At 41.6% G+C, this 144,179-nt stretch overlaps 3 protein-coding genes and 2 long non-coding RNA genes across 8 annotated transcripts in view; 2 read left to right on the top strand and 3 right to left on the bottom strand.

Moving 5' to 3' along the window:
- Nucleotides 1-18,240: 18,240 nt before the first annotated feature.
- Nucleotides 18,241-21,123, bottom strand: PFDN4 (prefoldin subunit 4). Its single transcript, XM_056353823.1, has 4 exons — nucleotides 20,911-21,123; nucleotides 19,810-19,917; nucleotides 18,962-19,105; nucleotides 18,241-18,637 (listed from the first exon to the last, which is right to left on the bottom strand). The coding sequence occupies exons 1-4, from the start codon at nucleotides 20,932-20,934 to the stop codon at nucleotides 18,506-18,508; spliced, it is 408 nt and encodes a 135-aa protein (XP_056209798.1). The 5' UTR covers nucleotides 20,935-21,123; the 3' UTR covers nucleotides 18,241-18,505.
- Nucleotides 21,124-29,081: 7,958 nt separating this feature from the next.
- LOC130155908 (1,25-dihydroxyvitamin D(3) 24-hydroxylase, mitochondrial) lies at nucleotides 29,082-45,613 on the top strand. The gene is made up of 11 exons (XM_056353822.1): nucleotides 29,082-32,830; nucleotides 32,936-33,126; nucleotides 33,758-33,851; nucleotides 34,552-34,648; nucleotides 35,868-35,959; nucleotides 36,751-36,862; nucleotides 38,248-38,393; nucleotides 38,698-38,864; nucleotides 39,049-39,127; nucleotides 39,552-39,746; nucleotides 39,855-45,613. Exons 1-11 carry the CDS (start codon nucleotides 32,609-32,611, stop codon nucleotides 40,008-40,010), a joined length of 1,551 nt encoding a protein of 516 aa, XP_056209797.1. The 5' UTR covers nucleotides 29,082-32,608; the 3' UTR covers nucleotides 40,011-45,613.
- Nucleotides 33,815-46,347, bottom strand: LOC130155910 (uncharacterized). The gene is made up of 3 exons (XR_008824250.1): nucleotides 46,123-46,347; nucleotides 45,620-45,666; nucleotides 33,815-33,899 (listed from the first exon to the last, which is right to left on the bottom strand). It is a non-coding gene; the product is annotated as an uncharacterized LOC130155910 (long non-coding RNA).
- Nucleotides 46,348-79,834: 33,487 nt separating this feature from the next.
- Nucleotides 79,835-133,350, top strand: BCAS1 (brain enriched myelin associated protein 1). 3 transcript variants are annotated; one of them, XM_056354886.1, is made up of 12 exons: nucleotides 79,835-79,918; nucleotides 80,034-80,115; nucleotides 90,090-90,502; nucleotides 95,964-96,119; nucleotides 96,710-96,754; nucleotides 101,487-101,627; nucleotides 104,775-104,810; nucleotides 105,150-105,353; nucleotides 115,527-115,694; nucleotides 121,949-122,014; nucleotides 125,760-126,026; nucleotides 131,437-133,349. In XM_056354886.1, the coding sequence occupies exons 1-12, from the start codon at nucleotides 79,850-79,852 to the stop codon at nucleotides 131,509-131,511; spliced, it is 1,722 nt and encodes a 573-aa protein (XP_056210861.1). In that variant the 5' UTR covers nucleotides 79,835-79,849; the 3' UTR covers nucleotides 131,512-133,349. The 3 variants fall into 3 exon arrangements, with proteins under 3 accessions (XP_056210861.1, XP_056210859.1, XP_056210860.1); XM_056354884.1 differs by lacking the exon at nucleotides 121,949-122,014 and having other exon boundaries at nucleotides 79,850-79,918; nucleotides 131,437-133,347; XM_056354885.1 differs by lacking the exons at nucleotides 121,949-122,014; nucleotides 125,760-126,026 and having other exon boundaries at nucleotides 79,850-79,918; nucleotides 131,437-133,350.
- A 7,470-nt stretch (nucleotides 133,351-140,820) lies between these two features.
- Nucleotides 140,821-144,179, bottom strand: part of LOC130156485 (uncharacterized) — a 12,276-nt gene continuing 8,917 nt past the window's right edge. For both annotated transcript variants that reach the window (XR_008824440.1, XR_008824439.1), the window contains exon 3: nucleotides 140,821-142,199. This is a non-coding gene — a long non-coding RNA (uncharacterized LOC130156485). The remainder of the gene's footprint in view (nucleotides 142,200-144,179) is intronic.

Raw genomic sequence — 144,179 nt, 5'->3', positions numbered from 1 at the left:
TATTTTGCTGCATCTGGACACGCTGCAGTAATCAATGGCATTATAGCAATAAGTACTTTTTAATCACTCTTTTATAGCATCTTGGGTCGCCAAATCCTGACAAGGCCAGTGTATGAATGGCATTCATTCCTTTCCATGAGCAGGTGGAACTAAAGTCAGAAAGTCTTGGAACCTCTGCCTTGCGAATGTGTCAGTTTTCAGTGCCATTTGCTCTGACATCAGCTATGTTTTGCTGGTCAGAGCAAACCATCCCAACACAAACTGCCACCACCCCAACACCACACGCCCTCTTTGCTGTCAGTAATTCCCAGCTGTGTTGGTATCAAGGTCATGTTGCTTGAGGTTGTGCTTCAGTATTTCCTTGAAGATTTTCATCTGACTGCCCTGCTGACATACTCTTCCTTTTAGTACACCAAATACATGTGCCTTGGCAACCTTCTAGAACTGTTGTCTTCCATCCCAGATATAAGACCAGCCCAGTGAAGTTTACTGTACTGATCGCAGTTGCAGCTCCCTAGAAGACTGCTATGCTCTAAAATAATTTAAAAGTCAACTTCTTCCTACCTTGAATGCACAGTATGGTGAGCAGATGAAATCTCTCCTCAGCTATATACATTATCAGCAGCAAATCTGTTCCTTCTTGTATAGAAAATTAGATAAAGTATCTACTTTGCAGACCTTTAATTTAATCTAGAGACTGATAGGCCATTGCTTCTAAGCTTTATTTCTTAAAAAAAAGCAAAAAGCAAAAACCCACAAAAGATGGACAGACTGTGCTAATGATATTTGACAGTTCTTTGTCCAAAAGAACACCCTCCGATAATGTATTTCAAAAACAAAAATTTTCATGGCCAACATATGTTGTGCATTAAAATGACTAATGACAGACAGTGATACAAAATGGCATGCATAATGTCCTTTTTCCCCAAGTTTATTATGAGTTCATACCTCTCAAACCAAGCTCGTCATCAGCTTCATGATATTTTTTTGTATGTGCTTACTTCCATGGGGCATTTATCAGCAAATCGATGTGATTCAGTGCTTGTAAAACTTCATAGTCTGTTCAACTGTGTTCACGAAACACTGCAGGCCCCTCGATGATACACAGATCAGCTTACACCATCTGCCAGGCTTTCTGTCACAGAACAATCTTATGATACTGTTTACAGCTACTCAAGTCACTGCGGATGCTTTCCTGGCTTGCATCTGATTCCGTGTCTGGTTGCATTCTTGAGAAACAATCCTCTCCCTCTTGGGGCATGCTAAAAAAAACCCCAAGGCTCCTGAAGGAATTTTACAGGTGTTTTGGATTTTTCTCTTGAGGAACCTAACTTGTAGGTCATTGTGGAAGTCCCAGTCTTGATAGTGTCCAATGCTTTGGTCAAATTCACTGGTAAGAAACAGAACAAATACGCTATTCTATAATTTTCTGACAAATACCTCACGGGCTGCATCTCCTCTGTATTTTAAGCTATATCTTGAGTCAAACAGCATGTACTGGCTATATTATTCTCCAGAAAGCGTTCCAGTAGTGTGCTATCCAAGACAGGATAATTCTTGCCTTTTTTTTCTTTTTTTTAATTGTCAATGGTAATGAAAATGGCACTTTTGAAATCCTGCCTTTCTTATGTTTTCCAGTTTGAAGGGGCACCACAAGCCCTCATAGGCCATTTTGAGGGAGTAGGGGGATACATACAGCTAACAGCCATTGCTGACAGGATACGTCTTAAGCAAGGCACCAGTACGCTGCATTTTCTAATAAATTTGTATATCTATTCATCAGTTCATGCACTTGATTCTTTCTTAGTATTTGTTGAGGTTTTTACTGACTCTGAACATACCTGTCTCTTTTTGTTAGGTCCCTCTGACAGCTCAGCAGACCCTCAAAATTAAAAGCTTTTGTAATATTTATAGAACTTAATGCACAGATCCCCATGTTACCTGAAGCTCCACAAAGCCTTTTGGTGGGTTTTCTTCATTTATAATTATTTTCTAACTCTGTAACTGTTTGCTTGGCTTAGATTAGGTATGAAATCAGTTTTATTTGTGTACCTGTCTAGCCCAATGTTGCATAAACAGCCCTAATTCTGGCTCAGTCCTTTTCTTCCACTCTTTTTGATTACCCTTCATAAATCAATCTGGGCTCAGTTTTGCTCTGACACTCATGAAGTCATCAGGAGCTCGCAGACATAAATCAGGTAGCCAGGGCTCATTCTGAATTCATTGTTCACGCAACAATGGTTTGAGATAAAAAGCCAGATAAAATATGATACAAGCTCTATAAACAGTAGGATACTATACTCTTGGCAACAAAACATCTTGTATATATTCTTTGTTATTTTTAAAAGTCAGTGAATGTAACCACACACACAATATTCAGAGGTATTAATGTGCCTAACAGCTTGCTCACAATTTTGGTACGTTATCTGGCTGTAAATATAAAACAAGATATTTACAGTAAACAGACACTATTTGCCTGATCTGTTCTCTACTGCTTACTCCCTTACTTGCAGCTCTCACCAATTTCTGGCAGCGGAAGATGTTCAGCATTTGTAAATATCAAACAACTCTCTCCCCTGTTTATACAGAACAGAGTTCCTGGTCTGGAAGCAGATCCTTAGCACCAGTCAGAAATGTACCTAGGCCACAAGGTCATGTGTAAAGCTCTCACATTATCTATGTAACACAGATTAAGCAGCCTATGTTCCTTCCCCCAGGTAGGAAGAAGTCTGGAACTGGACTACCGAAGGACCTATAGAACTCAGCCTTCAGTGGCTTTGACCTTCTGCTGAGACCAGCCAAGCCAAAACACAGTATGTTATAGACCCAACGTAGAATATTTCTGTCCAGAGTTGGACCTATTGCATATATGTCATATAATTTTTCTTTTTTATCCGCACAATATATGATCAAAATAACGATGCAGCCAAGAATGCTTCTGTTCAGTGCAGATGTACAGAGCTTCCCACAAAAGTTGGACTTAATATGCAGAACTTCAGCACAAATACCTCTAAGCAACAAGTAGCACCTCCACTTACACTGGAAAATGTCTGAGACTTTGGAACATACGGCAGCCCAGTGAGAGCTCCTGGGCACATACAGTACTGTCTCACATTTCCATCTGCTAGCTCTATCAGGTCAGCCACAAATTCTTCAGAAAATTACCGGACAATTTTGTTCCGGCAGAAAGAGGACATATCCAAAACCACTAGTCATGCAACAGAATTGCATTTTTTTTTAGATTTGAAAAAGGTAACACCTAACCTTGACATGGTTCCTTAAGAGAAAGGCAAATGTCTGTATTGGTATTCTGGTGTAGTCTTGCAAAAAAAGTGGAAGAGCAGCGTCATCAATTCTGATGTCCTAGAAGTCAAAAGCAGGCTGGAGAATGGACAGATCCAGCATTGTTTTGATCCAAGCAATTATTTAATCACTGAAAGAATTTTAATGAACGCTGTAAGAAAAAACATTTAGTTATCACCTTGAACATAAATGTTTTATTTGAATTATGCAGTATAAGCAAATAGAATTACATCCTTGTTTTCAGAATTAACCTAGCGAGCTCTGAAAACACCTTTTTGCTTTGCACCTGCCACTCTGTGTATCAAACAATCAAACAACTCTTAAATCTCATAAAATGAACTCCCAAAGTCATTGAAGAGATAATAAACTAGGTTACAACACTTGTCGGGTATACAGTTAAATGTCTTTCATATATCTTTAAGTGGTTATTAATCTCTGAATTAGTTTAGAATACATTAACCTTCAAGGTAAATTAGATCAATCAAGAAAATGACTCATAAGACTAGGTCTATCTTTTTTGCTCAAATTTGGAGTATGTGCTAAGAATATTACAGCAGCAGGGAGAAAGCTCAAATGAAGCTCTTCCGCGGAAGTATGGCATTTATCACGGAGAGGGGCTGGACATTCATATTCTTCTTGATGCTTATGGATAAAGTTGTGCCTTAGGAGAAGAGGAATCAATGACCAGTCAACAACAAAATGTTTACAGCTGTGCTAGAGGGGAACGCTATGCTGTGAATGTAGAATGAAACGAAGCCCATGAAAATTAGATGTAATCATATCCTCAGCTCAGTTTATTTTCTACTCTGGATTTATTTTAGCCTTGTTGACTTTAATTATAGTAGTGGCTAAAAAGCTTTTTCTATTCCATTTTGCATATGGCACACAGTCCAGACATTTGTCACATTCTGCTTCAAAAATTACTTCGATCTTCAGCTTTTTTACTTCAGATCTTACAGAAAAGAGGTACTTAAAATACTTATGTGGGGATGGACCACCATTACAGTTACTATACGTAATATGCTGTGCATTGTTTTAAGAACCTATGAACTCAATGATTAACCACTGTTTTCTAAAGGAATATGAGAATATTAACACCAAGTAGCAAGAAGACTAACCTGAAGTCAAATGGGTTTTAATGTGAATGACCAATGGTGAAAGCTCTGTGGTGGTTTAAGCTAATGATTTATTTTTGCTGTTGCAAAATGCCACACATAGTTATCCTGGCTTGGCTGACAAGTGATAAGTCACTAAGACAAACTCAGGCTCCTATGTTTGTGAGAAGATAATTAACTATTTTTACAGGATACTTCAGATCACACCAGTGATCAGTGTCACTATAATGCTATATTCCAAATCTACGTGTAAAATCCTTAGCTATAAGCTGTAAGAGGAGCACTTCCTCTAACTGCAGTTAGTGGAGCACAGCTTTTATGTATAGTCGTAACACACTGAAAAACTGAAGGAAATTGATATTATCAAAACATTTCCTTTCACTGGTAAGGGGTTTATTGTATTAAAACTTCAAAGACTGCAGTTTGCCTTGACATCAGAATATCTAGAAGCATGAGATTTACAGTGCTGATACATGACATATTAAGACTTGATGTGCTTTACAAATGGACAAGAAAATCTAAACCGAACATCAGACCACCTTGTAATACCAGTATACTGTGTTCCAAGGGAAAAGAAAATACAGATAGAACTTGCAAAGTGAGATCTGAGAGCATGACGGAAAGGAAGTAATACTGAAGATGGACTCTAGTTTGCAGATACTGCATATCAAACACCTGACTTAGGAAAGCATTTTGCTGTTATCAAACTTCTGAAATATTTTATAGTCCTATTGTTTTCAGTGGGACTGCTTACAGGCTGGGATTGCATGCACCCTTCAGGCCCTTGTTGGACCAGAACCTAGGGGCTGGAACCTGCCCTTCTTGCCTCTGGGGCGTAATATAGTATAACCCAAGCAGTCTCATTTAAACCCTTCCTCCAGTTCACCATTATCTTCCAGCAGGGTCAAGAGCATTTTGCATAAAGCAGATGCTAGCCCCAGATGAACAAAATTAATACTTCTCTTGTCTTAGAGCATCACGCCCTTATGGTCCCACAGAAGTCACGCTGAGCAGACTGAAGGGGAGCCAAGGATCTGTGCTGTGATTGTCTGCAACAGTGTCGCTTTCTTGAGGCATTAGTCGTATTGGTTGTGAAGAATTTCAACACAGGATGGTGAACCCTGCAGTAGAAGAGGGAGATCTAGCTATCACAATTCCAGCTTCTCCTGAGCCTCTGTCTGTGGACTTTAGCACAATAAATGCAAGCGACCAGATCCTGGTTTTGGGCAGATCTCTAGAATATTACAGCCATTCAGCCAGCAGGGACACAAAAATCTGCTCCTAGCTGTTCCCTTCTCAGTTATTCCACACCTGCTGAGATAATGCTCCTACTTCAGCCTAATTGCAGAGAATTGAGTAAAAGCTTTGTCCTTGTGCATCTACGAATAAAGACAGCATTTCAGCAATCTTGTTGCAATTAAACACAAGTCTGAGTGTGCATGCTGTAATTAAAAATATGTCTGTTTCTTTAAAACAAATCAGTTTAAATTGGCATTCTAATTGAAAGCCTATTAAATACAGTAATAATGCTGAGAGATTATTTAAAATCTTGACACCTACATGATGCTTTACAAAGCTCTGAAAACACTGACTAGTTCACCCTTGCAACAGCTGACACAGATAAGTAAATAAATCTAGCTAACATGACGAAGAGAAAAAGAACTGAACAGAAACTTCATTTTAAAAATTGAAATTTATTAAAAATTTTCAAGACCATACCAATTTTAGCTAAATGTTCAAAAATGAGATTAAGCTTTTTTTATGTTCTCATAGCATCCAATGAATAGTTATGGTTATAGTGAGTCAGAATGCTGTCCTGAAATGCCCTGTGCTCATGATAGTCTCAGAAAGGCCACAGCAGCTTAGCTTAAAAATCCTTCTGGCCCATGTCACTCCTTGGAGAGCAATCCACTGTGGTCATAACACAGGTGAGTATGAGAACAAAACTAACCTGTGGCAACTTTTTCTTTGCATAGCCTCTCAGCCTGGAGAACAGTTGCCCTGACTTCCTCAATCAAAGGTGTTATTTTTGTGATTTTTAAAAATCTCTAGTCAATTACTAAAATTACCTATCTGTAGAAAAAATTTCTCTTTTCTGTGGTAATGGTTGGCTTATGCCTTAAAACATGAAGTTAATGGTAAGAGCTGGACTGACTCTGTTGATAGCACACTCTGCAGTCTCACTGGGAATTTGTCTTCCACTTGTAATACTCTTATCTCAGAGAATTTGGCGGTGTTCCTCTGGAGGCCACCACCGGGAATGAGTTTATTTTCAGGAATACTGGTAGCTAAACGAAAAGAAGTAAATTCAAAGCAAATTACAGAACTGCTTAGACAAAAATCAAATATCAGATTAAAAAAAAAAGTCATTTTAACTAAAACCCTGATTCTAATAGACTTAATGGTTGCTATCATAGAATTATTTAGGTTGGAAAAGAACTTTAAGATCATAGAGTCCAACTGTTATCATAACACTGCCAAGTCCACCACTAAAACACTTCCATCGTTCAAACAAGAACTATGGTACGAGATTTGTACCCAATTAAACAGGTTGCTTCACAAACCTCTCCCATTTTTAATAAAGCTGACACAACAGCATTGGAGACCAAGAATTGTTTAGTGAATTTCTTGAATAATTGAACAAATAAAAAACTCACTCTATTTGTGGCCAATTTGCGAACAGAATGGGAAACAATGTGTTTGAATCAACTGTTCATTATGAATTATTTATTCAGTTCTAGTAACTCTTTGCATGGGGCTGTTTTTCTTCATCTGTGTCAATTGTAAGGAGACACATTATTAAAACAGCACATAATTCTGTATTTACTATAACTAAAGAGGGAAGTTAAAAGTTTTCTGTCATCCTACGTAGTCTCTATTGAAATGGCTAATGCGAATACACCAAAACTACTTTATGTGTCAAAAAGAGTGTCTGCAACATTTCTGAATCCTCTGTGGGTAAACTGTCCAGAGAACTGTGTCGGTACATGTCAGGCAAAAGTCCCGCTGAAGTTTTAGAACACACTTGTCCTTGCTCCTGGTTAAATGGCTGGAATTCATCCTCTGCTAAGGACACAAGATAGACTTTAAGGAGCTCGAGGTCTCATTTGTGTTTCAAGTGTTGGTTTCATTGCATTGGTAATGGAGGAATTATTAGTCCTCCCATGAGGATCTTCATTTCCATAGTTTAATTTACCAAATTCTGTACAATGGTGAATTCTCAGCCCCACACTTACACAATCTGCAAGCAGACTGTGTTTAATAACAGAAAGGAAGACCCTCTGATAAGATTTATCCTTTCTATTTAAATCCACGTATTTCAATTCTAAGTTACCAGATGACATTACTGTTAAATAGATAACTCCAGTGGATTTAGCTTCTTTATTCTTAACTGCAATTCTGGCCTAAAAATTACTTTTTCATGACTAATTCTTGGTTTGGAGAATGTGAATATGTTGCTTCACAAAATACTTGGACAGTTGCTGTGATGTCCCTGCAACACAGGGTATAAATATTTTGGTTTAGTGAAGCTTCTAGCACTGACTGGATCCTTATGCGAGAGACAGGCTTGTTATTATTGTCTGAGAATAATGGATGCAACCTCTAAGAGAAGGCCAGCAGAATTACGGACCTTAAACTTCTCTCAGCTTATAAATTGCACAGTACTCAAAAGGATAGGCTCTGTGTGCCCAAATACTTACCTGTCTTCAATCATTATGAGCTAGTTTAGATACAATATAACACAATTTGAACTTCCTCTGAAAAGTAAACCTGAAAGGATTAGTCTATAAATGTCAGCATGTCTTCACCTTGCCCTTTCTTTCAATGACTGCTGTACCTAGTAGGCTCTGGCTAAAAGGCATCCAAATCTCCAGCTCTTCCAAATACACTTTCACGTTCAAAATCCAGCTTTTCTTGGTCCGGACAAATGGCTAATTGAAACCAGGACAACCATACGCACTTTATGTCTTTAGCTATGATAGACTGGACATCACCACTGTCTGGCTCTGTTCCACTTATGCTGTTAAAACAGTTAAAGAATTTCCCTCTCCTTAGGGACTATGAAACAATCACGGTTTTGTGTTTTAACATTTTGCAGGCACTAGGGACAGGTGTGTTTTTAGCTGCAATCACTGTACTGTATACTGCTTTGGAAAGCCGAGATAAGCATCCCAAATACCTGCTTCACACAAAAAAAGAGATGAAATAAGATTAGCACTTTTTAAAGGCAGGAGAAAAGGGGGCAGGGGAGAATAAAAAAAAAAAAATCAATTCCAAAGAGCTACTAAAAATTCATTTCTTCACCTGAATAATTACTTGTGATATCCTCTGAAATACCAGTGTCACTCTAAGGGGTTTATCATTTGAAGTGGTATTTCCATGGTAGCCAGTACTATCACTGTAATCCCTTCCAAGCTTTTAAATGCTCTAATAAAGCTGAATATCAATAAGCAAGGAAGGGACAGTTGTAGGCTTTACTGTATTTTTCATCTCATTATTCTTTATAAAATGGCTGTGTCCTTCTTCTCTTAGCGATGTTGCCTTGCCTACTGATTGTACCCCTTTTTAAGCCACAGGGAAGAAATAAAACATGGTAAGTAATGACATGTGCTTTTTCAGATTTTCCATTTGTGAAAAATAATAATAAAATCTTGAAAAATACATTGCAGAGACAATAAAAAAAAATGTATACATATGCCAGTCACCTTTTTTCCAATTTCTGCTTTTGTCTTGTCTCTTAAGAGATAAGACCAATTAGTGCTTTTTCCTCTATATCAGTATTTCTCACAGGCTTTGGTACTAATTTTGAGTCAACTTTAATACAAAGTCTAGGAAAAACAGTTTGCTCAATGCAAATCACATCCAACTTTTGTACACTTTGAGTTGAGGACATTTGCCTCTACTAATGTGGAGATCTTTGCATCTGTGGTCTTATATTCACCACATTATAGATGTAGTAAAGTTTATGTTTAATTCACTTCCTTCCTCTGGCCCAGTGTCTGGGGCACTCAGTAATGATTTAGCAGATAGGGGTCAACTCTAATTCTTCAACAAAACTGAAATGTTAACCATGGGAAAAGCAGACATTGTTGAGGATCTTCCTGCGCTGCACTGCTGTTCCTGTAACAGGTAAGTTCATCAGCAAAACTGTTTCAGACATACAAAAGGCTTAGATGTCCAAATATATCAACTCTTCCTGTTCCCAATTACAATCAAAAGATTCCCTATAAACTCTATACATTCCACATCTAGGTAGGTAAAAGAAAGAATTTAGAGGGCATGCCACAGCTTGCTTTGTGTGGGAGAAAGTCCAAATGCTGTGAAATTCAATTACTTTTATTGAAGGCACTAACACTGATACAAAATCCCAATAGACAACGCAGCAAACAAAAATGAAACATTTTCTCATCATGTTTCAACCCCTAATTCCACACACGGTAAATTTGTACAAATGCAACAGCAACGAATTCAGGAAATCTGCACAAGTATATGTAAAAGTGAAGCTCAGGTGTTTTTCTAAAGCACTGTTTGTTTTATCACGTGTGCTCAGAACCCCTTTAGAAAAAGCTAGAATGGAACTCATTAATGCACTGTGAAAAGAAAACCCCACCACACTTCTGTAGTCTATAAAGACAGTATAGACATTTCAAACATTGCGGGTGTCACCTTTTCACAGCAAGCTGTACGTTGATTCTTAGATCTTTCTTATCCACTGCTTCCAAATGAACCATATTCACTATGAAATGGAAATAATTTTTCTAGTTGTTGCAAATTACCATGTTTGCTTTGTGCCTTAAATTATTCCTTTATAATTATGCAGACTACTATAGCTCATTAATTCAGTTCTATTTCACAACCAAAAGACCGAGAGCACAGCATTTTCAGAGCTGAACTAGAACTTTCTCCTTTCATTATGATGATTAACAGCACAGAATGTGACACAATCTAGTTCATATAATTCAGCTAGGTGTAACTGGTACATTGATGCTAACAACCAACTCTGTAGCCTTATTTGAAAAATAGTACAGAATAAACTTAGACGTACACAATAATGAAGAGGTAGTCACTGGCAATACCTGAGATTTTTCAGAAAAGTTGCATTTATAGAGACTCTCTCTTATTTGCTCCTTCCAGAATTTATGACAGCTAAGAGGAACTTATTTCTTTTGGCTCCAAATTAATCACTTTTTCATTTTACTTTTTTTGTTGTTTTGCTTTTCCAATTTGTGAATTGTGTTAATCAATTAATTATACCTCCATTAATTGAAATATAAACATTTCAACAGGAAGCTACAGGTCATCATGTAAGCAGAGAAGCGTAAGAGCCTAAATGCAAATTTTTCAGCGTGCCAGGAAGTGTGTGAACTAAAGCCAAGCCTGATCCAGACCTTGTTATCAATGCATCAAATCTACTGTGGAATAAAAAGCAAACTTTGTATTTGCCATTGCAGTACAAAGGACAAATGAAAATAGGAGGTTACAGACAAATTACTCTGCAAAGTTTCCTAACTTTTGTATCAACTTTGAGATCAAGAACTTCACCTTTGAAATAACTGGGAATTGAAACCAGCATTTAAGGAGCTGAGGGAAAGAGCCTGTGATCTTTCTCCCACATGTCCTGTTTAATTATAAGGAAAGCTTTGCAAGGCTATTCATATTTGACATCAAACTCAGGAAATTCTTGAGATAATTCCTATGCTAACCACAAAGTTCCTGCATGTTGTCATAGCAACAAGCATCAGTTGAAATTTCATGATGATATTAAATAAATCTTTGCTTTGATATAAAATGAAATGCAATTTTATTTTATTAGATGTTTGTCATATCAAATATAACGGCAATAAAATTATGTGTCAAGAAGTTCTAGCCAATGACAATAAATAAAAGTCAACCCGATATGAAATTCTTGCACTGATGTCACTAAACAGCATTATAAATACATACAGCTACTTAGCAGTCTGTTGTCTGGAAAAGTGAAAGCACACAAAGCCCAAGCTAGATGTAAAAAATGCAAAGCACCAGCTAAGTGTCACTTATAGTACATGTGGTTGAAATGCAAAATACTGGTTCGTGAGCCTTAAAAGTAGAAATGGAGCTTTCATACTCATTTGTGGTAAAGGTGGCTACCACAGTAGAAAGTAACAATATCATATAGGTAAAATACTGGGTTTCTGAACTTTGTTAAAGTGTGACAGCTACTGCATCCAAATGCAAATCTGACTATAAACCTGTACTTTATGTCCTCTAGTTACTTTTTCTTCAAGAACTCAAAAAACAAAAAGAAGAAACCCACAACCAACCAACCCACACACACCTGTACCATATCCAATTCTTCATCCCCTGATACTTTGTACCTGCAATAGTGAGGTGTCAGAGAAGTGACTGTATGGGTAAACACAAGTGCTATATTGCACTCCTTGGCTATTAATAAATACTTCTACCTCCTCGACAGCTACATCACATAGGAATGAACTGCAGGGAGGATAATCTGGGAGAGAATAGCTGCAAAACCTCTGCAATGGTGATCTCACAGTAACATCTGCAAGCAATCATAAAGTTATTCCATATCCCTAGTGTCCAAAGCTAGAAGGTGAAGAGAACGGAAAGAAGAATCCTCAACTGTAGCTCCATCAAATGCTGCAGAACAAATTAACTAGTCATATAAATTCTACAGTTGATTTTGCTACCACTTTCGTAAAATCAAAGATCATGACCATAATAAAATGTGTATTCATGGTCAAAACTCTTCTGAAGTGAAGTCCATTTTGCTCCTTTTTTTCAAAAATAGTAATTCCCAAGGTTTGTATTTGTCTGCACCTGCACAGTAGAGAAGTTTTCTGCAAAGTGCATACTGTACCAGCACGGTCCCATCTGCTTAGATAGTCTATAAGTATTTGCGTACTCCTACTTTGCTTCAATAAGCCTACCAGGTTTACTCTCTACAGCAGCAGGAAAAACAGCTGGAGGGGGAAGAAGAAGGTAGCAGAAATGCTGTGGAGTTTAAAGAGGCCTGCCTTCTTGAAGGATCTTGACCACAAACAAGAAATTAACAGTTTTCTAATTCTATCTGCAGAATAATTACAGATACAGCAAGGACTATGCATGACAACTACCGACTTTGAGGGAGATGTTTGTATTAACCTATTAACCTACTTAACCATGTATCTGTTTACAATTCTTACCTCCCAATTGCTGTTTCTTTCATGTAAGCAACTGTACAAGCCAAGGAGGGGGAAAACGTACTGTCATCCTTAATACAATTTTGACTTTATACCTCAAAAGAAAAAAAAATAAATGTAAAATGGTTGGGGCATATTTTATACAGAAGGTTTAACGCAGCTATCTACATAACCAGCACAGGAGTTGCCAGGATATCCATCTGCAGCTGACACTATCCTTGCTTCCTTCATCAAAAGTCAACCACTATAAATGCTATCCTGAACACCGCAAACACATCCATTGCTCTCCTTTTCAAGAGCATGAATTACCGTAACATATTTGTCTTAGGTAGCACATGCATGAAAAACATACGAACATTTCTCTAATCCCTACAAAGGGGAGACAAGTCTCAAGTTTAAAAGCTTCCCCAGAGGCTGTTTGAGAGCATAGACATGTTTAACATTGATGCTAGGAGACATTTTCAAAAGCAAATTAAAGCTTTTATGGATGAAATCTTAATAGCAACATTAAGCAACTGTGGAAGAAAGCACTTTCACAATAGGAATGAAACTGAAAGTTTTATTATTTTCCCCCAAAAGTGTTAATAAAAAACAGTCTTGTGTGTAGAGTTGCCATCAGTCTTTAGCAATGTGTGATGAGATTAGTAATTTTTATCCATGTTGATTTACCACTATCGTGTACCCAAAAGTAGTCAAGAGTCAGGTTTTATACATGTGTGCTATAGGCTGTTGTTATTCAATTACTAGCCCTTACCAGTGGGGGTGGTTTAATTCACACTTCTATCCAGATACCTAACAGCCAATAGAAATTTCAACTGTAAACATAATTTTTAAACGGTTTAACTTTACCAGAGCACTACAAGTCTGGTATGCACAATCATATTAGCTACAATTAACAAGGCAAGAAAATCATCAAAACGTGGCGATATGATGGACATCTGTACCGTGCTTGAAGGGGTAAAACTTGACAGAATCTAAAAATCCACTGAAGAATGTTTTTCCTTACTTGTGCTGGGCTGTGTTAAGAAAGCAAACTCGAAATTTTCCTAACACCTTCAGGAAATCGCGAGGTGTAGTACTGGCCAAGCCTGTATTTCAACATCAAGTACATCTTGTCCCTCCTCTCCCCTGTACAAGCAGTAACAATGCCAGACCTGACCACAGGTTATCCTGAAGCAATCCTTTGGCGACCTTACATTATAACCCTGCACCACACCACTCAGCACCCCCAAGCATGGTGTTTGCTGGCATGAGTATAGAGGGCCACTTAACGATACCTGCAGTTTATTAATTGAGATCAAAGTCACAGTGTACTAACCAGCTTTGGAGAACAGAAGCAAACAAAAGGTTTTTGTAAATCTGCAATAAACTGCTGATGTTCTGCTCAGGTTTATCTTTTTTTTTTTTTTTTCCTTTTATTACATCTCTAAAAGCTGAATGCAGTCCCCTTTAACTGTAAACCTGTTTCATCTCTTGCTGAGTGAAATCCTTCACAGCCACTTACGCCTGTGTTTGGTGCACTGCATTCTGTGCAGTCTGATCAGCAGCTAACATCTAATTACAAAATAATTTGTTTTTCTGTATGACTCATACAATCAATATAAGGACAAACTCGGTTGTAAATAATTTCTGTCAGGCCTTATCATGCCTATATACATCCACATTTTTTCTCTTCTTTCATGAATCAGACTATTAGAATAACATTAGATGAATTATCTGAACCACTGACTCATGCAAACCAAATTACTTAATTCTGTTGCTCCTGCAGAAAATATGGCTTTAGTATTCAGAATTCAATCTTTTTGCTCTTCGAAGTGACAGTTAATACCACAAAATTATCTGTACTTCAGCTACACACCACTTCCTAAAATTATTGAATAATTATCAACCACATTTGTATCAGGGAGTGTAATGGTATGTGAGGATCTTCTATACAGAAGCAATGAGCAATAACTAAGGTTCCACTGGAGAAGGTTAACGTAGAGATCATCATGTGGAAAACGTTTTCATATAAACTGAGAAGATACGAGTCACAACCAAGCCCCTGAAAATATCATAAGCACAATAATTCTGTTCTACTATGTTTTACAGACGTTTTGGCAGGTTACTTTGAAAAACTGGTAAGTTAAGTCTCGTTGACAACATGCACCGAAATGAGCTGTATTACACTGGCTGCATTTTTGCTAGTTTACCCGCTTTAATTGCTGCAATCAAGTGAAAAGCCAGCCACTGGTGGCTCTACAACTTGCAAAACAAAAACAGTATGGAAACTGTCTTTTATTTAATACAAAGATGGAGCTGAAGAGCAAGTTCCATCACTAAGAGATCATAAAAGTTCACTGGCCCAACACTCTAAATGAAGCCTTTAGATTAAAGTAACACTTAACACTTCTACAGTGTATCCCTTCTTTCAAGTGCTTTACAAATATCACTCATTGACAATACAGAGAATGACAGTAAACTATTTGCATTCTGACAACGACATTAAAAAAATTTATGTTGTCAAGTGCAGCTAAATGATTTGTGGCATGTACAGAGGTGCACAGAGGATCAGGGTTTTCTCATGGACTTGTATTATCTGAACAAGACAGCTGTAAGGCAAACAGCATTAGAGATAACAGAAATTTCCAACCTACCAAAAATATAAAGCACTTAGAAAATGAGGCCCTACACAGAGTAAATGCCAACTGGAAAACAATTGCATATATTCACTAGGAATGAGAAAGGTTATTAAAAGCAAAAGCTAGGACTCTGTCAGATACCTTCAAATAACTGATGGACGATCTGCAAATTAACTTCTGCAATGACAACTGAAGAACAAAAAGGCATTTCCTGCATGTTCTATTTTATGCATAAAAAAATACCAAATGATAGCCTGGGACAGCAGTTCTGTAAAAATCCAGTGACTAATCTGAAAAAGTTTTCTGGAGAATTACTTGCCTGACGTGCAAACACAATTGTCCAAATCATACAAGGAAACTATAATTACATGTGCAAAAAGGCACCTAGATTTTTCAAGGCTGCATGGACATACAATTTGTAGTAAGGACTAAGCCAACAGGAAAGACACAGGATACACATAAAAGCCTAACCTCTAGCAGTGTAGGAAGCCCTAGTGAAATGGCCTAAAATACACCAACGCCATGATAACCAGACACAAAAGAAAGAAAATAAGGGGGTAGGGCTACAAAACCAACACCAAAGGACTGAAATCCAGCACCAGAGAGGAAAGACCTTTGGCGTTCCCAAGAATGCTCCAACAGCCTTCTTTTCTCCATAAACACCAGGGTATGGTTTTTATACATACATGGACAATTCCACTTCTAGGATACCAAAGAACAGCAGGGATATTGCAAGCTCTCCACACTTTGCTAACATTCTCCCTTTGGGTCCTTTACTGAACTAAAGTCCTCATTGGTTTCATAGCTGCCACTGGAATCACAGTTAGATCTTATTAGCTGCCTTCTTTTTGATAATGAAGCCACATCCATACTATGGCCTATCTAGAAATCACAATAATTTTAAATAACTGCAGTCTGCACAGCCACGAATATGCTCAGAACAGCAAAGCTGGCACAACAGTCATTTAGGAGTGAATTCTGAAGTGTTACCAACCAATTAATGAGAATGTGATCATTGCAGCCAAAGTTTCACCTTAATAAAACCAGCACCGGCGCTCACCGCCTAGGCAGGGGCGCCCTGTAGAACAGGCTCCCCAGGTCTCTGACGCCACCTGCTGGCTGCTTCTCATTACAGGTCAAACTCCACCCCTAGCTCAAGCTTTCACCCGGAAAAAGTCTTTTACATTTAGTTTGGTTTATAAAGGCGAGTGCATCGGATGGTTTACTTTAACACACCCAATGAGTAGTTTTGCTGTTTCGAAAACCACTCAAGATACCAGCACCTCCTAAGACCATAACTTTGCTCTCAGACAGCTTTGGACTAAGAGCTGTATCTAATGAAGCAGGATAAGATAATGAAGCTGAGTCACCTAAGTCCGCAATACTCCTGTCAGCTGCTATCAAATAACTGGGTACCTTCTTCTTCCTTTCGTGACTAAAATAACAACTCCAAGTCCACCCAGAACTGCTGTAAGTAGTTTGGTGCCAAACAATTGCCTAATTGTACAGAGGGTTCAGAAATTATGTAAAGGAACACCTATACCTCCTTGAAGGCCCAACACACCCGATTTGCTACAAGCACTGGCTGGCAGATAGAGCAGCAGAGTTGCCACAGCGCCCATATCCACATTTTACCCAGCAGTAGCTGGAGTATTCACTCAGGAAGTAAGGAAAACCTTGAATTCTTTCCTGAGACATAGGTTTGAATTGGAATCACAACCAGTTAGAAAAGAAGGTTTAAAATCTCTACAGTTATAGCCAGGGTATTTATACACATGTCCAGCAGCAGAAGCATATAAACCATTGGAATTATACAAAAAAAAAACCCCTACACACACACCCTGGGAAATGCCAGGGGTAAACAGAACATTAACCCAGCCTTGGAAATTTACAGCCATCAGTTGTATTACATCCAATGTATCTTAAGTGCTTGTGTTGAGGTATTAGATCTTCACTGTCAAAGAGTCTTCTGTTATGGCTCTGCTACAACTTATATACAGTGTTAATAAACTTACGTAAACAACTATGTAAGTTTCAATGCTGTAATCCATAAATAACAACGCATTGGTGAGCTGCTGCTCAGGTGCACTGAAGATCAAGTTCAGCATCACTACCCTGTTAAAACTACTTCAACAATAGAGAAACCAAGTGTAGGGGCCGTTTTTCTCCACATTCACACTGTTTGGAGATAATATGCAATTGACATGATAGCTAGGCATTAATCAGTTTATAAAAATATACTCATGTCACACTCTGATTATTTATATTAAGACAATGCCTGTAGATTAATACTGGGCCAACTGAATTCTCTGTCCACACTGTTTTGGAAAATATCTTAAAAAGTATGCTAAGATTTAATTTTTAAAAGCAAAGTCATAATGAGCAGGTATTTCCATGGAACAATACATTAATCAAAGCAGGCAAAAATCCAAAAGCAGAATTACAAGGAGACAGTACATATTTTTTTAAGGATTAAGTAGTCAGCAAATTAAGACATTTTAAGATTACATTCAACTCCACACAGCAACAGAGGCATAGTTTCAGGGATTTACACTGACATAGCAATATCATCAATGAACAATTATGGCATTAATTTGGTATATAGATGTGGATTTAGAAAATGACTGTTCAGGAAAATTAGAAGAAGTTAAGACTCACCGTTCTGACTTACAGCATCTTTTGTGATTCCCAAATACAAAGTAGTAAATCACTGAACATGACTGTAACTCCAAAAGCTTTTCCTCAATACCAGTGCGAGCCCTCCTTTCTCCCCTGTCAACTTGTTGCCACGTTGTGCACTGAGCTAACAGTGTTTATGCTATCTGAGCTAAGACTGAAAGACAAAGGATAGATTTAGTATTTCCAGGAAGGCTGCTAAAACCAGCTAAATAATGCCCTATATATTACAGAGAAGCTTTTATCAAACAGCCATTACAGTGCAAATCAAAAATTCCTCATTTCTATTGTTTCTATACTTAAGCATTTTCATCAGTGGAAATCAAGACCAAGGAAACTACAACATGTGCCTGACCATTACTTTATTAAACAACGCAAATATTCCAATCTTGATGCTTTACCAACAGTATGAAGCTAATTCTTTCCTGAACAAATAAATAACTGCAATAACCAAAATAAGAAAGCTCTCATTAAATAGATGGATCCCAAGACAGGAAAGTGAAAAACAAAAGAAAATAAAGTGGTGGATTTTTAAAAAACGTAATTGGAAGGATATTATCAAAATATTTAATAAAACAAGGAAAAGTTGTATGGTATATTTAGAACACCTTTAACTGTCCTCAGCCTCAAGATTTATGTTATTTCCAAACTTGGCATAGAGCTGAACTTTCAGGTCAGATAACACCCTCTGAATTGATTCCACTCGGGATTCTAATACTTCAATTTCTTCTTGTAAACTTTTCTGAAAAGAAAAAAAAAAAAATCAACCAGTTACGTAAAACAAGCAGAGTCATGTTTGTCAGTAACATATACAGAGGTACCCCGTTGCCAGCTTTGCGCTAAGTCAGGCTGTAAGACTTATTACAGGGCAAAACAAAGGCCAGCATGACTTTGTATACTGCCATCACAGTTATGACTGTGCATGCACATTCCCCTCCTCAAATCCTAAATCAAACGGAACTTTAGAAAGTGAAAGGTTCAAAAGATGAACAGGTTATCCCGTTCCAATGCTCACTGCACTACAGCGGCCAGTACAGTAAAGGACCTCCCTTTTGCCCCAACCAACCTTTGCCTCCTCCAGCATCTCTTGCGTCTCTTCTTGGGAATGACTAATGAAGACATCTCCAATTTGGTAGGGTATCAGAAGTGAATCACCATCATCAAGCATCATGATGTCATCACAAGCATCTTCCAAATTCTGAAGTTGTTTCTATTTATCAAGACATAAGGCGGTCAGTGATCACTTTGTATTAGGTAAATTATTTCAATGGATACATTGTCATGCTATCAGCTGAATAACGGACTCAGTGAGTCCACATTTTGGGCAAAAATCCTACTCTCCAGCATGATATCAATACGTTTAGCAGAACAGTTCCAGAGCTGTAATTTAGCATAAGTATTAGATTCAATGGAGCTGTACCAGTAGAAATTTCTAATCTACGCTCATTATCTGTCATTAACAGGATAATTAACTGCCATGGCGAGAGAAATACAGCAGATTTAAATTTCACTAGTACCTGATACGCTCTTACACAGGAATTTTTTAATTTAGCTAGAGAACAGAAAAAAGTAGTAAAGATGGCAAATATCAATTACTTTATTGCTAAAGTAGGACTGCTCAAACACCCGGCACCTTAAGCCATCAAGGGAACATCAACAGCCACTACATATGTAGATAGTGTTTCATATATGACAACTAAGTAGTTCTAAGAACTGCACACAGAAATATACCACTGGCCTTTATTTCTCATGACTTTTTCCACTTTCATGTTCTCTGGCTATTTCCAAAGCATCAGAAATCCCGTATTAGAAGCAAAGCATTACTTACAGTAATCCACAACCCCCATTTTCTGCGTTACAGCTGAAAATTAATTCAGGGTAATGAAGAATAAGTGCTATTTGAAGCAAATATACCTTTTTCACTTCTATTTCCTCTTTCAGCTCTGTGATCCTACTAGTATTTCTTGCAAACTTGTTAATTTTCTGTTGGTCTTCAAAAGTAACATTGACATCTTCTGCAGCCTGCAAGGAGGAGAGGTCAAAATGAAGACTTCATTTCTTACACTACCGAAACTTGAAGCTCACTCCAAGGTTACTCCTTCAAAGCTTCTGAAAAAGTCTTATAGCCACTACATCCTGCTTATACACTTGATTCCTTAAGGCGCCTCCTCAAGGGCATCAGTAATAAATAAATAAAATAGCTGGGCAGAGGTGCTAGTAACACCCACCTAATGCATCAGCTGCCCATGGCATCCTAATGCCAAAGGTCGTCTCCTTGGCAACACTGACAGCTGAACCTTGCACCGGACACCTCTGCTCCAAGATCAGCGCAGGGTACCGTGTACCACGTCGATGTGACCTGTCAGCACCATCAATTAACGGTAATTGATTAGCTGTCACGTGCGTAAGAGATCCCTGTAAGAGATCCGAAGCCGACAGAGCCCGCCAGACCTCCGGGGGCGGCGGCGGGGCTACGGGAGGGCCGGGTGCCCCCCGTGACAGGCGGCCTGTGCCGCCAGGACGCCCCTCTGCCAGTGCACAGCACCCTGCACCGCACCCTGCACCGGCACGGCCTCCGCGACCGCCGGTGCCACCAGCGCCGCGCTCGCACGCTCGGTGGCGCGGTAAGCGGCTCCGGTAGAGCCGGGATAACAGCGCCCGGGCCTTAATGCACCGACAGGGGACCGGGGTATTGTCGGCAGGGCCGGGCCCGGCCCGGCAGCGGCCTAGGGAAGGAGACCCCCCGCCGGCCCGCGCAGGGCTGCCGCCCCGGGGCTGCGCCAACGGGGGGCGGGCGGCCAGGGAGGTGCCTCGGGGGTGCCGGAGCGAGGGGTGGGAGACGGCGCTGAGGCGACATGGCCGCGCCGCCCCAGCACCGAGAGACGACGGCACCCGACGGCCGAAGGGCCCGGCCGGCCGCCCCGGGAGGAGCTGAGCCCCCCTCGGGGGGAGCCCGCGGCGGGAGAGAACGGCCGGGAAGGGACTCAACGCCCGGTACCCTCCGCCCACACTCACCGCTTTCTTCATGGTGGCGGCCATGTTGGTAGGACTGAACTACTCACCCTCCCCACAGAGGAGGAGCTGGGGGCACGGAGGAACGAGGCAAGACGAAAGAAAACGCCCAGCGGCGCCAGCCCTGAGCGGCTCGGGGCTTCTCCCCCTTCCCCATCTACCCCTAGTCGGGAGAGCTGCGCGGAGAGACCACAGGACACACAATAATCTTCAAACCCCACCACCCCCCGGTAGCGCTTGGTACGTCCTGTTTAAAAGGGAAGAGCCCCGACTCCGCCCCTCCGCTGACACGGGGCTGTGGCTGCGGCCTGCCCGCGCTGCCGCCAGGGGGCGCCACGAGATGGGGCCTCGGCTTCCGGCCCGCGCCGGGCCGGGCCGGGGCAGCGGCCGCAGCGCGGGAGGGTACGAGGCGCCACCCGAGGGGGCGGCCCCGGGCAGGGGCGGGCTGAGGCCGGGGCCGGGGCCTCGTCCGAGCTGTCCCCAGCCTTCGCCAGCCAAACCAGGCGCCTTTCTGAAATGGCAGAGGCCTTCACGTTCAAATTATTGCAGAGGGACTTTTTAAGCAAAAATAAATGTTTTTCTGCAAAGGCTGGTTGACAGCTTCTGGACAGACACGGGGATCGTTGGCATTTATGCTGTGTAATTGTTTCCACATGCTTCAGTTTGTTTAGCAAAAATAAAAAAAAACAAAAATGAGGGCAAAATAAACAGATCATCATAGCATTTCAGAGACACGGGGGAGAGGCCTGGCACCGCGTGTCCCTGATGCTCGGCTGCAGCAGTACAAGGCCCATGGCCCGCAGTCCTGGGCCCGGGGGATATTCAGGACATGAGGGCTCAAACTGACAGGATTCCTGAAGGTATCACACCGACCAAGGCTGGTCCAGCTGCTTCTGCTGGCAGCGGTGGCGGAGGTTCCTCAAGGCTGTGATCAGCTCCTGCCTGTGTCTGCCAAAACCTTATTGAAGAATGATCAGCATCCTCGGCACCCAGCAGCCTTCAAAAATTTAAATACACCTCAGCTACAAAGATTTCCAAGTGATACTGTTGTGCCAGTGTCAGGTGGGGATGGCAACAAACCTGCACTGTAAGATCGAAAAAGGTGTTTAAAAACATCTTCAGGTGTTTTGCTGTGATTCATCTTTTCACTCTGCCTTCCTGCGAGCTGCGCTTGAAAGGCATTAGAGTTAGACCCAAAGAAAGTATCTGGGTGCAGAAAGCCCAGGGCCCAGGGCAGCGTGCTTTTAAAGAGTCTTGCTTTGGAAAGGAATTTGGAAAGCTGAGTGAGAGTCTGCAGCTCACTGAGCAGTGTCTGGGGAGAGTTGGATCTCCAGAAAGAAAACCAAACAGCCCTGCAACCAAGGAGCTGTCTAGGGTCAGCGCATTCAGTCCCAGCCGCCAAAACTGCTGAACCTTTCCTCAAAGCTGCCGAGAATCACCTCCACCAGTTTGGAGTCCAAAGATCAAAACCATTTCCTGAAGGCAAAATTTATAACCTTTCTTTCTCAAGCCACGCTTTAAAAAACCTAATACCTTGTTTGCATGCAATGGTCTTGTTCTTCAAATACTTATTCACAATGTAGGATGCTGATGTACACTTCCTTGCTATCTGATGGCATACAAATTGACATCTCTCACCCCTCTCCTATCACCTGAACCATAAATAACTGCATGTTATCAAATGACCATTTTAATGAAAATATAGGAACAATGAATGGAACAGTGCTAGTGTTTGCTTGTTAGAACCTCTTGTTGCTGAGGGAGAATACAGCCCTGCAGCTGCAGAGGAGTCGTTGTTCCATGGTAGCTCATAAAAGTCCATTCCAAAGGGAATCCATGAAGAAAAAAAGAAGACAACACCCGACAGAAGAAGAGGTGTGTATTTCAAGTTTCCTATTAATTTCTTGCAATCAGGCCTTAATAGGAAGAGCTGAAATACGGCACGCTCCATTCAAGTCTTACCGCATATTCTAACATCATTCTCTCTCGTCCTTGACTTTGTCCATCATAGATGGAAAAGTACAGCAGCCCTACTGCCTGCTAGAATGAAAAGTCTGGGTTCCTGCTTTATTACTTACAGAGATGGAGCTTACATCAAGGGTAAGCTCTTCATTTCGTAGTAGAGCTGCTTTGTGAGCTCTGTTTCAGTACAGAGCTTTTTGCTGACTAAATGTAAGAAAGTCACCACTACTTGTGTGAAAGATTGCAGCAGGTTTCTAGCTTAAAAATTAGTTGAGGCAAAAATTTCAGAACTATCAAAATATTCTATAATGAATATTTACTGAATAAAAAAGTTCTGCTTTTTTCAGTTCAGAATAACTGCTCATTTCAAAATTCCTGTTACAAATTAGTAGAAAAAACAGAATAGGAAAGAAAATATTTTGAATGGCCCCCAGACTAACCATCACATTTTATTTTAGTGCAGAATTTTGACTTGTTTCCCACTGAGGGAAAAAATTAATCACAAAATTTCTTCCTAGAAATTATTAATTTATGTAAAAATATAATGGTAATTCTCTCTTTTTCTCAGAGAAAAAACTTTCATGTCTCTGTCCATTCTCCTACTCTTCCCTAAGTCAGCTATCTTCTCTCTTCTTAAAGATTCTAGTATGAAAGAATATAGCCTAAACCATGGTTCTTTCCATGGATGAGTTAGCTGAATAACACGTTAGGTCCGAGCCAATGTAATTTCCTTCAAGAGAAAAGGAGTGGATTTCGTAAGAATGTGATGACTTGAAGGTTTTGAAAATAAATCTTTTTCTCCCACATGCTCAGGCAAGATCTGTGGTGTGAGCATGTTGCCAAGAGTAACTCACTGCAGACCTTTCCTATGTAAATAAAAGTGAAAACAGTGCACGAGTGCAAACATCTAGTGGTGGAGTAAGATAAACTCATTGAACTCAGTGACATCATTTCTCTTTCAGTTGCATAAAAGAACTTGCTCTTTCTTGTACTGGTCCTTGTTACTGTTGCAAGTGTGGTTAGCTTCACCTTGCACTTTGGTGGGATCCCTTCCATGGTGTGTATAACCCGCACGCCCTTCATCTTACATCTTCTTTGTGGTTCTTTTTCACATTTTCATTTCATGTTACTTGCTGTAGCCTTTTGCAATACAGCTCAGTGAGAAAGCCTTCCCATGATCTCTGCTGCCTAAGTGAGTTGTTTTGAATTACCAAACTCTTTGCCCTTTTCCCTGAAGTTACACAGAGTTCTTTCTCAGTCTTTGAGCATCTTGAAACACCACATATCAACAGTGTTTGTTAATACAAGATGCATTAGAAATGGAGAAATCTTAATGGGGATGAAGTGGTTGGTTTATCTAGATTTAGTGTTTATGAAGAGGATCCCTATTAGCAAAAGCTGCACAAAGTTGTATTATTTTAATTGTGCCAGTATACCAAAGGGGTACAGCTTCAATGTCATGTAGGTGCAGAGCTGGCAGTAGCATGGCATTTCCAATATTACACAACATGACTTATTATGGTATAATGGTCCTTATGCCAGAATGCCTGTCTGTCCTTCTTGTAGCAGCATTGCACGGGGAATGGAGGTTGAAGAAAAATAATCCCCTTCTAAGGGTGTGCTCTTCTTTTTCCATAAAAACATGCCAGCTCTTAATGATACAAGTCTTAAGTATTTATATGACAAATCCCCCTTAGTTTTTCTCTTTTTTTGTGGTCTGAGGAAAGGAAGGCAGATTTTCTCAGATTTCTAACCTTGTCCTTCCAAAGAAAGAAAACCCTCCTGTTAGTCAAAAGCAACATCAACATTTCATCATTCAAGCCTTCCCCTACGCTCCTATATATCCAGCATTAGAATTATTAAATTGCATTAACTCCTCTCTGCAAGTCATCCCAATGAACTTCACCCTCTGTGAAGGAAACTTTGCAGATAGTTCTGCAGCATCAGCTGGACCCGTGAAGCCAAGGGGAGTTTCTGCTGGCTGTTTGTGCCTGAGCTGGAACCTGGAGATTCCCTTTTGCTGGGAAATCCCTTTCTGGTTAAGCCCAGTAGAAGACCTTACTCCACCTTTGTGGATGGGTTATTTTGTAAGCATAGTGCTTTATACACCCATAGTCCTGGCCCAGCAGAACAGTTGTTGTCTCATGCTAGTTTTATTTAAAATAAAAGGTAAGAGCTATCTCTGCAACCCTGCCCTTCCTCATCCTACCTGGTGTCTCGGTATCAACACTAAGTTCAATAAGAACTGCTCACAAACTACCTGAAAATAGGTCTTCAATTATACCTGTACAGGTAGAAATAATTTATTTTCTAAAAGTAGCACTGTTAGTGTCAGGTTCAATACATGCCAGTTGGTATGTATTTCTTGAAAAATACATAAAGACGAGTAGAGTCCTGTTTCCTCCTCAGCCGTCACCCTGCTGGATTCTTTCATCTTAAAGCATTACAAATTTCTTTGCCACTGAATCTGGTGGCTGGTTCTAAACTTACTGTCAGTAATGTGCCAAGTCTGTAGTGTTACTCAGCGGTTCTTAACCTGCACAAGTTTGTCTTTTTTATTTGTTTGTTTTGTTTTGTTTTGTTTTGTTTTGTTTTGTTTTGTTTTGTTTGTTTTGTTTTGTTTTGTTTTGTTTTGTTTTGTTTTGTTTGGGGGGGGGGGAGTGTGGGCAGAACCACACTGGAGTTTGGGGAGAAGAGTTTTCCGCAGGGAAGTATCAGATGTGCTCATTTGATACTTTACCAAATAGAGTAATAAATATATTAAATGTTTTCCCAAGGGCCACAGTTGCATTCAGCAGTCATACATCTGAGGAAACTAAACTCTTCCCTAGGGAGGTCTGTGGCCAGGCATTTGAAAGGAAATAAACATCGGGATTTCAGGCAAAGGCTTTGTCAGACGAACTGCTGATGCAGTCTGCCCTAATCCCTCCAAAAGCAATGAATAGGAGTAACCAGGATGTGGCCCAGAGGGTACTGAGTTCAGTGAAGCATAGCCTGAGTGCCTTTTGCCTGACTAACGGTGAAGGGAGATAGAGATTTCATATTTTCTTACGGCTCTAATGAAGACAATAGAAGCAAAAAGCATGCAATTCACAGCAATTCACTAGTTAAAGTTCAAACTCATCTCTGTGGTTTTACAGAAGTACTGCTGGATTAATAGTATCTTTTACATATCTGTTAGACCTTTCATCAGAAAATACTCCAAGGCCGTAGACAAGGATTGTTTCACAGACCTCCTCCCTGCGATGAACAGCAGGGCTCCATAATAGTAAAAAAAATTTAAAATCTCCTATTTATTTCCCATTCCTAGGAAATTTTGAGACCAGATATTATTACCAAACTGTATTCATGGACAAGATGATGACAATAGTAATAACCAGCATTCTTCCTCTCTGAACACTTGCAAATGGTTGTAGCCATGGTGTTGTATATCATTCAGAAGGAATTGGCTGCAAATGCCATAGAGGCTACTAAGAGCTTGTTGGGGCTCTGAGTTCTGTACTGGCTTAGAGGGGAGACACCACTTACTTGGTCACTAACTTAGTCTCCTAAACCATCTGTCTCATATATTGGCAAGCGTTCAAGCTGCTAACCTCATGAGAGCATCAATTATTATCTTGGTATTTCAGGGGAATTTAGAGACCAAATATTATTATCTGTGAAACTTATTCTAGAAATATAACACAGTATAATACAAAAATAACATGAAATACTATATTGACACAATTATGCTTTATGAGATTTTATAACAACATAGTACAGGCACAATAAGATAAATATTTATTATTATAAGACAAATGTAAACAAAATGTGTAAGAATAATATTGGTCTTGTCTTTTCTTTGACAAACTGGCTAGTAGCTCACAGAAATAGAGCCTTCAAAATCCTAGCAAGTAACAAGCATCTGTTTGCTTTCAAAAGACTTGGTATGAGGTTAGTTTCACCTCAGCAGAAACACATCCATCAGACCGAAAGTAATCTGTGCAGACAGATTACAGGCTTAATCAACAAATCCAGTAAATTGCATGAGTTTGAGTCTGATTCATGTGTTTGTATAACCAGCTTTAGCAAATTCTCTCAAGAAGTCATATAACAACTATTTTTCCAGGCAAGTAAGACAGTCACACAACAACTAAAAGTTTCAGATTCGTAGATCTTTATTTTAAATTCCAAGTCTTGTTTGAACTAAAGGGACACTCAACATTTCCTGCTTCTGAAAGCTTTCCTTGTTTTTAGCAAACAGGGTTTGGTTACTTATCTGCATTGTAGAGTTATTATTGCCACTAAAACTGAAAATATTTTCATAATTTTTCAGAACCATAATACAAGTGCTATTTTGCATGTTAACTGTATGTGAACAAGGCAACTGCACATGTAAAATATCTTAGCAGAAGGCTAAATGTATAATGGCACATAACAATCAATATACACAATTGTTCTTAAGTACACTGTTTCTGCAAGAGCTAAAATGAAGATTAATTTCCCAATGGGCAAAAATCATCAAGAATTACTGTCTCAGAACATGGATAGCTGTAAACATATTTACAGAAACATAAGTACATAAATACCTACAGAATGTAGGTGCCTTTTGGATCTGGGATGCCTGAAGATCTGCATTTTGAACTGTATAGAGATCTAACATTCCATGTCTCCATGTGATACAGCAAATTTAAACTGTCTTCTTTGGTCTGAGTCTTGGGTATAACTTGACCACACAAATGCTTCTTTAGACTTTTGATGGAATCTTTCACAGTCCCTCCTAATACTTTCCAGGACCCTCCTGCCCTCTACACCTTTAGGATCAGTTAATAAATACAGGTATTTAGATACCGTGCATTTACACAGGACTGTCTGCACATCTAACCTGAATTGTATGCAAGCTGGCCTTATTCTTAGATACATCACCTGAAGTTACCAACACTCACCACAAAAAATAAAGGAGTTTAATGACAATTTATGGAATCTATATAATTATAGACTTTTGCTGATACTGCTAAACTATAAATATTTCAGTGAAGACTAGATCTAAAGGCACAGTGCTTACATGTCATGGATCATTAGTCAGCATAAAAGAGTCACTCTGTTCAAGTGGTGAGGAAAATACTATTTACATTATACCTTTCTGTATCCTCTAAGATTTACTTTGCATCACATCATGTTGTGCTGATAACATCAGCAATAAATTGACACTTTTTTTTACACTGTCATAAACGTACATAATTCTTTTGCAAGTATATAACCAAATTACATCCCTACTCATTGAGACAAATGTAAAATTAGTTAGATTGTACATTAAGCCTGTTACTAGTTGCAGAACAGAGAAGAATAAGATGGGTGTCAACTGGAAAAAGATGGGTTATGGAAATCTAGGAGAAACAAGACTGAGAGAAGCAACAGAGCATGTCCTGTACTAGCTTAGTATAAGGTATCCACCCACAATTGTTGCTCAGTCATAAATCATGATTCCAGATTCTGAGCCATCTTGAGGAATTTAGTTCACTCCGAATTCCCTCAATTTTCCCCTGGAAGTGTTGAAGACCAGTAAAGAGAAACCAGGACTTCCAGTTATCGCCTTCACGGCACAATATCCATGGAAGCATATACAATATCCACTAGTGAAATTCCTACCTCCTGAACCTGAACCATATGCTTTGAAAAATGAAGTGTTCTGACAGATTCCTAAATGCTACTGCTTTTTAAAATTAATCTCTCTTTCACTAGTGTTGTGTGGAAGGTGAAGAAAGCTTCTAGACTTCCATCAGTTCTCTCCAAGGAGGAAAATTCAGCCTGGGACAGAAACTCATTCTTGCAGCATCCTAATGCACAAGCCCTTTGCTACAACTTCCTTCCCTGCTCAAGGAGGACAAGATTGCTAGAAGAGACAAGAAACTGAAAAGCCCAGAGGGTGGTTCTAGTTATCAGAAGAAAAGGGAAGAGCCAGTCAAGTCCTGAGTATTTCCAAGCTGTCAGAACATCTTGTAGTGGACCTCAGTTTCTTGGTCTGTGCTCACCACTTTCTCCCTGACTTATCCCCCTATAAACTTTACCTCTCTCAAGAATAAGGTATGCATGGAACATTGCCTTTTGCATGTAAAGCAGATAATAAATATTTATTCACAGAAAAGATGGTTCCACCTTTTTTTTAAGTAAACATTACTTGTGCTTAATTTAAGTCAATAAATGTCTTAATTTTCTTGAATCATATACTTACTTATTTAGACACTCCTTCAGTAGTTGAATGTCGCAATGTTTATTGCAGAGGTAGATACCTCAAACAGGTCATGGCCAGGTATAAGATTCCTTGGCTGGTGGAGTTTGAGCTGTTCATCCAGCTTTCTGTTTTTCTAGATCACTCTCCAAGGATTACCTTGGTGTCAGTTTGCTCAGCAGACCTTTATGTCTGCACTGCTACTGCCATCTTGTAGGAGTATAATCATCTAGTCTGCAGTGAGATAGGAAGAGTTTGGTGTTAAAAACCAACCCTTTGAGTAAAAACATAATAAAGATTTCTTTTTATTTCATTTTACAGTGCGTGTCTACGTAACAACTTTGAGATCTCAATTTTTTAATACGTTTCAGTTTCTCTTCTGTAGAATGGGAATCACTGTACTTTCCCATTTCCTAAGCTGAGGATAAATTCATCAATATTTACAAAACCCTAAGATCCTCAGCTGGAAAGAGACATAGAACTTGAAGTGTATAAACAAACACAAGCAAAAACCTGGAATAACAACTTTGTGTTTTGACACTGGACTTTATTAATTGCATTTTGTCTTCCTCAGTATTGTGAAATACCTTGCCTGTGACAGAGATACTCCCTGTGTAGTCTACACATTCCCCTATGGCACTTTTACATGGCAACATTTTAGAACATGCAGGAGACTTCATAGCATTTTAGGGCAAAAATAACAAGGAGCTTTTTCTGACAAGGAGATAGAATAGAGGTCAGGAGACAGGAATTGTGTAATATGTCACAAAACAAACCTCCTGGAATTACAGATATTAAGAAAGAAAATTAACTATCAATCCAAAGCTCTTTCCCACTGAGGAATTATTTTGGTAATATTTAGTGTATTTGAAATGCACTGTGTGAAAAACACTCAGTTCCCTTTGCCTGAGCTCAATGCTTTTGATACGTTTACTGGAAGTGCAGTCACTGTGTTTCAGTGAGATTTCCAAGCACACCTCGGTCTCTTAAATCCTGGTGAGGAGTTCTTAGCTTGATGGGATTTCCAAGCTTTATCTAAAGAATATGTTACTATTGTTTCCCAAGAGGTAGAACTAGCAATTACTTCTGCTTGGGAAGCAGCTCTAAAACTTGCATTTCAGGTACTGATTAAATATTTTAGGGATGAAAAAGATATGCTGTGATCCAGCCTTTCTGTAACTCTACATCAGTCCCCATCAGGTCTTCTGCAGAAGCATCATGCTGGCAGATTATTTTTCAAGCAACGTTCTCTCCTGACATCTGAGACTGCAGAAATCAAAACCTTTTTTTTTTTTTTTTTTTTTTTCCAGTAGCAAAAGAGAAGCATAGAAGAATATGTACCAGAAGCTATTTAGTTTTGATTTTTAGGTATTTCCTGGTCTTTGACCTAAAAATACTCCTTGCCATTGTATAGAAGTGAAGAGGGCTTTTTGCTCACAGTTGCAATTAGCTGTTACAATTATTAGAAAATATTGGGAAGTCTTGTGGATAGACATCTGGGGGACAATGGTGACATCTTCACTGTTACAGGTACCTCGGTGGAGCGATACTCCTGTGAGGATATGCCCCGATACTCAGTTCAGGAACCCTGTAACTAGTGTCGCTTTACTCTTAAGATAACCCTTGATACATTCTAAAGGTCACAAGAAAAGATCTTGCTGAAAATTAAAGGCTTGTTTTTGAGATGTCTTAAAAGGGAGGGAAGGAAGAAGTGAAGGCTGAAAGTGCCCTTAGAACTGCACTTTACCAGAAATTGAGGCAATCATTAGCTTTCCCAGCTCCAGGCCTAGCTGAGCTACAAATATACTAGCTTCCCTGCCAGAGACTTACATCACGACCACGGAAGTTAACTAAAACCTTTTCCATTCTGTAATTTAAAAACAGCTTAATAGAGAACATTTCGTATTAAAAGGGTGGTTTCTTCCCCATAGCAGCAACGAACATGGAAAATATGACCTGAGCCCAGTTTAGTCTTGACTTGCTTATTCCTGACTCTTCCAAAGAGATCATTTCACAGGCACTAAGCTGTGACCCTTTAAATGAGTTCGTTTCGATTCCTTAAATAGACAGGTGTCCACAGAGCACACAAATTGTCTCTTCTTGTCTAGTTTCCCAGAAGAATTTATCATTGAACGAAGCCCGAAGTGCACTCGCCCTACAAGGACAGCAAGATGTGTTTTCAGTAGGACTGGTTCAAAGAAAACATATCACAAGAATATCAACTTCTTATGGTGTTTCCCTAAAAAAAGTTTGCAAATCTTTGAACCACTTCAATTTTAAAGCCTGTCCAGAAAGTGCTCTGATCTTGTGGCCCACATAGCATGAGCATGAGCCCATAGAAGAAAATCACTGAAATAGAGGGGCAAGATTGGGAAGGATGTACAAAAATCACAGACAAAGTCTGCAGTGAGATGTCATGCTTTTGTACATTTTTCTGTGTATTGATCACTGCTACCTTGGTCTTTTTATTGTTATTAATTTATTTGACTTTGAGACACGTGCCTTTATGCGTCTCAGGTTCCGCGTCAAACCCATCTCCTGATTTTCCCTTTGCTTGTCCCTTATCTCACACACCTAGCCTCTCACTGTCAGAGGCTTAGAGGGAATTAAGAGCTTAGTCACAAAACGCAACTTGGGAAAGATGAAAAAAGCTAATGTGGGATGGGAGAAAATCAAGTCCTTGTTGTAGCATACCTGTCTTTCCTGGAAATCCTCTGGTTTATGGGTAGCTTTTGTCTTGCAGCAAGACCTGTAGCCTCTCTGACTTCTCCCTGCAAGGAGAGGCTCCCGCAGAGCACCCAGTACCCAGCACCCAGGTGACCTGAGCTGCTTTATCTGTGTAGCACCTCTTCGGCCTCCGCTTAGCCTGAAAACCTTTGGCTCTCTCTGCCGGTTATTGCACAGTTCCAGATTAAAAGACTCATAGCAATAACTGATTTTTGTTAAATTTCACGGCTGCCAACACTAACAGTGAAGGGAATTTTGCCTTCTCAGGTGCTGCACTCGCATGCCCTTTTCATAAATAGGTGGTTAGTCAGCCAGAGAGGGTACAAGTGCTCCGCCCGCCAAAACGTGTTATTCCTCAGCTCCCTGCATTTTTTATTCCATCACTTCAAAGTGCAAATAGTGAGGGAAGCCTCAGCCACCTGTACGTTGTGGTGTCAACACCACATTTCCCCCCCCCCCCCAGCCCCGCTGCCTCCCCACTCCGTGCGGGTGCACCCTGGCCACCTCACCCCTCTAAAAAGCCGAATTTAGCACAGAAAGAAAGGCAGAGGGGAGCAGCGGCTTTCCGCAGCCTGCGCAGGGCGCCGCTACCTGCCGCGCTGGGCGCCGGGCCCCCGGGCAGCCCCGCGGGGGGGCGCCGGGCCGAACCGTCGGGCGAAGCGCTTGGCTTCCCCGGGCAGGGCCGTGCCGTGCCGCCGGCCCCACCTCACCCCACCCAGGGCTCCCATTGGCCCCGATGAAAGTCCAGCGAGGCTCCCGGCTGCTATAAACGTGCATCCGTGCGGCGGGGCCCGCCGCGGCGCTATGGCAGGCGGCGGCATCTGCCTCCGGCACCCCGCCCGCACCTGCGGCCGCGCCGCCATGGGCCCCGCCGCCCCCGCGCAGCGCCTCGCCTCCTCCCTCCGCGCCCTGCGGAGCCGCGGGCACCCCCTGGCCGCGCTGCCCGGCCCCCCGCGCTGGCCGCTGATGGGCAGCCTGCCCGACGTGCTCTGGAAGGGGGGGCTCAAGCGGCAGCACGAGACGCTGGTGAGGCGGGCGGAGGGATGGGGATGCTGCGGCGGGGGGGGCCGGGGAGCGCCGCGCGCTGACCGCGGAGGGGGGGGCGTGTGTGTGTCTCTTCTGCACCCCCAGGCTGAGTACCACAGGAGGTTTGGCAAGATGTTCCGCATGAAGCTGGGGGCTTTCGACTCGGTGCACATCGCAGCCCCCTGCCTCCTGGAAGCCCTGTACCGCCGGGAGAGCGCCTGCCCTCAGCGCCTGGAGATCAAGCCCTGGAAAGCCTATCGGGACTATCGCAACGAGGGCTACGGGCTGCTGATCCTGTGAGTGGCACCCGCAGGACGCGGGGGTTGCGGGGAGGGGGCGGTTGCAGCCTGTGGTGGGTGGGCGAGGGCTGTTTCCGAGGCGGCCGGGGATGCTGCGGGGATGCCGCGGGAGGGCGGCCGGGGATGCTGCGGGGATGCCGCGGGAGGGCGGCCGGGGATGCTGCGGGGATGCCGCGGGAGGGCGGCCGGGGATGCTGCGGGGATGCCGCGGGAGGGCGGCCGGGGATGCTGCGGGGATGCCGCGGGAGGGCGGCCGGGGATGCTGCGGGGATGCCGCGGGAGGGCGGCCGGGGATGCTGCGGGGATGCCGCGGGAGGGCGGCCGGGGATGCTGCGGGGATGCCGCGGGAGGGCGGCCGGGGATGCTGCGGGGAAGCTGCGGGAGGGCGGCCGGGGATGCTGCGGGGATGCCGCGGGGCTCTGCTCCGGCGGGGCGGCGGTCCCGTTATCCCCGCTGCGCCCAGCAGCGGCTGCGGCGGCACCGTTGCGCCCGTCGGGGCGGTAGAGGGGCACCGGAGCCCGGCGCTGCCCGACGTACCTCGTCTCACATGCTGCGAGGTCGGGGGGTCGCCCCTCTTCCTTCTTTTAGCCTCTCTGTTTTCAGCCTCACTGGTTTTCATTCAATGTAGGGAAGGAAAGGACTGGCAGAGGGTGAGAAGTGCCTTTCAAAAGAAACTAATGAAACCCCGGGAAGTTGTGAAACTGGATACCACCATCAATGAGGTACTGCGCTTTGGGAAACTCCTTATCCATCTCCAGTCCACTGGAAACCTGGGAAACAAAAGCAGATCAGATGGTCCAGTTTACCTGTTGATTTGCTCACCAGTGATACAACCATGAGTTCATACCCTGAAATCATTCATAGAATAATAAGTACAAACTGATTATCAGAGTCTGACCAAATGTGAGACCACACAGGAACCTGTAGTTTAGATTGTCTCCACAGAATAAGATTATTTCACAATTATACGGGCTCCTGCAAACAGAGTTTTTGCTTACTTTTCTGGCGTTCAGGTTTTCTTTGCCTTTACCCCTTCATTCTTAGGTTCCTTCTGTCAGGGAACACATCCTTCTTTAACCTCTGTGTTCCTCATTGATTTTGAGGAGCATCTGCAATAAACAGCTTAATCCTCTTTATTGCGAAAACCCAGTATTATCCCAGCATCAGACTGAAGCATTTCGTCCCTGTGGAGGAAAGCTCAGTTCATTGAACCATAAGCAGTAATAGCATACGAGTCGTGTAAAACCCAAACATAATTTAACACAGGGGGAAATAGAAACTTTTCAAAGAACAGGCAACATAAGTATTCCTCTCTTATGTGAGGTTGTTATCTATTTAAAAGATAGTTGAAATGCTAAATTACTTGAGTTTTTTATTAGCTAATGTGATTTTATTCTCTTCTTTTCCCTCTCTACCACTTAGGTCCTGGAGGACTTCATGCACAGAATAGATGATGTTTGTAATCACAATGGGCAAATGGAAGACGTCTATTCAGAATTCAACAAATGGTCCTTTGAAAGTAAGTTGGTTTCTGCCTGGGAACAGTATGCATTTTGTACCTGCCATGGCGGTTCAGTTAAAGTACAATCAGGGTTGAAAGTGTAGACTGAGTATTTCCAGACTACCACCTATCATGGAAAGTGGCTTGCAGAAAAGCCAGGGGACTATCAGTACAAGTGCAAAATTCATCAGCAGCTATAGAAATGCTTCTGTCTGGCTCTGGCTATCTGTATGGCTTCTAAAAAAAATTAAAACATGATAGTGACTTTTAAATTCAAAACTTGGGGGAATCAAAGTGCATTTATCTAGAGTGGGATCAGATAGTACATGACCAGTTTTGTCCATCCAATATTTGTTAATTATCAGCAGCACAAGATCAATGCAACAACCCAATAACAGTGGAGTAGTCATTTTAGATAAGGGTTGGAAAATCACATTTAAAATGTTACATTAGGATTGAGAAACACTGGAATGAGTTACCAAAACAGAAGCCTCCATCTCTAGAAACCTTTCAGAGTACACTGAAGAGCCATCTGCCAGGAATGACTTAGGGCAGAAGAAACTGCACCAGTGATTTCCTGAAGGGGAGGCGTAGCTGGGTATAGTGTGTAACTGCCTAACTGAACGAGCTCTGCCAGACCTGTCTGCTCTTGGCTGGCTCATCTCAACAACCTGTGCAGTGAGTTCCTGAAAGTGGTTTTTCTTTCCACTGTCAGTGACGATGGCTGCTTTTGGAAAGGGAGAAATAGGAAGTGACAGCTTAAAAAAAAAATAAAAAGGCAAGTGGAAAGAGGTGGAAGCTGGTGGAGTGTGGGATGCTGCTGCCAGTGTTTGTTTGCAAGTGGTTTCTGGCTGTGGAAGGGGCTAGGAGATGCTGGAATAGATGGCCTCTTTCAGGCCCATTTTTCCTGTGACTCAGTTCTGTTCGATAGCTTTATCTAACAGCTTATTTAGCTAATATGCCAGCCCTGCTTGGCAGAATGGTCCCGCTGCTTCTGAAGGGATCAGCAATGATTCTTATTTTTGAAGAAATTGCTACCAAAGGGCACCTTAGATAGATATACAGCTATGTGGGTCGGAGGCAAACATGCAGAAGGTGTTTTGAAGTGCTGCTCTCACCAGTGTGTATCATAGAATGTTTTTCAGAAGGATAATCCAAGCCATTCCTTGACAATAAATGGTGGACACCATGCACCCTTTTGTTTATATCATTTAATGACAATACTGCTTAACAACAGGTATCTGCCTGGTGCTGTATGGAAAGAGGTTTGGTCTCCTACAGCAGGATGTTGAAGAAGAAAGTTTGAACTTCATCAAAGCTGTAAAAATGGTATGGAAGAGTCTTTATTGGGGCTGTAGGGATCTTATACCCCTACTGCTAATGAGAGGGGGAATGGGTCACCTAAAAAAAGAAACTTAAGCTTCTGTACTACATGTGTATTGGCAGCCTTGCACATTCAAAGTGACACTTAACTGTGCAGAGCTCGTACTGAACATCTGACTGTCTCATTTATGAAATGCCTAAATCTGTAGGGGAAAAAAGCTCTATAGACATTTGGGTAATCCTGGAAATAAGAGTTGTCAGGTTGGTTGGTTAACTTTCCCTCTGAGACACCTGTTGTGCAACAGTGCTGTTTGTTGGGTGGGACTCCTGGAGTTGTGTGGGATTATGCAAATATGCCGGATTTTAGGTTAGTCATTCCTGCAGGCACACCTCCTGTGCATTTTGCTGCAACTTGGACTCTGGTGATACATATCTGCCTAATTTTAGCCACCTAAAAGATGGGCATCTAGCCTAGCCCAGTTTAGCTCCATCTGTTGTCAAGGGAGAGAGAGAGAGGCACTGCCAAAAGGTGTCTTGTCCCATTCTAAAACAAGTGCCTAAAATAGATAGGATGAATCACCCACTGGAGAAGCCTCTTATTCTCCACTGGATGCCCCTAATTTTTAGCTGGATGTGGTCGAAGTAGGTTGAGACCCATACTTTCTGCCCAGGATGAAACATCTGCCAAAATCTTGACTTCCTGAAAATTGCCTCCTACTTTACAGTCTAATTTTTTTCAGAGATTGTTAAGTAGATAAGATTAAAGAAAGGTTTCAAAAGCTCTTTCTCCACCACAGATGATGTCTACTTTTGGAATGATGATGGTGACCCCTGTGGAACTTCACAAGGGTCTGAACACAAAAGTCTGGCAAGCTCATACTAAAGCATGGGATGACATATTTAAAACAGGTTATTGTTTTAAACAAGATTCCTTTCTCTTTGTCTCTGTTTCCTACTTCATGGAATTAACTTTCTTCATACTTGCTACTGCCCTACACTGCTGTTAATTGCTGCCTTCAGCACAGATTGAGAGCCCTTTGCTGCAGCTAACCACAAACCTATTCCAAGCACGGGAGCTCTGTTTCCTTGTGGCTAACACTTAGGTCTGGTTGTGGGGCCGTACCCAACCCCCAGGGAAGCCGTAGGAATTTTGGACCCAGCAATGTCATGAGTCCACTTTAACCTGTCATAAAAGTAAATAGCCAGAAAGTGTGTAATCTCTTTAAAGGCAGGGTATACAAGTGAGAAAAGGGACCTCGGAGTTGTTTTCTTGAGAAACAAGAATAAAAAAGAAATTATAGGTTTTCTGAATAACCTGGAATATAGTCGTAAGTCTTAAAAACAGAAGCAATTTAAATCATAAGGTACAGTTTGGCTTTTTGACAACATTTTCTGTCTATTTAAGATGAATTGGCCTTCAAGGTTACAAAAACTAACTCCAGGTATGAAGTTAAGTTTATATTTTTCAGTGCCTTGCTAGACAGTGACAGGACTAGCTAAAGACTGAGAAAGGTTTTGGCACTTGGATAATTGTAGTGCTGAACGATATATTTCTCTTAGGCATTTGAGTACTTGATACTTCAGGACTTTTGGTTATGCCAGCCACATGTGCATTTATTTTATTGCTGCTTAAGTTACAGGTTTTAGGAAAGATGTTTTAAAACAGTTTTGTTCAGAAAAGCCAGTTTGACACCTTCACGTGACATGAATAGCTCCTTACTAGGAACTGGTCTTGACAATTGGGATATTCATGAGAAAGGGTGGGCAAAATCTAGTCCTCTTTATTAAATATACATATATACAAAAAAACAGCATGTAGAAATTTGGCATCTATTTTTGCCTTCTCCCAGTAAATCAAAGGCTTAAATTTCCCCTCAGGGAGTCTGGGTGCTAAGTTTCTTTGATTTTTTTAGCACTTTGATCCCCTTTGAAAAGCCAAGCTAATAGATTTTATACACTTGTATTTCTGTTTGCTAAATATTTCACTCAACACATCACTGATTTCCTTTCCTAATTTAAGAAAGCAGATTCCTAATGGTTTGCAGGAGCTCCTTCTGTTCAGAAGTGATTTCTGTGACTGAGTTTTTTTGTCTAAGTAAAAATACTATTATTTATTCAGTATCATTCTCATTGCTTGAAAAAAGAGCACAGTTTGGTATCTTCTTTCAAAATCCTGCATGTGAGACATACTTTTGCTTTTTTTATAGCATTTTTCATAGAATCATTTAGGTTGGAAAAGACCTTTGAGATCATCAAGTCCAACCATTAATTACCTCTTGCTCCTCCCTCCTCAGCCAAGCACTCAATTGACTGTCGGCTGGAAAAACACTCTGCAAACCCTCAGGAGGATTTCCTGTGTGACATCTATGCTGGAGGACAACTTTCCAGGAAGGAGCTGTACGCTGCCATCGCAGAGCTCCAGATTGCAGGAGTTGAAACGGTAAACCTGACTTTCCAAGAGCTTGTGAAAATTAGCATCCTTCCAGCTCCCTGCTTTCTTCCACACCCGAGTAAGCTAACCCTCTAGCTGCTTCAGTGGCCTAAGTGCAAATGGATTTTTACCTGTAATCACTAGATTCTTTCTTTTGTTTGTTACTGCTAGAGAGCAATTGGGATGGCTCATAATCCCTTAGGCTTACAAAATATAAGGCAGGGACCAGCTGTAAATATTGCTTTGAACTTCTGGCAACTTCTTGTTTCTGTCACCAAGTGGAGGTCTTGTGTTTCTTTTTGGTTTGTTTCAGACAGCCAACAGTTTACTGTGGGCTTTGTATAACATTTCGCGCAATCCACATGTTCAGCAGAAGCTTTACCAGGAAATACAGAGTGTTTTGGCTGCTAATGAGAGTCCAAGTGCTGAGAACTTGACGAATATGCCTTACGTAAAAGCATGTCTGAAAGAATCTATGAGGTAAAATTCTCAAATAATTTGCAAAAAGCAACATGAACAAAAAGTTTTTTTACCAGGTAGATGTACTAGGGAGAAAGAATTTTCTAGTATATATTTTATTCACCTTGGTGTTTAAAGTGAACTATGATAGATGCAGGAAGAAAAAACGCTGGAAATTTAACCCATTTTGTTTCTTTCACTGTAGATTAACACCATCAGTGCCATTTACCACTCGCACCATCCACACAGAAATGGTTCTGGGAGATTACGTATTGCCCAAAGGGGTAAGTCAATTAATTTAGCTTACCACAATATTTTGTCATTGATTAACTGTCCTGTAAACCACTGAAGCTGGTCATATTTTAGTCTCAAAATGACTGCCAAACGACTAGTCCCAGGATAAGGAATGAGGAATTCACGCCAAGAATTCCCGTAAACTGAAAACCATACCTGCCTGCACTGCTGTTGGTTTTAGACAAAAATATTTTGGTGTGCTATTTCAAAAATGTTTTTCAAACTTTCCCATGATTTTTGGAGGCAACGATGACCTTTTCTGTAATTGAATTAATCTTCAGAGAATTACATGACATCTTCTGAGGAAACTGCCTCGCCTTTATGGTTGCATTATTTTTTTCCATTACCAAGCTGATTCGCTTGGTAGCTCTAAGCCAATTTGTAATGAGACTCTCTCTCTTGCTTTGATTATAGACTGTACTAATGATAAATAGCCATGCCCTGGGTTGCAATGAAGAGTACTTTAATGGCTGGACTCAGTTTAAACCAGAGCGCTGGTTTCAGAAGGACTTAATAAATCCATTTTCTCACGTTCCTTTTGGCATTGGGAAGAGGATGTGCATCGGACGCCGCATAGCAGAGCTGCAGCTTCACTTGGCCCTTTGCTGGGTAAATACTCTAAAAGGCATTCTGTACACAGTGCCTGGTTGTTCACCATGTAACCTAATCGGAAGATCTAGAAGCTAAAGGATGCTGACTGAAATGTTTGTGTTTCAGCTCATTCGCAAATACCAAATTGTAGCAACTGACAACAAACCAGTAGAAACACTCCATTCGGGAATACTGATTCCTAGTCGGGAGCTTCCCATTGCATTTCACAGACGACAAGGTACGTGCAGAAGGTTCTCCCGAGTACATGAGATTTTTCTTTGAACCTCATTTAGAAATTTTCATAAAACTGTGAGTGTAAAGGAACAGGTGCTTTTCTAAGCTTTATTCTCACAATGTGAGATATATTAAGTGCCATCATGTTTGATTACTTTTAACAGAAAGACTCCATGTACTAAGAAGACAAGTTTTGTGCAGCTTATGGCTATGAAGTTAGCTGTCTAGTTTTAAACTCCAAGAGAGGTGTCTTCTGGGTATGATGCGGACCAGAAATGGGGAAATCAAAATGTATATACTGTTGGAGAAAATAGTAGCCATTATTTTATTATAACTTCTCCACTGCATTTCTAGAAGATATTTCCTGAAAGATAGCATTTGATTTTGAGCATCACTGTACAGATTAAAAAGAAAATGCCCTAGTGAAGGACCATTACACCAGTTTGCACCAGTACACCAGCACTACAGAGTTTAGATAAGAAAACTCAGTTTTAGGCAGAAGGACAAAGAAAAGAACTATCTATTTGTAAATACTCATGCAATGCTGCAACTTACTATACATTTTTGGTTCATAAAAAAGAATGTAAGATTTTCTTTGCTCCCAGGTTTATAAAAATAAGCTAACAAAAAAAGCTTATTTGTATAAGAATCTAAATTGGAAAACTGGTTATTTGACCTAGAACTAAGTCCTCAAGTTAGAAGTCAAGTGACATTTAAATACAGTGGGAGATATTTTTTTGCTGGCCAACATCACAGTAAAAAAATCACCCAATATAATCTGAGTAAGGGTAGTAACTCCTTTAACTGAAATTTAGTCAGTGCTATTTGCTTTTAAATAATCATCATTATATGGATTCTTTTTCTCTTTAATCCACCTTGCAGAAAATAAATGACAAACCTGCTGCTGCCTCCTCGGAAAAAATATACATCGACTGGGAAAGTCAAAGCCTATGGTAACCAGCGGATAAATGGCAACACCTGTCCCTTGAACAATTGCTGAGCCAGAAAAAGTACCAAGGAAATCTTCCATACTGTTTTATTGGGAAAATGTGGTTAGTTAGTTCAGCTGGACTTAGCAATGTTAAAGGGATAGAAAAATACCATTCACGTTCATATACCTATGCAAATACACTGATTTAATGCAGCTGGGGGACTGTACAGGATAGAGCTTGATAATGAGCTGTGGCGTGTTATGTACATACAGTTCTTGTTGGTGTACACTGAAATTATTATAGCCTCAAGCTGTTCAACAGGCTAGCTTGGAAAGAGCTGGTTTCCAGTTTGTGGGTGTCATATAGGACACCTGGGGGAACAACTGTCACATCTGAACTGGCCATGTTAGCTCAGAGTTGAAGAGCTTTGAGAAGTCACTTCAGGGAAAAGAAACTCACTTAACAAATTATCAACATCATGAATTAAACCGAGAAGTAAGATAGCAGCCTGTAATAAGGCTAGCAACAGGGCTTAAAAATTAGGATAATTTAAAAAGTTTACTTTCCCTAATGTTATTCACTTCCTTAACAAAAGGGAAATAAGGGAAAAGGTATGTATACATCAGGATTTATTCCTTATGCTTGCACAGTGCTTCAGTTTGAAATGTTGCAGTACTGTGCCTGCCACATACTCTGCTCATACCCAGCGTCTCATGCCTCCAACTCCTACACAAGCCATTTTATCGCACCTTTATTGTAAAACCTTAGTGGTCTTTTATTGCATGAAAGGCCTTATCCATAAATGGAATCACTGGAATCCTATGGGTTCTGTCACTATTAAATGATGATTATCCTAACAGGATAGTTACTTCATCAGATGAGAAATACAGAATGTATGTTTCAAAGAACCACAGGAAATAAGGATCCTAAACATTTCAAATAGGTCTATTTCTTGTGGAGATTTCAGTTTCTGTGTCTAAAGTTGTCACTGCCCTGCATGTAATACTGTATGTTAGCTGTTATGGTCACTAGTGTATTTTCCCCATAATGCAGTTTCAAGTACAGGTTTAAATATATAATCATGAATGGTTACTTTTAATTTTTTACATTCTGAAATGATACAAGTTCTTAGCATTTCTTGGTCTGTTTCCTGCAGGTTTTTTTGTTTGTTTTCCTTTGTTATACTCAAGACATGTAAATGTAGCCATATTACAATGTGTAAAGCAATTTGTGCATTATCTGCGTCTTTCTAGTCAGTTTGATAATAGTCAATTTTGTAATAAAATAAAGATTTCTATTTTTTTTCTATAAACAGTTTTTCATAGTTTATTATAAAGTCTCTGTAGCATTACAAAAATCTTGTCATTCATCGTAACTTCTTGCAAAGTGTTGCTGTGATACTCCCATCCCTCTGCTTAATAGCCTCAACGGGCTGGAACTTGAAATTCTACAAAATCAAGTTACTTTAATTCAACAGTGAAAACCTTCTGCTTTATGCTACCCCCAAAATGCTTGGTTGTGCTGTAATGACACACTAGTTCGCAAAGCCCAGCTCCTGGTGGGAGGGTACGGTGGGCGCTGCTGCGGCCAGGCAGATCCCAGGTTAGCAAGTCCAGGGGAGTTAAACCCTGCAGCACAGGGCTTTGATGCCAAACTCCTTTTGTGCCATTAATCTTGCCATTCCTTCAATCCAGGCTAGCCTAGTATTCAGGAATGTGTTAAATCCGTGCCTACAGCCCTACTTTCCCTCTGTATAATCCTATGAGACCTCAGTGAATACTAATGTTAGGAGACTTTCTGCATCCATAATGCAGTCTGAACGTGTTTCTCCCCGGCATGCACAGTACTGAGGTCCCCAGGGATGGGATTGTTACATTGCTCTGCCATTATGACAAGATAAAAATCAATATAAAGTTTTGAGGAGGGATGAAAATAGTCTGAGCCTTTGCAGGATCAAAAGAAATGCTGTATATAAAAAGAATGCCATCCACCCAGCACTGTGACTGACAGCCTGATGGTTGCGCAAAGAGCAAATCTGACAGTTATCAAAACCATGCTGTCCTTGCCAAGTGAAGGCTGCCTCCGGCTGAGAGAACGATGGTGTAAGAAAAATCGTACAGCGCTGTGTGAGAATGTCACTTTTCTGAAAATCATATTGTAACGTGCACTTCAGAGCGACTGTAGCTTGTGCTGCTGAAACTAATCTGACAGCTGGGAGCGCTGGGTCCCAGAGCCCAGGGCGGGTGGGCTGGGAGACCCTCGGAGCTCACCCAATATCTGGGGAGCTTGGGCCGTTTGTGCTAAAGTGCAAGACTGTGGGGAGATCTACTCAAGCTGCTACAACAATAATACACCCTAAGTCTCTCCTTATAGTCTAATAAACTAATATTACTCCATCAGAGACAATGAAGTTGTGCCAACATGAAGCAAGCTCTAATAGAAAGTCAGGACTATTGTCCAACTCCACGTGTATCACATTGCTCACAAATGTTCTGACAGTTTATCTTTTAAAGACAACCAAAGAGAAGAGGTGCTATGTAGCTGAACTGACCTTGACAGCCTAGTTATCAGCTGTTTCGAAATCTTTTATTGCTTCTGTATAGTAAATCACAGGTTCATGCTTACTGGGCTGCTTATTTTTGCTATTTAAATTCAGTGGACTCATGCTTACTGGGCTGCTTATTTTCGCTATTTAAATTCAGTGGACTCAAAGATGTTGCTCTAACTAAGGTTTGGACCAACTCTGTACAAGCTGAGGTACAACTGTGTGCTGCCTTCTGGATTTCTAAAAGTACAATAACCACTGACCTGGAAAATTTTGTTCCGGAAGCTTTGTAGATTGTCAAGTCCTGAAGTTTTCAAAGAACTTCGTTAATCTGCTACCCCAAAGTAAATGTCCAAAGCAGTTATCAAACTACACAGATAATGAATGACCAAGCCAGACTTTCACATTAAGAAACCCGTATGGCTTTTTTTTTCTGGTATTTCATTCAGAAGTACAAAAGCCAGCACGATGCTTCTGAGATTAATAAATCTCTATGAACTCTTTTGCCTGTGGTCAGCTGGATAACCTCAGTTCTTCGCTGCTTTGAAATGATTTGCTCATTCAGAATTACTTATTGGAAAGAAAAGACAACACTTCTTCCCTGTTATCGTTTCCTACAGTTACTCCTCAGAGGAAGATGGTTGGATCGTAAAATGAATGGAATTAATTGGCCTCCACGTTAACTTTCTCAATAAGGAAGTGAACAAGGTTTACCTACCCAATGGGAAGTTAATTCTGTTCAGGCTTTAGGCATGTCAGTGGGAATGATATAGACAAAGTTGGAGCCAACTAATCTGTGCTTTTTTTTATGAATAAAGAATGCCAGTTTTCAGGACTGACAATCTGGCATTTTTCATATATGTTCTGTTCATTATAAGCTGGTTGTTATACAGTAAGCTCTGAGTCAGTCTCTGCATACACCTTTTGGTGCTGTGATTAGATGACAGATAATTTGTTCTAGTTTGTCTTCTTCCATACTGAGAAGGATCTTTGTTCTCAACCAGGAGAATTCATTTCTGTGTCAATGCTGACTTTAACTGATGGGGCAAAATAACCCAAGCTCCACAAAATGAATCCTGCAAAACGTTCATAGCTAAAGATCATTTCAGAACAACTTTCAGGAGAACAACTCAGCATGTGCTTAATTTTAAATATGTGAAACTTTGTATTGACCTCAGTGGGACTGCATGTGTATGTGTGAGTTTCTTAATGCATTATCACATTTTATAAAAGGAGAAAGTTTAACAATTTGCAGCATGTCACTTGTGGCACACATATTCAAAATTCCTGTAAGGTTTGTAGCTTTAGAAGAAAAAGCTGCCTTTTTACTTCAGCTAATTGAAACAAAGGGACCATTGAGGTGGAAACTACAAACAGTCTCATTAATCTCTTACCCTGGATGTGTGTGTTGTGCTGATAACTTGTGGATTGATGTACCATAGTGTGGGTGGATGCATTCAAATATTTTTTTAATGTGTCCTTCCAGGCATGGCTTGGGAAAAAGTATGAATATTATATTACGAAACTGAGAATTGTGTTTATTCACTTACATTTATCCTTGGGTATTTCTGAGTATCAGCTTTCAAGGGAGTGAAAAAGAAGGAGATGCTGAATTGGTTTGTCACAGAAACAGCACGAGTCCTGACCATCCTGCCAATACTGCTGACTCTCCGCTCTCTCTTACTGCAGCTCAGGGCTGCAGCCCCACTGCCTTAAACCCTTTTGTACAGTGAGGTATTAAAAAAAAATCAGGAATACATTTGTTGACAGTGAGAAATATAAACTAACATGAAACTGGTATCAGCCACTACAGAATCGGTCCAATTCTTTGGGCAGGGAAGTGTAAGGGGTATGGCTGGAGACCACGCTTGGATCTGGTTCAGCGTTACAGTGTACTTTTTTTCCAAGACAGCCCAACTCTTTGTGTGGATATTACTGTTCACTTCTTTCTTGTCTGTTTATACAGAAGTGCATTGACACCGCATACAATACCTATCTGGACCTCACCTATATTCCTATATCCTTCTTTGCTAGCAGAGGAAGGACTACATTGACTTTCAGCTCTTGTCGATAGTTTTTGCCTCAGCTGTAAGATCAGTAGCCTGTGGCTTTGGAACAACATAAAAAGCTAAAGTTAAGCTGTAATGTTTGGATCCAGAAGGAGATTTAGACATTTTTACCTTGTGGGGTTTGGATGGAGCTGAACACTTATGGAGCAACCCTCCTCCTGACAAGGAAAGCAACGATGAGACTTAAAAATATTTTTCTCCAAGGGACAATGTCAAAACAAGTGTGGAATGGAATGCATTTTATAATCAGGGTAAATTATACTTTGCTTTCTTGGGCATGTTCCTCTCGACAAGTTTGAACTCTTTGCCTCTTATTGTTAAGTGTGTTGAATGAACTCCAGGCACCGCGTGTCGGAGGAGAAGGGAAGGGGCAGCTGCTGGCAGGGAGCGCAACAAGGCAATAAAGGGGAACTCTGAGTACGAGAGTTACCCCTTGGTCTTCCCAAATTGGTATGCACGTTTATGATACTTTACCCTCCGCTATCAACTGAGGTGCCTAGAAGCTTGATAGTAAATCAAACAAATCACATCTGATTCATTCTGCCATTGAACTGTGTTCCACATAAAAGCAGGAGATAGGAGAGAAGCAGGAGAATGGTGCAGGCCTTGCTTACCTTGAAATAAAGGGTTTCCTCACTGCCAGATGGACTTCCAGCAGCCTGGAGTTGGCTGAAGGTGAAGAAAGGAAAAACTTCTTCTAAATTTAATGGAAATAATGGAAGGAAGTCTTTGAAAAACTCATACCTCAGGCAGTACGGGTTGCACTTATCTAGACTTTCAAGTTCCCACAAAAAAGCCCCTGTTGTTATCTCAGTTAGACCAATGGGGATCACAAACAGATTTGCAGATGAGGTCAATACCTGAATCAAGCTCAGTCCCACCTGGTTCAGGGCAAAGGTACCCACATATCTGATCGGGGGTCAGCCAAGAGCCAGCTCGATCCATGGTCAAAGGCCATCCTCAGTCCTAAATCTGGGACCTGCTTTGGTGGCTTTGCAGGAACATTCAACCACAGGCTGCAGATACCCAACTGCACTTTGTCAACACAGTCATTATGTTGAGGTTGCAAGTTGATAGGATTAAACTGGCTGTCCTACCATAAAGCACAGGAGAAAGCCTTAGCTAAGATCTAAATTTTAGTAATTTTAAATGGGACCTGCAGAGCATAAGTAGAATAAGGAAGACAAGACTTTGGGAGCAAGATTTTTGGCAGGATGACCCGAAGGTAGCTGGGTTCATACGCATCTTTCACTCTGTTCAGGAGATGCCAAGCTTTGGTACTCCAGAACGATCCTGTCTTCCCCTGGCTATGTTTGAAAGTCAGAGCAACAGGAAAGAAAAGCTTTAACTCTGCATTGCTCCTTGTGACAAAGAGTATCTCATTTCAATGCAAATTAAAATCTTCAAAGCACACTCCACTAAAAACAAACAAACAAGACAACAAAAGCCAGAGACATCTGGCTTGCATTCACTGAACACACTGAGATATATTTCTCAAGTAGTTGGACACCCTGGAAATATTATTAAATTCTTACTGGGAACTTCCACAGTAGCTTCTTCCTTTTAGTGAGTGTGAAAGAGGTTGGAATGCCATAGAAAGGTGGTTTTAATCATTAAAGGCTAAACCCTGGACCATCTTGGATTTTCTACTGGATGGAGAAAGGTTGTGCAGCTTGTGGAATTGTGAAATCTTTAAATAACTTCAAAGAGGACAAAATTAACTGCTCCTTTTAAAAAAAAAAAGATACTTCATGTATTGAATTGCTAATGATGACTGATCCACAGCAATATACATTTACTACATTAAACAGCATACTAATTCTGAGTGCTAACTCTAATTTCTAGCTTTGAAAAAATAGTTTTTCTACTTTAAAATTAAATTGAAACCAATGCTCTGTTTAATATTTTTACAGGATGAAGCAGACATATTGTCTCATAACAGTGCTTCACTGATGATGTTTTTTGAAAATCACAGTCAATGAAACGTGTGTGTTTGTGTGCGTGTATGAAAAATTTGAAGGTCTATAATGAAGCATGGATAACATCCCTAAAAATACTTGGTAAAAACTCAGGATATTTCTAAGCAAGGCTAGTGTCCAAATAATTTTTTATGAAATGGAATTTCTGCTAAAAATTTTCACTTTTACATTTTAATACAAATTATTTACCAGTAAATAAGGAAGAGATTACTTGTGAGATGAAAAGGAATTTTGAAGGTCATTGTTTTTAGTGGGGGAAGTGTACAGCAGCGTCTGACATTTAGCTTTGAAGAACATAGACAAATCATAGGAGAAACAGAAATTTGTTAGAGAATGCAAAATATTGCTGGGTTGTCATCAAAGAAGGTATTGAAAAGTAAATTTTGGTAGAGGTCAAAACTATACCTCCCTCAAGATAAGCCTGAGAATAAACATTTTCAAAAGAAAAGATCATTTCTGGCCATGAACGATTTATTTAGTGAAAAGATGTTACCATTCTAAGGAACAAGGATCCAAGTACACTTTGGTATTAATGGAAACCAACTCAATTCAAAACAGTACTCCATACAAATGTTCAATAAACATGATTTATCCATTCCAAAGCTTGAATAAAAGAAAAAAAAAAGTTAATTAGACTAAGAATAACTAGATTAATTTTTTCTCAGCAACTCGCAGTAAAGAGAGAAATTGAAAGGTGTTACTCAAGACGTGTGATGGGAATTTGGCTCATAAGGTATCAGGCATTTACTTTCCCTAAGGAAATTTAATATTTCAAAGTTTGCATCTAGGTGCTTTCTCTAGAAAGGACTGATGAAAAGTGCAGAGCGTAGGAAACATTTGCAGCGAAGTAAATGCTGCTTTATCAGCTTTATTAAGTCCAGAAGCAGTGCTGCATCTTTGTGGAGGCTTCTGCTCAACCTACCTGTCTGTTAAATACCTACTGACATGCAGGTTGGAAAAGACTTTTCAGGGGGGAAAAGTGCAGTAGAGTTAGAAGAAGAACAATTTACATAATTGTAAGGTTATTTTACTTTTTGGGGCCTCTTTATAAATGATGATGCTTTGATCATTGATTTAGACACTTAGGGCTTCAATTACATTAACCAGCTGTCAATGAGAGTTAAGCTCTGCAGACTCTTCTGAAAATGGAAAGACTTGTCCCTAGAAGCCATTCACCCCAGCTCAAAAAAATAGATAGGGCAGTTGTGTGAAATTTTTTTAGGTGTGGTTAGCTAACCTGCAATAAAAGCCCCATGGAGATTGTGCCCCAAGGGAACTTTGTGGGTTCACAGACTAATTATGGGCTGTTGTCCTCCACCCCTCTCATGACCATGTCTCCTGCTCTCTCTCAACCGTGAGACTTTGATCCAGACAAAACCCTTTTTTTCTGAGTTGGTTTTAGTAGGATCAGAGAGCTGCTCTGACTCAGCTCTTGGCTACAAAATTGCTAGAGTCAACAGCAGGAAAATGGCACAGGCAGGAATCTGGGGGATGGCACCATGGAGCTGGAAAGGGCAAGACCACTCTTTCTGAGCTCCAGTCAAGGGAACCACGGAACTGTAGCTGTTGTTGCACAGATCAACCTAGGGAGTGATTCCCAAGATCACTCTTAGGAGAAATACGGGTGCAGAATCATTTAATTTGAGATGCAGACCCACAGGTTCTTAAATATTTAGGTGAAATTAAGCCATCTAAATCCAGAAGAATTTTTGGAAGAACCTCGCAGGAAGAAGTTTCCTTCTGTTTTGAACAAATCAGAAAAGAAGAACGAATTGCAAAATATGTCCTTGTTGCTGAGCCACAGCAAAACAAACTTCCAGCAAAGGGTCACACTCAGAGGGAAGTCTGGCAGCTGATGCATGGGAACATGTGCTTGAGGACATTTTCCAGAAAGGAGGGTAGCTTCAAATACAGTTGATTCATAACTCTTGCAAAGTTTTTCTTGCCCAAAGGCAGAATTAAAAAAGAAACTAGATCAGCTCATTCCTTGGGGAATCAAAGAGAGCCATGAGCCAACGGCGTGCGGATATTCACCGTTCACTGCATGGGGGGAAAGTTCTATTTATGCGTAGATACAAATGAACGGAATAAATATTTTAAAATAACATATTATACTACCTGCAGTGGAGATGTTTGGGGAGGGGTATGGCTGATGCCAAATATGTGATCTGTGCTTTCATCCAACAACAGGGTTCTGGCAGGTGCCCTTAGAAAAATAGAGCACGCATTCTTCTGCATATTCAGTAGCCCCTCAGGAGTTCACTGCTTCCTCCAAGCCCCTCTTGGGCTGTCATTGGCACCCAGTGTACTTCACTGGAAAAGGCAACAGATTTTTGAGGACATTAAGAGTATTGTGTTATATACAGAAGTCAATGGGATCCAAGGGAAAACAATAGAAGGAGCAACTGGCAGTCCTGGGGAAAATCAGAGCTCCTGCGTAAATAAAGCTGTGAATTCTGTGTGATGGAAATAACATGCTCATAAGGGAAGTTAAAGCAGAGGGTGTTCAGACAGATCACACAGCAATCGCTAACATGCCTGTCTCAACAGAGATCCAGCACAAAAATGCTGGGGATCATGAAAGGAGACGGATGTTGTGCTTGCCTGCCCCAGCCAGCAGCCCGAGCGCGGGAGCCTGGGCACCCTCGGTGAGCGGGGCTGGGAGCTCCCACAGCTCCCATCGCCTGGCTGGGGGCAGGACGCCCTGGCAAGGCAGGTGGCGCAGGACCTGCATGGCACAGGCACACAGGGACAGTTAAACTGCCAAAAAACGTGCTCCCACAGCCGTAATGTGCTAGTCAAAGCACAAACATCTGCTGTCTTCCCTCACAGGATGCTCAAAACAGGACAGTGAGGTGACTGTGCCGCCCTGTGAAGCCACGTGCCTAACGCCGACCACGCTCAACCTCCTCCACTTGGTGCTCTGCTTTCTGGAGGGGCATTGCACTTCTGTGCACTGTGTGCCGGAGCTGAGAGCCCGCTGCCCTCACACCTTGCACAGGGCCAGTGTCTTTCATTGCTGCTGAAGGAGGATGGGACTGAGGTTTGCTACATTTTTGGACCATCTTGAAACTTACAATTATTTTGTGTTTGGAAATTTGAATGAAATGAAATGAAATGAAATGAAAAGGAAGACCTTTTTAACAAAATCAAGTTCAGGAGAGAGAAAATACATGGGGTGAATGCAAATATTATGGAAAGAAATCTTCTAAAAGACTTGGAATTCTTTTTAAGAAGTAATAGTGCTGTTAGAAGAAATTATGCCGGCACAAAGATTCTTCTCTCAGTCAAGCTCCTAACTGGTGGGTTTCAACATTATTATGTCAACAACTCTTCATTTTCATCTTGAAAGGCCATTTCATGAAAACTGCCTTAATCTCACGGCATGTTTTGATTTTAAGAAAGTAGCTCCCTCCAACCATCTTCAGGCACAGCATCATCAGGCCCAATTAACACTAAATTGTGAAAAAACCTGGGACAAAGTCACTCTGAGCAGAAGGTATCCAAGAAACCCTTGAGCCTGCTTTTAAAACACATCCTTTCCACAAAAGACTTTTATATCTCTGCTATATGGTAAATGCTCATTTACTCTTTGATTAATGATTGCAGCATGAATGATAGCCATCTGAAATTTTGCAGATGCTGATTAAATTATTGATACTCTGTGTGTGTGAAAAAATAAGGTACACTATACACCTCCACAGATATGCTCTTGGTATACTTAATTCCTTCTGCACCAAAATTCTGATTGACTGGATAGACACCCTGCCCCGCGAAGCTTTTCTCTGTTCATACAGCCAAAAAGACCCTAGAGAGACACAGTCTGTGATCAGATGCGGAAAAGTTTATTAGCCATGCTTGTCAGACACACGCAAGTCTTCACACAAACCCTGTTTGAGTTAGCAGAAAAAAAATATCCATTGACCTGAGTAAGGGTATTCATGAGAAAACTCTGCACTGGACTTTTGTCAAAGGTTGCACCTTTTTATGGTATGTGGGTAACACTTAAGTCTTTAGAAATGTGCAACTGTTACTCCCTTTCCGACACGCTCTTGTCTTAGCATGTGCACACAGAACCCGCTGGTTTATTTTCAGTTGCTAGTCCAGAGCTGGAGTTTTGCTTATATGACACCTGGCGTGGAGGACCACGCTGCAGCTTGGCAGCATCACTCACGGGGAAAGCTGTCCTCTGAACCACCTCCAACAGCCTGCGCACAACAATATTCCTAGCTTGCACAGAAATTGTAAGTATTATAGTATTAGTGACTTAAAGCAGGTAGACATTTTAAAAGCCCAGGTAACAGTGTTTGACTCAAAATTAACTCTGTACTTGCTTAAAAGCAGGCAGACGCTTCCCCTCAGGTACCGTCATTTCCAGATTTATCTAGTGCCACTGGATAGAAATGAAGGATCCATCCATTCTCACCCTCAGTGCTTATCTCAGCCTGTCAGATGCCTTTCTTCCTTCGTCCTGGATAATCCCCACGTGCGTGTTTCACCTAACTACCACTTTCTGGCTTTTCCCAGGCTGTTTTCTCAGCTTGCACCGTATCTTCCTTGAGACAAGCTGAGGAAAACCAGGCAGGGCAATGCAGATAACACATTCTGCCCATGCCCATGTCTGGACTATAAAATTATGGCCGGGATGTTTGTTTTAGCACAGTTATTGCCCTAGCAAGCCTATGTAGAGAGTGACTGCAAAAGCATATGAAACTGTTGCCACTGATGGATGACATCCAGTAGCTGAGATGAAAAAAAAAAAGAGAATGTGCTACATAGCATCTCTTTTGATCTTCCTCAGGGAGAGGAAAAATTTAAAGAATGTGTCTAGACAAAATGATGATTCATACTCTCTGCAACATCTTGCAGCTGCTGGGGGGAGCCAGGGTATAGCCAGTGCGACCGACTCCTTGCTTCTAGACCCTTGCTGCTTTTTGGTTTTGTCACTGTTTCTTCCTGTGGAAGGGCATGGAGAAAAATTAGTCAGGATTGTGTTTGGAAGGATCTGGAGCAGATCTTATGTCACATACCTGTGCCATTCAGCATATCCCAGAAACAGGAGATTTAACTACTTCACTGTTAATCCCTGAAAGTTCAGATAATAATGCATCAGCTCACGAGAACTAACGTAGCTTGTTCCTCATTAAATGTGTCCTGTGGTTGACTGAATTTTAAGAGAACAGAGGCATGACTCTACATATAAGTTTCATCATCGAGATGAAATACCTTTGGATGGCCCACAAGTGAATAAACACAGAAGGTGCTGTAGTGGCATAAACTCTTGGGTGAAAGTCTAAATATCACAGATTCTTTTCTACAGGAGATAAGGGCTGCTAACTGGAAAGCCAGACAATGCCTTGTGCATCTCAGTGCATGGAAAAGTCATGAGACTTCGTACTGTGTTTTCATTGTATTTTTAATTTTGAGCTTATCATGATGTTGCTAGTGATACAGGTGGTAGCTCCGTTATAAATCCCATATGATGAGACTAAGTTAATGAGCTGGGGTGGTGTACATTTCCTCTTCAGCAGCAAACCCCACATCTGTTAGGTCATCTTAACTAAACTGGTTTGATTTGTGCTAAATGCTTTCCTAAAATAACCTGTTGACACTAAGCCATCACTTGTTGAATTCTTTTGTCCTAAGAGACTTATTTCAAAACTCTTTTACTGAGTGAGTCAGCCTCAGAGTCAACTGTGAAGGAAAACCTGGAGGAAGATGTCTAGCAATGCCATGTCTACAACATTTGCTGCAACTGCTTTGAGCTCCAGCTGGAGGAAGAATTTCCCTCATGTCAACAATTTGCTACTTGGTTGTGCTTTGCTAATTGGGTTGAGAGTTTTACTGCAACGTCTCTTTCATTTAACTGCTGTAGTTTCTGCGGTGCTTACTGTGAACAGTCCTTCAGACATGAAGGACAACTTTTTGATGAGTCTTCACACACCACAACATTCAATCCTGTCTTTCTTGAATGCTGAAAATATTTGTCAACTTTTTTGTAAGTTGGGAAGTCTCCAAGAAATGCAGGTCTGAGTCTGAGCGGCATATCTTCTGGAATGGGTAGGTTCTCAGCTACATCAGCACGTGCCAAACTAGGGATCACTGCAGTCACAGGATTAATACTGGCAGCTTCATACTGAAACTGAAATCTAATGCTTACTTTGGCTTAGAATTGACCTAAGAGTTGCTTTGAATTTATCTTGATGATAGTTAATAAAATACATTAAAAAATCCTTGAACTTCATTTTAACTTTTAAGTTGAAAAGCAGAAAAAAACTTCAATATATATTAATTTGGAAATACTACCAAAAGAGACATTACAAATAAAGTAAATGATGCTCACCTGCTTTTTTTAACACAATGTTTGTTCTATAGTTTCCGGCAAACTAGTAAGTGAGTATCAGGGATCAGTGCCTCCAGGGTTCACAGAGTTAGTATAGTATGTGTTTTTTACTTCAAAAAATTAAAGTTTTATCAGGGTTGGACTTTTGTGTGTCTATTTTTGGCATCCTTCAGCTGAAAAATGCACTGTCTGAACTTGCACTCCTAACCTCTTGATGGTGTTTTACTATTAATAGAAAAAGGGTTTAATAAGTAATTAGTCTCACACTTCCCACTTCTTTGCAATCTGCTTCTGTGAACTTTATGACTTGATACCCACTTAAACAACAATAGAGGGCCTTGCCAGGATGCCCGGGCAAGAAGGAGCAGGTGCCGGCGGTGCTGCCGGCGGCACCGCGGTGCCTCAGCCCCATGCCATGCTGGGAGGCAGCCCGGGCTGGGGTGCCAAGCTTGCCCCGGCTGGGGACCCAGCAGCCACAGCCTGAGCGTGCGGAACGGTGGCCACATTGCCACAAGCCTCCCACCTCCGCCTGCCTGTTGATGTCAGAGAGGAGTCGCACGGGGCTGTCAGGGGGGTGTCCCCCAGTGACCGGGGAAGCAGGGGCAGGCAGCAGATGCAGCCGCACGACTCTCAGCTGCATGTTTTCCCCAGCCTCCCTAGTACGAGCGTGTTAGGAGAGTCTGAAAAGCAGGGAAGAGTCATGCTTTAAGAGGATATAGAAGATCCAGATCATTTGAAGATGCCTTGTTGCACAAAGATAACGTGGGTCATGTGTGTAAACCAAAAATGCTGACACGGGTTATGGTGCGGCGGGTGGGAGTCGGTGTAGGTGTGTGGGCAACCAGCACATCGTAGCCGGCTGACCTTGGAAGAAAGGAGGAAAAGCAGTAGGAAAATCAGGCCAGGAAAGCTGCATTTATTTCAGAGCAATATATGACACACTCATGTCTAATGGTATTTTTACTTGAAAGGTTAAGTGAGAAACAGAAATGGAATGTTTGCTTCTCTGTTCCAAGAATAATATTTGAACTAATCCAGTAACTTTGATCATCCGGCTACATATTATGTTTATTTGTAAAAACTGTTAATATTTTTCTAGGTCCATGCGGATTTCCCCTCCTGTTGATCTCTCAACACCCCTAGTTTTCCTGTAAGGTTAGAGAGATTAATCCATATTTATGTTCAATACAAAATACAGTATCCTTTTTTTTAAAAAAAAAATAATTTCCAAACTGGACAGGATTAAGACACAATACAAACATGCAGAATAACTGGTTGCTCTTCCCTGCATTTACAAGTTAAATATTTCTTCTCACAGGCACTCTCAGAATGAGATTTCCGCCAGCTCTTATCAGTTCAGAGCACACAGATACCATCCCTTGGGTAAAAATGGGCAGGCTCTTACAGCCAGAATAGTGGGAGCACAAGGTTTGGGGTTGTTGTGTTTCAGGGCTAGGCTGGAGCTAGAATGAGTTGGCCAATGGTAAAATAAATACCTGTAGATTAAAACTTTCCTTTGCTAGCTCATACGAGCTCCTCCAGCTCCGATCAATTAAGCAGGAGCCGATTTAGCCCTCACCCAGAGTACTGATGGACAGCCCCTGCCTGCTCTGAGCCAGCCCAGAGGACCCTGACTCTCAGAGGGAAAGTTGGTGCAAGTTATTTATTAGTGGTGTGTGAAAAAAAGGAATGCAGCTACGTGCTGTTCTTTGAAAAGTGGTTTTCAGCCATTTTCTCTGTTTTCTACTTATGGTTTAGTTGATGGTTTATTATTAAAAAGGACCGAGCAAGTGTAAGGAAATGCATGTGGTCATTGTCACTAGCCCCATCGGGAGAAGGTTCAAGTTACTATATTTGCTCCACAAGGTTCTTTAGATATACTTTGATTTCAAGCTTGTGTCTCCATTAATTATATATTTCCATTTTATAACCACACACAATATCCCAGATTCACAACATTACTTTCCTTGTTTTGATGTGTGCTGGAAATGACCGTTTCCATTTTCAAGATAGGCATTGTTAAAGACCCATTAGCCTTTACCTCAGGGGTCTTGTTCTAACAGAGAGGTTATCTTGTGGTCATTAATTTTGCATGTTAATTGCTTGTTTTTTCAGCTACAACTGCCAGTAAGGATGGTTGTGGACATCTTGTCCAGTGAGGCTTGATTCAAGACCACTTTCTTATTGCACAGAGGATATGAAAATGCTCAGCATCTAACTGACAACAAAGACATGGAAGTCTTTATAGCCACTGCTTTTCCTGGGCCACATCAATGTTTTGAGAATTTTTATGAACATTATCTCCCACAATCATTTTTCCTAAATTCCTTACAATTTCACTGAGAATTTTCCACTAGAACTTGTTCTGTCAGATGTCTTTCTCTTTCACTCCCTCTCTCACCCAAAGCAGAAGCATCCAAAATCCCACGTCCTAACCCCTGAATTTGGTTCTGCGTTTTCAGCTATTCTCCCCACCACCCATTCCATCTACATGTTGCACAAAGTCTTCCAAGTCCAGGTTTGCTGCAGCCAACAAAAGCACTGGGGAGTCAGTGGTGTGCAAAAGTCTAGTTGTGGCTTTCTTTCATTTTCTTGGCCAACCTGTTGGAAAAGAAGCTAGTAGAAAATGATGATCAGCTCATATGAACTTATTGCAAAAGTTTGTCCCTCCTTCCTACCAGCAATGAACTGCATGATCTGAACTGGAATATATTCATCTCGGAGAACAGATGAGTGAGTTTACTGGGATTATCAAGCTTGCTTATGAGTAAGAGCACTGCCCTTGCTTTCAGCAATCGTTGATCTAAAAGAAAACAGTTTGCTTCTCAGCCTTTATCTTTTATTGGACACTATTAAGGGTGGAAAAAAACCACTGGAAATTGAGGCCTCAGAAACCCCATGCTAGTTCCTTGGTAATGTTACAACCCATTCTACCAGCTGGGCAGCCCGTAAGAGCTGTAAAATTAACTAGCTGATGCAGAAAGTACACAAAGAATTATATTTTTTTCGTCAGGGTGTGGCTTTTCTAAACAAACAATGTTTTCAGCTGAATTCTCTTTTATAACTAGCCTCAATCTTCAGGTATGCAACTCAGCCTACAACTTGCAGGCAGTATCTAGACCATCAAGACAATTAAAAAAGTACTCGGACCAGTCTTGGAAACGCCTTTTCTTGGAGACAGTTTGGGAATGCACAGGGAGAAGGTTGCAGGCAGGCTTGATCCTATGGGAAGCAGGAGCAGCCCAGTCCTGGCCGCTGCCTTCTCAAGCCTTTTCCCAACATGTCCTTAGGAATTTGCTGAGCGAATTAACTGCACATGCACGGCGAATCCAGTGCTTCCAGGAAAGCACTGAGTCTTGGGAAAACATGATATGTAGTCATGTTGTGTGTGCACAGTAAACCTAGCTCACACTGGGTCTACTATGTGCGTGCAGAACAAATATACAGCACGAATCCCTTACACGATAAGGGAAAGGCCAAAGAGTGCAGCCTGTCCCAACGCTGACATGACTACGTGACCCACTCTGCCCTGCCGGAAAATACGGGCACTACTGCTTGAGGTAAAAAACACCCCGGGATTTTTCCCATCAGCTTTAACACCAGTCATCAGCTAATTGAAAATTTTTACATTTCTCAATATTTTTTTTTTTCCTTTTGATTGGAAATTTGGAGAAGAAGATATATAGTAGAGGGTTTTTTTCCCTGAAAGTGGCCCCGAACTGTGTAAACTTTCAGGTTAAGTGCTCAATTAAAAGGTCAAATTATCCAAATAGAAAACTGAAGTGTCAGGCAATAATTGTCTACTGGACTCCGTTACCTGAAGAGTTCATTGCACACTGACCTCGTTTAAATATTATACAAACTAGTGGTACGTGTAGTACTTCCTACCAGTTATTTATAACTCTTAAATATCCGGAGTTAGGTAAATATCAAGATCACTCTTCAAAAGTGTTTTAATATGAAATTGCAGGATCCACAAATACAATAAAGATGCTTTTAGAATTGCCAACCAAATTTTTCCCAGAAAAAAAGTAGTCCTTATCTCTTACCAGCGTAACGAATACATTTATGTAACAATATTTAAGCTATTGCTAATACTTGCTAAGAAGTCTCATTTTATGTGCCACCCCCAGGGCTCAGCTCTGTGCCCATACTCTTCCTATGTGGTATTTATTATAACTCAACTTTTCAAACTCATTCTTTACTTTTGACCAAAAACTCAGCTTCTATTTAAAGTATCTCTGCCTCTGGCAAATCAGCAGGGACAGTGACATATGGTAATCATCTCTACTGTAATCCCTGCTCAGTGCCATTTCAAAAATTAATTCAATTTAATGATTCATTCCAAGTTCTTACTTTGTAGTTGTAAAAAAAAAAAAAAAAAAAAAAAAAGCACTAAGAAAGCTTTCAGTGTCTAGTTGCAGCATTCAATAGCCTTTGGCGATGTCCAGAAAAAAGCTATTATAATTCATTTTCAGAAATTAAGGAGGAAATATACTTGAAGGTATTCTCCTGAATAAATGTTTCTCCAGTGGGCTAGGAGTTCTTGTTGGCTACATCTAAACTGCAGGGTAGGTGGTGACTACATTTACCTGGAACATGCTGTGGCTCTTTTTTGTACCTTACCCCAGGGGAATCAGGAGCAGGGTGAAAAGGGTTGTAAACGTCTCATCCTGCCAAGGACCTGGGATGTACCCATCAATCTAAGCTGGGGGCTATTCGTCTTCTCTGTCAGCACAAACCTGAGTGCCAAGGTTGTGCACACCATCACAGCGGTATTTCTGTAATACTCTTGTTATTAAACTTCATGCACGTCAGAGGTGGTTTCCAAAGCTTACTGAAATTAGTGGGTTCCGTTCTATCGGATCTGAACATGCTTAGACGAGGCCTGAAATGATTCTGCCTCTTGCACTCGGCAACCCTGACGGTGCCACATGATATGCGGGTCCCCTTTCTCTTCTTGTGTGTCCCCTCTGGGTGAAGTCACATGCTGGCTGCAAAAACATTAACCACTATGTCCTCTTTAAACCCAACTCACTATCAGAAGCAGGGAGGCCATAACCTGGTGTTTTCTGGGAGATGTGGTCTGTTCCTGATAAGGGTTATCTAATCACTTCACAAAGCTGAAAAGAGATAGTAGGGACACACAAAGAAAAAAAAAAATCCAAACCTGCCAAATATATATTACTTCTCTTTCTTTTAGAAATCTTTGGCACTGTAAGCACACATCATCTGAATACAACAATAAAAAGGCTTCCTGAGTCATCAGTTGGATTTGTTGTGAGACCTGAGTAGGTTAGCACTGACATATGAGTCACATTAAATCATTAACCCCACCTGAAAATATCAGCATGGACTCTATGACCCCAGGGAACAAATTTAACAACACAAAAAACTTGATCTGAAAAAAGCTAACTTTAGATGAGACTAGTTCAGACCAAACATAGCCAGTGGTGTGGCTTGAGAGAGCCGGAGTCATGTCATGGGCTGCTCCCAGTGGGGCCGTGGCTGGATGAGAGGGGGAGGCAGATGCACCTTCAGGTTTCTCGTGCCTAAATTTTTGTTCAAAATGGGAACAAAGGAATGAAGCTGGAATAGGAAATTGTTTGGCTGCCCAAGGAGTTGATCATAGCAGCATCATGTCCTGTCCAGTCTATGCTAAAAATAGAAATTTGATAGTCCGTTAAATATTGTTACTCTTAATTAGCCAAGTGCCAAAGAAAAATCTTAGCTTCTTTGGGGTTTTGCTTTTGTTTCTTTATTTAAAATGCAATGAAAATGAGGGAATACCTATTTTTTTTAAGGATGTATGAGTATGTTCTTGACCTAATGATACCTACATATTATTTTCACAGCTGTGACTTATAGTTTTACTACAGATGCTAAAAACAGACCTGTCCATGAATATGTATGACAAGAACAGCTCTTGTGCAGCCAAATTCACTATTCAGTCACCGCAGTCACCACAGTTTGTCTATTTTAATGACACAAGGGAAACAGTGTGCATTGTAGCAGCGTGAAAAAAAAAAAAAACAACCCAGTGCTTAAAAAGATGAGTCTTTTTCAGGGTTGGGGATCAAATGATAGAAATGACACACACACTCGTCCCTACCTACCAACCTACAAACATGCATGTACACATGTAATTAATCAGACAAGTTTGTCCTCGGTTGGAGGCAAAAGAGAACACATGGACTATTCCTTTGCAGGAGGGAAGAGGTGGCTGGATGTACCCATGAAGAGTTACAAGGCATGAGGCTGCATGAGAATACCCCTTCTGAGTCACAGAAATGTTCAGAAACTTAAAAGTGAGGCTGATTACCTCGTGACACCTGCTAACGGTGAGGAAAAGGCAAGGCAGGGGTTGACTTGTTTTCTGGCAAGGGATGTTGCAGGACACGGATGCCAGACACAGTTCTATAAAGTATGTCCTGAACCTCAGCCCCTTGCTGACACTCATATCTGAGGACAAATTAGGCAAACTCATTGCAGACTAGCCTCTAACAGTTGCCAAACGAGTCAAGATCCCACGGCAAGGCAACTTCTGCTAAATTGCCAGACAGTCCAAATCTGTGTTCCAAATAATCCTAGGTCTGACATTTCAGATGGCCTTTAGCTTGGTGTCCAGGGCAGCACATGGCTGAAAGGTGGTTTCTGTTGGGGCAGTTATGCAAATCGTACTGGTTGGAAAAAATTCAGTGGGTTTAACAGGACTTCACTTGAGTCATTGAGTTCTTTCTAACCCAGAATTCATAAACTAACTGCAAAACAGTTACTCAAAGATAAACACAGTGGACAGCTACGAACCAGACCAAACAGGTTTGGAAAGACAGAATTCCAAAGACATACCTGCAGGATGACTTGAAAAGGCCAGAAGTCCACACGCTCCCATTGCAATCACTGAAACATCCTCTGTGAGCTTGAACCTGGACTGGAAGAATATACCAAATAACAGACAAAACTGAAGGCTGCTGGAAGAATGGAACTTTTTGGTGGATATGACAGTCTCATTTGGTGGAAATAACATGAAAGAAAACGGCTGGTTACTAGGAATGTTCTCCTTTACTGTAGTTACCTAAATGCTATCTAAATTATTGAACAGACCATTGAACCATTGGAATTACTATTCCAGGTGAGACCTTTGGTTAGTCAATGATCCTGCTGATCAATGTCCCCAGGAGTGATCCAAGACCTTCAAAGCAAGGCAGGAGAAAGATGTTTTTAGCTAGGTACCAAACATGTTGGTCCTGATTAGGAGTGTCTCAATCTCCAGTAAGAGATTGTAACAATCACTGTGTTCACCAACACACCAGTATTTGAAAAAAGAAGATGCCAAGCCTAAAAGTGTGAGGTGTGACGTCATGAAGGAGACAGGTGTGACGGGAAGAACAGCATTCACCAAACTGATAAATGCGACAGCTTATCAGGGATATAAAGGAGCCAAATGATGACACAGCTATGTGTATCTGAAATAGTGCTCTAACGATTAAATCCAAAAACCACCCAGTTCATAAGAAATGCTACTAGTGATGGCTCAACCCCTGACACGTGTAAGCTGACCTTCCTAAGCAGATTGATGGGGAAAGTGAAATGCAAACCAGACACAGCGTTCCAGGCACTCCCCAGTGAGTCACTGCTGCAGCAGGCAACATCAGTGAGAAATACTGATTGCCAAATTTTCCACTCCTTCCCTGGGTATTGGTTCCTTAACATCACCCTTCACAAATCTCCCTTTCTTATGCTGTTGACTGTATTCCTCTGAACAGCTCCCTCCTGTCAGTCAGCTGCCTGCAGCTCTCACCAGCTTTCGGAGCAACTGAGACATGCCAGCATGCGACTCGAGCAAGAGTCTGGCCTCCGAGAATCCTCATTTGTAATTCAGAGAGACTGTGGTCCTTCCAAGCTGCCTACATTGTTCACTTGTAACTAGTGAGGCACATATTTTCCCAAATCTGTTTGCAGAATTTGCAGTAGTGGCAATTAATACCAGACAACAGGCTCCCATTGACTTTGGGCATTCTTGCTGTAACTACGAACAAGTGCAAGAGTTACATATCTGTCATCACAGCGGCGGTAACAGAGAATGACCTTTTGTCTGGCTGAATTGTTTAGGTCTTGCACTGCAAGACGTGGGCTCAGCCAGTTTGCAAATAGATAAATACAAAGTCATTCAGGTAAGGTTACACAGGGATAAATAGCAAAAATCATCCTGTATTTAATAAGGATTAAGGCAAATTATTTTCAGCAGGTACAGCTTACATTGGCAAAAAAAGTGGGAGTGAAATTGTTCTTAGATGTGGATTAAATCTTGTGAACAATTTTTGCAGGGGAAAAAAAAAAAGTAGGGAAAAGTATTCCAGTAAATTCCGAAGTTTTGCTTTCATTATTTAAATTCTTGACATCTGTGGTTTTTTAGATGAATTAGAACATGTTACGTCATGCATAGTTTCTGATCAAATGAAAACTTCCAGATGACCTAGCTCATTTAAGGATTTGTTTTTCACTTTTTTTGAGTAATATTTTCATTTTGAGTCAACAATGAATAATTTTTTCACTCATTGAATTGCAATGCTCATTGTTAGATGTTTTGCAGGTGACCTGTGACCTGTGACTGCATTACAGAATTATGCAGAAAAAGAAAAAGGCGTTCCCATCTTTTAGTTTAATTCCACAAAGTGAAAACTTTACTATCTGAAGGCATTTTGTCTTGGAGCATCTCTGGCCATTCACAATAGCTCTGAGTAGGTTGAAAAGTAGGATGCAGAAATGAGCATCTGTGACCCAAAGCACCAGTCCCCAGGGATTTTACCTGTTTGGGAGGGTTGGGGCAGTTAGACAGCAGCGAGGTTCAACTCCAAAGCAGATTTCAAAGTCTAAAACCTCTCAAGAGGATGTTGCCTTTCAAATCCCGGAGGCTGTTTCATTGCTGCCTCGTTGGGTCTGGAGCGCGGAGCCCCCTGCGAGACTCCCCGGCGAAGGCGATTTACGGCTGCCCTCTGCCGTCCCACCGCCCGGCCGGCCGCAGCATCCCTGCTCCCTGGGCCCTGCTCCCTGCCGTCCCCCTCAGAATGGGGGAAAAGCTTCCAGCAGGGTGAATTCAACCCCCTCTTTACATTTCAGACTTGTTGCAGTATGGAAATTGTAGGGGTTTTTATAATTGTTGCTTTGTCTCAGGCATTATAATTGCCATCATCTCCCTGATTTGTAATTAAAAAAACCCCAACAAACTGCACCACTACAAAAGTAGTATGGGTAACCCTATACTTTAATGCTAGTTTCCAAATAAAATCTATAGTGTAAATTAGCTTCTGTAAGTGAATTAATTACACCAGTAACAGCAACAGCCTGACCTGTGCTCTTAATCTTTGTAAAAAGACCAAACCAAACCAAACCAAAACCAACCGAACAAAAAATCCCGGTGTCTCTAAAAACTGCTGCGAGGAGAAGTTACAATTTTTAACGTTGTAGTACCTTCAAACTACATTTCTGGGCTTGCATTCCCCTGTACTTTGTGCCATGTAAACACCATGTAGGAAGTAAGACCAGCTGTGTTGTTTCCTATCCCGTTCCATCTTAAGGTGGGACTAGAGGCAATGGGAGAACTGAGCTGGGAGGAATGAAGGGTGTGAAACAGGCAGCAGGTTTCTTATAATTGTGAGAATAGGTGCACAGGTTATCAACTTCCATAAGTAAATATGCTTACTAACAGCTGGAGGAGCTTATTAACAGGGAGGTTCTTACACCTCTGCAGTGGAAGAGGTATTAGTTAGTAAAGAATTAATTTCTTCTTGTCTATTTCTCAGCAGAAATCCTAGGTGAGACCTTGGCTCTCTTCCAGAGGGCTGCCTGAGCTTGTTAATACTCAGGAGACAAGAACTAGAGAGCCTGGACGCACAAAAAGCTTTTTTCCTGTTTGTCACAATAGAGCTATAGAAAGCCTGGCTTTAATGTGTTAGTTTTGTTTGATGCACGTGATTTCTCACTAGCCCTGACTCACCTGACAGTGACTCATCTTGTTCAAGGTAAACTTTCATTTTATTGAATTAGCAGGAAAAAATTGGTGTGGAGAGCAGGCACCAGTTCTTGCACTGCTCTAAAGAGCCTATGAAGAAGTGGTTTAGACTATAAAGAATCATGCACACTAGAAAAAAACAAAACAGACCAAACCATGACAAAAACTCCATGCTTCAAAGCTTCAATGAGGAAGAAGAAAAGCAGGATACAATCAGTATGAAGAGGCACAAGTAGCAAAGAATACCAAATTCACCATTTGATTTATAGTGTAGATACATAAAAGGCTTTTAAATACATCTCAGGCTGCATTCATAAAAACAAGTTAACCTTCTGGTAGTCTCCTTTGGAATTTAGGTGACATTTATGCCTTTAGTCTATGTGTATCATTTCCAAACTGGGAAATCAGAGAGAGGCCCAAGAATAACACTCGAACCAGAGCTTGGCAGAAAAAGAAATATTAAAAGAACTCCTCATGTTTAAACATCAGAGGAAAGGTTGGGTGGTTTGTGGTTATCAGAGGATGATTAGATTAAAATAAACCATGGAGTGAAAAGATATATTCTTGATTCTTTATTAGAAGCTGTAAGAGAAAGGCGTCAACAAAACAATCTCTTACACATCTCTTGCCCTTAAGCTACTCCTACAAGTGGCAGATTGGGAGAAAAAAACTGGTAGATGAGTCAAATATTTGCACTCCATATTTCAAAGTTTTAAGATATGTAAGGAAATACTCTTAACTGAATATTTTAAAGCTGGACTGCCTTTTTCTACTCTAAAATGGGGAAAATGCCAGCAAACTTTTGGAAGGATTTTTGGCTGCCCTGAAAGAGCATGTGGTGCAGGATGGCTCCCAGTGCCACATCCAGGGACACATTCCCCACTCTGTGGGACAGAAGCACAGGCACTGAGGCTACCTGGAGCCACCGAAGGACCTCCAGTGGGACGCAGCACGGTGCCACCCAGTTTAGTCACAACCAGAGGCAGGGCCAGCTCTGCAAACAGCCCCACTGGGAGCAGCTGCAGTAAAAGCTGCGCAGCTCTGTGGGTAAGAAATGAGAGAGGAACAGGCACTTGAAAGCTGGGGATCGCTGTGTTTTGACCACACTAACCCCTGCCTTCATGTGCTTCCTATTGTGCTGGATTTCTCTGACAACGTACCCTATGATGTTGTGTGGTTTCCTTAGTCGCTTCCATGCAGTTACATCCTTCCTAAGCCCTAATTATCGATGTGAGCACCTAGGTGCAGCCAGATGCACATGGCGGTTTGCAGGAAGGCAGGAGGATGCCCTGCCCTGTTGTCCTGGTGTGTCCCCAGCTGGCAGCTCAGCCCCCCCAGCCGCTCTCTGCCCCCCCAGCAGGGTGGGGGAGAGGATCCAAAGGGCAAAAGTGACAAAACTCGTGGGCTGAGAGGAAGGCGGCTGAACAGGTAAAGCAAAAGCCGCGCACAAGCCAAGCAGGACAAGGGGGTCATTCAGCAGTTCCCATGGCGGGCAGGGGCTCAGCCGCCCCTGGGACAGCAGGGCTCCAGCACGTGGCACGGTGACCTGGGAAGACAAACGCCATCCCTCTGAACGTCCCCCTCCCTTCTTCCCCCAGCCTGACATGCTGGGCATGACGCCAGGCGGTACGGCACATCCCTCGGGTCCGGGGGGGGCAGCTGTCCCGGCTGTGTGCCCCAGCTTCTTGTGCCCCCCAGCCTCCTGGCAGGCGGGGTGGGGTGAGGGGCAGAATCTGCGTGAGCGATGCTCAGTGGTAACAAAACATCTCGGCACTGCCAACACTTTCAGCACAAATCAGAGCCCGTACTAGTGTCTGGGAAGGAAATTAACTGTGCCCCAGCCCCAGCCAGCAGTGCTGTGCTCACAGACTCATGCATTGCACGTGGCATTGCTGGCCAAGACGTCCCGGCCATCTCAGGTACCGGCCAGTGTTCATTGCCAGGGCAGGGCTATCTCGCATCTCCTAAAATCAGCTGTGCCTGAATCTGTGCTGCTGACATTTCACCTCCCCAGCAGAGGATTAGACCAGTGGAGGCACGCACTGCATAGACCCAATGCGAGCCGGTGCTGAAGCCAGCCAGGAGACGCTTTTCCACCCAGAAGGCATTCCCCTTGGCACTGTTCCCAAAGGCAAAGTGCAATCACTCTGTACTAACAAGACTGATAGGTGCTTTCACCCAACCCACATTTGCTTCTGGGCTTTGTTTATCTGATCGACAATGTAATTACTTTTGTGAGCATTACTCATTCAGCTATCACCTGGATTGTTTTATTGTATGTCCTCAGTGTTGATTTTTAGAGACACGTAAGATTTTGTGACACTATACCAAAGCGTTAGGAATCTGGACAATATTGGCTAGAGACATATAATGGGAGACACTCCTAAAGTGTATGGCTTTGCAAGTCCATGAAATCGAAGGGAATGTTATTTTGATTATGCATCTGTATAATGACCTCATTCCAGAGCCCTACTGCAAATGGTGTATTTTCCAAATACCACGGACCCACCTGTCCTGGATCAGAAAAGCTTCTGTTGCAGCATCAGCACCTCTAATTCAGTTGCTAATATACTCTAGAATATGTTGACAGATTTACACAACATCTGTAGTCAAACAAACCCTCTGACAGCTTGCAGAGAAGGCAGGAAGGACTCCCCAGTGGCATTCCTGCTGGGGTTTGCAACCCGCTGTCAGAACTCCACCTCTGCCCTCCAGCTTGTCTGGGAACTGAATTTTGGGTCTTCCGAGGACTGCAGTAGGGCAACAGACAGAACATCATCACAACCAGTCCTGAAGGACAGGGAAGAAAAGACTTGGCATTAAGTTCTCACCTTAAAAAACTGCATCCTAGACATTTTCAGGTTACTTTGTGAAGGAATACAATTTAACTAGCAGTTGAAGAGCAAGTAATCAGCAGTGTTTAGGGATGCATCTTTGAAATGGGGAAAGAACAAAAGTTTTTGCATTTTTTCAAGAGTCTGTATGTCTTTTTCTTAAAGCCCAAGAGTAAAAAATTGAGGTTTGGCTTCTCTCTGGCTGCTTGGGAGTCCCTTTGCAGTAATATCTTCATGCTGCCCAAGCCTCTGCAGACTGATGCTGAGCGTGTGGTTGGAGGTGAAGTTGTTATTCCATTTTATGAGTGGGCAAAATGAAGGACAAAATTGAAGGTTACATGGAAAGTACAAATGCCAAGCCTGGGTCATGGAGGACAGGTCAGGCCCTACCCTGGTCATTGAACAGCACATTGTCAGGTAGTAACCTGTCACTCCTGGAGAGCTCCACTTAAATTAGGTGACACTTCTTCATTGAAAACTCCAAAACTGAGATACTATTTTGAATCCAGAAACGATTGCTCCAAGCTGCATCAGGCCTAGAAATCTTCCTATTTATTTATTTATTTTCGTAATTTTGAATTCAGATGTGACAAATTAAAATTAGCTTATTTTTGTTTCTAGCCCAGAAAAAATATTGCTCCTTACAAATAAATTAATATCAGAGCAGTTTCATGCAGCACTGATCCCTTGGAGGAACGACACCAGGAGGTGAGAGCTGAATCGCAGTGTCAGAACTGTGGGTGAGAGAAGTTTGTAGAGCTGCTAGCTTTCCCGTGCATAGCTCTCACTTTTGCTTTTAAGAATTTATAGTTTTAAATACTAAATTTAGCTATGAAGTTACTATCTGGTAATATCCCCTTCAAAAATGTATAATATTACTGGGTTTGAGTATTACTGATTTTACCGATAATGAGTTACATAGAGTGTAGATCTCTTGAACTGCAGTATAAATTCTCAGTACCTGGTAACTCCTCTTTGCGTCTTTTTTACTTATTGACAATTTTTTTTCACATTGATAATTAATTTTCAAAAAACCCCAAAGCTATCAAAATGTTCCTAAATGCTGAATCAAAAAACCTGTGAAATCCCAAGATGCATGTCATATTTTTTTGTACATGAAACAACCGGTCTCATGAACCAGGAGGATTTACAAAAAGTCCTCCCACGCTGCCTGGAATTCCTGCTTTTTACTCCCAGCCGACTTGGATCACACTGACCCTCTGCTGAGCTAATGGGCTGCTGTGATGGCACTGGCTGCTCTGGAGCTGTGCTGACGGACAAGCCCCTTCTGTTAGAGCTGGGAGTTATCCTAAAATAAAGCTTTAGCTCGTAACAACCACAAACTCGCTGACTAATGCCGTGGGGTCACAGAGTTTATCTGCAGTGCTGAGATGATGATTTCAGAAAGGGAAAGGGGCAGTGCTGGAGCTGGCAGAGGTCAGATCTGATATTTCAGCGGAAGCTCATCTCCCGTGGTAGCAATAAAATTATGTAATATTCTTACACTCTGCAGCCATTCACTTAAATTAATGTTTCCTCACATAGCGTAAAGCTTTTATCCCCTCAGTGTACTAAAGCTAGGGCTACCCATGCTTATGTTTTCACTTGACTGAAGTTTAGCAAACTGTATTTTTCCAGGAAGAAAAATTGTCTCCAGCTGCCCTAATCCTGCAGTGACCTAAGGGACGTCTCCTTACGTCTGCCCACCACAGCTGCTGCAGCAATTCACAGCTGGGATTGCACACAGAGTTCTCCCAGCTCATGCTCTGTGAGCACAAAGCATGAAAACAAGGTGCCTAGGAGGCCAGTCAATTGTTCCCTTGCGAAAAGTCCAAAGAAAAGAAAACAAAAGAAAATTTGGACGTTTCCCTCAGCCCAAAGCCATGAGGACAACTGGTAAGGAAAGGAAGGTTTAAAATCATTCATGCCTGAAGGCCAGCACTCATCCCCAGCTCAGCCCATCCCATCCCATCATCCGCTGGTACAGCCTTAACCTCCTGCCTGGCTCCTCCTCAGGACAGAAGAGCATCATAGAGGTGATCCACATGGACCAAGCACTCCTTTAAAGATAATGATTTCTATTACTACTAACACTGCTGCTGTTTGTGCTGATTGTGACCATGCTAGTTTCTCACTAAAGCGACGAATTAAATACACGGTCTAAAATAAGCCTTTTTTCCCCCTGCTTTTTCTTTTTAGTAAGCCAAACTCTTCATGCTTTACATTTCAGGCTTGGGAAGGGGAAGGGTGATAGACTGATGGGGGGAAAGTACAGCTAGTGGGTTTCAAAGCTGTGACAGCTGGCAAAAGCCGCGACCCAGCCTTCGCAGAAGCTGTATTAATGAAGTGAAGTATTTAACATAGTATTGTTATCATCAGTGCATATTTGATGGAAAAATAAAATGCTCATACAGGAGAATAATTGTGGTGCAAATGCCTGTCCCACCCACTAAGGCACTATGTATACAATAACTCTCTGTTTCAATCCTGACACAGTAACCTTCTATCTGTTCTAGAAGCTCCCACATAAAGAAATAGCTGGTGTATATTTTGTAATTCTCCCTCTTTAAATAAATAGTGAAGCAGGAACCTGGTTTTTTGTGATGGGGGAAGAAGAGGCAATAGCAGATGGCCAGTTCCCTTCCTACAGCAACGCTGTGAACCACAGTCAGCATCTGGAGAAACCAGAGGCTGCAGTCCGTAGTTGGCAAACCACGTTCAGGCTCTCCTTGGTAAGCAGCACAGGCGACTGTTGCTCATTCAGCATGGTGTTTCAGCTGAAGCGCGTGAGCCGAATTCTGCTTGCACATTAGTGCGGATCCGGAGGGATTCCGCTAGTTTTGGTGGAGTTATTTCAGAGCAAGAGCACAGTAACTCAGGCTGCAGCCTCGCTCGTGGTCCCCGCTGAGAGGTATGGGGAGCATGGTAATAATTACTGATGATTCTGCTTCCCTGGAGCTCCCCGCACTGAAGCAATTATTCTCTCCTTTTCATTACCCAGTCAGACCACATTGGCTAAATAGAAGACAGATTCAACAATTAATATGGACTCCACAAGAGACAGCGGGGAAAACCTACTTGCTGAAAACATAATTCTTCAGTAATCACTAGGAATCACTAACTGTAAGGGAGCCAGATCCAATAAAGCTTCAAATTTAGGCAGAACTTAAGCAGAAACAGTTTTCCCTGTTAACTCTGTGTCAGGCATTTCAGTTTTGGAGGCAAATGGGTTCAGACGTGCTTTTCTTTGTCTGGTTCCAAACAGCACCTGATCTGCAAAAGATCAGGGTGTTTGCCTTGCTGGTGTGATGTGTCTGACTGTGCCCCTGCACCACCTTTCGAGCTCGTGTCTGTCCCAAGGATGATGGATTTCACTGCAGGGACTGGGTGTTTAGGAGTGCCAGCATCTTTATGCCAGTTGCTGAAGCCCCAGGTCTGTAACACCATCAGTCAGCGCACTGCCTCGGGCTCCTGAAAACCTGCCCTGAGTGGGCTGCTGGGGGAAGTTATATGGAGGTGACAAATCTCAGCCTCAGAGGTCTCACTCAAAGTTTCTTAACAGTGCAAGGTTACATTTAACGACTCGGAGCTGCTGTGACGTTCCCCATCTGCCACGTGCACTGAAGTGTCAGACAGGACAGTCCCTCCCTTCCTTCCGAAATGACTGTGCCAGCGTGCAGCAGCTCCCACTGCCAGGACAGCCTCCCCGAGACGTGGCGTCAAACCGCACAATTGAACAGCATTTTTGCTGGGAAAAATTCCCACTGGGATATTCAGATGATATTAAATCTGGTTTGGACTTTCAGATGAAGCTGAACCCACAGAATGGTGGAAAGGGAGATGGTTATGTAGTTCCTGAAGGATTTACTGAGTTTCCATGAGAAATGACTCTACACCACCACCTCCATTTACTTTGGTGTCTGCTCCCTTCCAGCGCTGGCTGGAACCAAACCAGCTCCTCCAGACCTGCAATCCAGCTGGACTCCTTGTACCTCAGCCTGTTTCTCTGGCCAAAGGAGGCAGAAACGTACCCGATTTACCTTCTCCATGGTCTGCTTGGACAGGAATGAAATTGAACTCAATGCACTTGAAACTTTTAACTGTAAATGAGGCATCTTTTATTTCACAACTCATCCCTGTTTACGGCTGTTAGCCACCAGCACAGGGCAAACCCTGCAGACCTCAGAGGCCGGTGTGTCACCCCTCGGACAGTCGGTCCAAACCTGCCCGGGTGGTGAGTCCTGCCAGGGGCTGGCCTGGCTCTGGCATTTGGGTGGCTCACATGGTTCTTCCCACTTGGGATCTGGGGTAAATTAAGCAATGCAAATGTTGGGCTGCTCCTCCCTCATCTAAGAGAAGAAGGAAGTTCATGACTCACTTCATCCATCCTCTTGGGACTGAAATGGGAAAGGCTGAGTCAAAGCTTCATCTGTATTTTGTCTGAAACTGTCAGAATTTGACTGGAGTCATGCCTAAATTTTGTTTTTGCTCAGCTGTTCTCCCGCAGGTCCCTTCTCTCAGCTCTCTCTAGTGTTGCTAAGGGTGTATTGCTGCTCACCTCTCCTGCTCTGCTGAACAAACCTTGACCGCACCAGCCAGATGGAAGTCCTCACCTCAAATTAACGTCAGCCCCTTTCCAGGCTCCATATAGCAAAAGCAGATGCAAACATAGACCAATTCTAATCAGCTCTTCAACTGTCAATATCTGAATGGTGCTGGCTCTCATTCTGGACAGTAATAAAAGAAGCTAGCTAATCATATGTAACTGTTGGGAGCTTTGTGCCATTAATTAGCAGGAAGTTTTATGCAGCTGTCAGATGCACAAGCTGAGCATTTCCTGCAGGGGAGAAAGACTTACTTGGTGACAATTTCATTATAGATATTAGATAGAAAAAAATAACATTTTGATCACTGAAAAATTATGGAAGCAGCACACAGCTTCCTCCGTTTTGGAGAGGATTCTCCTCTGCAGCCATCATCCTCCCTCCCCTGCCACCCAGCTAAATAATTCCCAAGCACAAGGCAAATCCAAACTCACCGTGTGCCCCTCTGGTCTGTCCTTGATGAATACATGGGATGTCTTTGAAAGGGCTGTAAAAAGAATAATAAAACCAGAGCTGAAATACGCCTCAAAGAATGGATAGTTAATTGTCCATTAGGATCACATAACTGGGAAAAATTAAATCGGTATAAACCTCGCTCTGATCTCTCTAATTTAATAAGGTTACACCAGTGTAATCAAGAAGAGCATCCCAGCGACTGCACATCAAATTAGCTCTAAATTGCACTGATGCTGGAGGAGTCACAGCAGAAAGACATTTCCTCTGATACTTGCTGTAGCTATTTCTGTTGTTGTAAGTGCTGCCAGACCAGGTCAGAGAAGGATGAGCTACGAGGACGGGGGGAGAAACAGCTTTGATCTCAACAGAAATAGCGTTGATACTGGGGAAAGGAACATGGAGACACTGGGAGTATTCACATGGTCTGGTTGCAGGCGTCCAACTCAGCTGCCAAAATCCAGGGATTGGACTTGAGAGAGAAAGGCACTTCAGGCGGGTGTCACAACAGCCTCCTGATCTGTCCAGCACTGCCGGTGTAGCGTCCAAAGGAGATCTGTCCCCTCACGTAAGCACTTATGTTAAATGCCCAAAGCTAGGCAGTGACCTTTTCTTTTAAAAGTGTCTAAATTATTCCTGTGCAATTCAAGTCATGAAGGGGGAAAAAATGCCTGGATAAAAAATAGCAAACACAATTCTGTAGAAAATAAAGGAAAGCATACAAACATCCTTCAGCAGTGCTACCATCTGTTTCTGCTCCATCCTTAGAGTAACCTTTTTTGAGGAAAAAGAGTATTTTTTACTCTTATATTCACAGCACATTCCTGTAAGTGAAGTATATGATAAACCAAATTATTATTTTCATTATGCTCATCAAGTTTTTAAGGCGGAATTTTATGACATTTTAGGAGCAAATAGATTCATGGAAAGCAAAACATGGTGCAAATATATACTGAATCTTAGTAACATTTTCTTAAAGAAATTAAGTATTTCTGGAATTAAATATTTACATCTTGTTTTTCAAAATTACTCCATGAGAATATTTAAGCCAAGGAGAAAGACCAAAATAATAATAGTAGTAGTAGTAGTAGTAATAACAATAATAATAATAATAAAATGAAAACTAGTCCAGAGTCACTGAATGGGTGGCTGGTTTTGCAGCCAAGTTGGTATTTGGTGCCTTAACCAGCAGGTAAATTTTGTTGCCACCACCACATGTGCCATCCAGAGACCATTCCCAATATCATATTCTTTCTCTGGACAAGATTATGAGACTAAACTTTTGGGGTATTATTCATGGCTGTAGTAGGCATGGATTTGCAATATGTAAGGTGATAAATTTGGGGAAAAATGTTAAAGATGCTTGACCCGATGCTTGAAGAAGGAATCAGAAAATCCACTCATCCTCCCATGCATGCTGGGGTGGTGGATGTAATCAGCAGCTCTTGTTTTCATGCTTACAGTTTCTTCACCATCCTCTGAAGCATCTGACATCATTCACATCCAGCACATCACCCTTGTTACAGATCTGCTTCTGTTTCTTTATCATGGCTAATAACAGAATAAAATACAAAACCATAAAGCAACACAGAAATAAAAGTGCCATCCAGATGATATAAGCAAGTCAACAGGGAAAAGGATCACGGGGATTGCAATAGTATTCCAGTTTATTTGAATCTTGAGACACATACTGAGGAGACAACGTACCACTTGAAACAAGCTGGTTAATATATTTGAACACTTGAAGCTGACACTCAAGTGATCTATGTATACCAGGCCTGGATGAAAGGAAGCCTAAAGAGAACTTCTGGGAACCCCTGGCCTTGGGATATTTCATTCATAATCGAGGAGAAGTTGGCATTGTGCTTTCAGTATCTTCACATCACGACAGCATTAACAGCATTGCTGCTGTCACCTGCTGTGCTGGGCAGGTGCGTGGTCTCCCTCCAAGCCTTGCAGCAAGAGCTCGAGCTAGTCCCCAAACTGGTTTCTGGTATCGCCCTGTGTGAACCTTTCACAATTCTTTGCTATCACTTTGTCAGCCTATAAAATATTTTTTTGTTGGTATTACAACAGCTTGTGGGAACCCCCGTTCCAGAAACCAACTTTTATTGGCCAAGGTGGTGTGAAAACTCAGAACAAAAAGCCTTTCCCTGCTCCAGACACCCCCAGCCTGAGCGTGGGCTTAGTGACTCACGTAAGGGAGCAGTAAATGGTGACAATAGATTTAAAATAAAAACACTTAGTCAGTTTACATATTATGGAAAGATGTTAAGATCCACTTTGACTGCAGAAAACAGTCATCATATTAAATGCACTTTATTTTTTTCTGCCATCATGGGAAAAATGTGTACTTGGAAGGGGTTTCAGGTGTGCAGCACAACATCGCAATTTCCAACAACAGAGCGTCCGTGGTGGGCTCCCCCAAAGCCTTGCAGTCAAGCCTGCGTTTGAACAGCTTTGGGTGGCCAGAACACTCAAGAACAGAAAATATTTCCAGAAGGGCTGGGAGGGTGGACTACTCCACCCCTCCGTGTGTTTGCACCCAGTGTTTGCGAGCACTCCCCGGGCTGATTGCGGGAGGCAGGGAGAGCTGCTGGGGCTGGGGGAGCAGCACCTCGCCCCTTCCAGCGCCGGCTCCCAGGGCCACTGGGTGCCCCGGCCACCCTCCCCCAGGTAACTTGTGCTGCTGCTGTTGGTTTGGTTTTTCATGGGTTTTTCTTTTGCTTTTCCTCTGCTGCCGCTTCTAACCATTGCTTGAGTAGAGTCCTGCAGAGGCTCTTGTGCTAAATGATTTTGGGAGCTCCTGCAAATGCTTGGCTTGATCAGTTTGGGTTTTAAAGTATAATTTTTTCCTTTTGGTGCACTGGTTTCTTCTGGAACAGGACACAAGAATAAAAAGATCAGCTTTCTGACAGAGCATTTCTACCAGCCGGGTTGGGACTGTTCACCTTTGTGGCATTGCTGAACTGTTCCATCCCTGAAAGCCCAGGGTGTGAATGTTTGAACTATTTTGCTTTTCCCATTTGGCTGCGATGCAGGGTGGCTGAAAGAATTGTATTAAAAACTGCCCCTAGAGCCTGAAGGACTGTAATTCTGCATGTGCTGGATGCACAGCCGGCTGCCAGGTGGCTATTCAATTTGTTCCTGGGTGTTTCTTGTTTGCTCTTAGGTGAGTCATCTCAATCCTTCCTTCTCCTGTCCCTCCACCACTGTCAATTGCGTGTCCATTTCTCCTCCTTAGCCACTGACAGTGCTCAGATGCATTTGTCCCCTGGTTTCATCATACCCAACACGTGTTCGAGTTACATTTTTCTGCAGGAGAGCAATTGGGAGCTGCAGTGAAGGAAGGTAAGGAAACTCTAAAACTGTGCTATTATTAGTCCTTCCTTGGCTCCACGTGAATCGTAGCAGGAGCTTCTGCCTTTCTAGCTGGACACTGACACAACCCCATGTTCACCTGTTTTCCAAGAGGCAGGATAAAGGGCAGGGATGGACCAAAGAGCTGAGGATCCAGTCCTTGCCCTGTGACCACAAGGCAGGCTGCTCTTTGCATTAATTAACGTGTGCTAGGTCCTTCCTCCGCCTCTGGAATGTATGTGGGTCTATTTAAGTCTTTCTCTGCACCTACAGTGAAAGTGTAGACATACCTACAGTGAAATAAGCTGCATAAAGAACTGAGTAAAGTTGATTATTTTTTTCTGACATTTAAGTACAATATATGCAAAGTTTTAGCGAGGAACAAATTGTGTACTTTTTATACGAACAGACACTGTGACGCAGGTGATTGTAATATTCTAGGTTGGTCAATACATTATAAAGGTCAGGTTTTAGCCAGAGTACTCAGCAGCTCATGGATTTTGTTGTAATTTTCTTTGTATTTTTCAAAGCTTTTGCCACTCTGCCAGGACCAAACCAATGATTTTTGAAAGTGAGAGAAAAAGGTGAATTTTACCAAGCTTTGAGCTCATGCTCAGGGCACACTACGGTTCATATAATGTTTAAAAAAAAAAAAAATTAAAATTACAATTTTTCTTTTGGATTATTTTTCTGCATTTCAATAGAAGTAGTTAGGCATAATTTGGGAAAAGAACTCCTTTGGAGCTGTGTCTGATCTGGAGGCTGGTAGCTCATGTTCCTTTTTAAACCAGTCAGGCTGCATTCCAGCTGGTCTGAATGAGCCCCCTGCCAGGATAATATTCTTGAAAGTTAATCAAAAAATCTGTATCTAGAAAGGAAGCCTAAGCATGAAAATGAGCTTACTCCAGTTCCTCTCAACTTCTGAGGGTTTCCTTCTCATTTTGAAAAAACGCTCTTGCATAAGCATCATCTCTTTTCCCCTCTCAGTCCCTGGAAATTGCCTTTGTAAATTGTAAAACAGCAATCTTGCCAGCAGTATCTCCCAGGGCTGGTGGAGGTTTGCTCCACACGCACAGCTCCTGCAGAGGCCGGCTCTGCCTTTCCGACATAGAACAAAGGGCATAAATAGGTCCTGCCTGGTGGCTGTACTGCTAATAAATAGCCATCATTAATAACAAAGATGGCAAAAACGCCCAACGGAGAGACCAAGCCAGCATCCCAAGGAACAGTGTAGGGTTCACAGCTGAACAGAGGTCCTCAGAGAGCTCCTGAAGGTTCACGGTTCTCAGGCAAGTCACTGCACGCTGGGAGTCCTCAGCATCTTTTGAAAATCCATTTGCTCGTGTGAGGATTTTAGTTGGGGGCCAAAATGGGTCCTGGTGCTCAGATTTTGGCAGCGCACATTCAAAATGGTGGTCTTCATAAACACATTGGCAAAACGAGATACCAAATGAGAGCCTTGTGGGAGCCCCTTATTTTTCAGAAAGCTTCTTTGGCTCCACATTTAATCATTTTAGCTTCAAGAGAAGATGTTTCAAATCAGAGAAAAATGGATTTGTTCATATAAATGACAGGCCTGAGCACTTTGGGGAAAAACGTAACTATTTGATGTTAATGACAGAGCTGGAGCTGCTCGTTTATGCAGCTCTGGAGCCACATATGGGTGCGATCAGATGCAATAGTCTTTACAGCAGCAATTTCTAGATGTGATGGCAGAAGTGAATAGCTGTGACATTACTTGCTTGGCAACTTGAAACTCTGCCAATATGATACCATTTTGTACGTGTATTATCGTATCTGCTGATACTCAGTTTTGTCTATAGGTGGCAGTGACCTTTCATTTTTTCTTTAAAATGGGGCAGAAGCACACATATATATATCTTTTCCTAATTTTACTGGAGGATCTGGGCCAGGACTGTGAGGCTGTGCCGCTGACCGAGCTCAGTACCCAGAGGAATGGCCACAGACTTGTCACCTTTCTTCAGTAGCCACTTTGCCCCAGAGCACATCCCCCTCACACAGTACAAAACTCAATGCAATACCACAATTAATTACTGTTGCAAGAACGAAAAAAGTCTCAAGAGATATTGTGTATGTGCATGGTGGAAACTGTGTTTGGTGTTTTGGGATCATACTCTGAGAGGGTTCTGTAGTAAGTTTGTCCCATTTTTAGCAAAAGTAGCCTCCAAGTCTTACCCAGCTTTCTATGAGAGAGAAGTCTGGTGAGTGAAAACCTTTAAAAATTCCATGTGACCACTGTGTATGTTTTATATCAGTGAGAATTAGAAACCTGATTGTAGAAAACAGGTAATCTCTCCTAGAGCAAACTACGCCTGAGATCAGAGCCTGTGATTTCTGCTCTGTATCGGTTAAAGATAACTTACGCGATGTGAACAGAGCTGCATCAACAGGAAACTGGAGTAACTGAGAATCAAGCTACAAGCCATTGTGGAAAAAAAAAAAGAAGGAAAAAAAAAAAAAGAAGGAAAAAAAAAAAAGGAATTTGCTTCTCTTCTCTCGCTCCCTGTAGATATGTACTGATTTTACAGCACATGTGAAAAAAGGAAGCGTGTAACCTGCAAATAATTCCACCCTCTGCTTAAGTTGTCTCCTGGCATAAACCAGGCGGCCTTGTGAATGGAAAACAAAAGTAAATCCTCCAGATTCAACCAGATACTAAATTTACCATCGAGACTAAGCAGTAGGATTTGAATCTTGTTTTCTTCTCTTCCAATAGGATAATACTTAAAGTTGCTAGGAAACAGAACCACATAGCAAGGACAAGAGGCCATTGTACATCCACAGGGAAACATTGGCTGCTTTCCACCGTAAATCAGAAGTTCTGATTTATAGTGGAAATATCAGCTGAGAAGATAAAATCCCTGTAAAATAACTCTGCACTCTGAAATCAAGGCTCGGTCCTACAGCCGCTATTTATGCGGCAATTCTCAGCAGTGCACGGCTGCAGTTCATGTTCCAGCATCAGTGGGGTCCGCTCGGTGTCCAGCACGGCAGTGGGCACTTTGCAGAGCAACAACCACCTCTGGAGATTGGTGCAGCTTGGGTTTCATGTCAGCTAGGATGCAGCATAGAATAGAAACCAGATCTGGACCATCCCTGTAAAGCAAAGGTTTGTAGACTGGGGTTAGCAAAAACCCACAGCCAGCTCCAGCTCTGTAAAAAATAACTGGAAGCAGTGACTTGGGGTGGCAGGCTGGAAGGGGAGCTGCCCCCACTTCTCACCATCAAATTCTAGTGAGCGGGATTTAGCAAAACTACTCTTTTCCTTCTTTTTTTTCAATAGCTAAGGGTTATTTAAGTAAAACACTAAAGAATTTGCTCTTATCCGTACATCCATACCTCTGCAGCATCACTGATTCATACAGGCATAAACCAGACCGATAATAAACCAGAAAGGCACTTGGTACCCATGGTGGCTGCGCAGGACATCCGACAGGACAGGCACTGAGGCTGGTCCAGCCTTCTGCCTGCATCTCTTTGGAGACCTCCCTCTTTCAAGGTGTGGCTCAGAACAGTTTATCCTTATTGTTTATTTGTGTAGCTTTAACAGTACATATACATATATATACTGAGCCAAAGTCAATAGGAACCGTCCTCTTGACTTCAGTCTGGTTTGCCCTTCAACCATGTTGCAGAGTGTGTTTGGCCCTACAGAATTTACAGCCCTAAAGCACAGCAAGCTCAGAGGCTACATAAATGTATTTTAAATTAAGGGAAAAATAAAAGAAAGCCAAAAAAAAACCCAACAGGTTGATGTGTACTTGTACATAGGAAAGAGGCTAAAACTGAATCAGACACATTGCTCCTGAAACAAAGTTTAACAAAATCAGAACAGTTTCACTAAGTGTTGAATTATCTAATGGGCTAATAGTAGTTAACTAGTGAAGGTTATTCCTGGATTGTAGTTAGAGCTGTGGCTCCAGTAAGTATGGACGTAAGGAATCCATTTTAAGCTAACTTGGGTACCAGTAGTGCTGTACCTTGGCAACACGAGATGCTCAAAAAACACATCTGGGACAACAGGTGAATGCTGTGGTGGCTGGTTCATGCCATCTCTGACCTGCTGCAGCTACGGGCTTGGAGGTGCTTGAACTAGCCAAGGAAATGTCACCCAGTTACTTCTGTGAGCTGCAGTCAAGTGGTGAAGTGTCTAGAGCAGGACAAATACTTCCACAGGTGAGAATTTTCCCAGAGGATTTCTTATACATAACTGCAGGACATAGAGGGCCTGATTTTCAGAGTTTACACGCATGATGCCTTTACACCCTGCCTCTTTTATCTCTTCTCTTTTTTTATACGAAAACCAAACAAAAATATAAAACCCCACCAAGCTGCTGTAATTTATTAATGTATTTTGGTCTTTTTCACTTTATTCTGCTGCTAAGTCCATGTCGCTCTCTGCTGAGTCCTAGCAAATGACATGGGTGCGATTACATCCCATTATCCTCAACAAACAAGAAAAGTTGGTTAGTTTGTATCGTTTTCAGCCAGCAGCTGTGAGCCCCGGTGCACAACTGGGTTTGAGGGAAACAGGTTGGTGCAGACTGATGACTAGGGCAGGTGCCTTCAGGAAAGCAGGTGGGGCTTTTTAAATTCCTAGTTTAAACAGCCTGTCAAAGTCTGTCACCATTGGCTGTCTCTTAATTTGAATTAGGCAGTAAATTCATACAAATGAGAAAGAAAGGCTGGTTTGTGGTTTGGTTTTTTTTTTCCCTCTCTTCACCTTACAGGAGCTATGGGGAACACAATGAGTATCCCAGAGGAAGCTGGAGATGACAATATGTGCACAGTAAAGAGCTATCAGGTAAGCAAGGGCTGTCCATTCTGACCTTCCCTGGCTATTGCATATTGCCCTTTTCAAATCTCATGATGTACTCAGTCCCAAGAGTGCTTAAGAAGTGTATTGTTTGCTATTTCAGGCTCTATCTGACTCTCCTGAGAATATTAAAAATGGATCTGTTGCATTTGCTCAGACTTGTTCCCCTGCAACAAATAGTGAAGGTATGTACTGGGAAAGGGTGGCGCGTTTGCATTTCTTTTGCTCCCAGACCAGCAGAGAGAGGCTTATGGTGGAGCAGCAGTAAATATCAGTGCATGGCCTCAAATTAAAAGATGAGCCCATGTTTCAGCTCTTACTTGTGATTCAGTATATGTGGATTTTCAGAAGCCTGAAAGTTTAAAGATAACAAGGAGTAAAATAGGAGAATATTTCTAAAGTCCGCTGGACGCTGTTTCTTTAATTGAGCTAAGAATTTGGTTCTGCACCTGGTCCACAAAATGTGGTTTTATAGACCGATGGGTTTGGTTGATGTGAAGTGTTATAGGGCAGGAGTGGTGTGACACTGGTCCCTTTCAGGCTGCTGCACAAACATCGGGGTGCCCTGTGATGAGCTACCTCTGCTGGGGCTCTGGTGGCAATAGTGCCTCTGACAAGCCTTGGGGGGATCGTTGCTGCAAGGGGCACAAACTGGGGATCCTGCGTGGGGCATCATGTAGCAATGGCACCAAGGCGAGGGGCAGCAGCTGTTAGGGAGGTTTCGTGTTGCGGGGGGCACAATGAAATGTTGTTTTGCAGGCTGGAATAGGAGAGCAGGGAGAGAAAGTTGGTTTTAAGTAATGTCATAGCATCCCTGCTGCTGGTGGGGAGTTAACAGGTGATGTTGTTGTGCCTGGATGCCAGTTTGAAATACCCACTGGTGCAGAAACTGGTAATCCAGAGGGGATATACAAAATTACAATTAAAAAACCAAGACAAACAAACAAAAAACAAAACAAAAAAAACACACACACACACACACAAAAAAAAAAAAAACACCAACCAGGACTGAATGCATTGAAAAAAGGAAACTTGTGCAGGCTAGAAGTAAAATTTGTTAAGCTTTAAAATATTCCCCAGCTACTGTACAGGAATAATCTTTGAGGCTATTGCTTGTGTTGATCAGGCTGCTTTGCTTTGCCAGACCTGTTCTCTGGCCACAGTGGGCACAACTCTGGGACTAGACAGAAACTGGGCTGTTATATGGAGAGCTGTTTATAAAAGAAATCCACAAAGTACCCTATACTTAAGGGTCTATCCCCAAACCGTCTAATAAGGATGCCTAAAGATAGGTAGGTTAGAACAGTGCAAAACTTTGCAGAAATGGGGTATCTTGGGGTGGGTAGAGGAGGTAAGACATTAATGGGCCAGAAAAAAGACTATTGTATTGCTCCAGGTAGCGCTGAACTGCTTACCGGTGAGCTCAGAGTGTCTCACCTGATTTAGGTTCTGTAAGGAGCTTGAGGAAGGTGTTTCAAGGGATACCTGAGGCTGGCACAACGGGGGTGCACCTTGCTGATCTGCCCTTTGAGCTAAGGACTTGAGGGGTGCTTACCGAGTGCCCTCGGCTGTTAAATATTGAGTGTAGAAAATGGGGATGGGATCATGCAAGCCCAGAAGAAATGTATTAGTGTAAATTATTTAAAGCCCAGAGTAATACTGTACTAAGGTGACAAAGGGAAAAAGAAGGGAGTAGGAGACTGTTCTGGGGGAACTTCTTTTAGTGACTGCAGTAAAAGACATTATTTTGAAATATTCTGCACGCATTCGGCCTTCTGGGGGTGTTTTGAGCAGTTTAATAAAAGAAAATTTTTCAAAATTCTTTGCAAGTTGGTTACAAAAACTGAAAAAAAAAAAAAATCCAGGTCCTATATATGTGTTCTCATCCATGAGATTGTAAAGTCTTAGAAACCACCTCTGCTTTTTTTTGGAAACAGTATTTCCGATCTGTTCAGTAACAATTTCCACAAACATGATAGAAATGTGAGTGCCTTTTTGTTAGTCTAAACATTTCCATCTTGTTCTTTGATTTTTTGGTCTTGTGTTCTTGAGTAGGTGCATTGCTTTGACTTCAAAGATACCAAAAAATTATTTGTTAACAATGAAATATGTATAGGGAAAATTTTTTTGTCTTGTTTGTCATTTCGCAAAAATGGTTGGCTGGGAAAAATATTGTAAGATGGTAGGCATTGTACCTGCGGTAGTGGAGTTATGACATAATTGCCTCTGGACCTGAGATTTCATGATGAAATGTCACTCCTGTTCCTGAGCTGGGCCTCAATGGTACCTTTTCTATATAGAAACCCTCCTTGCTTTTGTTTTAGAGGTGGCAGACCTTCTTGAAGAGAGCAGGGTATGACTACTCTGCAGTAAGATTTTCTTTTTTAAACAAAATATAACTGCGTCAACTGCCTGTGTTTAAATTCTAGAGAATTTAGGGTAAAGCACAGCAATTCATAGAGCTAAATAAATATAAGTTGGGAATGTACTATGGCTGATAACATTATTACCAGGAGGTTGGTCCCATTTACCAGAACTTATTCAAACTGTTTCACAAGACAAATGTAACCCTGACCACCTCTCTCCTGTTACAGTTATAGGACATATTAGATATTACTTAACTACTGCTGGGGCAATAAGAGAATCAGGGAGGCAGGGGGATGATGACTTTCTCTGTACACTAATGAAATAAAATTTATATGTCCCTATTGCGTATAAACTGTGGGTGTTGGTGTAGAAGTTGGATAGTTGGTAGGGGTATGGGTAGATCATTACTCAGCAAGTGCTTCCCGTTTTGGACTTGTTTGGGTGCTATTCATAGCAGAACAGCAACCAAGTTTTCCACAGTGGCAGGCTGGCCCCTGGGCTCACCATGGAAAGGTGCCTGTCACCAGCTGAGCCCCACTGCCAGTGTTGACATCCTGAAAATCTGGTGTCAGCTACATGGCCAGAGTATTAAAAATTCTGGTCCAAGTTGTTTTGAAAAAAGTTATCTCCATGTATTCGTGAGTAATTGCTTTCACCTACAGACATGTGTGTCTCGTCACCTTCCAGCACCTTATGAATTTCTCCTTCCACCTCTGGTTGGCTTTGGAGCCCTTCTGAGCAGCGTTCAGGCAGCACTCATCTGGAGCAGCGTTGCTTCAGTTCACATCTCTGCAGATTCAACCACGTTAATTCTGCTAGTGTTTTCCTTGCATTGAATTTCTTTCTGTTTTCAGAATACAGTAAGAAACAATTCTCTCTAATCTCTGCAAGGAAAGAAAATATTGGTTTATTATTTGTTGTTAAGAGAACCCTCTCAGCCTGCTACATCCAGTTAAAAAAATCTAAGCTTAGACAAAAATAATCAAAGACTGGTAGGGCAATATGCAGATGGTACCTATTACAGTTCAGAATCTCTGTTCCATGGCTAATTTCCTAACGTTATCTAGCTATAATAAGTCAGTTTAAATGGTTGTCTACTAGAAAATGAAAGCCTGTAGCTGTGTGTTTCTGCTGGTGTAAACCAGTGGAGTTCTGGAAAGTAAATAAAAGCCAGATGATTTACACTGTCTGAAGACCTAGAAAATAAGTGTACATTTTACTCTTTATACATAAAGTGAAGCATATGGCATTGTTTTACTTAAATGGATTACCTAATTAATGTAATTACTAAATCGGTTTAAGTAGAGAGTTAAAAAATGGGAATGTCTTGTGTTGATATTACTCGTATTTTAACTTTAATGTTTAAAAAGCAGTTAAAGTCATTAACTATTTAGATACAACTGAAATCTCACTGGTTTGTGTAATGTAGCCAAGGTCTTGGTGAAACAAAAGTACAAGTGCTGTTTGGAGATAGAAGTTATTCCTATAGAAAATGTAATTGACAGTATTTCTAAAATGAAACAACACAAGAAATAGTACTGTTATCTATCTTATGCTCATAAAGTGAGCAATTCTCCAGAAGGCAAAAGAGCTGCAAAAAAGGCAAGTGAAGCAAGAGGATTTTATTAATAGTGTTAGATGTATGTTTGTGGTCTTTGTCTTGTTAGTTTGTATTTCTGTGATTGCCAGTGATCTGACCATGTGCTGTGCATTAAAAGGTATAGTTGATAAATGAGTCTATGAAATCTATATCTACTAATATAATGAAAAAAGAATCCAGAGAGTTAACTTAATATGACCAGAGGAAGTAATGTTATTTGGAAGAGCCCTGTCACCATCTGCTTCACATCTGGGTGAGCAGATTGGTGACTGGTTCCCTGCATTTGCTGCTTCTGCTCAAACAGGCTGACAGATGTGTGGGCTTAGAGATTCTTTCCATGACTTGCCTTTCCTGCTCCTACTGATTATCAGGCTGCAGACACTGCACAGAGTGCTAGCATCCTTCTCCTGTAATCCTATTTAAATAGTAGTGGTGCCCTTACTGCTACCTCATGGTGTTGCTTTGCAAGAAAAAGGATAGCAATTTTGGTCCTGGTCTTTCCTAATGTTTTGTGTTGGCCTTTTAGAACTTTAAGTAATACAAGTACTTGGAGGACAACAGGTAAAAGGAAGACAGCCAGAACTAAAAACTCTTTATCTGAGATTTGCACTACATAGAGCAGAAATGTATCAGAAGGATAAAACGGGGGGGGGGGGGGGGGGGGGAAATTTGTTTGTATATGTGTGGTACTTACATGCAGATTAAAACAATGACCTGCTCAGCAAAAGAAAGATTACATGAGGAAGAGGAGTTCAGTTAAGTTGAAATGCCTTTGTTCCAGGAGATAAATCTTATTCAGCAAATTCTGCTGCTAGCCAGCATCTAACAGAAATGGGTGTCTTGCAATAACTTGATGTGCCTGTAAGCTGTGAAACAATGCAGTTTGGTTATTTCAGGAATGATCATTACTATTCTTGCTGCTAGCTTCTCTTCCCCTATTTCCATTAATTTCAGTAAATCTGTTAGGTAAATAACAATGGCAGTTACCTTAATGACAAAAAGTTATTCTAGTGCATAAACGTACCGACAACTTTATTTGCATGGAATAGTTGAACAATATTGCAAAAGAATATTAGTATGGGGTTTTTTTTATTTAAGAGGGGGAAGATGTCTTATTTTAGAATTCTTTAATGTCTCTGACAACTTAGTCATTCAGTTGTTAAAACAGTTTTGGGGGTGTCCCACACAAACATGAGTTATACTTGGAGATCTGAAAATGCTGCACCTACTGTAGCATTATGATCCCAACTCAGTTCTAAATAACAAAAGGAAAAAATAACCTACACAATGTCTATAAAAATCTATCAGAAATGTCAATTAGGAAATTCACTTTTTGTTGGTAAACGTTTAGATTTTTAAGCCCAGTATTTGCTGCAGTAATTCATTCAGGACTGTTATCATCCATTGTGCTGGCCTGCTCTGGTAGATGACTTCGTGCCAAATGTTGCCTTGTAGCTTTAATGGTTCCTTCAGGGCTGTTAAAATCCATTGTCTCCATGACTGAACTCCAGGGAACAAGACAATGCTGTGGTACTATGATTACATTGCTAAGCAAAATACCTGTTTGTAACTGGCTTGTATTCAAAACAATCAAAGATGCTGAAGCAGTATTTGTAGCTAATGGCTTGCTCAGTTCAGTTCCAAAAAAAACCTGATTTCTTTCTATTATCTAAAGCAGCAACATCAGAAAATGTTTTCTCCTAGCATTAATTTTATGGCATGTTCGCATGCTAGTGGCCTACAGGAGGAGATGACTATGCTGAAGACATTGCCAATTTAAGTTGTTCCTCATTCGACAGCTAAAAATTACTTGCCCTATGAAAGAGTCAGTAGGACAAATGGCAGGAGGTGAGAAGCTGCCAATGTAAGGCATTGCAGGACCTGATATGTTCCTGACATGTAAGTATTAGCCATGAGAGCACGTAGAACTGCTGAAACCAGACTAGCAATCAAAGGCTAAGGAAAAGGAGTATGTTTTAAGAAAGCATCTGAAGGAATTAACTTGGGCAAACTGAGCATCAAAAAAATAGATGCCTACCTAGTACGTGGCTTAGGATGCTGCCAGCAATGAAAAGAGCAAAGTAAGCTTCAGAGAAAATCGGGTTACAGTGGAGGAGGGGGAAAAACAATCTGGAAGTGCTGGACAGAATTGCTTTTGGTCCCATTTGGGGGAGTTTGGCTGCCATCTGTTACGTGCACTAGGCTGAAGTCTGGTGATATTCCCTCTGATTAGCAAAAGCAAATCAGCTGACAAAAGCTTGGGCAGCTTTTTCATTTATGTTGGACTGGTGGTTCTGAACTTGCTTTCATATCGGTCACATCCTGCCCGCATCTGCTGCTACCTCTGGTCAGTGCTGTGCCTTGGTCCAAAACATGTGTGAAATGGGTGCTTTGCTGCAGGCGCTTTGCACCGCTGCTTTCTGAGCTCTGCTGCCTGCCCAGGGGGTTCTGGGCACATTAGGTCCTATAATGAAGAGAAATAATTCTGTACCTACATGGTGAGTTTTGCAGCTCATGTGGTCAACTTAGTCTGTGCTTGCCTTCAGGCTTTGTCCGTTATAACATTTTATTTGCTGACTCTATTAAAACTGAAGCACTTTTTAAAAATTCAGTGCTAATTCTGCAGACTTGGTCCCATCCTGTGTCAGCAAACATAGTGCTGCTGTTCACCCTTAGCCTATGGAAGTGCTTAAAATGCAAAGTCAAGCCTATGAAAGGAAGCGGGAGAAAGTCGGTCAGCAATTAATTTTGAGCAGTGAAATGGTATTGACATAATATTGTACTGTTACTCTTCTCCATACAGTTTTTCTTGTAAATCAAGAAAAAAATGTTGGTCTAGTCTAGCAAATTTCAGAAAATCTCCTTATTTTGAGTGTATTCTTACAGAAGAGGGACTTTGTGCAGCTATAGTATTGCCTTTTTAACATATCCTGGTGAAGTGAAGGGAGAGGAAGAAATCTTCTGTAGCATGACTGTCTTCTGTTAAGTACTTGAAAATGCCTGTGTGGTAGCAAAATGAAATGCAATCTTACAACAGTGCTCTAAATTGTATATTGATTTTAGTTTCAGAGCAGTTATTAATCTCATTCAGAGTGAGCAGCTTTGATCTACTTGCAGACCTGGCATGGAATTTGGGAGGCTTTGCTCCTATTCATAATTCTGCCTCTGGATTGGGGAACAATCTTGGAAAGAATGGCACTTCTGTGTCTTTTTAAAACCAAAAACATCATGCACTTTTCATCCAAAAACTGCAGTCTCAAAGCCTTTCTCCTTTACAGTCTGCTGTGAATATGACATGAGCCAAACCCCTTCTGTTCAGCCCACCACAGCAGTGTCTCCTCTCTGGTGGTGGGACTTGCCTCGCCTGGGGTCTGAGCAGACTTTCCCTGAAATGGTTTGAATCGTTTTGACACAAGAGACGTGCTGCAGAGCTCTTGCTGGTGATACTTTCCAGGTCTTTCATTCCTTCCATGATAATTAGAGATAAAAGGAGCTTGATAGGCTCACCAACTACTTTTTTTGGTTGGTTTTCTTAATGATGAGCTTCTATTCCTATTTTTACACTAAAGACCATTTTCCTGTGTTTCATTTTTTAATCTGTTACATAAAGCAGAAGTTCAGCATCTATTACAAATATTTTCCAATGGATATTGTTTCTGCTTGCTTTAGCTGGGGAAGGGTTTGCTTTTTGCTTCCTTCCCAAGTTTCCAACTATAATTAGAAGTTAGTGCTTCAGTTTTTTCACGCAGTATTACAGGAGGCTTAGGAAACTATAGCTGATACTTAGTGGCCCTGACTGAATGGCTGAATAGGTGGTTGAGCAGCTAGTTATTTGTACCTTTTCTTTGCATGTCAGTCTGTTGAAACAGGCACTCGTGAAATATTACAGAAGAATATTACTGGCGAAGGATTCTCGCCAGTGTGAGTTATTTTCTTACATGAGTAGTAACACTGAGAAATTAGAGGAAGACATTTTCTCTATTAGAGTGCAAGCAAAGAAATGAAAATCTATTTACCTGGACAGAACAGGCTGTACTGAGGTGCCCTGGCCCTCCCTCTGCACGCTTGCGTATGCCCAAAACACAATAAGAAAGCAAATGTCAGACTAAAAACTTTAGAAGCAAAGCTATTAGGAGCCAGCTCTCTGGCAGCTGGTGAAATGCTGGCCAGGTTGTGAACGCTGCCACCACAGCCCTTACTCTGTCAGCTGTTGCCTCCACTGCTGGCAAGTCTTTCGGTAAAGTCACTTGAGACAGGTGCTGGCGTGCCAGCACGCTCCAGTGCTGCTCACCACGTGGGTTTATGGAAGCTCCGGCGAGTCAGGGCCAGCCCTGAGCTGTGAGCAAGGGTCCGGGGGGCTCCTGGTCACCGAGTTAAGGCTGTAGGGAAAGGGATGTCACAGCTGGATGCTGGGGCTCTGTCCTCCTCCTGCATCTGCCCAGGGCCATGAGCAGGGTGCATGGGCACAGGAGGACAGTATCAGATGGGCACAGACATGTTACAGGGTGCCTGCTGATGCGTGCATGGTGTCATGCCAAATCCTGCAGAGGGGTGGGAAGCTGGGGTAATTTCTCTGGGAAAAGCTAAGGGGTAGTTTTGAAAGCTATGATCTAAAAATGGTCTGCTTTCCTCACCTTGAAAAAGAAATTAAACAATGAAACTGAAGATCTGTACTGCGGAAGACAGGTGTTTAGTCAAGTTTTGTTGGTATCTGGGGTTTTATTTCTGTTAAAGTAAAATATGAAGGGCATAATATTGACTAGACTATTACAATTATTGTTTGAAATAATTTCAATTTTAAGCTGAAACTGACAATTTTGAAGTTCTAATTTAGCAAGTCAGTTTGAGACTGTCAGCTTTTCACAATTATAATTAAGTAGATCTAAATTCATCCTTGTCAGCTGTGGTGGTGATTGACAGGGAAATCATATACATATTCTAGTCAGAGTAAGGAAGAGACGCTCCCGCTGAGGGGGAGCTGTAAGGTTTACCTTTCGGCCAGCATCTTGTTTACTGCGGTTTCAGGCCACGTAAGCTGCGATTCAGTCTCCCATCCACAAAACTGGTACAAGAGATACTTCTGTCTCTTGTTTCTTTTGTCCTCTGTAAAGCAGGAGCCTTCTCTCCTGTCTGCATATACAGTATTAGGGATTTTCACCTCAGCTGTATTATCAAAGTGCCACTGTAATACAAAAAAATCATAAAATATGCTTTTAAGATTAAAGATTTTTTTCACATCTAAAGTGTGATGGCCACGTGCCTACACAAGGGGGAATTATTTGTGCAAATTTTAAATGTGATTAAGAGCTGTACTGTTTGCGGGTCAGAAGAGTCAGAAACCTGAGGACAAGGCGGCTGGCTCAGATGTGATTTATAAGTATTCAAATCAGGCTTAAACTAACCTACAGACAAGAGAGGAGATGTGCAACTAAACCCTGCACTATGGAGAGCAGGCAGAAAGGCAAGGAACAGTGTTGGAAAAATTAATTAAATAAGTTATGACTGCAAAACCCTGTGGGGAGTTTGGCAAGCCAGGAAACAAAATAAGTCGTCGGGCTTTCCGTTCTTTTTCCCATTTAGCTTTAACAGAGGAAAGTGTAATATAGTCATCCATAACTGTCTCTCAAGTTTTATTGACTCCTTTTTTGTGTATCGCTAATTTTAATTGGAAAGTAAAATACTTCAGCTTGTCCACTGAGCTAAGCAGTCAAAAACCAGGGCCGCTATCTGCCTTTGGCAGCTGAGAGGGGGCTGTGGAGAACATAAAATTTGCACCACCTTCAATGAGGAATGACAGGAAAGAAAAATCAGACGGGGGGGGTCTGAGACATGAGTGGCAGCTCGTGTTTAGCACAGGAAGACAACAGGGTCTCTACACAAGCTGCACCCTGTGTGGTCCTCCCAGAGGCTCCACGTTTCAGAATTAGTTTATTAAAGAGCAAGGTCACCATGATTAATTGTACGACCAATATAACTTCTTTGCTGTGCTGGATAATTACTGTTTTATGTTTCTGTTTGTAGTGGATGCAAAGGCAAGTGTTGCACGGGATAATGTGGCTGTTTCTTCCCCAAAGACAATGGAGCAGAGCCCCGCTCCCGAGGCGGGCGGGCAGAGTCTCGGGAGCACTGCCAGGAGAGCTTTGCCATTTGCTAAATCCCGCTCTGTCTTTGCGTTTTCATGGTCTGTACCAGGGCGTACTGAAGACCCAGCTACAGATTCATCAGTTGGATCGGTGAAACTTGATGTCAGCTCAGAGGCGCCCGGAGTGAACAAAGCACCAAGTGAGAGCGCGGAGGTTCCCGCAGCAGCTGCGCGGGAGGAAGGCACACATAAAAACCTGACCCAGGCCCCGCCAGCAGCATCGCTTGGTGACATCGATCTTGCAGCATCAGTGACACCTGAGGGAGAGGATGCGGCCGCCTCAAAGCCAAAGCAAGTAACCTTCTTTGACAGGATCTTCAAGCTGGAGAAGGGAAAGGAAAGGAGCAAAACACAAATTGATACCCAGGAGGAAAGGCAGACTGCAGACCTTCCCGACGGGCGCATCGCAGCAGAAGAGGCGGCTGGATTACAGAGCGCATCAAACACTGTCCCACAGGGGAAGGCAAGTGCTTCAGTAGGAATATCCATTTCACTCTTAATGAAACCTCCTAGGAATATTAATAGCACAGGACAACTTGGTGTCATGATAGCTGTGAGAGTGAACCGGTGTTGCTCTTAAAATTATTGTAGGTAACATCCCCCTCCTGCCGCAGGGGCGGCTGGATAGAGGTATGGGAGAAGAACCGATGGTGGAGTGGTGATAGCTCTGATGTCTGCCTTGAGACTAAATGCTGGCATCTGACCTTGATTTTAAACTAATTTGTAATTCTCTGAAAGGTTTGGGCAAGATAGCTGTGTTCATGCTCCAGTTGCCAGGATGATGAACAGCAGCCAGCTACAAATGGAAGCAAAACCACCTGAAAGTAAAATTGTTTCTTATGCTTTAGGAGCTTGGAGTTTGGCACGGGATGGTTTTAAAGAAGTTGTTTAGCATGTTTTGTGCCATTCTTAAAGTAGTCACTCTTCTTGAGCAACAGCTGCTTGCTGCACACCCTCCATACCAGAATAAGGTGTATTATGCAGCAGTTTTTGCACGCTTAGCTACTGTGACTTTTTTTAATCAAGGAAACATGGTCCTCTAGAATTGATTTTTATAGGATGAGAATGCAATATAAGAAAACAAGTAACTTATCTGAAAGCACACTAATCAAAGAAAGGAGCTGAAAACAGACATGAGTTTAGATCTTACACTTCCTGCAGAGTCTGATATTAGCAAATATATTATAGGATCAATTTTCAGGCAGTTAACTACTGGAAAAGCCCATCCCCTGGATAGGGATAAGTGGCATAACCCTTCTTAGCTCTGTCGGAGAGGTGCCAGTATATACCAATTGGTGATATACCTCAAATCCTGTCCAGTGTCCGAAATGGGAGGGAGAAACTAGCTACACGGTCCCCTCATCAGAATCTCTGTGTAAATCCATTTTAGTAGTAACTGCTTTTATTGGCCTAGTTCAGGCTTACAAATAAGAGTGCTGTATGATTGCTAATGCTTTGGATAGTGTTGAACATGGCTCACGAGATCCTCACTGCTTGCACTGATGACATTGCCGGCTGTCCCCAAAAGTCTCTTCAACTTGTATTCTTCTACCTTGTCATCTTTATCTTATGCCTTCTCAAACTGGAAGATTACATTTCTTGTATAAACATATAAATCATAATATTTTTCTGAAGAGTCATTTATAAGACTAAACAGTTGCATTTTTGACCATAGGCATGCGTGACTAGTATTTCAGACAGCTATATATGCGCATTTAAAGGATCCATAGTCTCAACCTAGCAAAACATCAAGGCATTCACTACATAAACAAAACAGAGTGAATGATTCAGAATGAATAATCTATTCTGTGCATACTGGCACTTCTGTTTGTAGCTTTTAAAACTGAAGCTTTTCATCACTGAATTCCTGCAGATGCTTTTGACTAATACACGCAAAGAATAAGCTTTGCCTGTGGCTCGCAAGAATTGTTATTTTTACAATCAAATGCAAAATTCATAACTTCCTATTTTGCTGTGATTGCAAACTACAGAGTGTGAAAGGTCAGTTTGTGGTATTGAAGTAATAGTGTGAAACTGTAATGAAATAACCTGGAGTAGCTTTAGTCAGAAGTCAGCTAAACGTTTGCTGGTAGCAAACAGTCATGTTGGGAAAGCTCAGGTAAGAAAGTGTTTGTAATGAGCAACCATCAGGGGACAGGACAAGATATTCTGAACCTTATTCTGCCAGTTCAAGCAGGTACTAGAAGCACTGTTCACTCAGATCAAGCTTATTTTTATCTCGATAATGCCTAGCTTATTAATTTTGAATTCTGTTCCATCCTCATCTTATACCTACCCACATCCTGAACATCGCTAATGGGAATAGCCTGGAAATCCCAGGCACTCATCAGCTGTAGGTTATGTTTGGGATGTAAGTGTTTGTAGGATCCCAGGCCACGCAACAGCTTTTTGGTGCCTGAGGACCTGCTTAAGGACAGGTCTCCTGTTTAACCAAAGTGCCTGTACATCACTTACATATGTGCTTAAAGCTGTACTACTGAAAATCTTTGAGGGCTCTCAAAATCAGGGTACAGGCTGCTCAGTGTGAGTGGCAGAAGTGTATCATGGGGAGAGTGGGATTTTGACCTTATCTTTGAATTTCTGGACTACCGTTTTTGTCTTTAATTTTTCAAATAGGAAAAGGAGTATATGCTGGGGACAGAGAGGAGTTAAGGACCTATTCTGGGAAAAATATGCCAACTAAATGCTTCTGATATGTTGCCAAACTTACTTTAACTCCATTTCTAAAACAAAGGTTGTGGCTCTGCCTTGCAGCACAGTTGCCTTCTGTTCCCTCTAAAGTTGCTATTCTCATGTAGGGTGGGAGAATGACCAAGTCTAATTTAATTGCTGTTACTGTAGTAACTACAAAGTGTTACCAAATAATCGTACTAAAAATCCAGATATTACAGCCAACAGGTTTCTTCTTTTTTCTTTTTTTTTTTTTTTGTGGGTTTTGACTTGTAATATCTGTCAAAGCAAAGTTTCCCCGAACTGAGTGCCAACACAAAACAAACAGCATTGCTGGTAAGTAAGAGAGAGGCTCCACAGTTGTAGCTTAAGAGCTGCACAAACATTCTGTGTTTGGTGAACCACTCTTTATTTTTGTGGTCTACAAAACTACATTCAGAACACAGCATAATTAAAACAAGGACAGAATTCATGAATTCATGAAGCATTTACTATGTAAGCCAAAGAAAAGATAAATTATATGCCTGAAATGTTTCACTGAGCCATGATTCATACAAACAAAAGTGCTGGCAGGAATACATTCTTTTGATATATTTTTCTAATGACTGAACTGAAACTACAGTATAAGTATTTAAGGTGTTTATTACCACCAAATTTGACTCCTCAAAGAAATGAATTGCACATTTACATAGTATCTGTTAACTTCTAACACTGACTTTCTTCTGTTATTTCTAGAGTTTTCTTTCATTATTTGCCTCCGGGGCTTTGCGCAGCATATTGTGCAGTGAGCTGCTGCGGAGGTTCCTGTGGCTATTTGCAGCTCTGCAAATGGGATATTGTAGGGCTCCACATTCTCTCTCCCTGATTTACATGCTGATGGCCTGAGTCTGCGCTCCTTCCTACAGCAGTATTCCCACGAAAGTGCAAGATGGATCACAGCATCTATCAAAGTCCAGATCAGAGTTGTATCTCTGTAGCTAATGGCAGCCTTGGCTTGTGAAGCCTGGAGCAGGGCTCCGCCAGTAGCAGCGGGTCAGCATGGGGCCGGTTTGTGCTCTTCTGGTTGGAGTTCAGGGATTTTGGGATGGTGCCGTGCCTCCAGCTCCGCATGGCCTGCAATAGCTTTCGCTTCTGCAGGGCGAAGTGTGGCTTTAGCAGGGAGGTACCCTGGGACCGCTGGTGCTGCCAGCGGTAGGACCTGTCACCTCTGTGGCTGTCCCAGGGGTATCTACTGCTGGCAACAGCTCTATGGTGCTCAGCAGAGAGATCTTTTCCTCCTCACCAGAGTGCAGCCCAGCACCAGAGCTTGGGCTTGGGTGTGTAGAACAGTTTGCTTATTGCGGTTTGATAGCATCTAGTGCTTCAGTTATGAAGCCAATTTTGTGTAGCGGCGTATCTTCTGCCTCCCGCTTCTGTAGTGTCTTGCCTCCTGCCTTTGTTGCCCCTTTAATACCTGAAACAGAGCCAGCATTTTTCATATGACCAGGGCTCTTTAGACGGGATCCCTGGAAGCAGGGCTGCCGAAGCTGGCACGGCCACGCGTGTTCTGCACGGGACATATTGTTCTTGGAGCCACTCTGGCCCATGACTGGCAGCGGGACAAAGTGGTGTGTTAGACCCTTGTAAGAAACTTCTCAATAGCCTGTGGAAGCAGTCTGAACTACTGTGCTGTGTTTCTTCCTGGGTAAACTTGGAAAACAGTGGGTGGAGAATTAAACAGCAGTCTGTTCTTGCAAGTAAAACCTTGCGCTTTTTTTAACTCCTTAAATGCTGTATGGACACTGGCCACTCCATCCTGATCTTTCCTGATGCCAAACTAGCCCTCTGAATTTTTAAAACACTTATGCATCTTTAGTCTAGTCCTTCCCTTAGGGACCTACAGAAATGTATGTCCTATACAAATACTGTGGGGTTTTGAATCCCCCAGTACAGTGAAAGGCTCTAGAGTACAATTTTATTTTAACTTTTCCTAGTTAAAATGGCACTGAACAACTATGCCTAATGGGCAGGTTGGGAAAAAACCCCTGGTGTCACTTAGACGTTCAGGCAGTCTTTGAGAGCAGCAATTCAAAGATACTGTTTACTGGAGATGCCTGAACAGGCTCATCTGTTTTATTTCTTGTCCTGATTTTGCCTCTGGAGTCATCTGGGCATCTAGTATCGTAACAAGTACTTCTCTAGTTGCTGTCTAAGTAGCTGGGGATGATAACTTCTGCTGAAGATTTATGGCACTGCTACGATTGTCTGCTCAGTAATGTCCCAGATCCCCTAGCCAAGTTGGGGCCACCATCATTTACCTTAATAACGGACAGATCCAGCCCTGCACTTACAATGCAGACAGATAGACACGGGGAAGGAGGATTATTGGTAGCAGACTCAGATATTACTAGCCAGATGTAGTACTCCTAAATATCAAAAAAAGGAAATGCTGAATGGGACACGAGGACTTGCCTCAAGCAGCTCTCTCCTGCATAACATTTGTGTTGGCTTTACCTGTGCAGGCTCAAGGCAAAAGTGGCCAGAATAGCAGGCAAATTCAGCGTAAAAGAGTGCCAAGCTCTCCAAAACTGGTCCAAAAAGAGGTTTTTAAAAACCAGACCCTTGTTTAGGTGTCTAAACAGAAACTGAGTAACTTAATATTACTAACTTGTGAATGCCTGAGCACTGGAAAACTATTTTTGGGCTCTGGGAACTGTAATTCCAGGAAGAGAGGAGGCAGTTCCATCTGGCTCAGAAGAATAACTTTGGGTTGTTGCTTTTTTCCTTCTTTTAATATGTACCATGTTTGTGTTTTTGCTAGATAAAAATTATTTCTGGTATTGCAGAATACAGAGTATCGGAAGCAATCTTTGTATGGTATAATCAGACACTGAGCCATCAAAAGCCAAAATCTCAGCGCCTGTTCCGATGCACAAGTTCAGCCTTGAAAAGAGAAAAGCAGTGTTGTTTGGGACGCTGTGTGCAACTTTACTTGTGTTTGTTATACTTGGTAGCTGAGAACAATGTTCCTCCAACCAACGGCAAATGCTGAATATATTAGAAAAGAGGGGAAAGAGATGCATAAATGCTCAATTGTTCTGAATACGTAGGCTGGAGAAGTATGGTTGGAATTAGGGTTGTGACTCTCAGAGCAACATAATGCAAGTCACAAATGTTACTTTTGCATTCCATTGGAAATTAAGCAAGCTAGGACTGAGGAAACTCTGTGCAACCCCCCCTTCTTTTTTTTCTAGGACATAGATGACTGCAACCAAAAAGACCTACGGCAGGACTCGGCAGGTGTCAACTGTCTCACTGCTGAGCAACCTGAAAAGGCAGAGGTAAAACAAGACAACCTCCAAGCAGCTGCTGCAACAGATAACTCTGTCATGAGTTTCCTTAAAACACTGGTAAGCTTTTGGCTTTCCTTTTCATCTCTAGGCTGTGCTTTAAATTGCTTATAAAAATCCCATGTGAACATGCTGAGCTAAATGTAACATGCTCGCTGTCACAGGCACTGAGAAGTAATGAAGCCAAACAGGTGCCTTAAAGACAGACTTGAGAGTGACAGAGATGTGTAGGTACTGTGCAGTTACAATCAAACGATGATGACCTACTCTGGAAACTGCCTCTTCTGCACAGATACTGGTAGACCTGGAGGTATTTAGCTCTTGAAGTTTCATCATGCAGAAAATCCTTATTTTGTCATATCTTTAAAAGTTTATATTCGTGGATTAATGGAATGGTCAAGCTTGAATAATGTATCTTTGTTATTTTTAAATATGCAAAATATCTAGATATTTTGCATGTTAGCCATTGGCTTTAAGTTGTTTTTGAGACATGTTTGTATTATAAATTTTCTCATGTGCTGGGGGGGAGCAATACTTATTTTTTTCTCCTTTGTGCTAGAAAATACTGCTAGTTTCAAACATATGATCTTTCAGATCTTTTGAAAGACTGTGTTGGGTGTGACTATTTGTTTTCCTCAAATACATTTAAGGTCTCCCCAAGCAAAGCTGAAGCCAAAAGTGATTCTGAAGACAAGGTAGGCACATTCCTCATTCTGTCACTGGTCACTAGATGTTTCTGACAGGTATTTCCTCTTCATTGTGTTGCTTGTTCCCCAGTTGATGTTATCATTTGAAGTAAGTTAAAATATTTTCCCCCTGAATAAATTTGAAAGGAAGATGAGCATAAAGAGTGCAGTTCTTCATACCATATGTTACAATCAAGTTCCAAACTGTAGCATTTCCTGCAAGGCTGGTAACAACCTGGTAGTGCTTTTAGTTATTACTCTGACTTGTCCTTGATCTAAAACTACAGGTCCCTGCAGCAAGATCCTCTTGAGTCCACAGAAAACTCCACTTGCTCATTGAGCTGTGCTAAGCTGCTGGTTTTTCATTTCCAGTTGTGTATATGCATGTCTCCTTTATGTCCCCACACCTGCTGGTGGGGGGGACAGGCGAGGTGCCCCTGCCTGTGGCAGCTCTGTGGCTTGGTGGGCAGGAGCCGGCTCCCACGCCCCTGCTCGGCTCTGCAGCCACAGCTACTGCTGGTCGCCCCTTAGGGTGCAGGAGAATGGGCGAGGACCAGCTTCCCACTGGAATCGGTCAAAAACAGGAGGAGGAGATCCCAGTGCCTCCTCTCTGGGACTCTCCAGGCTGAAGCACCCCTGTATGGACTCTGCCGCAGTCAGGGCGGACAGGCTGCTCCTATGAGCAGCTGAAACGTCAGGAAGGCAATGGAGCTGCTCCGAGCAGGACTGCGACTGGGATCGCTGTCCTGCCTTGACTGCTCAGGATTCTTCCCTTTACATGCGGAGATGAGGATCAGGGGGGTTGCTTAAGCACGACGAATTGAACACTTGAGCTGTTCTAATACAACGCATCGGGCTGGCTCCAAGTGTGTGTGAGGCTCCCACTGGGAACTGAAACCCACATGGGCTAGACAGGTATAGGACCAGTCTGAGAAATGCTCCTCCATGAACAGGCAGATGTGGCCTCTTGCTTTCCTCTCTGCAAACAGTATGTTCTTGGATTCCACTGGCAAAAGGAAACTTGTTTTTAGTGTCCATGCGCAGTGATGTTCCTTCATATGTGAATTCAGGAAAGCTTCATTATTATGTTTTTCATTTGCTGTCAGATATATTGAAAATACCAGACTGATCCAACATTTAACAAACTTGTGGAAATTACCACCACACCACCCAAAAAAAGTGGAAAAACAAACTGTAAAATTTAAGTTGAAAACATAATCTTCTAAAATGGAAAAATGTAGGTGTTTAAACACTTTTCTCCCTTTTTTCCTTTTCTGTTAGTGCCAAAATTTACAATAGTTTCAACAGAAGCAGAAATGAGACAATTTTTATGAAGCTGCCTTCTATCTTCTAGTGTTTCAGTGGCTTACAGGCACATCACTGCGTAACCAGGAACTTCCAGATTAGATGTCCTTACACATTGTTATGACTATAATAACTAAAGCTTTTCTTGCAATGCCTGTGATAAAATTTAATTAACACATAAAGAATAAAACACTAGAAAACAGTCTTTCCATGCAACTATGTTGCCAAAACCACTGTAGGCACAACTTTTTTTCTATCCTTTCTTTATTCTTTTTTTATCCTTTGTCTCATTCAATTTTTTTTTTATGTAGCCTGGTACTAAAATGGTGAGGTCAGTCTTTCCAGAAAGCTTGGTGAGTACGTGGGAGATACGCACCACTCCCCGATTATAGCTCAATAATTCCGGAAATCATCAGCCAGGGCTATGGTCTCCCAAGATATCCAGAAAAGGCAGTTATCAAATTCCACTCTTTCAGTGAGACTTGTAGCTCTTTCAACAGCTCCTGAAAAATCCAATTGAGCAGTCCTGTTTGCATACCTGCAAACTTTATCATGTGCACCCATGTGCTTCTATAACAGGTGACTGTTGGTGGTGGTGTACTGTAATTTGGAAACAAATATGCTGTTTGGGTTTGGTTTGCTGTCGCACCTGCGAGGGTAAACAAATCCAGATGACTAGCAGGATATGCAAACTCATTATGTAGTAGTTGAATGGGAGTTGCTTTTTTTATGAAGAATTCCTTTATCTTCACTATCTTCCTGACACAAAGAATGACATTTTCACTATATTAAAGGAAAAACATGTTTAAAAGGTTAACTTATCAACTGTTGCATAGAAAAGCTGCAGATTTATCAGCTGTTACATATAATGAAATAATGGTCATTCTTCCCCTGAGAAATAACTTCTGTCTTAAAGGTAAAGACGTGTTCTTAAGTGAGGCTTTCCCCTTTGTGCAGTCTGAGCCTCTCCTGAGTGCTGTGCGGCTTTCACGGGGTTTGGCTGGCACAGGGATCACTGTGCCTTTGAGTCCTGGTCACACTTTCATTTCAGCTGCTGGTGCACCCCCTTGGCAGGGAGGAGCTGGGGTTTAGCATGCAAGGGCTAGTATGTGCCCAGTGTCTCTCGGCAGTGCTCTTCCATGGTGAACAGGACAGACAAGCTTTCTCATGAATCTGAGAAACAGCCACAGCCCACTTCAGCTTTGCAAAGCACGGCAGTGTGCTCCCTCCTGCTGAAATGCAGAGGTGTGTGAGGCATCAGTGACACTGAACTGGGTTGGTGTTATTTTTGTAGCAACATGCTGTCATTAGCCGTTGCCTCTGGCTTTAATCAGCTGGCTAAAGACACGGATGCTTTCAGCAGCCTGTGCACACCCTTAGTGGTTGTCATTTCATCTATGTGAACACAGGAGTTTAATACGAGTTGAGTCATACTTCCTTGGAGTAATTGATCTATTGCAAGTTTATACTAACCAATGTGGCATTTGGATCAGATCTGCCCCAGACCACCTCTTTGACCTTTCTGTAGCAGATCCTGTCTTGTTCCCACATTGTACGTTTGGGAATACTAGGAATGGTACAGTGTACTGCAGGGGGAAATGGCCAATTTTGTTGTGACTGGCCACAGCCTTTTCTCAGTACAAAGCACTTTGGGAAGATGCAACGGCACAGAATGGGACAGTCCTGGAGAGCAAGACCCCAGCTTCACCTACTTATACCTGTTACGTTCTGTACTGTGGCCTTTTCCTCCTGCCTGTTTAGTTGTGGTCAGCCACAGGGCTTGATACTTCACCTTGTAAATGCCATAGGCTGATTGTTTCTGTAGTTCCTGGAAGTTTTTGCCAACTCACTTTAAAGCTTTTTACTGGTTGAAAGCTTTTTTTTTCCCTTGTTCAAGTATAAAAGAAAACAGAATGAAGCTTGCAAAGGGACAAGCTAATTACCTGAAGGATGAACGCTTGAGTCATTTGCATTGAAATATTTTTAAAATTCTTTATTTCTTTGTTATATATTGGTCTGATTCTTAATTAAATCAGGAAATACATTGCCTAAAGGAGATTGGAATCAAGTCCAGGATACTAGCAAGTAGTGAGTTAAAAAAAAAATACATCCACCTTTGTACTAGGTAATGAAAGGCACCTTATTGTTTTAAAACCTGACACTGAAGAGTGAAGAATGCTACCCTGTATTGTCTGCGATTAGTCATATGTTATGGGCATACGTACGGCGCAGTCACCATAGAACACACTCTTGTGTTAACTTGTTTCTATGTGGAAGCTCAGTTAAGCAACCTTGCATGCTTCTGGTTTTGTGTGTCTCTTTTTTTATTAATGAAAAGATGGAAATGGTGGTGGAAGAAGAAAAAAAAAAAGCCTATTTTTTATTACATGAAAACTTAAGTTTTTTTCCTGCACTGACAAATCCAGAGGGTTGTGTTGAAGACTGGGGGTGAGGGGGGGACAGCAACAGTGACTTGAAAAGCAAAGTTTTGAGAAGGTACTTCATTAAAAAAATATTCCAATTCTGTGAAAAGTTAAATGGAACATTTTAGCAAATGCTATTCGGGTTTTTCCAAGACTTGCAGAGAAGCCACGTACTTGAACAGGGCCACCTCTACCCTCTCTGCAGGGTAATTGACTCTGCCTTGAGCCACAGGCAGTCTGCTACCACTTTTAAAATAGCCCGATGCTGCTTTTTCCCCATATAGAAAGCTGGCAATGTTTCCTTATTTCATAGTCCTTTGTAGTGGGTTTTTCAATGTGTTGCCTAGTTTTTTTAGAGATCTGGTCTCTAACATGTTTTGGGAATCGTTGTTCAAGTTAAATGCCTCCTGCAGATATTTAAAATGGAATGAAAAGGAAGCAGTGCTCATCCAATACTTTTAGTGTCAGTCTATCATTACTATTTTTCTGATACTTTCATTTCTAACTAATTTCATGAACATTAGTGCAAACTTGAAATAGTTTATGTAGCATATATTATGAATATTCATACTGCCTCTTTCCTGAATAATGCATTATGCAAAACATTTTCAAGTCTCTCTAACACTGCAATAAAAAGAATGAAGGTATTTTCAATGATTTATGTATCTGCCTATTTTAACACTATAATCTCCAATTCAGTTACTCATGGTAACTAAAACACAGAGGTCGCAGTCTTTGTGGGATCTGAGTCTCAATGAAGATTTTAGGGGGCAAATTGTGGTTTAATTTTGAGTCAACTGGATTGCCTTAGCTTTTATATTTATTTCACTACTCATGTGAAAGGAAGTCTAAGGAGAACTGAGCAATCGCTCAGAAGAAAACATTATTTGTTGTCGAGAGCAAAAAGGAAATGTTTGGATTTGATACTACATGTGTGAGTAGTTGAATGTCTTCTGTGAACCAAGAAAGAACTCTGCAATAAGTACTTAACTTCAAATGCTGTTGTACAAAAGGGATCAAAAGTGGAAAAAGGCCATGGCGGGCAACCTGCTCCGAAGACATCAGCAGAATCCCAAGCTAAAGGAGCCAAGAAAAAGAAGGCAGAAAGTCCCAAGCTAGGACACAGTACTTTTAGTAAACTCTTTAGGCATAAGGTCTGTATGAAACACTAGCATGAGCAGAACCCTGAGCAGTAACAGATGGCTCCTCTCACAGAGTGAAGTTGTTTATTTGGTGACTGAAATCAGCATCTGGCCAGCTGTGCAATGCTCTGAAAGCAATGGCATGAGCATTTCTGTGCCATGCCTTATGAAAATGATCTTCATGTGCAAAGTTTCTCTTGTTATACCATCTGTGAATTCAGGATTCTGAAACAATTCCTCTAACCTTCCCTGCTACGTGCTTCCCAGTTACACTTGCTAATGCTGACTAAACTTCCCTGGCCACTTAAAAATAAAAGGTACTGACAAACAATGAGTTCTGCAGGCATGAACGGTGCCTACAGTTGTAGGACAGGTTTAAGAGTTCAGTCCAACTACAATTAAGGCTTTATGATCCACATTGCCTTACCTATTTTGACCACATGCCAGTGCATGTTGGTTTGGTGAACTGGGGCATCAGATACGGCACAGAGAAAGTGGGAATTCCCTTGACAAATACTGCTTTTCACTGAAAACAAGAAAAGTAGTCGTTTATTGAATCCAAAGTTTAGTTTGGAGGGGAAAAGTCTGGTTTTCAAGGATACTTTAAAGTTGTTCAAAATGCACACTTTTCATGCAAATGATTGCTTCAGAGGACATTAGCTTTTACCTTTATATATATATTTATATCTCACTGAAAAATCTTTGGTCTCAAGGCCTGTGTTTGGGCATTTCTGCATTCTCTGAAGATAATCTGCCATGATATTCTGTGGCAGGGAGGCAAAGAATTGTAGCTTTTTAGCCCAAAGAATGCAGAGGCAGAGACCCTTCTACTGGGGGAGGAAAGTAATTAATATTTAATGTTCACTCAAAACACCCACATGGAATTTCTGGTGAGTAGGGGGCTTTATAATCAAAGGCATGGGTCAAAGGGAGTTCTTCAAGCTATTTTCAAAACAAAAATGTTCTTTCCACGGTCTAATTTTTGAGATAAAAAAGTCATCTGTATATTATTGAAGGAATAATAATCTTTCCAATGGTTTTAAGTCTACAGTTCTTGCCAACAGCCTAAAGTTAAGATCTTGTATATACTGTATTGATAGCTAATGGTTTTGATATTTAATACAATTAAAATATTAATTACTTGTTCATAATCAATTAGGGCTTCCAAGTAAAAAAACATACCTGGCTAGCATTTTTTAAGGTGCTAAGCCTTTTCAAGAGTTCAAAATCTTGCAGTGAGTTGTTGGGAAAGATAATTGGGTTTCATTAGGCTGTTTGATAGAATTTGTAACAGAGCCTTGGTCTGGAATGAAAGTAGTTATCTTGAAGGAATGCAACAGCACTAAAATTTTACACCAATAAAATCTATCTTATAAAATGTCATTACTTTTTAAACAGTTTTTTCTTGTTTCTAAGTTTATTTTCACAGTTTGCTTTCAACATACAAAATACAGAAGCAATAACTAAGGTATCATTTATGACATATTAAGAATAAAGGAGATGGATTAAAATGGTGCCAACAGTTTGCTTGTAAGGATGGTTGAAAGTGGAAATTCAAATCAGAGCACTGATGTGACAGGCAAGCACTAAAGTTATCACCTCTAGTAAAAAAAAAGTTTATCTCTTTTCATTTGAAATGCCTTAGCATGATGTGTCAACTGGATGAATAAGTAATGAATTCCTTTATTTGAAATTATCATTTTAATGTATGTCTCCTCATATTTAATTTTAAGCAGTTCACTGTCTCCTCTGAAAGTTCTTTCCCTGCAAGTCTTCCAAAATGCACTTCTCCACACTTTAAGTATAGATTGACTATTAGGTTAACAGAAACATTGTTTTTCAGTGTCCTGTGTTTACATGAGTATTAACTTTAAAGCAACTTGTGAATGTTGTTTTCAAACACCAACATGTATCCTGGTATAAATCCATAATATAAGCTGATGCAATGTGATTTGGCCATTTGAGCTGAAAGGCTGAGTTTGGGTGGCACTTGACAGTTGGGTCCCTGTCTGTTCTTTTATGCACATCCATGTATATTTGCCTTGCATTGCATGCCAGTTTGGTAGTACAACCGTACTGATTTATGGAATTTTTACTCGGAACAGAAGGGTTAATCACTTATTGTCAGCACTGGTATTGAAGCCAGCTCATGGCATTGTACTACTTCTTACCGCTTGCTTTGGGTCTTGTTCATTAGAGCTAACCACAAAAAGAAGTTCTTGGCTCCTGCAAAATATCTCTCACCTATTCTTTTAAGAAATCTGCAGAGCGTGTGGCAGGCTGCCTAAACCCGGGGGTGCTGGACTCACGTTTACTTGAGTTTGTGGCTTGCTGCTCCTCTCTTTGTACTGCTCAGACACTCATCTTCAGTGTAAGCCATGCTGGGTGTTAGGATTGATAGATGCTGGTATGTACCACTGGCCGGGAAGGAGTTTAACAAACTGGATCCATCCTGGCTTTTTGTGTTTTGGTGAAACCAGGACGCCCATGACTGTGAATGATTTTTTACAAAAGAGTAAATTCAAAAGCACGAGTGGATGGACTAAAGCAATCTCCAGCACCTGCAGAGCGGCTTTTTGTAGAGCTGCAACTCCTGCTTCTAAGTTAAAAAGCCACTGCTGTTCTGTGTCCTTCATTTCCAGGCAGTCATCTGCCTATGTTTTGTATCCCAGAAAGCAAAGTTTCCCGTTCTGAAGGTGACGTTAGCACGTCCCTGACTGGTATGCAATTCCTGCAGTGGAAAAGACCCAGCTCTGGCTCGTACATGTGCACTGAAAGCTGTGCACCAGACCCAGCTCAGAAAAATATCTGCTAGTATCTTAAAACCCTGGGTAATGTCTTACCTGAAGAAACTGGGAATCCATACATAAATACATATATTTCTACAGACGCTGAGGACTGCAAGCAGAGCAGCGTGAGCACATAGCAATTCCACACAAGGCTTCAGTGCTGCTGCAGGTAGAAGGATGCAAGCTGGCAGTCCCTCCAGGCAGCCTCGCCTCTGCCAGAGATCAGTTTCCATGGTTGCAGGAGCCAGGACTTTCACAAACATTCACTAAAAATAAAATAATTTGTGACACAGACAATTCCTGAACTGTGTAACTGTGAGCACTGACGCTGCCAGAAACAGACTTGTCTTTGTGTTTTGTTTCCCTTCAGGCTGCAAAAGAGACCCAACAGACAACTAACACCAAAGTGAGTAGGATGATTCAAGTTATCTGTATGAATAATGCAGTTAAAGGGTAATTATTCTCGCTGTCATTTTCAGTCTCGCAGACAGTGTTTTAATTTCTTTATCAATTAATCAACTCTGTTATGAAGGGTGGGTTGATATGTAATTTGCTTCCTCTGTTCAAGACATTACTTCATTCGAAAGGACAGGGATGCAGCCCGTAAGCTGCACCTTGTTGCCTTGTGTGTCCTGTGCAGCGGTGGCCTGCTGTGCACTCCTGTACAAGGTGGTGCCCCAACTCGCTGCAGGTATCTTGTTCTTCACATCTTTCCAATAGCCTATGTGTTCATGTTTCTTTCTAGAGCACTGAACAGCAGCCTGTTACCTCTGTAAAATCAGACAAAAATGTCCCTTCCTCTCAAGAGCCACAGACAACTAAGCAGAATACAAAAGCCCCCGAGCCTGCAGCTCAGCAGCAGGCAGTGGCCAGTGAAGCCCCCAAAGATGTGACAAAGGAGAAAACATCGTCCACTCCTATGCCGCTGAGCAAGCTCTTTTGGAAAAAGGTACGTCTGGATTTCAGAGCTGGTCCATCCCACAGCTCCATCTTCACACAGTGTCTAGTTATTGCTAAATACAGAGTTACAGTAAAGCAGTCAAATCTGCATAGTTGCATATATCCCACATGTCAAATGCACAACAGGCTATGCATGTACAAATGCATACGTGAGCTTTGGGCAGTCACATATGCACATGGTTATAACAGCAGTTAGGCTCCTGCAGAAGAATCTCATAAAACATAGCCTTTTAAACCTGCCTGTAGTATTTTTTTAGTGCTGTTATGGAAGAAGAAATGTTATACTCTGTCAACTTAACACATTTATGAAAAACCCCACGAAGATTATAGTATTCTTTACCAAATTATGTCATTAATAGAGACATAACCGTAAAAACCTATTTCATTTTCATGAGAAAGGTTTGCTTTAGTTCTAAATGTCAGAAAACCTGGAATCTGGTGGGTCTATTCTTACTCAATAGAAAAAGTTGCATACCAGAGCGGATCAGTCTTTAATTTTGAGGACTGAGGTTGATTGCTTGGGAAGAAGTATTTTTCCTCAGGTAAAGTAAAGATTTTAACCAAAATTAGGGCTAACTTTGAAAACACGGTTCCTGTTTTCATGATCTGTGTGTTTTATAAGCTGAAGGATAATTCTTTTCTCATTTAATTTAAGGGAAGAGCTGTATTAAACTTCACTGAATCACTGTATGTTGAATAACTGCTTTCCTGGGCTTCTGTTCAAGTTCAAATCCCAGAAAAGAACTACTTCCAAACGCACAGATGCTGACTGAGCAGCTAGCCCTGCAGCTTCTTTAGCTGTATTTCCCTACTGAGCAGTGGTGCTAGACATACAGTTTGGGTATGTTACTTACATTAAAAAAAAAAAAAACAAACCACTAAGGTCTTTAGATATTTACAGAATAAACATGCATGAAAACAATCTAAGCTTGAAACATTTGTAACTTGGGACTTCATTTCCTGGGGAATGAGGCAAATCAGGTATTTAGAATGAGAGGAAAGTTGTGAAGAAGAGGGAGAAGGATTTTTTTTTGTCTAGTTACTGCTACAGAAACCTCCTCCTCTGAGTAGCCTGGCGTATTTGAAAACAGGGATGGGAAGCAGGATGTATGCTGAACGTCTGGCAGATGGTTGTATGTAGTTTCAGCGTAAATTTGGAAGTAATAAAGCTGGTCTGAACTTCAGTAATTTCATAACGAAGTAACAAGGTCTTTTGTGCTTGAAAAAGAAAAAGCATCGAAGAAGGGAACGTATTCTTGCAGAATAATAGGGAAAATCATTCCTGTGGAGGAGAAATTGGTAGTGGTGGTTGATTTAAAAAAAAAAAAATCTGATAAGGTTTTGGTAAGATTTCAAAACCTTAATTTGAAAGATTAAACCAAACTAATGTAGTTATAGCTATTTTACTGCTCTGTAATGTAGGTTCTGCCCACAGTGAGCACCAGTTCCCTATATCTTGCATTACAGCTAAGCTAAACTAGTTTTAAGTACCTACCCTGTGTTTCTTTAACCTTATAACAATCTTCATGTGAAGTCCTGGGATCTCAAACATCTCAGGGGTGTAAAACTTGTACCAAAATTGTCTTTCACTTATGTTTGTTCATAATGCTGTGTTAAATTTATCCTACATCAGTAGCAGCTGCTTATGTCAGTGTCATGGTTTAACCCCAGACAGAAGCTAAGTACGCACAGCTGCTCGCTCTCTCCCCCCACAACAGCAGGGCTGGGAGGAGAACTGGGAAAAAGGTAAAACTCATGGGTTGAGACAAGAACAAGTTAATCATTGAAATACAATAAGAACAACCATAATGAAAAGGAGAGGGAGGGAGAGAGGAATAAAATCCAAAAGGGAAAAAAAATACCCAGGTGATGTACAATTGCTCATCAGACACTGACCGATGCCCAGCCATTCCCTGAGCAGTAACCAGCCCACTCCCCCCAGTTTACATACTGAGCACAATGTCCCGTGGTATGGAATACCCCTTTGGCTAGTTGAGGTCAGCTGTCCTGGCTGCGTCCCCTCCCAGTTTCTTGTGCCCCTCCAGCCCTCTGGCTGGCCAGCCCTAGGAAACTGAAAAGCCCTTGACAGTATAAAAACCACCCAGCAACAGTTAAAATCATCTGTGTGTTATCAAATTTATTCTCATACTAAATCCAAAACACAACATTGCACCAGGTATTATTAAGAAGAAAATTAACTCTACCCTAGCTGAAACCAGGACAATTCGTTGAATGGAACTACAACTCCAAGCAGGTTTTGGTTGCTACCAGAAATATTAAGGGCTAGTTAAATAACTTATGCAAATGCACTGAGCTATAATAGTATGTGAAATCTGAATTCTGTAAAAGGAGCCCAGTTCTGCTTAGTTAGAACTTCTTTGGTCTGGAATCATGCTGAGACCAAATGTTTTTGCAAGTTTTCTGCTTTTCTGGAGTAAATTTCTGCAGCAGAGAAGTGAATTTGGTCCTAAGAATTAAAAAAAAAAAACAAACGTGCCTGCTTGAGCATTGAATCCTTACCTATAAAAGGCTGATGTTGCTTTACTGGATTTTCTTGGCAGAGAATAATATTGTATTTCCTTTGATGAAAGACCCTGGTGACCCAGTCAGCTTGAAGCTAAAAAAAATGATGATAGATGTAAAATAAAATAATAAAAAAAAAAATCCTTAGACTACAGGTTAGCCTCAAACTCAGCTTGGTTCGAAGATTCTGTCTTTTTTTCTGCAATGATTTTATCTTTCTTTCTGGCACACTTAATGTACTGCCCTTTTGCTAGGACAGAGAATCGAAGCTAGCAACTGTTCTAAATAGGTGTATGATGCAGAGTCACATGTAGTTTTCCTTTTGAACTAACAAATAGCAAACACAACACTCAATAGATCCAGGATTCAGATCCAGATCCTCTCTTTCCAGGCAGTCTCTTAGATATCTATCTTCTGATGAGCTTTCACTTCAAAGTAAAGTTAATGAAGTGCCTGTCAACACATTGCAGTTAATGCTGCTGCTCTGACTACAGATAAAAAAATATCTAAAAGAAAAAAAAAATCCTTATTCAGCTCCTCAGATGGAAACCACTTTGACTGTATTTGCCCCATTTCCTGATCAGTCTGCACAAAATTGTCATAACTGCTACTTAAATGTTTGTCATGCTAGCTTTTGGGTTTGGGTTGGGGTTTTTTGTTTGTTTTTTGCAAATGCTGAGGAATATTAATAGAATAATACAGTTAGTAGTTTCCAATATTTGTGTTGGAAACTTGGTTTCAAGACCTTGTAGATATCTGATCGGGGCAGAGAAACATGACACTTCATTTATATCTGATCAAAGCAGGCCAGTGAATGATGGAGGAAAATGATTGAGGGAGTATTATTTCAAGTGCTCTGTGAATTATCTTTAAAGCAGATATATTTTTTAAAATCCAAAATTTAAGCTACTGCAATTCTGTTGCCATACAAACGCAGAAAAATCATGCCCTTTTTACTGCGGGATATTTATCTACTGTTAACACAAACAGCAAACTGGTTAGCTAGTAAGTGAAGCAGAATAACACTTTCTATTCCTGAGCTTGCAACTGTGTTCTTCCATAGGAAAGCAAAGATAAATATTTGGGTGGAGCGTGTGAGATAAATGTCACAATTGCACAGGACCTGCCATGTTCCTGCAGTAGTTTCCCTGCTCCCATCCTGGGATATACCGTCTATCATGCAGGACAGGAGAAGATTCTGGCCATTTTTGGCTGGATAAATGGATGAAGGAACTTGAAAGAGAATTGCCCCTGGCTGAGGGAGTGAGGAGGACAATAAGCAACAGGCTTTTGGTGGCCGTTTCACCACCTGAGTACCGGCACGGCTGCCACCCTTACAGCAGAGGGGACCTCTAACCGCCTCAACCCAGCAAATCAAACCAATGGGATTTGTGAGTCAGAACCACACTCCTGGGATGTTTACAGACCAGTGTGGCTTAACCATAAGCTGCCCATGGTTAACACTAATCGGTTAACAGTCTGAGCTGTTACAGCTACAGATCTGCCCAGTGGCACCCTCGTGCAGCAGCTGCAGGTCACAGGGGGCTTCAGGGCGGAGGTCTGAGAGCACATCCATGGCTGAAGCTGAGCTACCTTAACTGCAGCAACCTCTGTCGTCTTCGCATTGGCAAAGGAGGGCAGGAGGGTGGGTTAAAGCCTCTCTAACCCTCCCTGCTTCCCGCCTGTGAGTCTGCAAGCAGCAGGAACAAATGTCAAGCATGACTGCTCTTTTAAGTGGAAATTTCTTGAGCAAAAGGTCATCTCCCATATATATTGTTAAGATAAAAGAAAACCTGCTTCATAAAGAAGGTATGACCCAGGGAAAACAGAAGAACTGTTCTTTGTGTCTAATGAAATGCAGTGCAGAGTACCAGTTCAGACTCCAGTACAAGATCAAAGCAGGGTATAGTGTTTACCTCAATTCTGAGGAAAGATTCAGCAAGCAAAACGAAAACTGCTATCAAAGTTATCCAGGTCACAAAATAAGTTACGCTCTCATAAGGTGACAATTTGTATGGTCAGAAACCTAGATAAGAAACTGTTGTAGTAATAGTTCCCCAAAGCAATAAGAGGGTTTGTAAGAACCAGACCACAACTCAAAGAGTAGACACAAACTTCCCACCACAACTGTTTTAAGTAAGCTCATTAATAAAACAAAATCAGAGATGCTGTCATTCAAGAGATGGAGGAATGCTTCCCAAACACAGTGAAATAAAGAGCCTAGTAAAATACTCCTATAAAACACAACTAGCAATGATAAATTAAAATATTATTTTGAAGAAGAAAACAAAGGTATTTTCTGTAATAAGAAGAACAAAGGATGGCACTCATCTTACTTCAAACAAATGTATCTTGAAATGTTTCCTAAGCTTGGCAGAGTGCCTTCAAAAAACAAAAATCAAACAACCTAATGGCACTTCTGTCTCTGTGGTGCATAACAACAATAGCTGCTGACTTCGGCTGAATTTAGTACAATTTGTGTCTAAGGAAACTGGAGGCAGAATTTGGACCCATGAATCCAGCAGCCTCAGTTGATGCAATTTGTAGATGTAAGGAGATAACTTACTTTTATGTGAACGTTTATGCATCAAAGACTCATGAAGCAGATAGATCTGGGCTGGTTGCAAATTCTTATTATATACAAATTGCAGTTTCTTCCCAAAACTAGTCACAAAACTTGATATAACTTTTGGTTTTCTCCCAGGTGAGTAAAGAAACCGAGCCCATTGCTCTAGAGAACAGGTTAGGTTAATGTAGTGTCATTCAAAGTTTATTGACTTCATCGTTGTTAGGCTCTTCCCATCACACTTTCAATTCCTGCCAGAAACACTTTGGCGAGTCCCTTGGATGCACAAATGGAAATTTTTCTTCTAGTTTCATAGGGGAAACAAAAATGAAAAACTCTTAAAAGTATGTCAGAAAACCTTCACTGGAAGGGGTTTTCCCCATCTACTGAGACACTGCGTGCAGGCATTCTCTGCCTCTCTGAAGCATGCAAGATAGCATGATCCTGTGTCATCGGTCTCAAAGAACATGCCACCTTGGTCAGTCTTATTGGAGAAGAGGATTATGTGCTGTCTCTAGAGCTTCCTTTTGTCCCAGCATGTCTGAATAGCCTGATCTGATTGTATAAAAATTGTGAAACCTCCAGTCTTGGAGATACTAAAAGCTCAGCTTGACAAGTTCCTCAACAGCTTTGAGCAGACAGTTGGACTAGGCCTCCAGAGATATCTCTGAGATCACAAAGTTGCAAAAGAAAATCAGCAGCTTCAGTTAATTCATTCTTAGAGAGGGAGATGGGTATACAAGAATGATTCCTGGAGACAATTTATTAACAGTCCTTGCAAACTGGGAGGTCCCAGAAGACTGGTGGTTAGCTAGCGTGAGGCTCATCTACAAGAAGGGCAAAGAGGACCCAGGGAGCTACAGGGCTGTCAGTCCGACCTCGGTGCTGGGGAAGCTTATGGAGCAGATCATCCTGAGTGCCATCACATGGTACATACAGGTCAACTGGAGGATCGGGCCCTGCCAGCAGGGGTTATGAAAGGCAGGTCCTGCCTGACAAACCTCATCTCCTTCTATGACAAGCTGAACTGCCTAGTGGATGTTGTGGGTGGTGTCTGCCTGGAGCTCAGTAAAGCCTTCAACACCGTCTCCCACAGCATCTCCTGGAGAACCCGGCTGCCCATGGCTGGGACTGGGGTCTCTGCGCTGGGTAAAGCCCTGGCTGGCGGCCGAGCCCAAAGAGCGGTGGGCAATGGAGTCACATCCCGCTGGCGCTGGGCACAGGGGTGTCCCCAGGGCTCTGCTGGGGCCGGTGCTGTTCCATGTCTTTACCAGCGACCCGGACGAGGGGATCGAGTGCACCCCCAGTCAGTGTGCAGGTGACACCGAGCTGGGCAGCAGTGTTGATGTGCTGGGGGGCAGGAGGCTCCACGGGGGTCTGGGCAGGCCGGGCCCATGGGCCAAGGCCAACTGTACGGGGGCCAGCAGGGCCGCGTGCCGGGCCCTGCCCGTGGGCACCGCAGCCCCGCAGCGCCCAGGCCGGGGGCACAGCGGGGGGAACTGCCCGGCGGGACAGGGCCGGGGGGGGCTGGTCGCCGGCCGGCTGGGCAGGAGCCCCCAGTGTGCCCAGGTGGCCGAGGCGGCCAGCAGCAGCCCGGCTCGTGTCCCAGACGGTGTGGCCAGCAGGGCCAGGGCAGGGACTGTCCCCCAGCACTTGGCACTGGTGCGGCCGCACCATGAATCCTGTGTTCAGTGCCGGGCCCCTCACTGCCAGAGGGACACGGAGGGGCTGGAGTGTGTCCAGGGCCGGGAACGGGGCTGGGGAAGGGGCTGGGGGGCTCAGCCTGGAGAGGAGGGGGCTCGGGGGGACCTGATCGCTCCCTACAGCTGCCCGGCGGGGGCTGTAGGCAGGTGGGGGTCGGTCTCTGCTCCCAGATAACAAGAAGAATCAGCCTCAAGTTCCACCAGTGAGGTTTAGGTTGGATATTGGGAAAAATGTCTTCACTGAAAGGGCTGTCAAGCGCTGGAACAGGCTGCCCAGGGAGGTGGTGGGGTCACCATCCCTGGAGGTGTTTAAAAACCATGTAGATGTGGTGCTTAGGGACATGGTTTAGTGGTGGACTTGGCAGTGCTGGCTTAACGGTTGGACTCAATGATCTTAAAGGTCTTTTCCAACCTAAATGATTCTGTAATTCTATTCTAATTATAAGGAATTTATCATAAAATTTTTAATAGCAAGCCTAAGATCTTACACAAGGTAACCTGTAAGTTCTGCAACAATTTTGATATGCCTAAAAGTATGAAATTAAAATAACTTCATAAGTACACTAGATATCTAAGTTCAAAAAGAAAAAAAAAATAAGATACTGTAAAACAGGATTTAAACTTTCCTAAAGCCTCCCATGGAATCCATCAAGAAATGTACAAAAAGTTGCCAATTGCTTTAAACAAATCAATTTATCTGAATAGTTGACTATCACTTTGTTCTTTGCTTTATTTAAATAGACAGTGCTTTTCAGAGTTTGGCATTTCGCCCCAGGACACATTTGTTTTCAGTAGTGACACCAACGCTATTGCATAGACAGAGCTTGAGAGACAAAACTCATTTGGGTTGCAGCTGTAGGAGCGCAGCAGTAATATGATCCCAAACCGTAATCTTTGAGTGATGAGCTCCCAGAAGCTAGGTTGCTGCTTTATTGAGCCACTGTTTCAACTCATGCAATGAATCATTTCCTTCAAGCAAATAGATGGTGAATTGATTATATGTATGTGTGAATAGGCAGAAATATAGATTAAAATTATTACAGATTGATTATCTCAAAAATGTTCATAAATATAAATTAAATCTACAATTCCATGGGGAAGCGGGCTATGCTGCAGTCATCACAGGCAGCAGGGGACAAGGAATATTTATTCCCTCATCATTCTTCTCCCCCCTACCCCACCCCCAAAATGTTCATTTCTTCCACAAAAGAGGAGTACAGAACAAAGCAAAATCTCTCATGCTGCTGTAGAAGTCCATGGTGAGTCCCTATCTTGCATGTGGGGTCCCCTTCAACTCGAATATGATAGAACTAAAAGGTATAATACTGAGGAAAAAAAGGCACAAATAAATTGAATGGCTTCCGTATGAAGAACTACATAAATTAGTATTTATTTATTTTTTGGCTCAGAAAGGAGTTGGCAGAAAGGAAGGTGACAGCAGCCTACAGAACGACTACTGTAACATAAAAGGTGAACAAGAAAGATCAGTCGTTGCTCAAAATAAAAGCAGTAGAGTATCAAATAAAATGATTTGATGACTAACAAAAATAAACTACTTTAAAAAAAACAAACACACTTTCGCTGTAAAATCCTTTGCCACAGGACTATGCTGGATGTCAGGAATTTATATCAACTGAGAAAATGTTCAGCTAAATTTCTGTAGGAAAAAATCCATCAAGGGCTATTAAACCAAAGATACTCCATGGGAATCACCAAGTTGAAGACAATTGGGAAAGTGTGTGAGGGCAGCAGTACTTTAAGCTGCTGTTGCTGGAGGAAGCATCCATTTTTTGCCGATCTGAGTAAGGATCCGGGCCTGGGGTGAATCTCTGGTATTATCTTTTAAATTGTTTTCATGTTCATGTGGCTAAAATTAATTTGGTCAAAATAACTATGAGTATGAATTAAGTGTGAGTTCCTGTAAGGATATGTAAAAACTGTGAGATATCATTCTGAGATTTATTTACAGCAGTTCTTTCCTACAGTAACCATAGCATATATTTCAGCTGTAACTTGTATTTTTAAGCAGCAGCATGTGTTGAAATGCCAATACCTAGAGTAACTGCTTCTGTTTGATTCAGTATTGGAGGCTGAGGGTGCAACTTACCCTGCTTTCATGTTCTGCACCTTTCTGTGTAGGCTGCAAAATGATAAAGGGCTTGCTCCAGGTCAGAATACCTGGTTATTAGCATAACAGCTTCTTTTCACAGGAGAAAGGAAGATACTTCTTTATACAGTTACCATGGTATGGGAATTAATTAGTGGTCCTTGAGGGCACAGGAGAATGATATTTACCAGGGCATTTATAAAAGGCAGAATAGTCAGCGAAGGAAATGCACGTTCAGCCTCCCACCCAGCTGTGCCTCCACGTCCGACAGCAGAAATGTGCCTCCTGTTCACGTATTCTGCTCCACACAGGTCTTGTTCAGTTAAACACATCGAGCATTCCCAGGATAGCCTTGAGAAGGCTGTGGAATGAGACATGCAGGAGATTAATCAATAAATCTTATGGGGAATCCATATTTCAGAGGCATTTACAAACCGCATGCCTCTGATTGAAGTACTGTTATAATAGAAGGAACTTTCCAGTAATTCACAAAAGCTCAGTGGGACCCAAAATCCTTCTACAAAGGCAACGTTGCTGAGTACCCAGCAGCTTTTCTTGTACTCAAATGAGGGTCAACACTATCAAAGAGGGTGACTGTGACCCATGGGATTAAGCGAAGTAATAGATGAGCTACTTAACTACCTTGTACCTCAAGAAGTCATTTATATCTTTGCAACTGGGAAGAGGAGCTGGCGTTGCAAATGTGACCAGCCTGAGAAAGCTGTACTTCTGTATTTCACAAAGAAGGGTGCCAAACAGTTTTAACGATTAATAGTGTCCACGGTGTGTTTTAATTAATCCTATTCCTGCTTTTGTGTGCAAACTCCTGGCTATGATCTTGCTCATTTCATTGGTTTTACGTGAGTGTCATCTACTCAGGGCACATATTACAATATGTAATTTTGTTTAAATTTTCTTTTAAAATTGTGATCAAAGAAAAATTATTCTGTTTGGGAAGTGGTACTGCAATTCAAGAAAGGCTATTTCTTCAGTTTAAACAAGGACTTAAAATCCCACCAGCTTCTATGCTTTTTTTAAATGAGGATGAATCAAATTCCTGAAGAAACACGTACAGATGGCAGTGAAGCTGAGAATGCTTTTGTGCCGTATTTGTTCCTGATGTACCAACTTACTGCACTGCTGAAGCACTTTGATTGTAATCTCTTAAAAAAAAAAAAAAAAAGCAAAACAAAAACAAAACCACAACAAACCTCACTGATACTTTTTTTTCTTTTTCTTAATGTTTCTCCAAAATAACCCCAGAATGCGTCGGAAGAAGCAGAGATTGTAAGCAATGAAAAAGCGGACGCTTCTTTAGAAGCAGTGGCTCCTGGCAAAGAGGAGGTTAAAAGCCCAGAAGCCGCAGAAGTGAAACCCCGCAGAGAAGAAAGCAAAACCCCCAAAGCCAACCTGAGGAAGTTTTTTAAGCTGGTAAGCAAGACGCGCAGTTGCCAGGGTTGGGAGCCATGCGCTCGCTGCACGGCTGGGCTGGCAACTCCTGGAAAACCTGCTGAACATCAACGGCTGTGAGAGCGCAGCTGCGCAGCTGCGCCCGTTCCCCGCGGTGCGCGCAGGGCTGCGCCCCTGCCCCCCGCGCCCCCCCCCGCGCCCCCCCCCGCGCCCCCCCCCGCGCCCCGTCCTGCAGCTCCGCCTCGTGGCGCCTCCGGGAAGCGCCGCCGAGGGGCGCGGGGCAGCCCGCGGGACTTGCGCCGCCGAGGAAGCCCTTCAGCTCCGCCAGCCGTTTCCTCGGGGTGATGGGAGAGCGGGACTGGTGCTGCTGGGGCAGCCCACCCGCTGCTGAGGCAGCCCACCCGCCGGCTGTCCCTGCGCTCTGCAGTGCTGTGCTGGCTGCAGCGAGTCGTGTTTTTTAGCAGTTACACGTTTTTGGCAGCTTACGTGGGTTAGCTACGCTGGCGTGTAAAAGCATACGGTTGCTGCTTCGAAGGTGTTATATGCTAGACGAGTCAAAAAAAAAAGGCACGAAGATGAATCTAATCCTTCGCAGAAGAAGACTGAAGGGCAGAAGGAAAGCACTGAGGTGATAACGTAGCTAGACTCGATCTTAAAGGGCTTTTCCAACCAACACGATTCTATGGTATCATCCTCCAGTCATAGGCATGAAGCCGTCCTGGCGGATTTGTGTACAAACAACAGCCAGACAGAATTCCTCAAAAGACTCTAGAAAAGTAGCCAAGGAAAAAAATAGTCCAAGACTAGAACTAACACTTCCCTGATTAAAATTATCGCAGGCCTTGAGGATTTATATAGCAATTGATCTATTTTGGCAAGATTTACAAATGTGTATGGAAGATTTCTATTTTAATCAATGCTGTTTATTTGCAGGCAGCTACATGGTGTGGGTGTCAGAGTAGCTTATACATTAAAATGGAAAAACCACAGTTTCTTATAACACTACATAGTACATAGCCCAGGTTGTCTGCTTGCTGGTACATACCGCTGTGAGCAGCCACATAGTGAAAGGTTAAAATTTGTGAGTCAGGCTATAGAAGGTACACACAACAACCCAAATCCTGATTTATTTTTTTATTTCTAAATGTTTGGTGTTTATTTTCAGTTGTCTGTTAGCCTCAGCCCAACCCATGATGGCTGCCTTTACTTTTTATTCTTTAGAGTTAACATTACTACATAGCCACTCCGGTGTATCTGAGGATCCAAGCTAAAATTCTTAATACCAGTCAAGAACTGTGCACCCAATGGGCCTTTAATTTCACATATGACTTTACAAAATTAGTCAGTTTGGGAAAATCTCAACTTTAATCCTAAATCCAAGGGGGCTTGTGGTCATCCTGCATAGAGGCTTGTCACTGTGGCACATGCTAGGCATGCAGAAGGTGACTCAGGAGCAATGCATATCAAACACGGACGCCTATAGCAACCATGACTTCAAATCATGTCACCTTACTTAAAAAATATAGCACCAATTAAATAATAAAGCTGTTCCACACCTGTCTTAGTCACCATGGGAGAAAACAGGGCTGTGTTAAAAGCCTAGATGTAATCAGAGCAGGCGTTTAGTCCGGATTTTAGCCTAGAAAGACAGAACTATTGTGTAGGCAAACATCTACCCACATGGGAAACAGAATTGTATTAACTGTGTAACTGGTTTTGCAGCTTTTTGAAACCTTTAGTATTTATCTGCTCTGCTTTTGGCTATCAATTTGCAAACAGATCATGGATTACTTTAATATATTTTTGGCCTTGAAGTATGTCCCAGGCTGTTTCCTCTGAATAACTTTTGGATTACTGGACCACTGCCATGCTGTTGCGCACATCAGAGCTATGTCGCTGCCCTACCTACAGCTTTGTGCCGACTGATCAATCAGTATTTCTGATTCCTAAGGCAGTCAGAAGGATTTTAAGCCACTGCTAAACAGCCACTCTCTGTAAAGCTTTTGAACTAGTGGTGAGCGCTGAAAATGCATGAAATGTTTAAGACTCTAAGAGAGGCTTTTCTGGCAAGGAAAAGGCGCCAAGCTCCAGTGCTGTGGGGCTGAGAGCCGAGATGGGTATTGTAGAGATAAGGTCCTTCTGCTCAGAACGGTTATACTGGCAGACTGCATACTGGAAGGTATCATTTCCCCTCAGAAAATGTCCATTCCCACTGCAGTTTTCTCCTGAGGTCTGACTACCCTAGAGTAACAGCCATAAAGCGGAGGAATTGCCGAGCCAGCTCTGCAATAGCTAGCTCGCAGCCTGGTAGTGGTGTAATTCTGGCACCATGGAGCTCAGAGCTCGGTAATTTGCACATTTTGGGGAGCTGCCATTTGCAGCCTCCCTGGTCCTCATGCTAATGTCATTAGTCTGCTGTTCATACTAATGCTAGTTAGTTTTAAACTAACTCAGACATATGAGAGTTTACACTGCAGCTCCGGCCACAGCGTGAACGTACATTTAAGGAGCACAGCAAAGGGCCTGACATCACACCATCCCCTTGTGCTTTCTGCCTGTGTGAGGGACTCAGTTCTTAGCACCTCTTACCTGAAGCATGGGGGATAAAATGATGTCTTCACGTGGTTGCATCTGTTCAACCTCTTTCACTTGCAAATCTGGACAAACCTCAGCCAATGCCTAAATGTACCCTGTGGCGTTCTACCTCCCATGGTGACAGGGGCAGGAGGCTCTTGGAGGTATGGGAAATGCCTTAAAGTGGCATCAGAGCCTGTCCAAAGCATGCCATCCACGTGGTGCAGGTCACTGGCTGATCCAGCAGGTCCTCTTGGAGCACTCCTCCTGCCTTGCTGCAGGTGGAGTGGGCCAGGAATTCTTGTAAGACAGGATCTGGACAAGCACAGGTACTTATGGTCTCTGAAAGAAACCATGCTTGTCGTGAGAAGGAATGTGGCAGGACTTTGCTAAAATCCAGGCTTCTGTTTACTGATATACTTCATTGTTTAGTCTCCATTCTGGCAATAGATGGATTATCGCTCTGGCTGTTGAAAGAGACTGACCTTTAATTTTATACTACTTTACTGGGTTTACTGGGTTTCTCTTCTACCCGCAGAAGATGATCCCAAGGTATTCTGATAACATCCACACTTATGTTACACAGGTCAACCACCCACGTGCCTAAGAAAATGTAGCTTATATTCTTAGAATTCAAAACTGGGACTCAGAAATTGTTTAATAGTATTTCAGTCTATTGTGAGCCTCAGACAGGCGAGTCTGTTATTCTCCATGTGCCCCAGTTTTGAACATATTCTGCTTAGAAAGTACAAGCACAGGCTGATAGCAAATAGACATTTAGATCCATAGCCCTATAGTTGCCACTATTGACACAAGGATAGCCATTGCAAGAACTAGGAGTAATTTATTTTGGAAAAGACAGCATGAGTCTCGAAGGTTGCCCACTGACTTGCTCAGTAGAGACATCCCTTCTTATTTGTGACGAATTGTTTGCAATTGCAAAGGTCACAGAAGTCATTGCTGTGGTTAAAATGGGAGAGGGTTAACTAATGCTACAAAAGCTATTGGGAAATTATAGAAATATATAAAGTATTAGTTTAAAGCCCCATGAATCAATAAAAGATTAAGAAATACTACTGCTTTTTTATCTAACTAACCCACACCTACGTGAATGTGAGTGAAATCCTGTGCTTCCAAATGAAAGTCACTCATGTCTCATTAATTAAAATCAAATAGCTACCTTGTTATTTACAGGGTGGGATACATCAGACCCAGTGTAAATGACTTGATAGAAGTGGCTACACCTGAGCTAGTCACCCAGGTTCCCTTTAAAGGCACCGAGTAGAGGTGCGCAGGTCTGAGAGTCCCTTAGAATTTAGGATGTCAGATGGCATGAGCCTATAAAGTTCCTGCTTTTCTCCATACAATATAAACAGATACAAAGCTAGGTAAGATAAATCCTTTCAAGATGTCTGTTTTGAGATATTTTTGTGGAGATGAGAAGGATGTAAAATGGCTGCGCTTTTATTATTATTTATTTATTTATTTTTATTAAATCAGAATGAGCAGAGTTATTGACTGTAAACTGGGGGTGTAGCCTTTGTCCTCAGCTGGGAAGCTGACTGGTAGCACAGTTAGTCTGAGATAGTGTTGAGTATGGTCTTTGCAAAAAAAAAAAAAAAAACCAAAAAAAACCCCCTCCTATTTCTGGATTAAGGAAGATGCTCTCAACTCTCAAGGAAAATATATCTTTCTGGAATAACAAAAAAAATATTATTTTCAAATTGTCTGTAGTGTCTGTGCTGTGTAATAAATAGCATTTGGCATCAAGACTAACTATTTTATGTTGTCCCAACTTAATTTTTCTTCATTATTCATGAAAATGTAGTAAGCCTATTGCCTGTCCCCACCCTCCTCCATTTAAAGATATGCTGATCCACCCTTACTGCAGAAAACAGAAAACCCTTTCAGGAAGCTTGCAGCAGCAGCAGTTCTAAATGACCAAAGGCAAGGATAAGAGGTCAGCAGTGCTCTAGAGAGAAATCCTTGTGATCCTTAAGCATATGTTTAAGTGAAGGCAAGAGGGAACTTTGTCTAGGCAGAGACTTCAAGGTCTTTACACTGTTATTTATTTTTGGGAGGTGAGGAGACAGACCAAACCACAGATTACTAATTGGCTAAAGCAGGGGTTTTTCTTTTTTTTTTCTTTTTTCTTTTTTTTTTTTTCCCCTGGTAATTTTAATTGGGTTTTTTGTTGTTGGTTTGGTGCTTTTTTTTAGAAAAAAAAAAAAAGTAACAAGGTGATTGCTGTTATAGCATAAACTTTTTTTTTTTTTCTCTGAAGGCATTTAAAGACTTACTGAAATAGAAATGCAAACTAGATCTTATCACAATGTATCTTCATGCACTCTGGGCTGAGTTTCTATCCTGTAATGTTCAGACAGACCACACAGCGCTTCCTCCCCTCCGTTTCTGCAACCTCTTACACATAGTCACAAGCATAGACATGCAAGAGACTGAGCAGCAGCATGTTCCAGAAAGAGCATTCTTCCCACAATTTGTGACAAGTAATGAATTGTCATGAAGTGGTTTAGCTTTCTATCATGCTGCTTCTATGTATTGATTTTCTGTGGGTTTATAGGGGAAATCAGAGACTGAAATAGGTCCTTGCAATAATACCACACACAGGATCAAGCTGATGCTGTTGTGCTTCAAGTAACAAATCTACAAGCTACAGAAACCCACAAATCCTCCTGATCTATTTTTAGAACAAAAGTCACATCCTTTCATTGTTTTCATTGAACTCATGCAATGAAAAATGACATTTAAATTTGGGCACTTTGAAATTCTGGAATTTATTTTATGCTTTACTGCTAAGCATTGTGTCTTACATGGTACTCAGGAGAATACCATGTTGAATCCTCTAGCGTACTTTTTAATTAAATAAATGTACTTATTTATTTTGTTTCTTTTATGTCACTAATTGTAACTAAACCTTAATCTAATTCTCACAAATGTTGTGATATTTACTCATTGAGCTAGTTTTGTCAACCAAGTTTTTGTCATTTTGAAATCTAGATAGAAACAGAGGACCGTACCTTGAAAACATATTTCAGAGTCATGGTTTGCTCTGAATGACTGGCCAGTGCTGCAGCCTCAGGGTCTGCTCTGATTGTCTGGGCTGGGAACAGCGGGCACCAAGAAGGGCCATTACTTAGATCTATATAGACAGAAGGCATAAACTGGAAAGCAAAAATTGGGAAAAATGGATGCGGATCATAAAATATAAAAATATATCTGTAAAGCCGAGTGGGTTTTAATTATTCACGGGATATGCTCTTAGGATGATGGTTAAATAGAAAGGCAGTCCCACTAGATCTTATAAGACAGATTTGCCTCTGAAAAGCAAGCAAAAGCTCTTTCCTAGAAAACTACAGCGGCAGGCCTGATAGCACTGTCTTGTTTACTGGCTGATATGATCTCTGGTCCACTGAGACCTCATTCATATTTCTCAGGCCTTAATGGGAAAATTGACTTGCGAGAGACAATCACTTCACATAGAAAACGACTAGCAAAAATCTGCCTTGGAGATGTGGGTATTTAAAAGTGTTGGTAGAGTTTCTGAAATGTCTGGGTTTGTTTTAGTGTTATAAAGAGTATCCTTAAATCAAACCTCATGTTTTTTGACTCGTGTTTTCATATTGAATTAATGCCTCAAACAGGAACCCAGTTAGAAGTCCTATAATCCTTTGTTATTTTAGTCAGTCAAGGGTGATGGAGGGACAACCAGTTCAGAAGAGGTAAATGGCCCAAGCCCCAGTCACCAAGTAAGTGCCCGGATTTCTTCATCTTTTGGTGATGGGTTGTTGTCACCTGCTTCCATACAATTCTAGCTTTTGAAATGTAAACATCACTGAAAGAAAAGTGCTACATGCTCATTGAGCTTTATATATTTACATATTACTTTACTTATCTATTTATTTTATCAGATTTTTTTTAATGCTTTTTTTCAGGTGTGTTCCTTTTCTTAAAATGATCAGTGTTTTTATGTTCAATTTTTTTTCCTATCTCTCTTGCTATTGTTTTACTTCCTGCATGTACCTCAGCTTAGGCAGTGAATCTAAATACACACAGCTAGAATAATTTTTACTTCACTGATTTACTTGTCTGCAGAGGAAAGGATCATTTAGGTGGAAACTCCATAGAAGAGAAATGAAAGTGAGAATGAAAACTGTTCACTGCAATTTAACAGAAGCTGTGAAAATAATTTTTCTTACTCTCATTTCATTTCTTTCATTTTATGTTCATAAAAGCTAAACTGAAACTTTGGATGTGACCTTTACATTATATTCTTTATGGCTTTAAAAATGCTTCAGAAATATCACAGTTTCATTAACAAATACTGTTACCTTTTCTGAGCGTCAAACCCTCACCTGTTGCAAGTCAAGATATCCAGAATGATTACATTCAGCAATGAGAGACAGAACACGGGCTTTGTGTTCAGGCATAAGGTTTCCTTCAACCTGAGAGCAAAGCAGAAGATGTATTGGAAGGTGACCTTTCAGAATTTCCTTTTTTTAATCAATACTAAAATTATTTTCTCACTCTTCCTATTTTAATTATGTCCTATGACGCTAAGGTTAATCTTTATGAATTATTTCTCTAAAAGCATCCTACATATAGAAGGTCTTGTCCTGTGACGCTTACTCCTTGTTTTATACAACAGCTTTGTGAAATGATCTGGGTGACTAAAAGTTACAGACCTGGATCTACTTTTTTTTTTTTTTTAAGTATTGTATTATTTTAATTATCAACCAGTTTACTTCATTTTTTTTAAATAACTTATTGGTCTTCCTTCTTCTCTTGCTTGCATTGGTGTAAATTAGCACAGTTTTATTACACAGAAGAGCTCAAGGAAGACTATCTGCTGTTGACTTTTTCCTTTTTTAGAATTTCTATGAAACAATCTTAAATTATGCTATTGCATCTCTGGAATGCTGTGATTCTTCTTTGCTCTTCATCATTGCCATTCTGTATGCTACAGAAATGCATTACAACATTGATCCAAAATCTGCAGAAATTTAGGGGGTCTGCTGTTGTGCTTAAAAAACAGCCTTGGATCAAGGTCTCCTGAAATATGATGGGGAAAAATACTATCCTGTTAATCTTTTGGTTGGGTTGGTTTTTTTTCCCCTCTAGCAGCACTGTTAATGTTGAGAGAGTAAAAGCAATCTGTCAGGTGCAGATCACCCTTTAGAATAAGAAACATTAACATGTTTCATTATTCATAGGCTTCACTTTGTATTTCCTGAGCTTCTCCCATCAATATAAAATATGCCAATTTCCTGCCTTTCAAGGTTAATATGAAACACCTCAAAGATATTATCTGATTGGATTTTTTTTTTTCTTATTTTGCCTGGAAAATGTATTATGAATATTTTTAAAGTGTTTTGTTTTACTAACATCAAAGGCCAAAACCTGCTCACAGAAATAATAATGTTGCACCCAGTTCAGATTTGGCTGCAATGCTGTAACTATCAGGCACCTACACAATCAAGTACGTGTGGTGAGGAAGACTCAACTCTAATTTTATACCTGCAGAGTAAACCCACAGATTTCAGAGTGTTAATAAGGGTTAGAAGTTGTTCTGGCACCTTTGAGTTCAGACGTATCCAGTCTCATATCTGTATTTTGGGTGCTGTGGTTATTTCTGAACTGAATGTGCACATTTGCAATTGTACCAAAGAGAAGCATTTCAAAGGCGAGTGAAGACAAATAAGAGTAAGAAGGATCTTCTCAAACTAACCGACGGGGCCAGCAACTGAGAGCTTCCTGTCTCATAAAGTTATTCAGCAAGAGAAAGACAGAATTAAATTTGGGTCTATGAAGTTCTGTTTGTCCTTGTGCTGGGAGAGCTCCTGCATCACTTGGGCACCCAGAAGTGCATCCAAGCAGGTCCTTCTCCTCAAGGCAGGTGAACAAGCTGCAGGTAGCGTGCCGTGTCTGTGCAGCCCCAGGCAGTTCTCCTGTACTCTGACATTCTTGAATTTGCTTTAATAAACTATTGACACCCGATGGTGCCTGCCCGTGAGCATGGGGCTACTGATCACCAGCATCTCCAGGTTTCATGGGCTGCCTTCATGTATCTCCTGCAGAACTAGAGCAAAGACTAGCTTCACAGCTGTATTTTTTTAAGACTAAAAGCAGACAAATCCAGATGTAAGCAAGCATATACCCACACATGTCTGTCCTTTGGAAAAGGAAACGGTTAAATACAAGCACATATTTTGCAGAGGACTGAAGCCTACTGGTCAAGACTAAATGTATTTAAATGGTTGCAGGTTCTATAATTTACATGGGGGGGGGAGGGGCTAAGATTGGGTGGGGAAAAAAGGTAAATCAAGTTAAAAAGGCCAGAGGTAGTATTGCTACCCCCTCTCATTCTTGTTTCCCCAAAATTAGAGGGTCTGAGGGTTTTTTTAATAGATATGAGAGATGTATTTGCATTCTGTTTCTCTGGAGTTTCTGCTTTCAGGTTTTTCTCTAAAATCATAATGTCTAAAAATGTTTTTATTTTTAATTAAAGCTTGTCATGTAGGTGTATAACCCTAGGCCTTTAGAAGAACACCAGGTATTTCAAGACTAATGGTAAAATCCCCAAAGCTGGAAAAATTACTCAGCATTAAGCTCTGGGCTCTGCCCTGCGGGCAGATGTAAGATTTCCAGCTTTTCAAGATGGTAAATTTGTGTGCTGTTTTAATTATTATGGTAATAAATAAGACAATACGATTTTTTGCATAAGAAAAAAGACAATCCTATTTGCAAAGTGAATTCCAAGCAAAAACTTATCTAGCCATTTGCTACTCTCCAAACTGTGACAGTTTCATTATCCTTTGTTTGCCAGATACGGTTTTTATCCTGTGAACTTCAAACATATCCGGTACTTCTCTGAGTTTCGAAATCTTTTTCTTTACTATAAATAGGTGCTCTGTTGTTGTATTTGTCTTTGAAATCTTTGCTATCTCTTCTTTTGTGCTTGTATATGAAATTTTCTATGACGCTATGGCCTTCCATAGCCAAACCCCATGTTAATTCTTTGGTGGAGTGGTGCAGTTTCATGGCAGAGTTGGTTTTATCCTTTGCTTTATGGTGTCTTTTACTTCGTTTCTCTCTCGGATCTTTTTCTTGCACTTTTTGGGTGCTTTCACAGCCTTGGATGCAAAAGCTCGGAGAGCCTTAGTTGGCAGTGCATGCTTGTGACTCTGCATCTTACCATGCACACTGTCTGCCTCCTAAAACAGCCTCAGCATAGACATATACATAAATAAAGTCTATGCAGGGATGGTTTGATCTTGCAGTCTTTGCTCATGTAAGTAATTCTGTTGGCTCACTGGGAGTCCTTCCCTAAGTCAAGGCTGCAGGAGTTCATCCCAAACTCTGTAAATGAAAACTCGTTGGACGGCAGGATTTCTCCCTGCCAGGTGGCCTTTCATTTTCTAATATATTTATGGATCGCCTTCCAAAATGTTTACATTTCACACTAAAAATAACCATTGTTTGAAACTGCTTTAGACATTAAACTCCACAGAGAGGCCAGTTGCCCCAGCTGAAAGTGAACCTGTGGGCCAAAAGAGCAAAGAGAGTTCAAAAGACAAGAAGTCTACAGTGGAGCTGAGCAAGCAGAAAGGCAGCAAACAGGAAACCAGGGAGCAGCCAGACTCCAGGGAGCAGCAAGCAGCCGAGACCGACTCCATCCAGAACGGAGGAGATGCTTCCAAGGAACCCTCCTTCAAGAAGACAGAGAAGAGGCAGTCACTTGGAGGGTTTTTTAAGGGCCTTGTACGTCAACTTGATCTTATCTTTTTAGTCTTTTTTCAGCTGATTGAACCACCTAGCCTGCAAGCTGTAACCGTGCGATATTTGTGCTCCGATGGAGTGCAACTTCACAAGCAGCTTGCAGGGCTAAAGCCAAACAGCCGCAAGTTTTTGGAAAACTTGGGCCTCAGGGTACTGATTCACAGGCAGGTATGGTTTACTATGGGAGATCTATAATTGTTCCCACACCCCCGTTTTTGAGGTTCATGCCTTGGCTATGGGGATGACTCAACTGTTCCTATAGCAGGTACTGAACCACCCACAAATTATGGTGTGTTTGTTAAGGAAAAGTGGACATGGTGCCAGTGAGTAACCTGCTGGCCACAACGGTGGTTTAGCTGCTGCTTCAGAGCAGCTGGGACATCCCTGCAAGGCAGGAAACCCCTGCAAGGAAAAAATTAAGGTAGACCACTGGGTGGGTGGGAACCAGCATAGTGGTCACAAGATAAGCAGCTCATGTTAGCGATCAGTTATAGACTAGTTAAGCACATTAAAAAAAAAAGTGGGTTTTTTTCCCTGCTTTTTTTCTTAAATCTTACCCTAAATTAGCTATGCCCCCTTCACTGAAAGCTGAAACGTATAAATGAAAGAATTCAGTATGCGCAGAATCTGAGTTTCTGTAAGGTTTGGTGTTAATCATGCAACTAGTGGTTCCTCAGAGTATTAAATAAGTGGAAACTTTTTTTTCCCCCTCGTCTGTATTTGGTGCCAAGGTAAAAACAAAAGCACAGATTAGACCTGGGACTGCCTCTCAAGTGCTGGCATGAGGGCAGATTTTGATTGCTTTTTACGAACAAACTGGAAGGATGCAGTTTGCTCCTCTTTCCTCACATTGCCACAACAGCAATAAATCCACAGAGCTATGGGGTCATTTTTAGCATCTTTTAGAAACCTTGTGTGTAAACTGAGCTTCATCACAAATTTCAAGTGATGTGAAGAAGCTAAACAGATTTGACTGTTACCTTCAATGATTCCTAGTGAATCTGGCTCCCCTGAGAGACATACAGCTTTTTTTCCTTCCTCCCTAACCTACTTCTAAGGTTGTCAGGAAAGAAAAAGAGCTAGGCAATCCTCCAGGCCTGAAAGAAGGAAAGGCAAGCAATACAGATTGAAATGGTAACACAGATTTGAAAATTAGCCCTGTTAGGACACTGGGTTATAAAATAAGGGCTGCCATGCAGGCCAGTATGACTCATTCAGAGGCAGATGTTTTTCCACATCATAAGAAGTGTTTAATTTGCACACATTTCACAGAATTACTGTGTATACTACAGAAGGTGATTTGCATTACCAAAATAATTACATATTAGAAGGGGAATTAAGAACAAAAGGAAAATAACTTTCTGTAATATTGATTAGCAAAAGTTCAGCCACTTCTGCTTTCTGTTTCCCCCCATTGTTCTGGGGTAAAATCCTGGTCCTCACTGAATCAGTGGGACTTTCCTGTAGTTTCAGTGGAGCAAGGAAGTCCAGGAGCTCACCTGGAGCATCCACCATCTTGTGCTGGCTTCCATTCATCTTTGCTCCCAGTGAAGTCAAGAGGAGAAATCTTTTTGCTTAACAGAATGTGAGAAAGTGAGGATATTGTTTTATATCTACCTATGAATTATACTAGCTAATTGAAGTTATCAAACACATGCATGCTTATGTGCACATTTCTTTCCTCACACCCTTTGCCTCCAAATTTTGTATGAAATTTCCACTGTGCACAACATGAGTTCATGTGCATAGCATCTGATCCACGCTCAGAAGCATGGTGTGTAGGTGTCATATCCTGCTGTGAGTATTGGCAACCTCCCCCCAGCAGTGAAATCAGGAGTTCTGTTACTTAAACCACTCAGATGATGGTAACAGATCTCTTATGTCAACTGCAGGGGAGGAAGACAGCCACATATTTCCAGCATAGGTTATCTAGAAATGGGGCAAATGTTAACTGCCTCTATTATTTCTGGAGATAAATGGGATTTGTTTCTCTGGTCTGGAGGTTTGTTGAATTTAAGCACTGACAGTCCTCCTTTGTCGAAGTTCTCACTGTAGCCACTGTGTGAAAAAGGGTTTGTCTGTTGACAACTGTACTTTATTTGTATGGTGTCATTCATCCAAGCTGTATCCAAAAATCTCTCGTAGAATTTAACAATAGATACAAATTTAGAATTATTCCACAAAGGGAGAAACAGGAAGTGCAAGCTAGCAAGGAGACATGCTTTCGAGTGCAAGTTCATGAGACACAGAAAGAAGCAGGAAAGGTGTCTCTGATTCAAAGGGCAAGAAAAAGCTTTTTGATCAAGAGAGGAGATTGTGAAGAGGTAAAAAGACCGTTTGGGGAAAAAAAATGCAGAATAAATGTAGAGGAAGTAGAGATGTTCTGTGAGATATTTTTGCTTGCTCGAGTAGTATGCCAGACAGTTTGTCTGTATAGTCCCTTATCTTCTGTTGCAATTATAAAGGTCAACAGTATTCCTACAGCTTCCCTCTACCATTAACAGAAGATGGCGCTAAAAAAAAAAAAAAAAGTTTTTATAACAGTATAGCTGATACAGTCAGTTTCTTGTGCTTTTGAACTGGGAGGGGAAAAATAAAACAACAACAAATGAGTTCTGTGTATGGAAAATATCTCACAGAAGATTACTGTATCTTTTTTAATATCCCAAAAAAAGATTACCCACATCTAAGTAACCCAGTTCTGCTATGCTTTTAAAAAAATAATCTGCACATCTCCTAGGTGATCATACGAAGTCCTAGGAAGGGTAATCATTAATCTAAAAGTATTAGATCACACACAAATCAATGCCAGAATTTTCATTTCAAGATAACAGCTCAAATATCTGGGAACAACTCAGCAAAACTATAAAGCTTTATGCTGATAAAATGGAAGCAGGAGATACTTAACAAGGGATCCAGCAGACCTTACTTGCTCACATAACCTGTACCCACCCAGCGCCTCCTAAATTCTGGTGAGCTATTTCAATAGCAGCTATTTTAACACCGCTCTCTCCTAAATCTGTGGATTCCTCTGGGAAAGGGCACAGAGTAAGAGGAAGTCGTAGTGCAGGAATGCAGCTGATGAGAACACTACAGTTCAGGCATCTGCTCCCGGTTGGACTAACAAATGCTGAAACTTTTGATACAAATGGAGCCGCTTATGCAAGCAAACAGTGTTGCAGCCCGGCTGAGGGGTTTTAGCATGGACGATAAGGTCCAGTGGTTGTCCCTATGGTAAAAGAGATTAATTTATAAGCTATATAAAATGCAAAGGTATTTAGTGAGTCTTAGAAAGATTAGATTAGAAAGGGGGGTAAAAAAAAGATTAATGACATTGTTTTCTGAGCTGGAATAACTCATACTTAAGTTGTCAGAAACTAGGAGTGCTTAGCATGTGGAAACTATTCTGACCTATTCTGATCAGAGTATCTAGTATACTGACACAGATTTCTCCTGAGCACAAGGTGGAAAAAAAATACACTCCAAATCCATGACATTCCTCTGTGTGCACTTTAAAGTGCTCTGCACAAAATAATATGTTCCAGCTTAGCTGTCACAAATACAGCCAGCTTCCACTGCACTGAAAGGGGTGTGCAAAGTAACTGAAAGCAAGATGTGAGCCAGTGGTACCTGTGCTTCTGAATCTGAGGGCAGAGCTGGAATTTGTCCGTTAAAAGGGCAGGAACAAAGTTCCTTGTTTCACACAAGGCTTGGAAATTCCAGTTTAACAAGAATCATCAGCCAGTCTCCTCAACGCTTCCTGCTTTAATCAGCAACCACCTTGATGGGTGCAGCAGGGACACTGTAGTATAAGCAAATAATGTATGACACTTCTGCAAATGTGCTAAATGAGTCAAAATGGGGATTATCTCAAATGACTTCCCCTCCTTTACTCCTCTCTCCACCCATTTATAGGAAGAATGGCAAGTAGTATCATCCTCGTTTCCACCAGTCTAAAAATGGCTTAATATCTTCATGCATCAGACAGAACAGCTACCATTGACAGACTCCATTACTCTTGTAATGTGGGAAGTCTTTTAACAGATGTGTAGGTTTTTAGCATTGTTGGATAAATTTGGAATTACTAGCTTGTTTGGTATTGTCTAATAGATATTAGGAGCTATTACATTGTTTTATGTGGTTTCCATTTGCTGCTACGTATATGTGGCCAAAAAATTTTATTCTGCTCTAGAGTGTCTTCCAAACTCAACATCAGTGTAAGCAGAAACAAACCCATTGCAGCCAGCTGAGCTGCACAAGATTACAGTCAAAGACAGGGGATTCTTTTAGTCTGTTGTGATTTTTGGCTGCTTTTTTTTTAATACTTAGATTTTCAAAGGTGAAAAGTTAAAAGAATATCAATGAGGTGGAGACTAATCAGTATAAAAACCCCACTGTTATTACTTCTCTGAAAAGGATGAGGAAGTTGAGATCTTTCACTCTCCAGGTCTGACACAGAATAGTCTTGTGGTGACCTGAAGTGATGAGTCAGGTTTCCAGTGCAAAACATACTGTGTGAAAGGAGAATTTGTATATGATTCTGCACAGTTCCTGTTGTAGGGAAAGCACATAGCAGTCACCTTTAGCTTTGTCATGCTCTTTTTTCTGTTTAGCATGTAATGACTTAGGCATCTGGCTACAAATAGGATTGGCATCCTACATTAACAGTGACCTCTGAAACAGTGTTGTGGATCCATTTTGCTGTCATGTACTGAAGTTTCGGTGGTTTCAAGGCCAGTAGAATTAGGTCAAGGCATCTTAAACTAAAGCCAAGGTTTTATCAATTACTAGTAAAAAATTTAATTGGTGTGGCTAGATCTATGCATTTCCTTCATCTAAGTCGGATTAGTGTCTTGAACTGGTTCCAAAACCAGAATTGAATTTGTAGTGTAAAAAAGCTTTATCACTCTAACATTGTCAAATACCTGTCATGCATAAAAGTATTTAATGTTCCTTTAACTTAGAGCAGACCAAGGCTGGCTATAATACACTGTTAATCATGCTTGAAGGACTCAGCATGGTTTCAGTGAACCATTTAGGCCAAGAAAATTTTAGAGAAAGCTATGCCAAAACTACAGTGCAAGTACACAGCAACATGTCTCTGGTACATTGGTCCAATTTCTAAAGACAATTGCTTTCCGTGCTGACCAGGAAAATTATATGAAAATAACCAACACATTTAGGCAAAGTCACAAGCAGTAGCTTTCTGGCATTGTCATGATACAGATGGTGCTTATATGCTTATGCATATAAATAAAGGGCAAATTAAGAAAAGCAGAAAGGTGAAATGAGTGGGAAATATCTGGTAGCAAAACTCTAAGACATAATTCCAGACTTGAACTGTTCTGAAATATTTGAAAATTTTTATAAATTTCTCTATTTTGTTCCACAGGGTTCCAAAAGGATGTCTGATGCTGAAGTGCAAACAGATCCAGTGTCTATCCTACCTGCTGGGAAATCCAAGTAATGAATACACTTGGTTGCTGAAGGATCAGCAGCTCTCTGTAAGCTCCCTTGCAGTAGAGATGACTCATTATTTTCCTTTACATGGCTGTCATCAAATGCCTGAGGCTAAAGCAAACATTGGTGTATCATTTAAGGTATATCATTTACAAGGTTTGTTCATTAGATGTTAGAAAGCAACTCTAAAGATCATCAAGCAATGTGTAGTATACTTAAAGAAAGGTCATGTGGATGGTTTTAAGTCTATAGAGGGCAGAGTATGTAAGGTGAGAAAGCAGCAGTGAATTAAATAAATGGCAGAAAAAAATGCATGTGACAAAGGAATGCAGTTTGTGCAGCAAGGCATGAGCAACAAATCCTCAGCTTTAGAGAGCTTTAAAGCAGCCAGGAAAAAAAGAAAATCTCCTTTGATAAATGTTATAGTTAAATGTAAAAACAACCAAGTCACCTTCTGTGGTTTTCAATAGAGCTGAAATTAGCAAAAAGTCTGCAGTATAATAGAATCAGTGGTTATAAAGTTATGCTTCATATTGGTTATTAATGTAAATTAAAACGCTAAAATGCAAAGGCTTTACATGATTGAGACAGCTTCTCTCTTGTCTTGGTGAGGTGGGATAACAAATTAAAAACGATTTAAGGTTCTAATAGGAACACAAGGGGGCACTCGCGTCCCCACCGCAGTCCTAACTCCAAGGCTGTACCTACGATCCTGTTATTAATGTTTTTCAGATGATAGGAAACTTAGTGGTTTCATCAGCTATTTGTTTATATCCATACTTGTAATTAATCCTAATAAAAACCAAAATCAAGGCTGTCCAGGCACCTACCTGCTTCACAAGACTTGTGTAATAACTGTAGTTAATAAATTTTACAGAAAATTAAGATTTCTGTTTATTCAGCCCCAGGCTAACCTGGACAGTTTTAATCCACACTAGCATCTGAATGATACAGTACTGTATATTTTGACCTCCTTATGATTAAATAAACGAATACTTATCCTTTCAAAGAAATCACTTGCCGCTTTAATCTTAAAACAAAGTTTGTTACTTACATCTCTGTTTTCTGATAATTGATGTGACATTAAGGCATAAATCAACACAACAAAATCCTGCCTGCGGACTGAATAGCTGTCATTCTTTATTTGAGTAGAGATTAAAACTGGAAACCAAGCGAGAATTCTGTAAAATCTGCAGAATTACATTTCTAACTAGTGCTAGAAGACCAAGGTAAAAGAGCCTTGTTTCTTGATCTGAGCCACTGCATAGGTGGGTGGTATTTTTGCACTGGCCTCTGCAAACCTGTAGACTTGTGGCAGATGACCAAGACTTGCCACTGGTTCTATGCACAGAGAGCACAGACAAAAGGTCCTTTAGTTGAAATAGTACTTTCTGCTCTCCTCCCTAGCACAATGGGCCTTTCATGCCGTATAAAGCGGTATCAATCAGAGTGACTGCTTACAGATTTCAAATCTGATTCGTAACAACCTACTACATCTGTGTAGGACCAGTGACTTCTGTGCATCCCCATTTTTGGTAGGATGAGAGAAGAACTGGGTTTGTAATATCCAGCTTTGCTCCACAAAAAGGTCTTAGGCTTTGTCTCCACTGCAAGAGTATACAGTTTTAATTAAGTCAATGCATGTAAAGCTACATACAGTGAGACAACCACCATGGTTACATGCTGGTATGAAAGTGCCAGATGTCAGCATAGTGAGTGTTCTCAGGAAGGAGGAATAAGCTATCATGCTATTTGCTGACTTCATACTGCTGTAATTGCCTCCGTATTAGGATAGTATTTCAGCAATTTTCAAATAAAAATATGCTCTGTGTAATTAATTAATTATAGACTATATATATTATTTTATTATAGACAGCTTGGACATTAATATTGTATTATGGATACATCAGGCCGCCTGTGGAAGGGAATAACTCTTCCTTAGTCCATGTGTTAGGAGCAGGTCTGCGTTGATTGAATCCTGTATTTCCAAGGCAATTAGGACCGCTGACCATGTGATCTGACCATATCACTTGGCAATGGGACTAATTTCAGGAATCAGGAAATCCTCTTGGCAGAAAAACAAGAAAAACAGTAAGTTTGGCTGTGGATGCCCCTTATGCCACTGAGCTATTATTGCAGATGAAATAATGGTTAGTGTTGGCACTGCCTCCCACGTAGAAACTCCCCGTTTTGCTCGATTCCTCTCTGATAACAGGAACAACACGAGCCCTGAAGAAGCGACTCAGCCTTCTCATAAAGCAACAACACATGGAGCCCCAAGAGGAAGAAAGGTCTTAGGAGGTGCATCCACAGTTAAGTTGAGCTTCCGCATTCCAGTGCCGTGTAAGAAATATAAAAATACAGCTTTTATGTTCAGGCCCAGTAAAGCTTAACAAGTTATTTGGAAATCAAAGCTTTGGAAGAGGCGGCAATCCAAGATAAAGGAAAAGAGCAGCCAAAGCAATGCATTGCATTTAGACTCTTGTCAAAGCTCAGGTTTTATTGCATAGGGTCTTTTGAGGGGAACTGAAGCAGGCCAGACTGCTTCAAGGCTCTTACGTGTGTGTCATGTAGGCATTTTGGAAGAATTTTAAGAAGTCAATGCAATCTCATAAACACAAAAATCACAGGGAATGGAGTAAAATTGCTACTTTTTGTGTAAGAAATGCTTCCCTCCAAGGGGCAGATGTTTATGCCACCACCACCCTGCCGTAAGCGAGCCCACTCGCAGGTGAGGCTCGGGCCCTGCCACGCGTGTCCTGCTGTCCCCAGGATGAGCCCTCAGCGGGCCCAGCCCGCCGCCACAGGTGGGGCGCCACAGGTTTTCTGAGGAAAAAAACTGAAAGCACATTATCTCCCATGGAAGTGTATCTGAGCGCAACTGTTCTTCTCTGGAAGCTGGCCAGATGATTAACTTCACCACGTTTCAAGAAGGTTTTTAAGGGCAACTCCTGGCAACACTGCCCTGCGCTGACTGTTACAGTGCGCAGCCCGGTTAGAACAATGTGATTTCCAGTATTAAACAGCCTGCCCATTAATTGTGTGCGTAACCAGCAGCTAATTACCAGCACACACAAAACAGGTAATTGCACTTTAGCAGCTATTATTTATTTGGTGTAAGCATTGACCCTTGCCTAAAAAACACCCCAGAGCCTGGTAGTTTTCTGGCCTGCCCTGTCTGCTGGTTGTCTTGTGAAGTCTCAGAGGGACATCTCTGAGGGGGTGTCCCTGAGGGGCATCTCTGAGGGGGATCTCTGAGGGGCGTCTCTGAGGGGGCATCTCTGAGGAGGCGTCTCTGATGGGGCGTCTCTGATGGAGCATCTCTGAGGGGCCATCTCTGAGAGGGCCCCATTGGAACCGGGGCCAGGGCAGCTCCATGGCCAGGCCCATTTCAGTGTCCATGTCCAGCTGACCACCCAGCCTGAAGTCACCTGTCCCTGTCCCCAGGGTGGGGAGGGGTACTGCAAGAGCTGTCACACATTTTAGGAAATGGAGGGAAACTGAGGCAGTGCTGAGGACCATACCTGGCCCTCATCTGTGCTCAGGGACAGGTTTGTGATTGCTGCTGTCACCCTGCCTGGCTTTTCTTTGGTGGGAATGCTGGGATGGGGCCTGTTGGCAGCTGCAAAATGGCCACAAAGTATAAGTAATCACTTAATGGGTCACACATAGAAAAAGACCTGGTTGCATGTGACCTGTTGGGGCTGAAGTATTGCTTTGAAGGCTTGCTGTTTGTGTGGGCAGGCACCACACTTTGGTGTTCCACAACCTGGTCCACACCCTTTCGGGCCCCCTCAGCCTCCTCCACCTGCTGCATCTGCCCCCGCCAAAGTGGGGGGACTGCAGAGGAGTTTCTGTGGATCCCCGCTCCTGCAGAATATATGCCTGAAAATATCATAATTGCACTGTTGCGTCTGTATAATAGGATCTTCGGAGGTTCCTGTTGGGCCACCTGTCTGCTGAAAGCATTTGTTCTGTTGAATTGTGTGCATCCATCAATCACACTGTATTTGCATTCCCAGGGAGGTTTGCAAAGCAATAAACACCTTTAAGAGTACCTAGAAAGCATAGTCTTTCTCCCTGTTGGCCATGCCAGACCTGTATCTACCCTCTGCCTGGTGTTAAGCTCGAGCAGCTTTCCAGTTGGGAATCTGATTAGGCTCTTGCCCTTTGTAAGTACAAGATTTTTTGCTTCAGGAGATGAGGGGTTGGTCTGCTCACACAGAGACCAGGATCTGACGTCTAAGGAAGTAACAAAAATGCTTCCAGGGTTTGTGTGGTTCACGTTGCTAGCTCTGTACCCAGGGCTTAGAACATGTTTTAAGTATACCTTAATACCTTTTTATATATAAATGTTTACAACTGGCTTTGAGGCAATTTATGCAACAAAATCCATGCTTTCATACCTAGAAAAGACAGCACTCCAGAATACAAACAGAAAGGGCTAGTGCATGGATGAGTGAACTGACCCCATTTGTGAGACAGAGATAGAAAAACTCTAACTTCAGTACACTCATTTGAGAATATCAGTGAAGAATCTGGATTTGTTATAGACTCCACCTCTTCTGGATAACACACCCAGGTCTTTACTGGCAACTTCAGCAGTTTAGCAGTTCTGAGAACACAAAACCAGGAAATTCTGCAGCAGCCTTGAGAGGGTCTGAAGATGTGTATAAATTCCTTAAAGTTTGTATTATTTTCTGAAAACAAATTATCAAAAGCCTTGAAGAAGAATAAAACCCTTATCAACACTCTTTGCTTTTACTTAATCATTTCCTATTAAATTTGTCACCTACTAAACTGCATAGGAAATCAGCCTTCTGCACAGGAAGCATTAGCGATTTGACTTTAAACCGGAAAGGTACAAAGTCCAAATTCCTTCTTTATCACATCCGACTGTAAGCAGGTGATGCGACATTTGACACTGCCCCTTCACCTACCTTTACACAGAGTAGGAGTAAGGTCCTTTATGATTTTTGCAGTGCACAGGGAATGATAAAGGCAGACCCTGGACACAATCTTCAGGACATTTAAAACATGATTACACTTTTGCAGACTCATCTTTGTTGCAGTACTTCACAAATTTTAAGGATGTTTTTGATGACTTCATTAGTATTGTTTGGAAAAACATAAGGGAAGTGCAGAGTTTTCACTTTTTTTTCTGTCAGCAGTTTCTAGTCAATTGGAGAAACAGATTCTTAGTTGGTATAAACTGAAATTGTATTACTTGAATAAATGAGATTGAAGCATGTTGAGGCACTGTCATCACAGGAAGCTTTCTTTTTGCAGCTTTTGAGCACTGGCAGTGGCTGTCATAAGTGGAGGAAAAGAGTTGCTTGTGAAAAATTTGCTTGTAAAATCGAGCTTGCCTCCGAAACAATATTTTTTTCTTTTTACCACTGATTCACAGTATTGGAAAAGCATATAATCATCAAATGTCCTGTTCCTACACAAATAGATTATATAACTTCTGATAAGCAAAAGAATGATAGAAATAAGAACATATGTCTGCTTGGTAGAACTGAAAATCTTCCTATCACTCATTCACTTTAGAAGGCCCAAATCAAAACACTGCTGTCACGATTCCTCTGCAGGCAGGTTGTCACAGAGTGCTGCATTCAGGAAGAGTCTCCCTTCAAAAGCACAAACAGACCATTTGGAAGAAAGTGTAGGATTTTGCCAGCAGCTGGCTTCAGCCTCCACCTGTGTGGGCTGGGAGGGAGTGTGGGTTAACAGGGCAGTGTGAGAGGCTTATAGGAACAGCAAGAGTTTAGCTTGCAGATCTCCTGCTGCCTGCTTCTGATCCTCTATCTGTTCCTTCTCAAACAAAGCCTTCTCACTCAGCCTCTGTATAGGAGACCATAAATTCCTATCTCTGCATAGTTTACACTCTTTCTATTAAATATATGAACATAAGTGCTTGTTACCACCACTCTGGAGTTGATACCCTGTTACAGGTATCATGCTTCATTGCTGAGGGGATCAGGTTCATATAAATATCTAGATAAATAGATACCTGGTGAGTGCCGAAAGCCTGGTGATTCTCACTGGCAGTACTATAGGAGATTTGCAGAAGTAAACCTGTGCTAGCTCATCAGCTAAAGTATTTCACAGCCTTGGATATTTATCTCTGTAAACTGAAATCCTTGGGTGTGACCTGAGATGACTGAAAGGTGTCCTCTCGTTCAGCTGCCAGAATAGGAGAGCAAATAGGTGGAGACAGTAACCTCTTAAATTTCTGCAGCACCAATTAGCAGGCAGCCTTCATCGAATTCAGTAATCAAGGCTACAAAACCTTAATAGCATGTATTTATTGACCAAAAAATGGCTGTACCTATATTCAGATCCCCAATCATGGAGCAGAACCTGGTCTAAGACGTTACAGAAACAATTCCCTGTAGCCAGAGAACCCACTAAGGGTTCTCACCAGCAGCATTTTGGTGATTGCAGCTAAGTGCTTTCAACTGTGTTAGCAGAGCACCCTTGCCAGAGACATGAGCTACATAAATTTAATTCCAGTGTGACTAAATCCATGCTAAGGCTTTTATCAATGTTGTGACTGTACTTGAAAATCATTTTTGGCTCTCTTCTCCCACCCTCTCGCCTCCACGCGATCCTGCCAGTAAAACTGACAAGTAAAACCTAGAGTTTTGTCTCCATCAATCTGCTGTTGCAGTGGGGTCTGCAGGTCCCACAGAGACCTAGAGAGGGTTAATTACTGCAGTGGGGTGAGTCAGCCCAGTTGGTTTTCATATATGAGCTGCTGAGAAGGTAAGCTCCTTTGAAAGGGGTTGGGAAGCAAGAGAGCGCTAACACATTAGCTACTAGAAGAAAGGCCAGGTTCGGCCAGGACCAGGTAGGAGCTTTGCATTGCTGAACTATCCCTCGGGCAGAGGCCAGTTGTGGGATTGCTTTGCTGTCTTTTCAGTCTGGAGTATGTGCTTAGCCTTTCACATGGAGTCCATTTATGGCCTCCAAGAAGGCATGAGTCCTTGATAAACTTTTCTGGGTTTAGCTTTCTGTGGAGTTGGTAGTATGGTTTGTCTAGAATTGCTGTGGCAATGCCTTGGCTCAAGCCCTCATTAAAACCCGACCTTTGGGAAGTTGCACACCTGTAACCCGGTGAAGCAATACACTCTCCTACCTTTTTGTTAGAAGCCTAAATGTGGATTTAGCCACCTAACTTCAACCCTGAAAACATAAACAACTTCTACATCCATCAATATTTATTTAAAGGTGAATGGTAATGCTACGACATAAATTTGGAATTTTCATCACAGAAAAAACAAGCTTGCTTTTTAAAGATGCTTTTCCCTGTAAAATGTGCTGGTGTTCTTTCAAGTAGAGGATATGTCATTTCAAAGCCTCTCTGAGAGACCCAAGCAGGGATTGTGTTGAGTATCTTGGTGTGAAAGAGTGATGGTGGATCTTGGCACAACAGCATTAGAAAGCCTGCCTGTGCCAGACAGCATGAAGTACTGTTTCTTGGGTTAATCGGGGGTGGGGTGGGGGTGTTTGGGTATTTTTTTGGTTCTCAACAAGCAAAAATCTCTACATATGTTACATTTGTACTCTATCTTGATTGTTGCAAAGAGGTTTAGAAACAGCATCAAAGGAACCTAAAGTCTGTGGTGTGTTCAGACCGTACAGGAGATGTGGTGTGGTGAGGGTTAAGGCAAATCTGCCTTCTTTCATTGTTCTATGTCACCATGTCAGTCATGATAGCTGACCTGCAGTGATGTAATATAATATGGACACTAAGGCTTTTAACAAATGTCACTTTGAAACAAAGCATGTGCTTTTAGAGAAAGTTGTTTGTTTTAACTGAACCCAAAATTAAGCATTTATCATCTTGTCTCCTGTAAAGCATATTGTTCTAGCTTGGAGAGAACTGAAACTGAACCATATGGTGAAAGTGGAAGAATTCAGAAAAATTTACTCTGTTTCCATCAAGTCTGTGCCTGTTTTTTCTAGCTTCAAGGGGAAAAAAAAAAAAGTAATTGCTATAGACAGGGTAAAGACGGTAGTTACTATTCCTAGTCCATTACACAAGAGTAGGTGCTTTCAAGTACTTGGAAACAAACATTGTACTAAAATTACTACTGGTTACTGGCAGAATTACTTGTAAATGTCTATATTCTAGGATGGAAATAGTATTTAGGGTTTTACAGAAAGTGTTCCTTAAGCTTTTTGTTCACAGATGTATCTTTGTTCTTATGTACACACATTTGCCAAGAATTTCCTAAGCAACTAATGATTATGCATGCTTCAATTTTGGGGTATTCGGCTTGTAAGTTCTCAAAGAACTTAACCTTTTATGAATGCTGATTCTTTGGCAGTGAGATATTGTAAAGGTTACCCCAAACTGATATTATTAGCATGCTTTCAATCTCCCCATTTATTTTGAGTTTACTCCCCCAAGTTGATTCTTCATGAGACTGTAGTGCTAGTTTCTACAAAAGCTGAAAAATATGATGTTAGTTTGGAACTGGATTTGTAAGTTTGGGGACAACTTACTATCTGTTTCTTGGGAATATTTTTTGTTTTCAGGATCAAAAAATTATTGTCAGGCTCCATTCACATTGATCACATTTATCTAAGCACTTTTTAAAATATCTGACTTCCTCAATACATTTAATTGATGTCTGCCCTACCAACAAGAGAACCTGAAGTATTGAAGTACTTGTGACAGATCTCAATTTGCAATCTGAGACAATTAAAACTAATGTGACTAATCCAGTTGTTATCACCAACAAACATCTCAGATATTTAAAGCGAGATCTTTTTCCAGTTGTTAGTTTGAATTTGGATCTTGTTGTTAACTGTCTATAGAGGGGGGAAAAAAGTCTTCTCTGTCTGGAAAGATCAATTTTTGCAAATTAATGCAATGTCCAACTTCAAAATAGACACGTCCAGTAAGATGATGCATTATTGTTCCTACATTTATTTGTACTTCACAGATGTAATTTGGCTTCCTTACATTAAAGCCAGAGATACAGAGAGCACTCCCAACAGAGTAGGGGAGTCTGCAGTGTGGCGAGTGCAACAGAGGCCACCCTTAGGGCCTTTCCCTGCTGATGGCTGTTTTCCTTACAGCCTCCTCGAAGCACTACGTGAGACAGATGGAGACCTTACACACCACCACTCCTAAAGGGGGCAAAATGGGACTGTGAGGCTTGCTTATCCTTGTCTGCTTGTGAGAGCTCGCAGAATGTGGGACTTCTATGGCATGTGGAAGACCCTGAACCATACACAGACAAACCAGGCTCTTCCCAGAAGAGTATGCAGGGAACACATAAAAAGATAGCTACATACATGTGTTTCATACATGTGTTTAATTTCACTTTTCCCAGTGTATATTACACCTCAGATGCTTCTCCACAAGACAGGTTTGGTAACTGTCTCCAGGGGACCATGTTTACAGCCTCACCATAACCCTGATTCACACGTGGTTATTGTTCAAGTGAGCTATGACCACACTTAGGTAAGAGAAGAGACTCTTTCTTTTCTTTTTTTTTTTCTTTTCTGTTGCATTTGGTAGAATATTTAACCTTCATTATCAGAACTAGTCCTGAGCTGTTTATGATTTAATATCCTGCCCACGAGGAGGTTTAGGCTTGGGCCAGATGATGAACACTATATAAAAGCTAATGTTGCTGCATTGTATAAAGAATCAGCTCAGGTGGGGAAGGGAAGGTGTGAAAAGGGAGGTGTTCACAATGAAATGGACTGCAAACAAGCTGCTGCAGAACCATATGCACAACCTGTTCTCATCAGTGGAATATTAAAGATGAAGCAGATAAAACAATCCTTGGTATTGAAAATAAGATTATTGCTTTCATGCATATGTATTGGCACTGCAGCCTTTTCCACAGATGGACACTATTAAAGGGAGTAATCAAATATCAACATGTGTTTCGTACAGAAAAAGACCCTAACCTAACTGGCTAGCAGGAAAATTTTTGTATTGATTTATTTTTATATCAGAAAGGTGACCGAGATTTTAAGCTTTTTCAGGCTGATACTGTGTGGTTGATCTGGTGGTGGTTACCGGGATCTCTATGTGATCCTCACCTCAAGTTCTAGTGTAACAAGTGTATAATACATGTTTTTTTAAGAAAAAGTATCATGCATGAACCTGATTTCACACAAGGTCTTGTCACCATTTCTAGTAGGTTTCAACATGCGCTAGGTTAATTTAGATGTCAGAAATTGAATTGCTTTTACTGTAATTAAATGGGTATACATTAGGATTACCTAAGCTGGATTTAGTAGAATCACAGAGAACAGAATAGATGCAATGCTGCAAATCTTCAGTGGTGTTTGTCCTCTCCAGGTGTGATAAATACTGCAGCTACTTACTGAACAACTTAGGATATGACATTTCTGAAACTGGTGCTGGACATAGCAGGGGGGAAAAGGACGCTGTACACAGATTTGCAATAGTCACATCAATCTTCCAGTGAGTGATTGCAGTCCTTTCCAGTTCTATTCAGACTGTACAGAGTAGACTCCTCCCCTGTCTTCCTGGCAGAAAAACAGACAAAATTGTCACTTCCCCAAGTTGCTTCCTCATGCAGCAGCTGAATCCCATCTCCGTCCAGCTCTCCTGTTATGGGCTTCACTTCCCCAGCGCCTTTGTGTCTTGTGAATTCTGTGTGACTCCCCATTCTTGACATAGCCTCTTCAGTAAATCTGAAAAAAAAAGTTGCTGCTGTTATTACACGAATTGAAAAGTACTTTCCCAGTATTATATATATTTTTAACGACTAGTTTGTCAAAGTTTGTTGCTTGAATTTCTGTTAAACTCTCTTTTCTTACATAGTCCTGCTGTTCTACTGCAGTTAATCTGTTTGTCTGTAATGTTAGGTTTGTTTTAACTTATACTGAGGCAGTTGATAAGATCCTGTGGATTACTGATCTACAACTGTGTATTACGAAGTACTTCTTGATCTTGCAAATTCACTAAATGTCAGCGCAGTGGTACCAATAAAATTGTACAATCTGCTTTCCTAACAGGGCAAGAATGAGTTGTTCTATCCAAAAATGACTGTCTGAAACAGATTTTCCATGAACCGTTCTGTCAGTGTGTGTGTGCGTGCGTGCATGTACACACATACAATCCCAGCATTCCTGGGACCTCATGGATTAAGTTCCCATAAGCACACATGATATAATTTCTTCCAGGACCAGATTCATGTGGTAATGTCATTGTTGCGCAACTGCTTTTCTCAGCTTAAAATAAAGACATTAAGTACTAGATAATCAAAAGTTTTCTTCCTTACCTCCCTTACTAATTTTTTCCAATGTGAAATTTAAAAGCCAAAAATAATGATTTTTAAAAGTTTTTAAAAATAAGTGATCTTCTGTATCAAAAGTACAGATATTGCCTTATATTAAAGAGAGTTTCGTTATCTCCCCTTCCCCACCCCCAAAACAGAAGTTGTTTCAACATCCTGGCTTATTCCTGGTTTCATACCAGCAATATGCTTTTTGGCATGTACTGTACATTACACTAACAACCCAGCCTGCCAACAATTTAATAGCTTTGCTATGCGATTATAGTTTTCAGGCCATACCCACTTTATTGACACAGTTTCCTTTTACTATTGCTTAATAACACTTCCCTCCTCTTTCTGCCACCCCTCCCCTCCCCACCCGCGCTCCCCACCACACCTTCCTCCCCGATGCCAGCAGAGGGCACTGGGACTTAGTTTCCCGGACGGTTCAGCCGCTAAAACTATTCAAGCAGTTGCACTTAGAGTTGTGTTCTTTTTTTTTTTTTTTTTTTTTTTTTTTCCTGTCGTCCCATTCATAGAAACCTGGAGACAAAAAAAAAACCCAAACAACCAAAAAAAAACCAACCAACCCAACAAACAAACAAAAAACCCAGCCCAAACCAAAACCCCAAACCTCCATGATCAAAATTTACACAGCGATCAGAGTGGGGAGAGCAGTGCCTGTGGGTGCTCGTGTGCCAGGGATGGGGATGTCACCGCAGGGGAAGACACTGGGGGTCATCATTTCGGTGAACTCCAAGTCATCTGTTTTCTTTAGCAGGATCTTTCTGATCATGGAGGGAGGCTAATGAAAGGGTCCTCCAAAATGTTTTCGGAACAGTTTCTTCACAGCGGTGCTCTGGGTAAATAATGCTCCTGCAGCCTCAGCGAAATGGTGGCTTATCCTCACCATAGTATGGCGCTGAGCACAGGACAACAGGGCGCACCTCCAAACCTCCCTGCTTCTTCCTCTGTTTACTCTTTGATTATTTTTTTCAGGATTTACAGATCAAACTGGATGATGTGTCCAGTAATCTCTGTTCAGGTTTCCTGTTAATCCTACCCTACTTCACAAAGAATAAGTCAATGTCACTCTATGGTTTAATTCTTATTATCAGGCTCAGGAGAGCTCCTGCTCAGCACTGTTCAGGGTATCACTGGAGCTGGGGTTTCATTTGGTACCTTTTCTGGGATCCCACCGATTAAAAGGTGATACGGGGCCTGTGACTGGAAGTGGGGCAGACAAAAGTGAAGAAGTGTCACTGAAGGGAAGAGGGGCGATGATAAAGGGGAAATGAGAGTGCTCTGACTTCTTCAGCTGCTGCCTTGCAAAAAGTAATGTACTTAAGGACAGAAAAAAATAATAATGTGCCTATGTATCTATGCACAGTGTGAC

This window comes from Falco biarmicus, chromosome 10 (genome assembly GCF_023638135.1).
Source record: "Falco biarmicus isolate bFalBia1 chromosome 10, bFalBia1.pri, whole genome shotgun sequence".
NCBI lineage: Eukaryota > Metazoa > Chordata > Aves > Falconiformes > Falconidae > Falco > Falco biarmicus.
The sequence above is the reverse complement of the archived record's forward strand: the minus strand, read 5'-3'. Positions and strand labels throughout refer to the sequence as shown.

Excerpts from the sequence above, each read along its gene's own strand:
- PFDN4 (XM_056353823.1), bottom strand. The coding sequence starts at position 20,934 with ATGGCCGCCACCATGAAGAAAGCG. Across the intron at positions 19,918-20,910 it reads CCGCCACCATGAAGAAAGCG|GCTGCAGAAGATGTCAATGT; the intron begins GTGAGTGTGGGC and ends TCCTCCTTGCAG. Across the intron at positions 18,638-18,961 it reads AGATGCTGGAGGAGGCAAAG|AAAAGTTTACAAGAAGAAAT; the intron begins GTTGGTTGGGGC and ends TTTTCTTTTCAG.
- LOC130155908 (XM_056353822.1), top strand. The coding sequence starts at position 32,609 with ATGGCAGGCGGCGGCATCTGCCTCCGGCACCCCGCCCGCACCTGCGGC. Across the intron at positions 34,649-35,867 it reads CAACAAATGGTCCTTTGAAA|GTATCTGCCTGGTGCTGTAT; the intron begins GTAAGTTGGTTT and ends GCTTAACAACAG. Across the intron at positions 39,747-39,854 it reads TTCACTTGGCCCTTTGCTGG|CTCATTCGCAAATACCAAAT; the intron begins GTAAATACTCTA and ends TTTGTGTTTCAG.
- BCAS1 (XM_056354886.1), top strand. The coding sequence starts at position 79,850 with ATGGGGAACACAATGAGTATCCCAGAGGAAGCTGGAGATGACAATATG. Across the intron at positions 96,755-101,486 it reads AAAGTGATTCTGAAGACAAG|GGATCAAAAGTGGAAAAAGG; the intron begins GTAGGCACATTC and ends GTTGTACAAAAG. Across the intron at positions 101,628-104,774 it reads GTAAACTCTTTAGGCATAAG|GCTGCAAAAGAGACCCAACA; the intron begins GTCTGTATGAAA and ends GTTTCCCTTCAG.